This window comes from Perissodus microlepis, chromosome 1 (genome assembly GCF_051167445.1).
Source record: "Perissodus microlepis isolate ML-2025 ecotype Zambia chromosome 1, ASM5116744v1, whole genome shotgun sequence".
NCBI classification, from domain to species: Eukaryota; Metazoa; Chordata; class Actinopteri; order Cichliformes; family Cichlidae; genus Perissodus; species Perissodus microlepis.
In genome coordinates this window covers 28206209-28338874 of record NC_140461.1, presented here as the reverse complement: position 1 = coordinate 28338874, position 132666 = coordinate 28206209, and the positions used below count along the sequence as shown (strand labels likewise).

The following is a 132666-nucleotide window of genomic DNA, read 5'->3' as shown; positions in this document are numbered from 1 at the left end:
TGGGGTATGTCTCCTTTAGTGAGGTAGCATCTGAGCTGAGCCCCACATAAATAACACATCACTAGTTCATCCAAGCTCTCTTGGCTTTTCTTTCATGCTGTGGTCAAATCATTATATTGAATGCAAAATATGACTGTTTGTTTTTTTTAAATTAAAAATGCTCAAAGTGGTGAATCTTTTCCCTTTCATGTAACATTCTTGTAGTGAGCTGGCAGTTTCATCCTAGGAATTTGATTGTCCCAAAATTTTAGATTAAAACATCCTGATTGTTCCCTGAGCAAACTCACCAGGAAACCCATCACTATTTTACTCTGTTCTTCAGTGAACCTCAAAATAAAATATCAGCATGGATTACCTATAATGTTATTTTATTTACAATGATCAGTATCTTCCTTCAAGCAAAGAGATATCTGCGTTCTGCATTGAATAATAAAGCAGTGGTTGGTGAAATCTAAAATGAAAGTCCATATGGATGGGAATGTCGTTTGGACTGGAGAAGTGTAATCGGAAAGTAACAAAAAGAGGGAAGGTAGTCAGAACTGAGGGGACACTGAGGACAGCTACGAATATCTGGGAATTACGAGGAGGCCGCTAGGAAAGCTGCAACTACCAAGTACCTGCAGAGATTAAGGCAAGTCCTGAGAAATCAGCAGAATGGAAACAACAAGACCTGATCAATCAACACAGATACCCCGATGGGATAAGAAGCTGGCCAAAGGAAGAGATAGAAGCCACTAATGTCAAGACAAGGAAGCTCCTTACCATGCATGGAGGGTTTCACCGAAAATCCAGCACCCTGAGACCGTACCCTAAGCAGAAAGGTGGCCGGGGACTAGTGAGTGTCAGAGCCAGTAGAAGAGGAGCAAGAGAAGAAGCATCATGGAAGGACAGGCTCCTGCACAGTGTGTACAGTGTGATCAGCAGACAGAAGATGTGGCTGACATCCAGAAGTCCTACCAGTGGCTGGACAAAGCTGGACTGAAAGACAACACAGAGGCACAAATCATGGCAGCACAGGAACAAGCTCTCAGCACAAGATCCATAGAGGCTGGGGTCTATCACACCTGGCAGGCTGTGTAAAGATGCCCCTGAGTCAATCCACTATATAACAGCAGGGTGCAAGATGCTAGCAGGAAGGGCATACATGGAATGCCATAACCAAGTGGCTGGCATAGGAACATTTGTGCCAAGTATGGCCTGGAAGAACAACCTGACGTGGTAGTGGTAGACAAGCAGAGGCAGACGGCCATATCAGATGCAGATATACCAAGTGATAGCAAAATTAACCCTTCATCATGTTAAGTGTTGACATTGCATAAAGTTTACTTTGCATAGTTAGTCCACCGGAGTACATTGTACATTGAAACTTTCCTTTTGGGAATGCTAATAAATAACTAGCTGATTCAAGCAGATATTTGCAAATGTTGGTATCGGGCCGAAAAATCCTATATCGTTCAGGCTATAGTAGCATTTTCCTCCAACGTGTAGTGTCCACATTTATATTAAGGAAACATGTTATTTTTGTTTGTTTGTAGTCAACACAGACACCACCACAGAGAGTTCTGGGGGGAAAGTAATGTAAACAAACAGTAACTAAAAGCATTCACAATAGAATAGCAACAACAGCTACACTGTAACTGTATATACATGTGCATGCACATGTGCATGACTGTGGCCAGAACGCGTGACCTCTCTCTAACCACACATTGCTCTGGTGAGGAGTGTCAGGTGGCCGGTTTGTCAGCTGAAATATTCATCAAACAGATCAACGGAAAGTCTGGCTGGCTTTTCAACTGACAACTGCGGCTCAATAATTGATAGAGGAGCAACTGAGTGTTTGTGGGGGTCCTTCTCTTTCTGTAAGTGATGCCTCTGACCTTTGTTGTGTGAAAGAACTCATCACGGCGAGCGAGCATGTGTCATATAAAGACTGACGCATTGAACTAAGCAATGAAAGTAACAAAGGAAATAAATGCTACAATGAAAATGATAAATTCATTGGTTTGGTTTTGTGCTCACACTGAATAATATCTCTAAGTGCCTTTATTGTCTGTGTATGAGCGATTGAAAGCTCAGTAATTAATTTAATTTTCAAAAATAGTCTCTAACCTGACTTATGACCTGCCACGATTGGAAAACATTTCTTAGTAGAATCAAATCAAATTCGTATTAACATGTTATTGTACTAACATGTGCACTGGCAACATGTCAAGTGGGCCATCGTCACTCACATATACTAGTCGTTCACAGCAGATGACAAACCCAATACTGTGGTGAATCAGTGGAAAGCTGTAGTGATGTTGGTGTGTTTGCTGGCCCTTCCTGCCAGGTGACTAATGCATTACTGCCTGTAACATAAAAATTAATAAACATCTTTAACATTATTTGACTGGGGACAAAGTAGGATGCATTAACTGTGCTGCAGGTGGTTAAATATATTATATCTGAATGTAGCTTCATAATTCTTTTGCTAAGTAAATACAATAAGAATACAGTGAAGCTGAAGTTTGTTCTCATGGTTTTATTAGTCTTCATATTTTCTCATTTCACTATCGTTTTTATTGACAGTCTTTGTGTTTCATCCAGATATTAGTACAACTTTTCTGAACCATATCTGATTATTTTATGAATTCTATTGTTCTACTAAGTCTACGCAATAACTATGACTATAAATATCAGGTTATAGTTGTGGCACACATGCACTGTGTGTCACACATTTTTTCCTGTGCAAAACTGAAAAATAACAAATAAAAATAACTAGCAAAAAAAGAGAAAAACATTATTACTATGTACATATACTGCTGAGTTATTTTCTTTGTGGTAATTTTCATCATATTTGCCAAAATCTGCAAAGCTTGTGATTCTTTGGTAACTCTTAAATTTCACAAATGGTCATAGCATTACACAGGCTAATAAAAAGCCGTCCCTTTGCATGCATTTGATGCAATCCAGACTTTAGAAAAGTGCACGTCCTTGAGAGCCAGCAAAAATGTGGGACATAGTTTCTAGAAGTGGGACGGAGGGGACAAGCAATACAAATGCTGTGCTGTCCCACATAAAGAGGGACGTCTGCTCTGTTATTGTGAGTGAAAGTGTTCAGTGTTACCATCCTTAAAAACATTTCTGTGTGTTTTCTGGCCCATCGTGGCTTCCGATGTGAAAAGGGGAGATTCATGTGTAAAAATAAATATGTACGATTGCTGTCTTGCACAATCGTACATATACTAGTTATGCATTTATTGCTTCTGGATTACTGTAATTCCTTAGTATCAGGATGTCCAAAAAACTCCCTGAAAAACATTCAATTGATCCAAAATGCTGCAGCACGAGTCCTGACAGGGACTAGAAAGATCTTTCTCCTCACGTAAAAGGTCCTCAATAACTAGAGAGCTTCTCGTCCCTGAGCCTGGTTCTGCCAGAGGTTTCTTCCTGTTAAAAGGACATTTTTTTTCTTTCCACTGTCACCAAACTTGCTCATACGGGGTTGTTTGATTGTTGGGGGTTTCTCTCTATTATAGTAGAGTCTTTATCTTACAATGTAAAGTGCTTTGGGTGATTGTTGTTGTGATTTGGCATTGTATGAGTAAAATTGCATTGAAATGAAATGAAGTGAACAAAAGAGGATAGCATTCACACTCTTAATTATTTATCACTTACATCTTTTTTTTTAACTATATCCCACTAGTACATTTTGTAATAGGTCCCTGATGACTGTTAGCCTGCTGTCCTTACTGTAAACTGATTTGCAATATTTTTTTAATCATATTTATAGTTTGATAGGTATAACACCAGGTACAGTACGCCCTGTGGTACTACTGCTAACAGCAGATTTGTGTTTGTTTGTTTGGGGGGGTTTGGCTCATGAAAGGAATATAATCTTTCTGTTGAGATAAGATCTGTGTTTGTGTGTGTTTCTGTGTGTGTGTAAGTCCCGCATGGTAATAAACAGCTGGCTGGAAACAAGAGCACAGATTTGAGCTCAGTTTCTTATAAAACGCAAGACAGATTATACCACTGCTATGCTTGCCAGTAATTTGCACTTTTTTTTTCCCAGGCAGACTATTTCAGGCCGTTAGGATCAGCCGTCCAGTTGAAGAGCTGAGCAAACACTTTCAATGGCTCATTGACTGATGAGCTTCCTTACATTTTTTTTTCTTTTGCAGGTGAAACTCAGAGATGCTTCTTGGATACATGTGATCGCATACATACGGTAAAGTAAGTCTATCTGTAAGCTTAAATCAGTGCTCAGTAACACAGATTCATTTTGTACCATTCACCATAACAGATGAAATCCACTGAAGATATTTGAACTAAGCCTAAATGAGTACAAAAAATGACTATAATTATGCCGCTGAGAAAATATTTAAATATTTTATGGGTAATAGCAATAAGACTGTCCTTGATCTGCAAAGAATGCCCACAAAGAACTTTAAAATATCTGACTGCCTGTTTCATGTTTTCACCAAAAAATAAAAAATACAGCGATTCTTTCATTTCCAAAGTTGTATTTGGTGGGCATTTAATAACCTTAGCTGTTTCCTCATATACTTAATGAAAGTTTGGAGACATTTAATATTTAATGTCTGATAGAGTCTTTCAGATGATCAAGGATACATCCAAAATGTGTTTTTCTTCAGGGAAATACATGAGTGTTTATCAGCCACTGCTGTAGCCATCATCATTGTTGGGTTAAATCTGCGTGCGTGAGCGCGAACGCGTGTGTCTGTGTGTGTACATGCGTGCGCTCGTCCACACAGCCTCATTGTGGGTTACAACAAAGCCCTGGAAATACAACCTCCAGGGGTCTTACCTGGATGTGGGGGGCCCCCACTTTTTCATTAAAAATTGCAATCCTGCAGCTGAGGCTCCGTTACACCACAATGTGCCAGAACTATGCAAGGGCAAACATATGCGACCTGGACCCAACCTTCAAATGTGCCCCAATAGATAGATCTTTTGCTCTTCTCTATTTTACAACAAGTTTGAATGCAAATTGATGCAGACCGCTTCCAAAGAATCTGTGGGACATGTGGGGGGTATTGTTGTTGGCCTTGCCGTGCTGTTTTCACAAGCGCTTCTTTAAGTATTGAAAAGTCTTCCTGTTTAAATGGATACTAGAATTTACAAATCTGTGAAGAGGGGTTACAGGTCTTTTTTCCCCCCCTGAAAATCATGCTTAACAATAACTAGGAAAACCGTACAATAAGAATAACACCTATGATATTCTATTTTTTCTTTGCTGTTTAATTGCAACATATCTTTTGTCTCTTTCTCTCCATGTTATGTGCAATAAACTTTGGATCAGTCCATTCCCTGGATTATCATTATGATTTTGCTGGGAATGTGAGAGCAAGGTATTGAGGGCTGGTAATTGAAGTGTCTGAGACCAACCTGCTCTATTGAGATTTGAGAGCAAAGTAGCAATGTAATTACAGGTCATAAGTTGAGCACCTCGGAACCGCAGCGGGTGCGGCCAGAGCTGAGCCTGTCAACCACTCTGACATGCACAAATACACACACACACACTTTTTTCACTCAAAATCCAGTAACATTACAGCGCGTGTTGTACGACCATCCACAGAGCATGGCTGCATAGTCCCAAAGCAGGAATTAGAGTTTTTCAATGGGTGCAGCCTTCAAGTTCATCCATATAATACTGCCCCCCAGTGGCAAAATGAGAAACTACTAATGCACAGAGTGTTATGAGGTTCAACTGAAAGGGTGCTTGCTAATTAGTAGGACCTTACCCAAGAGTTACCCAAGAAAATAAAATGGTTCAATAATCATTTAAAAATAATAATAATAATAAAAATGCATTTTACATTCTGTAGATTAACCAAATTGTAGGATGAGTGATTCTGAAAGAGTAAGTGGTTTGTAATTGATTCGGACACATCCTCTTTTTGGCGAGACCGGCCCGGGGTGAGTCCAGCATTGCGCACCGTGCACCCCCCTCCATCCCCCTTCGCTTGAGTCATTTGTTATCACCTCATGGCTGCACTGGGCAATTGGCCGAGCTCCTCCAGGGTCGAAGGGTCAAGCCTTTAAAAGGGAATTACTTCATTGACACAATAAGAGATGACATTTTATTTGACATCTTACCACCACTTCACCCTCCCCCTCCCCCCTCTCACCCCCCACCCCTCACTAACATCCAGCCCCCATCCTGCATCCTAACTGCTCCCCGGGGAGCACTGGATCTGTGTGAATGTGTGCAGGCTGGCTGGTGCATCCTTGTTCAGTCCTTTTTTGCTTGTTTTTACTCTTCCAACAGAATCCATTGGATCATGGGTTTTTTTTTACTGAAAAGCCTCTGATATTCTGACCTAATTTTAATCATAATCTGAACATCCCAATAGAAATTAATATTAACATGTATCTGTGATTTCAGGTATCATACCTGTATCTAGTGTTTTCAATCCATTCTGTTATGCCTGCGCTTGTGTCACTGCATCCCTGTCAGGTGTATTTAGAATGAATAGACTGCAGATGTTACTTAGGATTCAGGCAGAGTCCTGAGGCCTCAGTTTGTGTGTGTTTATGTGAAAGAGAGAGAGAGACAGTGAGTGAGCGAGTGAATGATTGACACCAGACACGTGTGTTGCACTCAGGGGGATCGGTAGGGGCCACGCAGCCAGTCTGGCAGGTCATTATCAGTGTGTCATGCAGTGGCATGACGGCTACTTCCTCTGAGACAAAACACACAACACACACCAACTCCTTTCCCTGAGTCACTGAGGAGTGCCTATCCAAGCCAATCGATTGGGCGATCAATTGGGGACCAACTGGCAATCCCCTGCAATCAATATGCCCCTTGTTGCATGGCTCCAGAAATGCCACAATGGCTGTGGCACTTAATTAAGTTGTTAATTGCTGTGTTAAGCTTTCTCAGGTACCTTCCCCAGACAGTAATTGAGAGTGGCTGGACAATTCGGCTATCGGCAGCACTTTGCTAAATTTAATCACAAATCCAAGTAACGACAGAGGGTGTAATAGAAAGAGCCAAACAGCAGCAATGGTGTCAGTGCAGCAGAGTCAGTGCAGCCTGTTGCAGTCTGACTTCTGTAGGGAAAACATAATGCGGGACTGTTTCCATTGAACATGCTGTTAATTGCACAATGCAGACATCTGGATGATATCATGCAGCTGTGTCAGCACACGCCAGTCAGCATTCTTAGGGATGATTTGGTTTGTTGTGCGCAAAAAAGGCAGTCTCTCCACAGGGTAGATAAAATGTAGGTTATTTCAAACATTTTTAAACGCTAAGCCTCAATAAAACTTCTATCTCTGATGTTTAATTTTAAGATGCCTCCCAGGTAATATGATCAAGAGTGAGAGCCCTTTACAAGTGTGAAAGATCCAGCGCGATTCGAGCTCTCAAAACACAGTCGGTCTCCTCACACTCTCATGTTAATATTGCAAGCATGTTTACAGCCTGGTTACAAAAAATGTTTGTTTTTTTTACCTCTACGTAAACTCTGTTAGTTTATCCTATTATTGAAATTATATGGGGGTAAATCCTTAAATACTTAAAGCTGGGATATCAAACTCATTTAACATCATGGGCCACATACAGTACACCACTGTGAGGTGAGCCAGAACAGTGAAACTCTCCTTTTCTGTTGGATTGGAGTCTTTGCCGGGCCGATTCTGGCCCCCAGGCCATGTGTTTGGCATCCCTGTCTTAAAGTAAAAGGCTGCCAGTTTCTTAAGTTAACTTTCAACTTGTGACCTCATCATCTACATGTAAACAGGGTCTCAGTTACCCACACCGATGGAATCAGTTTTAAGCTAAAATGTTGTTAATGCATCTCCCACCAACGCAGTTTTGGAAAGTTGAATAGGTTGTTTTTGCCACAAACACCTCCCCTTGTTTCAGTCTCTTTTGTTGCTGCAGAGGAAACGTGTTGACAGCTGAACAGGATCCAGGCTCTACATGTTATTGCTGCCATTTTCAAAAGTTTGGAGTCATTAGTGTGATTCCCTTTCATGAGTAGGGATGGGTATCGTTTAGGTTTTATCCGATACCGGTGCCAAACCGGTACTTTTGAAACGGTGCCGGTGCTTAAATGGTGCTCAAACCGGTGCTTAAAGAATGGAGAACACAAAATTGGTCCAAAAACCTCTCATGTTCAGCTGTTTTTTTGTAAAAAGATAACAATGTTAGCCTTTTCTGCAGCTATGGGGCATATATGGTATCACTCTTGGCTGGAAGCAGTGCTTAAACAATGGAAAAAACACAAACTTTGTCCAAAAACCTCTCATGTTTAACTGTTTTCCACTTTTTCTTTGGTCATTTTAGCTTTTTTGGCCAGGGTGAAGGGAGTACCTGCCATCAAACAAGAAGACAGCCGCATGTAACTATGATGATGTTTGCTAGTTCACCTTACATGCATTAATGTAATAACGTGGTTAGCCTACTCAACGTAAATTACACACGAACATTAAGCTACTCACGCAGAGAAGAACGGCTGCTGCTGCCATCATCATCCGTCATCATTTCTGCTACACTGGCAGGGCTAGGGGCCAGGACTCTCCTCTTCGGGTTTTTGGGGGATGTTGCTCCGGGTCCGATAACAGGCACCACACCCGCAGTAGATGTGCTCGGTGTGAGGTCTCGCAGCAAGCTATCAAATACGGCGCATTTCTCGGCTTTTAAAAAAAACGCTATGCGTCGCCAGGTGTTTCATCGGATTTGAGGTGTTACCTCCTTTGACAGTATCACAGTATCAGCTTAAAGCACGTGTTGCAGGCTGCTGAGTTTGCATATTTTGCTGTGAAGTACAGCCATACATTTGACCTGTCCTCCTTGGGCATTTTTAATCTGTAGCTCTGCTCTAAAAGAACGTACGTACCTGGACCCGCCTACTATCCTCGGAAACGTAAAATGATTGGCTAGAATCTAAAGTGTATCACAGCTCAGGAAAAAAAAGCACCGAAATAAAGCACCGAAATGTGCGCTGCTTTTCGGTCTGGTTACTACCGTTTATGTCAGAACCGGTGCCATCATGGCACCGGATACCGGTACCCATCCCTATTCATGAGTTTACAACGTTAAAACAAAATAAACTGACAACCAGTGTTGGTCAAGTTACTTGAAAATAGTAATTAGTTACTAATAAATGATTACTTCTCCAGTTACTTTACTGATTACTTATTTTCAAAAGTAATTAGTTAATTTATTACTTAGTTACTTTTTAACAACATGATACACAAGCTGAATAGTTACAAATCAATATTGTATTTTTTCTGCATAATCCATCATATAAAATCAAATAATCAAATGAAAAAGTCTCTTTTTAAAAACTTGTTTTATTAGTTTTAATCTTTTAACTGTATGCACGTTACATCAAGCAAAAATTTAATTATGTGCAACAGTCTTTGACTTGAAGAAATTGTTTAACATTTAAACCTATTTTCTGCATATTCCAGCATATAAAATAAAATAATATTTGTTTTGTTTACACTCACAAATAGATGCAAGTAAAACACAGCAAAAAATAAAACAAAATCAAAGATTCAGCAGCACTAAGTCCTGTCAGTTATCTCGTTTCTCTTTTTAATAGTAACCTGTTACTTTACTCATTACCTGATTTAAGTGATTATATTACAGTAATGCGACATTATATTTGAAAAAAAGAAATCTAACCCGACCAGTTTACTGACCAGCTGAGGTTTTCTAGACTCCAGTATTATGCAGGGATATATGCTGAAGTGTGGAGTTGCTCAGATCAAACAGAGGGAATCTGCATTTGAATGTCCTTTACAGTAATTATACAATATCAGATGCTCCTGGTAACACACTGGGTCTACTTTAGAGAAACACCTTTCACCTGTTTTCTGTGTGTGCTGGGTTTTTTTTTTCTTCACAAAAGTGAACTAATTTAATACAATATTGATGTTCCTGCAAGAGTTCTGTGATAAAATAAAACACTCAACCCCCCACGCAGGCCTTTATCCCTCACCACGTGCTTAAACTGCCTCCAACCAGTGTGGGGTTTCAAGGGAGTCAGCCCACTGCTGACTGGCACTTTTATGGCGTTATTAGCACATATCCCACTGTCTCGCCGCCTTTTGTAGCCTAATCCCATTATGTTCAGCACTCAAATGGAATTCAGATGGAATGGTGTCGTCCATTTTAAGAAACGACTCCAAGCGCAGCGGGCGTCTCCGTTCTTATCCCGCTTTGCTGGGAAATTAGAGCTGCACAGGCAGGAGCCTAAAGCGTTTCAAATCATCATTACCAAAGAGGAGCTTTAACCTCACACAAAGTGCAAACATTTCTCACTTCTGGAGAGAGAGAGAGACCTGGAAAGTGCTGCCGCACAGCTCCTCGGAGATTTGGTAAGGCGTGCTGGGGCGTAGTGGAGCAGGAAAAGTGGAAGCAGTGCTATGACAATGAGAAACAACCACTGCAGCTTTAGGCTCTGTGAACAGGCTTGCCATTGATTAAAACAGCAAGGTGTGCAATAAAGTGCAAGGCAAAGTGTTGCCTTCCATATGGACCCCCGGACCCTTAGGCTCTGGCCACCAATTGGGCCTTTCTGTCTGCTGCTGTTCCCCCTTTCCTCCTTTCTGCTTCCCCTTCTCTATCCCTCGGTCCCCAGATGGTAAAAACAATTTTCCAGCCCTCTGTCTCTCTCCTCTGCTGCCCGCCACTCTGCAGCCACAAAGGGCCCTGGCCGTGATTCAACCGTTTACTCCAGTAATTAACAGCACCCATACCACAACAATTACAGTCACTAGGCTACTACACTCCAGATATACACTCTCTCACACACACACACAGTCTTAACTGTGTCACAGTGAAGGGAAGGTAATAGCTGGAAGCTGTAAAAATAAAATCAAAATAGTATTAACCAAAAAAAAAAAGGTGAGAACAACATGCTGGCACTACAGCAATGATTACCTCATAATTAGACGAGACAAAGCTCTCCCCGTCTAGTGGCAAAATGCTGTAATTACTGGCATGACAGAAAATCAAAGGCTACTTTGTAAGCAGCAGGAAAAATTAACATTTTAGGCCCCGGAGCTGCATGTCCTGATTAGAAACGTATTAAATCAATGCATTGCTAACTGCCGGACATAAATACGTCCCCTCCTGAAGGGGCCTATAATTGCGAGAGGAGGAATAAAAAAAGAAAAAAAGTGGGGTTCAATTTCACAGGGATGTGGCATTAATTGTAATGGCAGTATTATGTGGCAAATGTACACCGCCTTTGTTATGAGATGCTGCACTAAAAGCAGTGATTTTCTCAAATGTGTTTTTAGGTTGAAGATCAAAGTGTGTTTTACATAAATTGGTGGAGGGCCCCCACCCGACCCCAGATGCGGTGCCCCGTTCACAATATTACAGCGCACCAAAGCAATAGCATTTTTCCTCTAAATCCAATCTGTTCAGGGCCATCAGGATACTGTACTTTGCTTCATTCTTGGAATCTAATTGATTACGGCCTTTGTTTGACTTTATAGAAATGCCATACGTAGGCTGGGTACAGGTCCATATCTTTCTCTTTGCAATGACATTTCCTGGAGTTTGACGCGTTTTAATGTGCTTTGTTCCTTTCTGTCAGGCCCTGCAGGATGACTCTGTTAAAAAAAAAAAAAATTAAATATAAGAGTCTGTCTCATATTATTTGAATCAAGGTTAAATGTAGCCATCAGTGACAAAAACTCAATATAAAGCCAGGTTTAGCAATACAATACAATACTAATTTGTGCGCTGTAGTTATGCTTTTATACTTTTTCCTTAAACTTTTTGATTTGTTAACATAATGTTTGCTTAATATGACAAATTTGAAAGCCCGTTCGTTGCTAACCAGTGCTGTGCTACTCTAAATTATGATCTCGGGGTATATTTTGTCATTTTCAATAATTAATTTAACACAGTTCATTGGGCTAAACATTGAAATTGGAGGATAAAAACAGTATTGATCCTATCGCGTTATTATTATCGATTCAGTACCAATAGCAGCATTAGTATCGATAATAGGATGGATCCGCTCACCTCTATTGCTCAACCCTCCAACATAAAAGTCAGCTCCTGGGCTGTGACCCAGTTAGTTTCTGCTCCTGTTTAAACTGATAAAAGCTGCTATGGTGGGAATGCTGATCCCTACCATCTTTAACATCCCCGCGATGGTCTTCTTGGGAATACATCTAATTACTTCACATCTGTATTTATTTGATCCACGTGGAATTCTTCCTTCTGTCACCAGTGCTGAGCTGTGCCAGCTTGGGCTAACAGTGATTCATCTAAGTGACACTTCTGGCGCGGAGTCACATCAACCAAGCTCCAAAATCAATAGGGGAAACACGGGGGTGATGGGGAGGAGGAACTTTTTCCCCTTCTTCCTCTTCTTCTTCTTCTTCTCAGCAAAACTGTCATACATAAAAATCAAGCATCGTAAATAAAGCAGTCTTGCGCTTGCAGGTTTGCTGAATCAGAATGGTAGCTGAAGGGAGAAAAAACCCCACACACTACACAACAAACAAACACAACTGCGACACATTTTGGGAACTTCGGTTCACAGCTCAGGACGTAGCAGATGTGCCGGTTTCACGTGCAGGAGCAGCCTCTGGTGACCTCTGTTGTACACAGACAGCAAGTGAACTGCAAACAGTTGGAGTCCTGAGCAATGAAGCAGCTACTCTAAAGCACTCCGAAACAAAGCTGCATAATTAAGATATCCGAATGTTTAGAAAATACGAAGTGCTCCATATGGCTCCACAAAACATGTGTGCACATAATCCAAATTAACAATTAAAAATGGCCCGTTTTAAGTTAATTGATAATTGCTCTCATTAATAGGTTGAATGCAGTCTGAAGTCCACTAGCAGCCTCTAGAGTTTGCAGTGTTCTTTACACCGCATAAGATAAGGCCAACCCTGAGAGTTCCACATAAAGGAGCAAAATGAGCATACATTTGTCTAACTTGTCATTATATTAAATGTTAGCAGTGCCCATTGTGTGACAGTGTTTTATATGCGCCACAAAGAGGCCACAAAGAGGCCACAAAGCAGAAAGTGATATGTGACTTGATTGATGAGTTGCTTTCTCCTCCCCAGTGAGTCCTCAGGTATCAGGAAACATCTCCTGCAACTTTAACACACTGCTTTCCTCCAAAACAAATAAACACACTGAAGTCTCAGAAAATAAATATATAAATAGAATAAAATCTATATCTTCTCAGTAAAGGCTTGAAGGTGAGGGCTACTCCAGGCCAAGCATTAATATACTGTTAATTTAAAACAAATGTACATCGTAGTGTTGATATTTAAACACAACTTGGGGAAAAAACCCCACAAAAAAACAAAAACAGGACTTTAACTTCTTAATTATTCTTGTTCACACTGCATTTCCCATGCACACCACCGCCTTAAGTGCAAATAAAGCCTCCCATCTGTTTGTAATTACAACTACATAATTTCAGTCGTTGTGGCTGATCATTTTGACTGCACATTCGATTAAAACTAGTGCAGCAATGGGCAAATAGTAGGAAATGTAGAGGGCCGAGGCTCTGGGTGTAAAAGAGGGACCAAAAATCTACAGTACTGATCTTTGCACGCGCCAACAGGGTCAACAACATCAAATCCTTTATAGTCCACTTTCCATAAGCACCCTCAGAAATTACAGCATTGCAGTAAAAGCTTTTTCCACGAGCTTGTGTGACCCCGTTTTTTTGCCAAATCCACCACCCCCACCCCAAAAAATAGATTTGATGCAGGAAATTTTAAACCTCGCGTCTGTGCGCTCTCGTCATGTCTTATTTCCCTGTGGTGTCCGTGGAATAGGACAAGCAGGCTGCATAGCAGGCTTCTTCAATAAAAGGAGCTGGGAAACGCCATGTAACGCCACTTTTCTGCATCTCTAACGACATTATGAACCCTGGGGCAATGGTGAAAGCTAATGATGGGAGGATGATGGCAACGCAGTGTTGCCATAGAAGCCACTTTCCAGTGGCTTGCCAGATGTTAAACATCTAAATGTGCATTGATCAGTGACAGGATAGCCCATAGAGATTACTCCATTTGCCCCAAAGAAAAGCGAGGTTCGAGTACTACCAGTTTAACAGGAACCGAGCGAAGCATAAATGATACGAGTTCATTTAATTACATATGTAACATCTAGTCTCAATTAATTCTGTGAGCCTGCAACACGATTCCACTGGCAAGGGTTACATCAGACGAAGCAATTAACAGGAAATGCACTGCAGAACGGCACAGCCAGGCACAAAAGGGAACAGAATTGTGTTTTTGTTACTTCAGAAGGCATTGAGTTGAAACTAGCCATACATTTAGACCAATTCTTCCACCTGAAATTTGGTTGTTTGCATATAGAGCTTGCTAATGTCCAAACACATGCAGATATAAACTTGTTTGAACCTCTAATAAGGTTTCAGAGGCCTCTTTTTCATCGTAGGTAGAGATTCTTGAGCATACAACTGTACAGTTGGTGAAGAGATATTCCCGAGTTTTCCGAGGAGGTGAGCAGCATCTGATCAGTGCTCAGTCACACCCATGTCCCCCTAACATCTTCATTTGATTTGGTGGAAAAGAGGACTGTGTGCTTTTTAGGACACACAGTGACACGTCCTCCATCAAAACTCAGACAATAGTCATTCATAATGGCAGCTCCCCCGAAAGTAAGTCAATAGCATCGGGTTTATCTGCTCCCAGCTGACTCCGGACCAAAGAGCCTGACAACAGCAGCTCGGGTTACCATCAAACTAATTTTCCCAGCTACATACAAGATGACAACAAAGTGGCAGGGCATCACCCAGCAGACACGAAACAAGCAATTAACCCAAATATCACCCTACAATCATGAACTGACTGTGGAGTTAGCTGGTTTCCGTACCCATTTTGGCAGCAGAGCCTTTTGGAAGGAAAGCAGGGAACATCTGGTGGAAGCAGACAGGGGCTGGTGCTACACGATGGGAGAACAAGTGCCTGAAAGCTTCATTATGTCCCAGCTGTTGGGCTTGCTGTTACCCTCAGCAAAGAAACAGCCTCGGCAGGATGATGTTCCTGGCAAGTATGCTGCAGATTATTTGAAGCGAAGACCCTTTTTATGTGGCATTTTTTAAGAGGAGAACAGGGAGGTAGCTACGGCTGCTTTCACTTCCCAAGTCCTAATTCTCACTTAATCCCTTCATACAAAATGCAGAAATGTAACAGTCCCAGTGCTTTGTTCAAAAACATTACACTGTAAGGGTGGCAGTGCCAGTGACATCATACCCCACATGATAGTACTGACTGAAATACACCCCTATTTCCTAAAAACAGTAAATGCAACCCCATTACCTTATATTACTGTAAACATTTCAAAAATATCTTTAAAAAATACTATAAGCTCAATTTAAATTTCATGACACTAACCCATATCAAATCCTTAAACCCTAATCATGGTGAGACACCTCACAACAGCTGGTTAGATTAACAGGCAACAGGTTTAATGACAGGTCAAACAATCAACATGTAACCGAAGTGCAGATTTTGGTTTTAATTAAAGGGATTGACAAAAATATCACATTGACTGTTTAGGATTTGTGTATTATGTATTTTAACATTCCTTCTTCTTCCACTTCCATCTCCTCGTTGGCTGTGGAAGTGGACCCGCTGCTGAATGCTCACCTGTTCCCACAACCTCATAATCTGGACCCTCACTGAATACTCACCACTCCAGTCATAACCCTGTGGACCCAAACCGCTCCTGGACATCTGCTTCTGTAAAATCAAGCAATCTGGATCAGTCGCTTCTCATCTTTGTGGACAATTCTCCGTGGATAGTTTTGGGATTAATTAACCTGTTTCGTAGACGACTCACCTCCATGACCCGTGCATTCTCCCAGAGCTCTGTTAATGCCCTTTGTTAAGTTACCTTTGTGTGAAATACTTCTTTGTGGAAAAAATCAGGAGCGGTCTGCACTGGTTCTGGGTTTGGGGTCAAAGATCTGGCCACAGTCATGCCTCATATAGTACTGCGTTACCTTACACTGTAATCTAACGTGCAAATCAGACTTCAACAATGGCGATGGATCAGTTTGATAGTAATATAGGACTTTGTAACTGTAACCAGCTCACTTATTTTCCTTATATAATAGCTCAGCTTCTGCCGTTTTTCTCATTTCCGCAGCTCTTAGAGCCCGTGCACAGACTGATTCGGTTCTCAAGTCTTCTGTTCCTGCTTCTCAGCAAAAGAAACTCCAAGACCAACATGAACAGCTCAATTTCACACAGCACACAAGTATAAATGCAAACATGGCAGTGATTCAACATAGTAAATCTAAGGATGAAAAAGAACTGAAGATCCTCGAATAAAAGCTGAAGGTACTTAAATCCCATGCAGATTGTTTGACTTAAAATACTCTGTGGTGCTGTCATTGTTCAAAACACATAGATCTAACTGTAAAATAATATCCCTGCAAGGCTGAGATTGAATTTAAATAGCCCCCCCCCCCCCAAAAAAACCCCAAACAAACAAACAAACAATGATTGCATTCTTTGTCTTTTCCTAAACACTCCACATTGTATGTTACTCACTGAGGTCAAGGAAAGAATTCAGGACTGCAACTGCAGGAAAATACATTGTAGCCTTTGTAACTAAGAGAATACAGGTACAGTATTTGCTAGTCTGGCAAACTTAATTATCTCCTTTTCTTTCTTAAAGGATGGCCCATTCATCAGGATCTTAAGGACATAAGAAAGGAAGCAATGAAGCACATTTTCTCAGCATTTAGAGAATTCAACCGGGACACAGCTGCTACTTTCACGTCATTTCAATTGGTAGGGAATCTTCTCAAGCAAAAAGACTGTCACGGGGAGGGGGTTTGTCTGAAGATTGTGAGGGCAAATTGTTTAGCAAATTAAGAATAATATGTCTCAACACGAAAGAGCTGAGAGTTAGAGGATTTCATTATATACGGTACATAACAGCATTAAAAGAATCAAAAGAAGAGAGATTTCAAGGCCAAAAAAACACGACTAATGAATCGCTGTGACCCTTCAGGGAGCAGTGCATTAAAATCAGATACAATTCTGTAGTGGGAGTTACTGTAATGCTGAAAAACGCATCCAAAATATAAGTTAAAAATCGACAATGCAAAACAAACAAACAAAAAAGCCCAGATATTAGTATGATCCATTTAGGATGGATGGCACAGGTCTGAACCATGTATGCAGATGATGTAACCTTGCTTAAATAAAGCCTCGCTTATTTAAGCAAGACAACCCACATTCTACTTTCATGTCAACAGCATACAAAAGAGCCCTCGTGGCCAAAGTCAAAGTCATGGCTTAACCAAAATTGGATGTCTAATCACATAACTGGAAAAGTTAAAACTCACTTTTTTCATTTCTTCCACCGTGTCTTTTGTCCTGTCCCCTCATCCCCAAGCAGTTCTGGCTGATGACTCCCCCTCCCTGAGCCTAGTCCTGCTGAAGGTTTCTTCCTTTCAAAAGAGAGTTTTTCCTTCCCACAGTCACCAATTGCTTGCTCATAGGTGTCCTCTGATTGCGTGGGACTTTCTCTGTATTATTGTATGGTCTTTATCTTAGTGTATAAAGCTCATTAAGGCCATTGTTGTTGTGATTTGGGGCTAAATAAATAATAAAAGAATTGACTTGATGTGAATCAACGTGAATCAACATTTAAGCACCATGTCTCAATACAGCCTATCTGTGAAACTGTGAACTTAATGTATTTTTGCCTTGCAATAAAAAGTATAGTTCTCAACTAATCTTGTATACTGGTTCTCAGAATCAGGCTTTACACGTTTACATGTTATTGCCTTTACACCACCTTTTCTTTCAGCCTCAGATGGTGTCTAAAGATTAATTCCCAAGTATCTAAAATTTTTATTTGTTGCTCAAAACTTGAGGAACTATTCCTCATGTATTAAGTTAGGACCAAAGTGAGGCCAGGCACGTGCCATTGAGGCCAGCTGTTCCAAGTTCAAAGGCTGCAGTGTAAACTTAGATGCAGTATCTACCCCCCTCCACATTTCTGACTTTTGTTATTTCAGCTTCTTTGCAGCCCACACTGGCAGCAGCAGAAACTCACTCTCTCAGGTTGGACAGCTTGTTCAAGTCGAATGCTATTAGTTCTGGGTCAGAGCCCGGGCTTTCTCTACACCCCAACAACACCTTTTCACCAGGCAGGGATTCCAGCCACCATTAATCAGAGCGGTGACAGCCCATGGATGTCAGTAAATATGTTTCCCTCACCGCCTCCTTTTCCCACCACTTTTCTTCCCCACTCTCTCCCCTGCGCTTTTCCGCTGTGTAACATTGACTTTTTATTAATTATAACAAAGGGTTTAACAAAGAAACTTCCCCGCACGAGACAGAAAAACAGATATTTGTGCTCTTAAGTGCAAAGTTTGGCTTCGGGAGACAAACTGAAGCATATTGGCAGAAAAAGCAAGTAGTGCCAAGGAGCAGAAAATTGCTTCGAGGCACAAAATTAAACTTTTTTCGCTCGTTTCCTTCTACACCAAACATTCTCTCACAGCCAGCTTGCATCTGAACATTTTATATGCATGTTTTTTTCTTCACTGAACATAAGTGTTGGCCAGGTGCTTTTGAATGAAGCGTCTACTCAGTTGAGGGAGTGTGACAGTTTCCTCTCCTGCATAGGGTGGCACAGCTGACGGGGGAGCGGGGGATGAGTGCTGGCTAGCTTTGCACGCAGGGTGACGAGCAGGCAGAGGGCCAACAGCAGCCAGTTGGAGAAATGGGTGCCCATCTCTGCTGGCATGCAGTTCTGGGTACCTGCTGCTGTCCAGAGACAGCTGTAGCGTAGCCACCCATGGAAGTGCAATCAGGTTGGAGGCGTCTGAGCGCTGATAATAGCGCGGTCTGCGCTTTTCTTTACAGAGAGAGGCAGCCAATGAACGTGTGGAAAGAAGTCGGGCAGGAGCCAGAGATGGGAGAGAGTGAGTACATGACAGTGAAGGGGATGAAAGATTAAAAATAATAATACAGGGTTCATACGCCTTTTTCAGGGTCAAATTCAAGCACTTTTTAGGCACTTTCAAGGTCCCCTTTCAAGCTTTTCCAGCACATGCCCCCCCCCCCAAAAAAAGAATGCATGTTTCAATTTGCATCACCTCAGTAAGACCATGTGAAAATTACAACAAATCATCCTAGGTGAACTTAAACACCTTTGTTCACCTTTTGTTAAGAAATAGAAAAACAAACTACACCCCCCCCCCCCAAAAAAAAGAAATAAATAAGTCTTCTCATCAGAAATTGATGGTTTTTTCCTGTGTGACAAAAAATAGGAGACAGATGTTTGTTTGTTTTTTAAGTTAATTCCCAATAAAACTGTTTTATTGCTAACTACATTGCTGTCTGTATTATTGTTGAAGTAAACGATCACCTTTAAAGTGTTTGTGCTAATAACATCATGTACAGTCAGACAGGCATGGAGAACAGCACTGACTGGGAGGCTTTGAATAGATCACATAGTTCAATTCAACATATAAGACTTTAAGAATGCACAAGCATCTACTTAAAATCTATCGAATTTATCATCTGTGATATTATTATGTACAATTCCAATGTATTTTGTTCATCTCCCTTAAATAAACAGGCAGCAAATACAAATACACATATAAATGTGTGTACCGTCTGAGAGGCTGATAGTGCCCCACAGGCCTCAGTGTGAGCTTGAAGACATTTATGAGTTTTAAGTAGTTTAATGTGCAGGTGCTGAAGATAAACACATTTTGAATGAAAGCCGGGGAACTTTGGTAGCACAGAAACAAGTGGCTATTCTTTGTGACCATATGGATCACTCATATTACCATTATTTCAAATACTCCAAAAAGCTGGGGTCCAGGGTATAATTGGCCGTTTTTGACTACTTTTGATTTGGCCTCTATATTTCACCTTTAAAAACTGTTTATCTTGCCAATCTGTTATTTTCTCATTTTGACATACTGTATAAGCACAATTTATCTAAATTCAGACAAAATTTAAAATACGAGTAGAAAGTGATATTTTTGACTGTAAAAACCACAGGCATGTTTAACGAATCATTTTCATAACTTGAAATGCAAATAGAAAATTGTACATTTTTAAAAATATGCACAAGTTTTGCAAACAACAAAGTTATATGGTACTATTTACCTAAAAATGCAGCCAAGGCTCAGACGTTTTTTATATAACCATTTAAAACTATTTACAGAACAATCAGGTGTTCTGCATCAAATAAGAAGGCACACAAATTATTGATGCAACTCCAAAAAATAGTTTGTGTTCACTATAACACAGATGAGAACAGCACAGGGATAAACCTGCAGGTCTGACAGCAGGTGTGTCACTCAGCGTTTACACTGCAATCTGCCTTTGGTGGCTTTTTTGCAGCAACTGTCACATTCACTAGTAGAACTGACACACAAAACAAAACAATGACTACACTACACACTAACTACACAAGACAACACACTAACTTGAGACTCCAAACACGGTAAACCTCACAAATTTCTCATATATCAAAACCGCCTCTCTCTCTCTCTCTCTCTCTCTCTCTCTCTCGCTGGTCACTCCTAAAACTTCCCTCTCTTCCCAAACAACCAAATGCCACATGTTGCCATATCATTTTTTTGATTGGTCGACATGGAACATTTTTCCACCAATAGGGAAGGAGTGTTTTTTCTTTTTTCACCAACGACTGTTGTTTTTCACTCAAGCGTGTTTGCTAGCGCTCTCTTTAGAAAACGCCGTTTTAACCGTTTCTTCCTGGAGTAAACGCCACTGTTTTATTAAAAACAAAAAACACTAGTTTTAGGTGGCCTATCAACACAATTTAAACACTGGTGTATAGTTTGAAGTCCGCACGTTTGACCCAAGTTGAAATTGAGACTTTGGGTCCTTCGACCCCAGAGGGTTAATCAGAAAGCCTTAAGATAGCTAGTTATGTATCAGGCTAATGTTTAAAGCTTTCATTTGAGCAAAGTAACTCACATCACTGCTAAGTAATGTTAGCTAAGTTCACAGCATATTCCATAATAGCGCTGCCATACTGCATCACACTCAGTGCATTTCAATCATTTCTCCAGCGAGTTTGATAGCTAGCAAAATAATAATCATAATTTTTTAAAAATAGCATGTGTAAGGTACACGTACTGGAAAATTTTTGCGACTCATTTTATTTCTCTATCTGATAAGAAAACTATTCAATCAGATAGTTATTTGTGGTGAATGAAATACAGTTACACTTTCAAGCACTTTTAAGCACCACATCTGAAATTCAAGCACTTTTCAAACCTTGAAAAGACAACATTAAAATTCAAGCATTTTCAAGCACACGTACGAACCCTGATAATAGTAATAAAAAAGGAGAGTAGGAAACAAATGGTGACCTTTGTCAAGATGGATTTGTTTACCAACAAACATTCACACTGTCGAAACCTGCGTCACGGTGACCTTCACACAGAGACGGAGCTGATGCCACTCATCTGTTCCCATCTTTGCGCCCTAAATCACTGGGACACCTCATTTCTGCTGTGCTGGGCGATGTACCGAGCCCTTTCTCTCTGCTGAAGGTATTCATCTTCATTTAATCATTGTTAGCTGTAAGCAGGCAGCCCCAAACGATCCATTTCCCTAACAACATCCGAATGAAATTACCTCAGTGTGGCACTAATCTACACCTGAATATTATCACCATTATGTTGTGTGTGTTGTCTCACAGCATAAGTCTTAATTTTATCACATGCAAAGTAAGTGCCCTTCGTTTTCCCGCCTGATAAAGTCACGTGGTTTGCCGTGCCCCGCGAGCAGACTGCGTCCAGCTGTTTTAAGTTCAAAGGTTTAATAGTTAAGTGCAAAATCTCCTGATCAGTTTTATATAAATCGACACAAAAAATATTCTTTCTACATTGCGTGTGATGTTTTTGTGCACACTCCACCTCTTTGATGGCAAATAAAGGCGAAAAGATTGAAATAAATCAATAGAACAATGTATCTGGCCTGCTATTATTCTGTGCGAGCAATAGGTGGCAGTGTTGAGCTAAAACTGTTTATTATTACCGACCCGAGAGTACGTCTTAAAATATTCCAGTCTGTGACCGGTTATTATATCTGTTAGGGTACTCATTTCATTGTGGGTGCACTTCTTCTGTGTGTGTGATGAAATCATATAAACTCATTTTGGCCCGCTCTTCTTTGCAGCGTCGCTCATTCAGGTTTGTGGGCACAGCTCTCTTAACGTCCCACCACAACATTGGTGGCTACAGGTAACATTTCTTTGTGGTTTGTTCAGATGCTCTTTTGTAAACTGAAACCGTGCTACCACGAGACTCAAAGAAGCCGTAGTTTTAATTCCATTAACTTTAACCTTTTAACACAGCCCTGTAGAGTCTGAGATGCAGCTCTTGGGTATTGTAGTTTCGCTGAACATGGTCTGACCTTGGGGTGAATTTGTTTGGATATTCACTCTTCACTCCTGGGATAATTGTGGTAACACATCTGAATGTTTACACCAGCAGACTGACCGATCTTAAGTTTTTTTTTATTGAGGTGCTTGGTTAGCAACCCCTGTGAAACCTTTATTTATTTTTTTACACATTAAAAAAATGTAAATTTCCCTGTCAGGTCCTCTACCAGAGGCCTGGGAGGGTCCTGCGCAGTATCTTTGCTATTCCTAGGACTGCGCTCGTCTGGACAGAGATCTCGGATGTTGTTCCTGGGATCTGCTGGAGCCACTCGCCCAGCTTGGTAGTCACATTTTCACCTTCCCGGCCATACTCTGCACAGATGTTCAAGTATACTTGGTTATGATGTTCATTCTATGTCCTGTCTGCTAGCATCTTACACCCTGCTGTTACGTGCTGGATTGTCTCAGGGGCATCTTTACACAGCCTGCACCTGGGGTCTTGCCTGGTGTGGAAAACCCCAGCCTCCATAGATCTTGTGTTGATGGCTTGCTCCTATAACACACTACCACAACTCTGTGTTAGCTGGTTCCACACAAGGACCCAGTACATTCAAATCTTTTAATGCTGCCGACTGTTTTTGGCATTTTGCTACAAGCATTCGCACCACTGTCCATGTACATCTCACAAACGGCTCTATTTATATCTATATTATATGCCCATGTCTTACTATATTTGCAATACTGCCTCTATTGTGCATACCTTTGATTTTTTATATCTTCTCTTGAATGTCCTTTCAATGTCTTTCCATTCAACTGTATGTTCTGTACATTAAGCAAATTTACTATTAAAAACAAACAAAAAAGCTTTCTAAGTTATGCTCACACATCTTAATTTCTTTTTAAATGACTTGTTCCAGAATCAGATCATGACGAAAAGTGATTATCAGTGCTCAGACACAAGCAGCACTCTCTAGTTTCTATATTAATCCATTCAAGTTTTTCATGTGGTTTGACCTGAAACTAGTTTATAATTATCTGCCTTCAGGTATAGTTCAGATAAATGTGAAACAGGATGTTTAACAGAGGGCTTAATTGTCTGCACAAATTCATTTTGTATCACATACTTTCCTCTCCTGCTCAGGTAGAAGGTTATGGTGGAGACAGACATCCACTCAGCTCTTTGTCTGTCTCCTCTTATACAATTGCGAAGAAACAATTAATAATGAAGCCTCACTGCTGCGCTGACTGCCTTTCAAATGCATGCACATACAGCAGACTTTTGTGAGCCAGCTTTGGTCCTTCCACACAAACTATTCGTCACCACAGCGGCAAGGTCTCTGCAGCGACAAGCAGCTTGTTCCGGCCCTTTTCCCCTTGAGGGCATCAACAACAAAGCCTGCCTTCATGTTCAAAGCCGCGCCGCGCCTCTGTGACGGCACAAATGTTTATGGTTTGAATTAGCTCGTAACATAGCAGTAAGTAAAGAAACAAGAGAAGGCTGCTGTGGGCCTGTAATTACCGTCTCTGTCTGCTTCTGAAGATGGTATGAAATTATCCACCGCAGACAAGGAATTCCCCACACTGAAGGAAATGTTAATAAAGGGCTTTAAGAACATTTCATGCGAGCAAATCTCGTTTAACTACAAAACTCAGCTAACTGTGATTCATAGTGTTGATTTGTTCCGATGTTTGAATAATTATGCACAGCCAAGAAATAAAGATGCAGTTTGTCATGTAAGATTAGTTCCACCCAGCCTCAGTTTCTTTTGTACTTAGCACGTAGGCTCACGTATCACCACAAGATATATATTTTATTTTCGAAACAACAATAATACACAGAAATATAAAGCATCACATCAACTCTTTATAAGCAGAGAAAAATAAAGGGTTTTGTACAAGACATCTAAAAAGACCAATTCAGAGCACAGAAGCAGAAATCACAACTAATAATAGCGATTACAGGGTGGGATTTAAACAAAGGGGATTAAAAAAAAAACACAAAAAAAAAACCACACAAGCAGAATGTATAAAAATGACAAATTTGCTTTAAAAATAATCCCTACCGGGTAAATACAATGACTATGAGCCCATCAGAATCAGGACTACTGCATTCGAGGACACTAGAAGCTCTACAAAGAGCTGGCTCGTCTCAGATTGGTAGATGCTACTGTTTCTGAAACCATCCCACTAAAGTTTGCAGGTTTAAAAGTCATCATCATTCCAAAGAGATCAAAATCTACCAGCGTTGATGGTAAACTCTCGGGCCTTTGTTGTTTACTCTTCAGTCCCTAAAATGTTAAAGACTAGCACCACTGGGCTGCTGTTAACATCAAGAGCCTGGACAATGTAAATAAGCACAGTACAAAGATTTAAAATATTTTTCATGCTCACCCACTGAGTCTTTGTCTAGTGTTAGAGAACAAGAAGGAAATGGTTCCACTTCCATCACAGTGGGTGGCTGAAAGGAAACGGGACTAAAGCTTTGACTGTCTTTCTATTTCTGCCATCGCTTTTCCCAACATTTGTTTTTCTTCAGTTTTTGATCTTTTTTTCTTCTTCTGTTTCCAAAACGATCAACATTATAAAGGCTAATGGCCACATTATTAAAACACACGTATATACTATATGTACAGGCCTAAAAAAAGAAAGAAAAAAAAAGGGAATTTTGAGAAGCTATTGGTATTTACATGCCTCTTATTTATCTCAACATGTCCCTTTGTTAAAAGCTGTGCTTTGTACTTAAACTGTCTTATCCTCACAGATTATTAAGAAAAAAAAAAATATAGGGCTACTACCCCCCCAGACCTGCCAGCAGTTATTTTCCACTGTATCATGTTACAAACCTAATTGATAGCAAAATAGACTAAAAAGTCTCAAAGGTCATACATCTCTTCTTTTCATTGGTTTCTGTATATTATTCTGTTTTTTGTTGTTCTTTTACAGTCCTGAGTGCACAAAGTCAGCATGGTTAATTTTAAGACCAATATTATGTATGGCTGAGAATATTAGCAAAAGCAAAGGCATCCTTTGCTCCCCTTGCACTTCAAAGCGTTCTGCAGATACATAAACAAGTCTGTTCAATCTGCAGTTCAAAGGGGACCTTTTATATTTTTGTTATACACACGTACCTTTACAGTGCTGCATGCTGTTATTAAACATGGCCATTACTTCAGATCCTGTAAGAGCACACAATAGGTAATCTCAAGCAGAAAGCTCTTAAGCACCTTCCACCTCCTATTCAAACCTTCAGTTTGCAAAGGTCAGCCAATCAGAAGAAAGGTGGCCTCAAGAGTAGAGGAGGTAACAGTCTGCTCCTGAACAAGCACAACCAGAGCTGCTGGATGCAGGATCAGAGTGACAAAAATGAGGATTAGTTTGACCACTGAGCTCAACAATAAAAACCTGGAGGCAGAAATAAGCATAACGGGTCCCCTTTAACAATGCAGAAATGTACAGTATGTGAGATGTTTTCAAGTCTGCATGTGTGACACACTACAATATAAATTGGCAAAGCTTCCAGAAATGAATACAGGATATATTTCACTGATAAAGCACCACCTCAGCTGCTGCAACACCACTTTACCGGAGAATCAACATTTTATAAAAGTGCACCATCCTGAATGATCCCACATGTGAGATATGTAACTGTGATTCAGGGAGTAGTTCAAATCAGCACTTGATTAAGAACCACCTGAATGGCACCAAGTTTGACTGAAGCTTTGCTTTCCTTTGTTTCTGTTTGAAGTTTGACTGTGCAGCTAAAACATCCTGTTATTCACCCAGACAGAAATATATTCCTATTCCTTCACGCTGTATTTTTATAAATGTTGGTTGACTATTCCCACTATACAATTCTTTTTCAAGCCATCTGACCGGGTCACATTTTCATAAAGTATTAAATGCCCAAAAACAGAAACAAAATCATGTAAAATCCATTTAACATGCGCATACACATGCATTACAAATTCAAAAGTAATGGTTAAAAATTAAATCTTTTTTTAATTTTTTTTTTTGGATCAGCCATTTGCTTTAACATCTGTACAAAACAGGTAAAAACTATGAGACTAATGTTTAAACAAACACGACCAGACAGGAAGAAGCTAGTGTAGCAATAACTTCGGTCCTTTAGGTAACAAAAGATAATTGCAGATGTCAAATTTAGAGATCCTTCTAACATTTAACTGTTTTAATGCACTCGTCCCCTTTCAAAACAGACAAGTAAATAAAAAGTGCTACTGACAGCTGGTGGGGAGGAAGAACAAAGTAACAGTGGCTGAATGAGGGGGTTCGTCATCTTTCAGTACTTGTGTAGCCGTTCTCGTCCGTGTGCAGTTTGTGTGTTTCTAGTCATTGACAGGAAATGAGCAGGTGAATGGTCTCCCTAAGAGACGCTGGAGCAGCGGAGACTCGGGGAGCCCATTTGTGTGAGCACCTTGTCCAGCCACTGCAGGGGCCCGTTCAAGTGCAGCTCGATCCAGCAGGGGGTGCTGGTCACCGTCTGTCGCCTGGGAGAGACCAAAGAGGCACAAAGGGATGTGAGGTAAACAGACACAGCTGTTAAGAGTGTGAGCAAACTTACAAAGTCACATTGCTCTGCTTTCATTACAGCGTTGATGTAAGACAGACAACTTTCACAGCTTCTCTGAGTTACTTTAACACACTGTGTCACTAAAGATAGAATGCAAAAATTCTAGTGACTGAAAAACCAACAACGGCAACTATTGATTTTCACCTCTTAAGATATTTATTTGTAGTTCTAATCAATGACACATACTTCTTGAATCTGTACAGTTCAAATAAAGAAATCATTTGGAAGACTTACAGCAACTGCAAAAAAACTAAAACTACAAAATGATGCAGTTTCTTAAGCTTTTTCTTTAGTTTTTTTTTCTTGAGAAAGACAAAAAAGGGCCATAAAATTTTTTCCTTTACTGCTTTTCTCACAGCAGAGAGAAGTGAACAGACACAAGGGACTAAAGAGTTAAACAGACAGAGCCAACAATGGAAACAGGCAGTGAGAGTGAGGTGAAGGTGGAGGTAGAGAAGGAGGGCCTGGCTGCTCCAGTAACCTGAATCCTGTGTTTAAGTGTCTCCACATGTGAGCATTTGGTCTGGACAGGACTGCTGAGCAGTCACTCCCAGCTCAAAGGTTTCTCCCTTGTGGAAACCGCCTGAGCATGGCCAACTTTCAGCTAATCATCTGCTTGCCTTCAATTCCATCTCTTCCTTTCTTACTATCAGTGAGTCAGACTGTGTGGAAAAAGGGGAGGGAATGGAAGAGGGAAAGTCTGACATCTCTTTTTGACACACCACATGTGTGTTTGCTTAAAAATAGTCTGGTTTGCCAACTGGGGCCCGTTTCTATAGACGAGGGCTCTGTGACATCATTGACCGGATTCACCAGTGTGTGCACATGCCAGCGAGCGGGGGCGGGTGGATTGTGGGATGTAATTCACAGTCTGTTTGTGTCTATTGTCTGCGTTTACATGCAAACCTCGTATGGATTTTACACTGCTACACTGTTGCAGAAACAGGAGACGAGAAAGTGGCTAGCATTAACTCAGAGCTGCAGCTTACCTGTACTCGGCTCCCCAGCCCTTCACAAAGCTCATGCGGATGGTGCACATCCTGGTGAGCTGGTACACAGCCTCGAAGCCCTGGTTTACTGACTGTGCGAGCAGCGCAGCAAACTCCTGGTTGTTGAAGATCTTTAGGTTACATCCTGATGAGAACAAAAAACAATAGATCAATTAGAGGTGCTAGAAAAAAAAAAAATCAAGATGAAGCTGATCTCTAGCTTCTACAAAACACAAACAATTTAAATTCATCTTACATGAGAGTAGTCAAACTAACATTATTAATCTGATGGCTTTCGACACAGACTTGTGTCAAAAGTGGAGGAATATCTTTCGTGGTCCTACCGAATCAGATTGCAGTGACTTGGATGAAAACAGCCAAATTAAAGGAATGCGTACTTGAATGCGTCACTGACTCAACTAAATGCTGCAATGTTTGTATAAACATCTTGTTTCAGACAACAAACTGTTAACATTTACAGATGTGCTTGGGGAAAGCTTTTAACAATCCAAACCGATTACGTGGTAAAAATAAAGAGACCAGTGAGGAAAGGAAAAAAAACCTTATTTTTAACCCGACCACAGTTTAGCCAAAGGAGACATTGACGGGCTGGCTGGTGACGAGGTACGCGATGTGTTGTAGCCTCATTTGATGATTGAGCCTCAGGGAATCATTTCTGAATCATCAATCAATTTGTTTTTGTGTATATTGGCCTCTGCCTCTCTTTGGAAAACTGAATGGAATCATATAGCACTTCAATCCCAAATTACTTTACACACACACACACACACACACACGTGGACTTTGGTCTTTCTCTATTGCACTGTCTTCCGTCCTACTCATTTGTCTTACTCCCTTTCCCTGTCCTGTATGTCTCTCGATGCTCCCAGTGTTAGCTGGACACATACCTGGAGGGATCTTGCAGACTGTAGCAGGATGCCAACCATAACGTTGATTACAGTTGGGGCTCTGGACAAAGATTGCACTGTCACTGAGACATTCTGCAAACACTTCTCCACCAATGTAATACAGTCTTACGCCACGACCTTGAGGTAAAGAGTGAGAGGCAGAGAGCCAAAACAAGTCAGCAACAACAATAATTAAAAGTACAATGTTGTATAACAGGTCTAAAGCAATACGTAATCATGTTTGTTAATAAGCCAATTGTCTTTCAAGAAATCAAGTGAATAAAAGTGTTCTGAGAAGGCAAAGGAGATATTATCCAAATGGAGTCATAAGGCCTGGCCTACCAATGTGTCTGCGCGTCAGCTCCACAGCTGCGTTGCGGTTGACATTGGACAGAAGACCCAGGCAGAATCTCTCTGAGTTGGACGGGTCCGTAAAGCCGTCCACTGTCAGTGAGGGCTGCGAGGCGTGGAAGGTCTCCCCGACTCGCTGATTCAGCTCATAGTAAGAAATGGAGCACCAGAAGGCCGGCTCACAGTACGTCACTGGCTGGAGGTCTGAGACAGAGGAGGACCCCAAAAAGGAAAGAACTGAGTTCAATACTGTTGCTAATACAGTGCAGAACAATTAAACTAATGCAATGTTTGAACTTATTCTCAAAGTCAAAGTAGTAGAATAGTAAGACAGAAATCACAGAATTAATAGACAGAAAACCATTCAGATGGTAAAGAAAACATACATTAAGAGCAGTGATAACAAAGAAGAGGCAAATATATGGAGAAAAGGGTTGAGAGGCTGCAGACAGAGAAAAAAAAAGAGAAAACCAACAAAACACGGAGAGAGCCTGCGTCACAAAATGTCAAACCCATACACTGTTTCCCAGAAGCTTTAACCAGACAAAATGTGGAAACTCAATCCTCACTTGAAGGATTCTGCAGCCCAGTTGGACTTGTCCATGGTACTCTTCAGTAAATTCAACTGTTTCTGGTAATTTGCTCCTTTTTTCCCCCTTCTACCAGCTGAGAAACATTCTGTCCTTTGCTTTGAAGTCCAGAACACAACCGGACAGCACTGCCAAATGAAACTGGTGTTGCTTTATTATTTCACCAACTGAGTTCCAGCCAGGCCTCCTGGCGCTTTTCCGTCTTGATAGAATAAACCTAGGATATTGTTATTGATGTTAGTGTGGGCTGCGTGGTGTCTTGACCTGTTCAAAAGTTCACATGGTGAGCGGGGAACACAAAGGCTTCTTTCATCATCTGGTTTCCTCTTACAGAAATGAGTTAAACTAAACAGAGAATTCCCACTGGGGAGATACGCTGCTGAAACATTTGTTTGCAAATCAAGGCAGACAAACAGAAAAGTACACAAACAGACACACGCATTTCTTACCCAAGTTATTGTGTGTGGGTGAAACTGGGTTAGGTGACAGATTTGGGGAGCTTGTGTCCATGCTATGAGTCATCTGGTGATCACTGGTTTCTCCATCCTCACTGAGGTAGCCTGGTGGAGGTGTTTCTGAGACAAAGACACAAACACTCACTCATACTGACATGTCTGACATGTTGGTGGTCCCTGATCACTAACCAAGCATTGTAGCTGCACTGAGGGAAAAATAACAGATTGAGATGAGGAATGAGAGCAGCCCAAAAGTACTTGTCTTAATAATTTGATTAAATCCAGTATGTGTTACTACTATTATTACAGTTGGCCTGCTGTGCTTTAATTATTCTGAAGTACAACATAATTAATGACGCAAAGAGTGACCATACAATCACCTACACAGAACTTCCTAAATAGTGAGAAGGTTCTAGTCAGTGAGTGAATGAGTGAAAGGAGTGTTTAAAATTTAATATTCCAAGCTTTCCATAGGACCAGATTGGAGTCTTTGTCAGGCCAATTCTGACCCCAGGTCCTATGTTTGATGCTCCTGTCCTGGGACGATGTTGTAAAAGCTTTTCATCCAACTCAAGATTCAAAAGGAAAATTATAGTAAAGCTAGTTTAATTACACACTTGGTGATCACACACCTTTGCAATCACAAAGTAGGTAGGTCTCTTCCAAGAGCTGTACTTCCGCCTTTTTTGTGACAAACAACCCACAAGTGTGCACCATCATCCTCATATTTTAACTACTTTACTACTACTCCTCTGTTACAGTCAGTTTTCACCAAACTCTTCAGTACAGCATAAACAGCCCACCTTACAAACTAGTTCTCACAAAGCATAAACCATAAGGAGGTACTTTGTGTGAGTCATGCTAGGAGGCACGCTGGTACCTGGTATATAGTTGCTCTGGGGCTCGATGCCAGCAGGGAAGTTGGTGTTTTCAGGGATTGAATGGCTGTAGTCATCCAGAGGTGGGAACTCAGTGGGGATTTCTGTGTGTCTGGGGACCAGCACTGGTGGGAGTACTGCATAACAGACACAAACACACAGAAAGTATTTTTCTCAGAATATAGTAATAAAGCAATGACTGATTTCATGTATGGATAAAATAAATATTTATTGGAACAGAAATTAATAAACTGTTGATCAGCTGATAAGAGGAAAGGTGTTTCACAAACCCTGTGGATACAAATAAACCTATAAAAACATCCAGTGGGAGAAAAAATAATAATAATAACAAAGCCTATTCCACTAACCAAGAGCCATTAGAGCACACTGGACAAAATGTACGTAACTATTTTCTTCAAACAACACAACAGTGAACGAAGAAAGCGCTCTGTTTTTCCGAGCTGTCGTACCTGGTGTCTCTACTCTCTGATAGTGGTATGGGTTGACACACACTTCATCCTTCTTCGTGTGGAAGGCGTATTCGCACAGCTCCACCGCCCGCAGCTCGTGGTGGGACTGCAGGTCGGGCCAGCGCCACAGACGGCAGTAGATGACGTGGGGCAGACCTTTTCTGTGGGAAACTTGAAGACGGCCATCCAAAGATCTGCAAATACACGAAGAGGAAGAAGCATAAGTTTGAGACATTTGGTTTGACTTTCCAGTTATCCACCGATTTTTCTTCTTTTTGTCTAGGCTTATATTGTTTTCTGCTGTGTGTCAGAGTGTGTGTTGTGACTAAAATGAGAGGGAAGTGTGCCTGGGCACGACCTTATACTTGCCAGCAGAAAAATATCTGAAACCTACAACTGAAAACAGAAAATAGAATAGTTACTAAAAAGAAGAACTGCTGAATTTGTTTCTTGATAGTATCTGGCTCTGATGTCATTTTTCTGAAAGGGCTATGTCGGTACTACCACTCTGAGGCTGGTTACGGTTTGATCCACCTGTCCCTTCCCCTACTGTGACCTTTTGTTTATAAAAACAAATTCATGAACCTAAAATTAAATATTCTCAACCATTGTTGTCATCAAGTAGTAATTGTGTGACACCACTCCTTTTGATTAATTGTTACAGTATTTTTGGTAGTTGATGATATCCAAATTATGGGTATACAGTCTTTGCCTTGACAGTCCTGAACAACTAAAATATATTTCTTCATTTTTTTTAACTGGTTTTCAAGCAAAAATTCACTGTACACAGCTCTGTCCTCTAAATGTTATCAAATGCTGGATTTGGTGCTCACTACTGTGCTATGCAACTACTTCCCCATGATGAGGGTCCCAGCTGTTAGTGCAGAGGCGATATGAGGTCATGTCTAATAATAAACAATCGGCAATGACATTACAGTATGTTTAAAAGGAATTTCATTGTGTTGTATAACATCTGCACTCATCTGGCATGCTTCTGGCAGGATGATGATTTAGGCCGGCAGATAGTAATGAGCGACAGTTTGACATTGTGGACTGACATAATACGGTTATAGGCTGTAATCTCGGAGCACAATAACCCTTGACAGAGGAAAAAAAAACAAAAAAAAAAAACAAAAAAACCTCCAAAACAAAACAAAAAACCCTGCACAACATCTTACGCAAGAGGCAGCAGTCACATATGTCCCCTCATTTTCTGTGTCCCACCCACTCACTCTCTCACACAGAGTAAGGGTCAAAGGCTTAAGATAAAGCCCTTTAGAAGGACAAATATGACTCTCTAAATAAAAACAGGGCCACGCCCAACTGCGGAAAGCTCAGTTGAGCCTCATCTAGGTCAACCACGGCACATCAGGCAAGTGAATGGTGTATGGTGTGATGTGGTGTGTATTGGCAGATACCCAAAGCCAAGGTACTGGTATCATACTGGAACTGGGAAAGCAACGACAGAAGCTTTTATTGTTTCCTATGCAGAAGTCGAGAGCTATGAAACGAAGCTAATGTCTGATCAAATAACTTTTAAAACTTTCTTTTTAAAAAGTGTTGTGAATTAAACATAGAAAATTACAAAGACCTGGCAATTTAAACAGCAAACAAAGATCTCTGGGTTACTATGCAAATTGAGTAGAAAACCATTTGTTCAATATTTCTTTCTGAATATACCAGTGTTCATTTAGTCAACAAGATCTATAGGGGGTGGCTCCACAGTGCACTGTTTAACACATCCACCCAACATGTAAAAGATACCCTTTTTGGAGGAAACTATCCCCGGCAGGATTGTGACCAGAAGAGCATCTGGTGTAAAGATCTGCCAATTCAAATCTGCTGGAGCAACCCCTGAACAAGAGAGCAGCTGAAAGAACCTGTTTATCAAAGCTATATAGCAATCTATAGTAACGTTAAGCCAGATTTTGCATAATCTTGATTCTATGGGGGTCTGCTTGCAAACACAGTTCCTCTTTTCTTTTGCGGTTTTCCTGTGTTGGCATCTATTGTCATGACTTATTGTGGCTGCTTCCTTTTACCACACTGCATAAAGCCACGCATCAAGAAGTCACTTAGACTGCTGTTAGACCTCTATTAAACAACTTAACCACGCACCCTCATTCAATAAACAACTTGGGAAAAACTTAACGTTACACAGAGCTGATGCTGAAATAGTGAATCACTGTAAATTAACCAACAGTGATGATGACATGAAGGAAATGCATGGAAAGCGCATCTACAAGGAAACCACATTCACATGTAGGCATGTGAATGTGACATTTTTCACTGTGGATGTGTTGACTCGTGAGAGAGGGCTGATGTGATGTCACTGGTATGTCTGCTACTGGGTGGGTGGGACTGTGTAGGCTCAGACAGACATACAAACTCTACTGGTCATTTGGTGCCCTACTTACTGTCCCCGTTTCCATTCAGTTTTGTTTTGTTTTTTTTAAATAAGAAAATAGTTATAATGTATAATAATATATCAGCCACAGTAATAACTTCAACCAGGAAAAAGGAATATGACTAGGGATGGGTACCGGTATCCGGTGCCATGATGGCACCGGTTCTGACATAAACGGTAGTAACCAGACCGAAAAGCAGCACACATTTCGGTGCTTTGTTTTTCCTGAGCTGTGATACACTTTAGATTCTAGCCAATCATTTTACGTTTCCGAGGATAGTAGGCGGGTCCAGGTACGTACGTTCTTTTAGAGCAGAGCTACAGATTAAAAATGCCCAAGGCGCCGTATTTGATAGCTTGCTGCGAGACCTCACACCGAGCACATCTACTGCGGGTGTGGTGCCTCTTATCGGACCCGGAGTTAGCAACATCCCCCAAGAACCCGAAGAGGAGAGTCCTGGCCCCTAGCCCTGCCAGTGTAGCAGAAATGATGACGGATGATGATGGCAGCAGCAGCCATTCTTCTCTGCGTGAGTAGCTTAATGTTGTTCGTGTGTAATTTACGTTGAGTAGGCTAACCACGTTATTAAATTAATGCATGTAAGGTGAACTAGCAAACATCATCATAGCTACATGCGGCTGTCTTCTTGTTTGATGGCAGATACTCCCTTCACCCTGGCCAAAAAAGCTAAAACGACCAAAGAAAAAGTGGAAAACAGTTAAACATGAGAGGTTTTTGGACAAAGTTTGTGTTTTTTCCATTGATTAAGCACTGCTTCCAGCCAAGAGTGATGCCATATATGCCCCATAGCTGCAGAAAAGGCTAACATTGTTATCTTTTTACAAAAAAAATAGCTGAACATGAGAGGTTTTTGGACCAATTTTGTGTTCTCCATTCTTTAAGCACCGGTTTGAGCACCGTTTAAGCACCGGCACCGTTTCAAAAGTACCGGTTTGGCACCGGTATCGGATAAAACCTAAATGATACCCATCCCTAAATATGACTTTATACTGCAGTAATTACAAGTGACATCACCTATGTATAGGCAGGCATTAACTAATAATCAGTTGAAGTTATTTGATTTATAGTATATATGTGCTGAACAATGTCTCAGTGACATGGACATTGTGAGTCCATGGACATGGTTTATAAACAGTTGCAAAAGCAACAGTTTATAAACCAGAAAGAAAAAGGAGTGAAGTAATAAAAGTCAGGACAAGAAGAAAATGTCAGGGAGGCTTTTAGTCATTACTGAGAGACATAATGAAAAACTTAGAATTAAACTATGAGCTGGCATGCTATGTCTTTTGTGAAAAAACACTAGTGCTCACATCTGGCCAATAAGCATGCTGAACATTTTCAGTCGGTCTGTAGTGACACATTTTGGTTTGCTTGGAGTCCACTTGGAATTTTCTTGTGTGAAAACAAACCAAATCATAAGGAAAAGCTACAAGTTCACAAACTCATCAACTGATTAAAACCAGAGTAAACAAACTATAGCTGTGAAAACACCCTTAATATAACTTTTAACACTGGCTTCTACTCTATATTTAAAGTGCGCATGGCTTTTGGTGTAGGAATAACACTTTTTTATGGCTCTGCGTCATCCTGATTTAGCACCCTGAAGTTAAAAGTCTGGATGATACAATGTTGTATAAACTAACCAGTTTTATTTAGACGTGTAACATAGATTTTTCTACTGCTATAGACAGTGCAATTGCTGATTTGTGTTGAGATGATGAGCTTGTGGTTGTTACATGTGCCACTAAATAACTTTTCTCCCAGCACTGACCACCAGTAGGAGGCATCCTACCAGAGCCCCATACCACCTCAACTGGGTTCTTTTAATGTGGAGGAGCAGCTGTTTTACGCTGAGCCGAATGACTGAGCTCTTCAATGGGTCACTAAGGGAGAGCCCTGCCACCTTTAAAGGACACCCATTTCTGAAGCTTGTATCCACGACCTTGTTCTTTCAGTTACTAAGAGCTTGTGACCACAGTTGAGGCGTAGATTGACCAGTAAATCAACAGGTTCATTTTTATGCTCATCTCTCTCTTCACCATAACGAAACTGATACAGCACCGCTCCAATCTTTCTGTCAATCTCAAGCACCACTCTCCCCTCTTTTGTGAACAAGACCCTAAGATACCCCAACTCCTCCATCTGTAGTAGTAACTCATCCCTGACCTGGAGTGGGCACATATGTACTAGAAATATGTAATCACAACTTACATTCACAGAGGCCGGAGAAAGAGAAGAGAAAGAGAGAAACTCTCCTCTGCTCAATAAGACACAGGGCAAATCAGCCTGGATAACCAGGACAATTATCTCCCACCTAGGCCCGAGACCTCTCATTTAAAAATGCACGATTTGTTGACAGGAGCCTCAACACCTCCCAACTAAGAACTGAAATCAGATGCAGATCAAAGTTTGCGCCAAGTCCATCCTGGTCTAAGTTGACATCCTACTCAAGCATACTCAAGCACTGGGGATTTTTTTTCCTAATACAGAAGCTACAACTGTTAGTAACTGAAATGTATGAACCTACTACTGCTGTCAGCTGTTTTACACATACAAATACACCTCAAAGAAACATGAAGCGAGAGATTTAAAAGAGTAATACTAAACCATATCTGGCAGTAGTTGTGAGTTGATGCTGTTTCACTTGTCAAGTTTCTGCCCACCTACACTGCCAGTCAAAAGCTTTGATTACTGCTTTGCACACTCTTAGCATTCTCTCGATGTGCTGCATGAGGTAGTCACCTGAAATGGCTGATTGGTTCTGGCCATAACAGGGATTCTTGCACTTGTCAAATAGGGCTGTCAGCTGTTTACCAACCAGACTTCTGAACAACACAACTGATGTTCCCAACTCCATTAAGAAGGCAAGAAATTCCACAAACCCTGACAAGGCACACCTGTGAAGTGAAATCCATTTCAGGTGACTACATCATGAAGGTCAATGAGAGTCTGCCAAAGGTTTGCAGCACTGTCAACAAAGCAAAGGGCCGCTACTTTGAAGATATAAAATATACGGCATTTTTAGAATTAATCAATTTTTTCTTTGCTACATAATTCCATATATCTTGCTTCATACATTTGGTGTCTTTAGTACGCATCTACAATGTAGAAACTAATAAAAATAAATAAAAAACATTAAATGAGAAGGCGTGTCCAGACTTTTGACTGATAGTGTATATCCACTAATCACGTTAGTTGGCATCAATCTTTGCTACCCATCAACAACATTAACTGAGACTTGATGCCCTCTTGCTGTTACAGGCTGTAAATTAAGAAATAAACTCCCCAGTGTTTTTTCTCTTTGCCACAAACAGTCTATGCAGAGCTGCACCTCAGCCAAACACCACACTCACCACATCATTATAGTCCATTACATCATAAATGATTATATCTATGTCTAACATCAATTTCCACATAAAAGAAAGTAATTTCTTTGTCACCTGATCTGCTGTTTAATTACCAAATTAATCAGTGAATTATTTATATGGGCACAGCTCTAACTATCTCTATTACTACACCAGAGAGTTTATTACCCAGTTTCTGCATGAAGAGTAAGTCAGATAGGTTATACATGTGGGAGAGCACCAAATCACAGTCAGTGTACTTCAAACTGTGATGAATCATTTAGTCCACGATAGCTACTGAGCTCAACTCTGTGGTTCTCAACCCTTTCGCTTCTTCTAAACCCGGAACAAAAAGCTCACATTCCACAGTTTTTATATAAATTATTAACAATAAACAAGGGATCCAGGTTGAATTTTACTTGAACAAAGGTCAGCAAAATAGGATCAGCAAACTCTTCTTTAGCGGATGAACAACTGAGGGTAAACAAGCATTAGATCATTACTCTGCACTGCTGACAGGCAAGGTCAACTAACTCTCCTACAAAGGTGTTTGTATGATTTAAAAGTAAATCAACGCTATCAGCAACAGACAGTATTGCGTATGAGACAAGTCAAGACACATATCCTGCTCAATGAGAGTGACTCACTTCAGAGATTTACGATGGCCCACTGAATGAGACAAATGAGAAACCCTGCTCTGACAGCAAAAACCACTCCTGTGAAACCATCAAGCCTCAGTTTGTTGTTTAGTGGCAGTAGTAGCTCTATTTAAACAGCCAACCTCAGATATTGAAGAAAAAAAATGATCTTGACATCAAAATACTCCAGACATGAGGCAGGAGGTAGCTGAGGGGAGAATAATCATGACCCCAAATTCCCAGCTGGGCTGGCCTCTGCGTGTGTGTTCCAAACTGGAGATCTGAAGTACATGGGCGGGGCCTTCAAGACTTTATACAAGACATTTTTCACTCTTCAGCTTCTCTCTACAGGATCAGAAACTAATCAAATCAGCACTGACTGATTTTATCTACAAAACCAAAATGTGAATTGAAAAAGTGAACATGGGCACTTAAAATGAATGAATAGCATTATTAACAGTGAATGGATCCAAAGCTAGGGGAGTCACATTTAACAATATATCACAACATAATTCTATTTTTACAGTATATCCAACACCATAATGCTATAAGCCATGATTGATTGGCCTGGTTATCAAGCTCTAGCTCTACAGGTTAATTTGACCTTAAATTTTAAATAAAATTTTGTTAAAAATGGCTAAGATTTCTTAAATCTATCAACTACATTAAGTATTAGATAACTCTTTTTTAAAAATCAAATAAAACCAGTGGGTGTATATTTTGCTGTTACATAACATAATCAAGCAAATCCTTAAATCAGGTTTCTATTGAAGGAAGTACAATGAAAAAATTATAATGGATTTTTGGTTGTTTTTTTTTTTGTTTTTTTAAATTGGCTGTGTAATAATTCAATTATCTAAAAAGAAAACTAAATTCAGCTGAAAGTTAAGTTCAGAGGGGGAGTATTTCCTTCAGCAAGGCCAATCCTGGAGCACAAAATTTAAAATAAAGTGATTCAGATCCATATGTATTCTTCCTTTGCCTACACTTCATCTGCCCCAAATATTGCTCCATGAAATCTGGGGCAATATTTGTGTTTTTTCATGCAAGCTGATGCTGCTCTCAGAATATAGACCGGAACTGATGTCTAAAAATAAAGGGGTAAATTGGTATAGATTTTTGCCAGAGGGGTAAATGTGTCAACATCATTTTGGCTCATGACCCAAAGCTGAGACGGAACATGAGCTTTACATCCATCCAGCATGTATGTTTGCGTGAATGGTAGAGCTCCACAGATGGACACACGTACAGAGAAATGTAAGAACAGAAGGGATATAAAATAATTAAGATAACTTTACATTTGAAGTATGCATTAATTCAGCATTTGCCAGTGTAGCAAAAGTAGTAAAATAAAAAAAATATAAGCAGATGTTAGTGGCTGTGAAGGTTAGTACATACATAAATTTTGAATATGCGCGCTTTTGGCTGACTCAGACAGAGCAGATTGAGCTTCACTAAGCTGGGGAAGGGGGAGGGGGCAAAACAAACACCCTGAGGCATACCCAGTTACGCTCAGAGACACAAACATATACACTGTGTGTGTGTCCAGGCTGGCAATAGTCCGAGAAGTGTTGAACACACACACGCCTTCCTTGTGGGCTTAACATGGACTTTTTTTACTCTCTTACTGAAAGCCTAACCTCGCTAAGAAGATGCCAGCACACACAGTTAGAAACTGAAGGCCTTGGAGAAAAATTTGTTCTCATCCAATGCTGGTTATTAACTATGTAACTAAACTTGCATGTTTAACTTTAAAAGTAGAATATTTTCACCATTTTAAGGTGCCTACAAACACATCACAAAGATCAGGATCAGTCACAGTCTGTCCTTTAAAAGCATGCAAGGGTAGAGGACAAAGTGGGTGATGGATAAAGAAAGGAGGGCTGCAGCTGCACAACAGGTCTGCCAGACCGTCTCAACAGCTCAGGGCAGCTCAGAGTGTCTGTGACTGAACCCCTAAACCCCCCCTTTCCCTCTCCTCCGTCTGTCCCACTATCCTGATCTCACAGCCTCCATTGCAGTGCTGAGTGCGGGATGAGGGCAGTGGGGGTGAGGGGCTATTGGGCTGATATGGCCTTTGTGCCTTTCATAAAGTCTGTGGCCAGTCTGTTGAACCCCGACCAACAGGGCTACAATCTGGTGACATTTAGCAGAGGCTGGTGCCTTCCAACAACAACAACAACAACATGTAAAGAGACAAATCATTCACCAATTCTACCTTCGGTTAGACACGACTAACTCAGCAGTCTGTGACCTTTAAATAATTTTTTTGTTAGCCCTGTGATGAAGCGAAAAATTGTTTAATTTGCTTTTCCCTGTAGCAGCTGTTTCTGTGCAAGCGTCATCACAGATTAATCCTTTGCTATTCCAACAGTTTAAGGATCTGAAACTGCAGAATCACACAGAGTCAACAACATAACACAACTGGGAAAATAAAGTTGGTTACAATCTGGACTGTCTCTGCAACCAACCTCTTTGTAAAGTCTCTTTGTCTTCCTCGGCCACTGCCAGCCGATACGAGGGAGAATGCAGCATTATCTTTTAGATAACTGAAAGAAAATTAAATAATCCACGAAGGATCATCCAGAATAACAAATTTCTAAGTTGCTAGTTCACTAATATACTTGTTTGAACTACAAGCCATGTGCACAATGGTATTCCTTGAGAGTGTGGTTACTAATGTCCTGAAAAATTTATGCCAACTTCTAAAAATACAGCTCACAACATGACCGGGGCAGGCAATATTATAAAGTAAGAAAAGCAGCGATTCTGGATCACTGTAGAGTTTGGAAGAGAAGTTCATGTATAACTGAGATGCCCAGTTTCTCTGCCACCATCTCCACATCAGCAATAATGCAACAACCTCCAGTGTTCACATGGAAGATATTTCAAATTTGGACTGGGAAAATTAAGTCCCAATCTCTCCAGTAGTGGATATGCTCTAATCATCCAGATAAACACAATATATGCAACCATGTGAACTGTGTCGACATTAGAGGTATTGCAACACTTCTGCAAAAAGTTTTCCTTATTTTACTTTACATATCCTGATATCATCTGACCCCACTTGCCACATAATACTTTCTGTGGTTGGTTAATCTATTCTGGTTTGCTAACACAACTGTCAGCTGCAAATTTTAAAAAACTACAGAAACAGATTTCACCATGTTTTTTTTTTTTTTTAATCAAGACTAAATAGTGTACTTAGTACAGCTGAAATAATATTTTTTTAGTCAACAAATAGAAATGTGTTAGCTAACTAATTTCATAGCTGACCAGTTATTTCAGTTTCAAGCTAAGTCTCTGAACATTCATGGGTTGTAAAGTCTGGTAACTTTCATGTTTTGCAAAGTGGTTTGAGCTACAAAACAAGACATTTTATAGCCTAAACAATTAAGTGAAAACAATCAGAAATTGCTGTAAATGACCTTTTTCTTGAGTTGAGTTTGTCTTCATCCAAATGCTTTAGTTTACATATATTTAATCACTGATGTCCAAACATATATGGACTTGCAAATGCATTCCAGCAGTGATGAGGCTCGGGCGGAAAAACATATTGCGCACACACAAAGACACACACCAACCTCCCACTCTCTCTGGAAAAGCCATCAGACTTCTCTATTTCTAACAAAGGTGGAGGAAGGAGGAAAGGAGGGGGTGTCTGGCCCATAGGTGATATCATAGGGCTGAAGTGTGCTGGGACCAGTGAAGGAGGGCCTAAAGTGAAATACAAAACCAGCAGACAAACGACTGGCAGGGCTAGACGACAAATAACAGAGTCTGGACTCCAAAAATCTGGGGAGACAATGGAGGACTGGGAGCCATTAGTTTTACTGCAAACAGTCAATGAGCAGAGCAGCATGTCTCTCTCTTTCTGAAGCATGATGATGAATTACAGTGAATATTCCAGATGCAAGTCATCAATAAATTTCTCTCTACAGTCCAGTTGCATTTTTTCCTAGGGAAGGGCAGAGTGTAGGCTGGTTTACCTCTCATGAAAAATTAATGTTTATTCTTAAAAACATACCCCCATGCTGTGTCAGCCTGATATCCCTCAAAGAGAAATTTCAACTATAAAAAAAAATTCACAACTGACCTTAACTTGTTGATTCTTCAGTGGCAAAAATCCAAATGATGATATCATTAAAGCTCAGAACTGGGTAACTGCGATAAATTAAGGTCATTACAGTGCATGTGTGTGCCGTGAACCCTGGATGCTTTCCTTGCCAAAGTTAGAAACCTGTGTGCTCGAATTCATACATGTCAGAATTGTTTAAAAGATGCTGAATATTTGTTATCCTGACTGCTTATTCTTTATTAGGCTTTCGATTAGAATTCAAATTGTGTCATTATTCTTGTTTTTCCAAAAACTATGTGTATGTAAGCTTTCTAGTGTTGGTTAACTGAGCTGAGGAACAGGAAAACTGTTTTTAAATGACACAATTTGAATTCTAATCAAAAGCCTAATAAAGAATAAGCAGTCAGGATAACAGACAAACACTCCAGCATCTTTTAAACATTTCTGACATGTATGAATTCGAGCACACAGGTTTCTAACTTTGGCGAGGAAAGCATCCGGGGTTGTCTTGACCATTGATCAACAACCACTGACCAAAACCCACTGATCAATGCCCACTGATCAATGGCCATGAGTACCATTCACAGAGAGTTGGGGAATGGCTGCAATCACAGCATTGTAAGATGGCGAAAGATGTACCCTTAGGCCCCCTCCTCGATTCAGAGATGGTCTTTCCCTTTTCACGTAAATGGCCTCCTTGACTCCGCGCTCAAACCAGCGTTCCTCCCTGTCCAAGATGTGTACATCCTCATCCTTGAAAGAGTGTCCACTGGCCTGTAGGTGTAAACAGACTGCAGAGTCCTGGCCTGACGAGGTAGCTCTTCTGTGTTGTGCCATCCGCTTCGCCAGAGGTTGTTTGGTTTCCCCGATGTATAAATTCTGGCAATCCTCCTGGCACTTAACAGCGTACACTATGCTACTCTGTTTGTGTCGGGGGACCTGGTCCTTAGGGTGGACCAATTTTTGGCGCAGCGTGTTTTGGGGTTTAAAAGCCACAGAGACCCGGTGTTTAGAAAAAATGCGTCTCAACTGCTCCGATACTCCTGACACATACAGGATCACTACAGGTTTTCGCTTGGGCAGCGGTTTTCCTTCTCTCTTGGATCGGCTGGAGCTTTCTTTAGGTGCCTTTCCAGCTTTGACAAAAGTCCAGCTGGGATAACCACATTTACTCAGGGCCTTCTTGATGTGCTCTTCTTCTGCCTCCCTGGCCGCTGTGTCAGTGGGGATGGTGTTCGCTCTGTGTTGTAGTGTCCTAATGACACCTAGTTTGTGCTCCAGTGGATGATGAGAGTCAAACCCTAGATACTGATCCGTATGTGTAGGTTTACCGTACACATCAGTTTTTAGATGTCCCCCATTACTGATGGAAATCTCACAGTCTAAGAAGGCTAACCTGCCACTTTTCATATCCTCCCTGGTGAATTTGATGCGTAGATTTGATTTTCACCCAGGTGTCATCCACATATCTGAACCAATGGCTTGGTGGTGTTCCAGGGTAGGATAGCAAAGCCCTCTTTTCCACTTCTTCCATGTATAAATTGGCCACAATGGGTGAAACTGAGGAGCCCATGGCACACCCATGTTTCTGCCCGTAGAACTGACCCTTGTATGTGAAGTAGGTGGAATGAAGACACAGTTCCAAAAGCAAACACACTTGGTCGATGCTGAGAGTGGTCCTGTTGCTGAGGTTGGTGTCATCCTGTAATCTCTTACGGACTACCTCCAATGCTGACTGGGATGCAAGTGAAGAGAGATGTAACGTCGTACGAGACCATGGTTTCATCTACCTCCATAATGACATCTCTCACCTTCTTAACAAAATCCAGGTTGTTCTGGATGTGGTGTTCAGAGCTGCCCACCAGCGGGTTGAGGATGGAAGCCAGAAACTTGGAGATGTTATAGGTGACAGAGTTGATCATGCAGACAGTCGGTCTTAAAGGTGCACCCTGTTTATGTATTTTCGGTAAACCATACAGACTTGGTGTAGACTCCCCTGGGTATAGCCTGTGGTATGAGGTCCGGTCAATAGCCTTGTCTTATTCTAACTGCTTCAGATAGTCTATCACCCTCTTCCTGTAGCCACTTCCTGGGTCTCGTTTCAGGGGCTCATAAGTATTTTCATCACCGAGTAGTGACAAAATTTTCTCATGATAGTCTTTCTGGTTTAGCAATACTGTGCACCTACTCTTGTCTGCCGGAAGGATGATAATGTTGTTGTCATCACTAAGTGATGTGAGTGCCTTCCTCTCCTCCATGGTGATGTTGGATGCTGGGGCTTTGCATTGCTGAGACAGGCCGAAACTTTCGTCTGTAATTGCTCTGCTTCCACTTCTGCAATATTGTTGTTGCAAATTGCTGTTTCTGTGGCTGTGATCAGCTCCACTAGCGGGATTTGTCTCTGTGTGACAGCAAAATTCAACCCTTTAGCAAGGATGTTTTTCTCTGTTTGGGTGAGCTGTCTGTCAGACAAATTCTTCACCCACACAGAAGAGCTACCTCGTCAGGCCAGGACTCTGCAGTCTATTTACACCTACAGGCCAGTGGACACTCTTTCAATGATGAGGATGTACACATCTTGGACAGGGAGGAACGGTGGTTTGAGCGCGGAGTCAAGAAGGCCATTTACGTCAAAAGGGAAAGACCATCTCTGAATCGAGGAGGGGGCCTAAGGGTACATCTTTCGCCATCTTACAATGCTGTGATTGCAGCCATTCCCCGACTCTCTGTGAATGGTACTCATGGCCATTGATCAGTGGGTTTTGGTCAGTGGTTGTTGATCAATGGTCATGAGAATTTGCATAATTAAGATTAAGGAACTGACCTCCCAGCCCATTGTTCCTTCAGTGGGCTGGTTTCAGTCATTATGCAAATGTACTGTTTATAAGATTGGGAAAACCTGCAGTCAGCTGAGACTGAAGAAGTCACTTGGATGAGTGACGAAGCGTTTCTCCCACAAAACGCTACGTCCAGATGAACAGAACCAACTTTTGGAGATTTACTTTCCTGGATGATTGAGAATGCATCAAGACATATAATCATTTCCCAACACTTGGTACAATTACAGCGTAATATATCCATCTAGACACACGATACAATATCTAAAGCATTTCTTATCATGTTCCTGCCCAAAGTTTTTTTGTGTCACTATTTCAGGTGTCATTGACGGTAAAGTGTAAGAAGACCTCACAGTCACCGCTCATCGTGATAAAATGTTTCAGCCTATCAAACCTTACAAATTGTGGCCCAGTGGCTAAGAAAGACTCATGTTTCTTTCCTGTTTCTTGTGTTTTTAGCAAGTCCTGAAAGACTATGGCAACTTCAGTAAGAAACACTTATCACACAACCTCCTTGAAAAGTCATTGCGTAATTTCTGTATTTTATGACTTTCACCTGTACTTCCTCTCTTAAAAACCCCTACTCCTTCCAATCAACTGACCTTCCCCCACACACCCAGCTTTACCCTAGCACCTGAAGCAGCAGCAGCGGCAGCAGTGGTGGTGGCAGTGGCCAGTGGAGCACAAAGGCGCATTTGTTGTCTGGAGAACACGTCTCTGTATGTGTGTGTGTGTGTGTGTGTGTGTGTGTGTGTGTGTTTCTGCATGTGCACTCCCCCGCAGATAGTGAGACAGGCTAGGGCCAAGTCGAGGCAGAGCTGTGTCTCTAACCCTTCCACCCGTGGTGCAAGCCACAAACCAAACAGCAGCCCACACCCTCCTCAAGGCCCCAGCAGTCTGAAAGAGCATTCCTCTAAGCTGACTAACTACATGCACACACGCACACAGAGTCATGTACAATGGCATAAATATATTTATATCTATTAACATACGGTTAAGTAGCCTGAATTCTACAGTCAGTATTCTGTTTATTTCCTTTGAAGGAACAGAAAACAGAGGCACGATGAACACAAAGCTTCAGGCATGGCATATACACTAGACCTATAATTGATCAGGATCTTAAATAAATCCTGTTATTGTTTGTACAACCAATGATACCCTCAACAAAAACGCAACAATATTAGGATGACATCACCATGTGACTTAACTAAGAAATTACTGCCCAACAGTAGCGAGGACACTAAACTCTTTTGTTTTTAAGGTCCAAACAAAGTAAGCACAACAAAACAGTTACTACTGTCTACAAACAGACTTCAGTCATGACTCACAGCAGTATTCCCTTTCAGTCAAGTAAATCAAACAATGACAGGAATCCTGAACCCAATCCTGAAGAGGCAGACTTGTCACTGTCATTAGAGACGCCAACCACACACAGACAGACAACACACATAAACTCTCTGTGACCCGTCTTGAACCGAGTCCTGTTGAACAACACTGTCTCGGGTGACCCAGGTGTGATACTTGACATGAAAGTGAATGACAAAGTGTGTGTGCTCATTTAACAAAGTGATGACGCATTTTGTTAAATCAGGCCTACAATTTGAATCTAATGTTTTACATTCATTTGTCATTTTAGCTTTCAGCTTCCTACCTTGAAAACTTGGTGTTCTTCATTCTCATAACTTTCTAAAAAGTTTGATTTCCTTGAGGCGGGGTTGGATTTTTAATTGCATAAAAAAAGATGAACTTCTTACAGTTCTGAAATTATACAAACCACACAGTTGATTTGATTATGTGAGAATATAAGTAGCTAAATAAACAGAAAATTACAAAATGATTATTTGAGGGCGAGAGGAATCAGAACGGAACTACCAAAACAAAAGTTTAGCAGGCACAAACCTCTGTGGGTGCTTTCACACTCATGCCCTTTAGTTAGGGTTTCCCCTGTGCTGCGATTTCATTGAGCAGGCAATCACACTAAAGTGCAGAATAGAACAACCAGAACCTTCATAAGAGGCTCAAGTCCATTCAGCTTTAGTTATTTTAGCTGTCTTACTTAATCCAGTCCCAAAGAACTCTGGACAGGTTGTTTGTAGGAGGGAAAAATGTACTGCACAATTCTCTAGCCTGGCGTGCTTTGTATTCTGGAAGGTAGCTATGCACTCAAACTTTTATTATGAAGCAACATACTGACTGTTAATTTCATGAAAAGATCTCCCTGGTTCTGCTCAGGTGTCTGGCAGCTCCATATCATCTTTGCAAAGTTTGCAGCAGTAAAGTTGTTTAAGACACGTCCATAAAGTGCTTTTAGCACGCTTCTAGAGTAGTTTTACCTGCTCTGCTCATATAATTAGCACAAGAATGAGCAAATACCAGCTCTGTTGTTGTTTCACTTTAAAACTGTACCACATCTCTCTCTAACAGACAAGATCCCAAACCACGAAGGCTCATTATGTTTTCACTTTCGTGCTCCCACCTCAGACACATCGGACTGATCATCAACATGCTTGCTCCTCTGTAGTGACACTGGCCTACGCTTACAAAATCACCAGATGATTTGAATGAGACAAAATTAACTCCGAGTATGACAACAGCACAATGACATGACAGGGCCGAGGTGCACACTGTATGAGTTTGGCAGTGTGTGTCAGTGTGCATTTAATGAAGTCTAATCTGTCATCCAGACACATGCAGACATCTCTTTTGATGTTCAAATGCTGTCTAGAAGGTAAACAAACCAGTTCTATTTCATCTATTAGCGGGTATATTTTTTTTGTGTGTGTGTGTGAATCCCACTAACCACTGTCTCCCTCTGATAAGCCTGAGAATCCAAGACGCTGCAGCTTGCCAAAGAGACTGCTTCCTCAGTGTCTTTCATCTCAACCCTTGGCTTTCTGTTTTACCTTCTACTTTTATACTTTTCTCATTTGTCAACTGTGTTTTTGGTCACCCATTAATGTCTCATCTTCCCTCATTAAAGCACATTTTCCCCATTATAACAACAACTTCCTTGCAACACTGGGAATTCCATACTTCTCTTCTGCACTTTTTTTCCTCTACATCTCTCTTTCAGTGCAAGTGTCCACAGCTTTTATAATGAGGCAAAAAATAAATACTGCTTTAATTCTATTGACTAACCGGAAGGACTATTAACCAAAAGTAGCAAATATAAAAAGACACCAAGTATACAGAAAAAGTAAATCTGTTTGTTTTCGGTCTACATTTCAGGATTAAATTCTGCTGATGTGGATCACAAAGCCATCTTTACATAACTGCTACACACTGATAAGGTGGAAAACATGATGGTCTGACAAAAGTCAACAAAAGGAATTTCCTTAATAAAGAACTGTATTGTTGAAGTACTTTCAACAGTGATGTATAAAGAAACAACAGTGTGGATGCAGTCCTTCTCACTCTTGGTCCAGTCCCTGTCTTTCTCATTTTATCCCATCTTTTACTTCTGAACTTGAAGATCCTACACTCCCTCCTGCCCCAACATGCAGTGTGAATCAGACTGTAACCTTTGTGCAAGGGGTGGTGCTGCACTAAGTCGTAACCTTAGTGCAGCACCACCCCTTGCACAAAGTCAGAGAAAATTAAGATAAAAGGTGAGGAATCCACTTCCCCAGGCTCTGTGAATATAAAACTCACATTGTCCACAGTACACGTATCACACATGATATTAAGACAATGGAAAATGTCTCAATGTCTTTTTGATGCCAGTGTGCAACTGTTGGAACTCATTAACCCCAAATATATTTTTTACACACACACAGAAGACGCAACTTTGATGAGTGTGTCTTTCTAAGGATTATTTGACTCCCATTAAGTTTTGTCATTGAAAAGTTACCTCTGTTCAAACATGACAGACCCTATATGCACAGGTGCATGATTGTGTCATAATTATTAAACATTTGGCACAAACAACTAGACAACAGATTGAGTTAGTGTGATGTTGTCTACCTATTGTCACAACAACTATCATACACAAAGTACAATCAGGTCAAAAGCAGCACTGTATCTTCTACAAGTTTTGTTTGTGATTAGTTCACACATTATACTGTACGTACAGGAACTACTGATTCCTCCAATGACAACTTGTATAATTGGTCATTTAAAAAAAACTTCAAGCTGATATCTGATTCCAGCTTCCCAAAAACCAACACTTTTTGTCTTAATTTCATTTATATTATTATAATCTGTATGCTATACGTTTCTAAAAGCTTTACGCTTTCTGAAAGTGTCAACTCAGACTGCACAAACAAAGTGTATTTTTGTTATTTCTATCATTTTATAAATCATCTTAATTACTTGAGTAACCAAAACATTAAGAGATTGATCAACACGGCAACAGTTATTAGTGGCTGCCCTAACTGACAGTCACAAATTAGTATTTACAGAAGACAGTCCATCTCTAAGGTCTGTCTCAGAGATCCTCCTATTCACAACAGCAAAAATGGTGTGTGGTGAAGGTCAACTGTTTGCTTGTAGACTAATCTATGCAATCCATAAAAAACACAAACAAACAAATAAAAAAAGACGCTGTAGTAATAATAAATTTCAAAGTAACAGCTAGTTTAGGGTATGGAATTGTATACATTGGAGTGTTCTCTAGTTTATGAATGGATTCCCAGTCATAGATGACAAGAACAGAGTTTTCTATACTTCACCATGATATATGCAAAGTAGCACCACTTGTCAGTCATAAAGCATTAGCCTGTGAGTGTGTAGTACCATAGTTAGACCCCCTGTCCTCATCACATCTGTTTTGTTTTGTTTTTTTTGCAACCAAGATAGCAATGAAGGAAACACTCAAAAGGCTTCAAAAAGGGTTTAAAGCAACCAATAGGTGACCTTATGGTAGCAATGTCCTTTTTTATACCTTCTATAGATATATCTCTAAAGGAGGTACAGGAAGAGATTATATTGTTTTTAATCAATATGGCATTTTTTGTTACACTGTTTGCAACTGTTTGACTTGCTTAACCACTGCCTCCCAATTACCTGCACCTAAAATTCACCCTCAAAAACTTTAAGTTTAAATGTTTACATTAAGTTTGACTGTGTGGCAATAGTTGACAAAGTTTTTTCATTTGGGTGGGGGGGGGGGGGGGGGGGGGTGAAATGTGGTAGTGTCTCCCAAAACAGTAACAAAACAAGTCACTTCTCTGAACAGAAAACCACTCAAGAATGGACACCACTATGGTTGGAGTTTGAGAGAAAAAAATGTGACCTGGTTAGGGTTGGCAAAAGGTCAGGGGTTTAGGTTAAAATGTGAAATGCAATAGTTTGCTTTAAAAATGTGGTCTGGGTAAAGTAACTACTTCCTTAAGGCTAAAAAGCCTACGTAATCTTGGTTGACGTTAGGAAACAATCATGGCCATAGCTCAGGAAAAAAAAAAACGACATTTACTATGCTTAGGAAACAGGAAGCATACGTACATGTTTGGTCTCAAAGCTTGAGGTTTTGTTGACCTATCCAACCAACCTGACCTCCTCCCCATACTGACTTTGTAACTATATTTAACTCTGCTCCCAGTTTACCCTGGTATAACGGAAACACAACTTGGCTCCTGTTTATAGATACAGGTCTTGGTAAACAACAGGACACACATCTGTTAGTCATCTTGTCACACTCAAACACACAGCAGGCTGTCACACTACACATCCATCCCTCATGCATCAGAAACTCATAGTGGCTTGACGCACTTTACACACTAGTGTTTTCGGCTAACCCAAGTTTACAGCTCACAGGAAGACAGGACTTTAATAGGGCCAATGGAGAAAAGAAGAGGGTAGGTCAGTACCACAGCTGCTCGTTGCTGAATGAGTCAGGCTTGAACTTGGACAGAGGTTTAAACTTTTACTTACGTCTTAAATGAGTAAAACTGCTCATTGTCAAAAACCACTAAAAGGCAAGTAGAGCAATGGCACTCTCCTAGTAACAGTCAAAGCCTGCAATACTTTGTTTTGACCTCAACTGGGAACATGACTAATGTTTTTTTCATAAGATAAAGGCACACCTACACCTACATGCAGCCCCACTGACCACGTCAATGACCTCCAACCCAAAAATAACTTAACCACCAAACTCACCAAGCTGTTATACAGTTTCCACAGATAGTCCTGTAATTGTTGTAAGTGTTATCTAGCAGATTGCAGCCATTCAAAAACAACTAGTCTTTCCCAAAGCTCCCCAGCTGATTCGAAGATTCATCTGACAGACCAAACTCACATACACAAAAAGAAATAAGTGTGCTTGACACGACAGGAAAAAAAAAAATAGCCTTGAGATTTCAATAGAATATTCTGTCACTTGCGCGCTGAGATCTGATCCTTTCTTTCCCCATAACTCTATCTCAATGTACACCACTGAGATGTGATATAATTTTCCTGCTATTCCCCCACCATATACAACTATTGATTCAATCAATATACACAGAGCCCGCTTCCTTCGACTCAGCATCACTGCAAACCACCATTAAGACGGGTAGCAATGAGCTTGAACAGGGAGTTCATGTGTCAGAGAGATAGAAGCTGACCTCCCTGTGGACAGGCCTGAACATGCAAGCAGCTGCTGTCAGCAAGCCAAAACGTGGGGGAATTAATAGAAACAGCAGCTCTCCAGGGACTCTGTTAGCCAACACTGACAGCCAGCTCTGATCTGGGGTCATCTTAATGCACTCCACCTCTTCCCTTCTGCATTAGTGGTGGGAAATATGAAACCTGGATCATGACAAACATTATTTAACTTTCTGGGTAGGCTTAATTCTGAACGCTGGCCCAGGCCTGTGCAAGCCGTGATATGCACACTTGTGGCAATGAAGAATGTGGGAGTGCCCCACTGAGGCTCAATTTTCATCTGACAGTATGCTATTAAATCTGAATAGCCCACAAACACTAGTGAGATTTTGCGGATGCAAGCTAAAGTCTGGAGAGTTTAGTTGTAAAAGTGGAGAAAGCAGAATAAGTAAAATACATGTGAGCACACACTGTACTTTTAATACAAGTTCCACCTGTCCATCCATCCATTTTCTTTCGCTGCAGTTGGACCTGGTTAAAACTAATTCAATTTGATATGACATCTCCAGAGCAAAATGTATCATGTTCAGTTTTTAGAACTGTTACAGGGACGTGTAACAGGCTCTTTATAGCTATTTTGGAGGCTGCAGACCACTCGCTTCTTCTGCACAACAGACTGGAGGCATTCTCCATCTGTAGATACTGACAAAGCTTTTTATTACTGACACAGGTGTTAATTATATGCCAAGTATCTTATCTTAAAGGGATGCCCCTTAAAAACCACATCACGTAAGCTGACACATGTGAGTATGCAAAATGACTCAAATTGATTATCCATGTAACGGACAAGAACTTTCAAGTTGACTAATCAGTTTATCTCTGCACATTGGGTGGATTAAGGTGTACTAAAACAACCGACAACTGAGAGTTACTTGAAAAATCAACACTGCAGTAATACCACACATACATTTTAAAGAGTGGCAGGGTAAAATCCATGATTTGTGTTTACATTGTGCACCTCAGAGGCTTTTACAAGCACAGTCGCTCATCGGGGGAGGAGAATGACTGCTCAGGAGAGAAGTGACTCACAGAAGCTACCAGCTGTGATTTGCTGACAAATGCCAGTGTTGGTTATTTGTTCTAAATAATGTATTGATGGACAAATGGCTGTGCAGGCTGAGAGCAAGAAGAAGCCAGCTCCACGGGCTCGCCTACGCACTAAGAACGCTAGAAAGCGTCCCAGATTAAGGCCAAGTTATATAACTTGGACTCCATTAATGCTTTTGCACTGCATGTGCTCTGCTGGCTAGTTAATGCATGGACTGTACCCTTTTTATTCTCAGCAAAACACCCTCAGCTGAATGCTGATGTGATAATAAGAAAGTGCTGAAGGCAGCTCGCTTAAAGTGAAGTGTGCACACGATGACAGCATGATGCCCCAGCAGCTCGCCACCGAGATGTTTCAGACATGATCTGCTAGCTCTGCTCATGGTCCAACGCTAGCTCGTTAAGCAGCACCTTAGCCACCATGTTACTGCACAATAAACACGTAAAGGAAATCAACAGTTTGAAATATTGACGCCAGAAAGGAAGTGGAAATGTCAACTTCTCAAGTCGAGCAATGATGCCATACATGTGCAAGGCGCCGAGGATGACAGAAACCAGGGAGGAAACCTTTTTGAGTTTTCTGTAACAAAGCTGTAATGAAATCAGCTGAAGTAATATCCCCCGGGGGGAGCTACTAAGTGTACAGCTAGCTAGGATGCTGATTTCACGGTCAACATCAACGCTCAAACTCTCCTTACCGCGGTATAGTGATGCATTTCGTGTTGATATTCTGGGTGGTGATGGCTTTCTCCAGTTCGTCCAGTTGTCCCGTCTTCTTCAGCTTCTTCACCAGGCTCTTCACCGCTTTTTCACACCACTTCTCCTCCTGGCCGTTCTGCTCTCCCTTCTTCCAGCCCAAAAGTCGTTTGACAATGGGGGGAGTGAAAGGCAAAATTGACATCTTTTGAGTTCAGCTGAAGTCAGTCCAGTGTCGAGAAGTCCGTCAGTTTGGAAAAAACACGGAGGAACAAGTGTCCCTAAAGCGCTCCGAGTAGTGGAGACGACGGGAGTAAAGACAAACTGCTGTTGTTGTTGTTTTTTTTAAAGTCACACAAAACACATCTTGGAGTCACACCGACCACTTTTAGCGGACTCGCTCCGTCTGTCTCGAGCTCAGCGGTGAACTGTGCACCGGTAGTCTGTTGCGCTGTGGATTTAGTGCTACTCCGCCAGAAAACCTAGTTCCGTCTGCACTCTTTCAGGCCAGCGCTAGTCTAAATACACCTCACTTGACTCACACCCAAAACTGCGTCGCTAGCTCTAAGGCAGAAACGAAAGCGTCGTGATAGGTTTTTTACGTCTCTGAATGCTCTAGCCTTCCACGAGCAAAGTTTTTGGTTAAGTTCAGAGTCATCCGCGGGTGCTGGATCCTCCGACTGAAGTCTGCTAAGAGTCTGCATCAAATGCAAATGCATGAGCTGCTGCTGAGAGTCTCAATTCAGACTTTAGACTGCACAGCAGACCCATGAAAGGCCAGTCTGAGCAGCTGGCCAAATGTGTTTCGCTGATATTGCGCAATCTCCATCCTTTTCCCTGTTATTGCTGATAAACCTCCATGTGGCTGTGTCTAAATAAGCAGTCACAACAGATCACTTGATTTAGTTATGTAACACTGGGCAGTTTTTGTTCTTTTGCATGTGACTTCACTTCAAAATTTCTGATGAAATTAGGTCCTTGTTTTCCTTCTGTTTTCCTTTTGTTTCAGTAGGCTGTATAGGATAGTGGAGCTGTCTAAATAAAAATAAAAAAACGTTGGCTCTGTTGTGTTTCAGTTTAGACTGTGAGACATAATTATAATCAAAAGAGCTGTTCTTTTTAAAAATAAGTGTAGGTTTCCAACTTCAGCTGGAAAACATACTCTATGCTTCTTTTCCATTTTACTTTTAGAAATCCACATATGCTTAATTGCCTGGCTGTCAGCCACATAACCAAGGTTGCATAAGAATACAGCCGTGCCTGTGTTTTTGTTGAATAAAGGCTTGAGGTTTGACATTCAGCATCTCTAACGCAAAGGGTTTCCAGTAATTGCTACTGGCTTGTTTTGTCTCCAGATGGGTGAATAACTCTGGAGCTCCTGTAAAGATAGAAGGTGATAGGAGTCGTACATGAATGCAAGAGATGAGCCACTAACTTGCCTCAGCTTGTTTTACACGTGAACACAGGAATCAACGAGGTGGCAGTTTGGCTTTGCAGCTTGGCCCAGCTCCACTAAAGCACAAGTACAGCTTGACACATGCACATGTAGGCCTAAACACCCCCACCACACCACCTTTCACACACACTCCCTGTTTCAGTGTCAAGGAGTCAAGTGGCAGATGTACAATGGGCTGTGCAGTGCCGCTGAGCTCACCGCAGAGAGAGTGATAGCGGGACAGTTTAGGGTGTGAAGCTGCCTTTGTTCCTGCAGCTTCAAAAGAAAGACTTTACTGCTTTCAAGCACAGTTTCCAAAGTCGGGTATCTTATTAGCAGGCACTTGAAAGAGTCGTAAAATGTGAACAAATTTTCTATAGTCACACAGAAGAAGAACTTACACAGCTGGAATTCAAATGGCCCACAGTGGACGCATATATGAGGATTGTGATGGTAGTGAGGTGCCAACATTTGCTCACTGCCTCCACTGACTGTTCAGAATTATACAACTATAGTGGCATTGACCTGCTGTTACCATTTTGGTATGTGTGTACAGGCGCATTGACCTGCATTCAGCCAGCAAGCCCCCTCCTCCACTCCTATGCACAGTGTGAAGTTTGTGCTAAAAATACAGCTGGCTTTAAGCTCAGCAGGACATACCCGTCTCCTTTCATCTATTTTGGTTGCACAGCAGTGTGTATTTTTATATCTTATATATTATGTCAAGGTTTCTTCATACATGACATCTTTGTTAAATGAATTCTCACCCTTGAGCAAAGATTTTCTAAAAAATAAACAAAGGACTTCTCAGATCAATGACTGTGAGGAAACTATCACAAGCACTTAGTGTGAGCAGCTGCTTTGACCTGTAGAGATTAGGTTTTATGTGCAGTCCCAGATATCAACAGCTCCTTGTCTGTAGTAACAATCAAGTCCACAAAAGTGTAAAACACACCACTCTCTCGCTCTGTGGTGGGTTGGCAGGTTGGAGGAGAAGGCTGGAGGAGCGTGTGGCCGTGTGTCACACGCTGAGGCCCCGCGGCCCTCTCGACACCTGTTTACGCCCCCAGGGACACGACCGGCCAAGACAGCTGGTTTGTTTTGGAGAAGTGCAGGCCGAGACGGGGCGGATATGGGGGTGCGGGGCGGGGGGATGGGATTACAGATGGGCCGCAGTAGACAGGCGGGAGGACGGGTGTACGGGTGGGGGTTGGGGGTGGAGTTGTGGGCTTCTGTGAGAAGAATTACTGAGCACAAAAGGAACGTCAGCGAGACTCAATGGGCAGTGGCCACTGCAGTCCGATGGATGATAATGACATTGTGCTGGCAGCAACCTCAGGGGACTTGGTCCAGTGTGTGTGTGTGGGCGTGGGTGGGTCTTTGACGTCATAATATCCCAGTGGAGAGGCATTCAAACTGTGGGACTCTGGATGGATGTGATAAGGAAGCAGATGACCAGTTATTAGCCAATTTAAAAAAGACAGATGCTGAAGATTATATCATTTGAACTTAGATGTAAATAACTGCTTAAATACAGTCAGCATCCCCTAGAAAGTTTAATTCATCTCTCATGTGTACCAACCCCAACTACATCTAAAATTATCGCACACTTTTATTTCAGTAAATAAAAAAATCAATTTAAAAGTTATATATTGGACACAATAAACACAGATCTTTTTCTGTTGGTTATGTTCTGCAAATTTTTGTAGCATATACTGTTTAGAGTTTTCAGAAGGTCCTGGTTTTGGATAATCACATTTAAAATTTTGTATTTGACAGTTGCTACAGATGTTTGAAAAGCAACAAAAATACACAAAAAAAATGTAGGTAAATGTCACAAATCCTGCTTAAAAACCCCTCACAGAAGTGTTGCAGCTCGAACGCAATGGATTACTAATAAAACTAGTAAAACCAGACCATGAAATAGAGTGATTGCTCCAAATGTTACATATTTTACTGTTCATAGTTTGTCAAAGAAGATCACCTTTTAACAACCCTGTGTATGATTTTACAATAAAATCCACAATTATTATGTCAGAAGATTACACATTTTTAGGTGTTAAAAACGAAATAAATAATTTTAAAAGACAATATTTTACCTGGCCATGAAGATTATACACATCTTTCTCAAACTAAATGCGCAAAGTCTACCATTCACCATTCTTCATGAGAAACAATCATGTTTCACCACAGACTCTCAAAGTTTTTTTGGCATGCCCTGCCAGAGAGAAAAAAAACCCGCATATTCCTCCAAAAACCTTTTTTCTGTCATTAAAAATGAAAAAGGAACAAGTTTAATTTTAGTTTAAAAAATGGTGCAATATTCTTTGACTTCTTTTTTTTTTTAATTCCTTCTCCTGATCCGTCACACCAGCTTCTCCCCCCTGAGAACCACTAACATATACAAAGTTGGCGTGACTGCCTGCATGCGTTTGTTTGTGCGTGTTTGACATATACCAGTTCATGAGTGAACAGAGCTCAGGGGTGCCATATAAAAGTGTTAACACTGATCCTCTTGGCAATAACAGGACACTGTGTTTTCCCTCTGAGAGAGCCATCAATCGTTCAACAGCTTATGACAGCTCCTCCAGGGATGGTAGAGCGAGCACATGGTGTACCAATCAACACCATAACTATCACGCACACACAGGCAAACCCACACACACCCTTCCACATGCAGTAGGCCCTTCCTTTCTCACTTCACTACTCTATAAATGACAGTTCGTTGTGCCTGCTTGTGCTTTCACTTTTGTATGCAGACCCATCAGAAGTGACTCTGTTTCCACATTGGTATACAGATTGTTTTGTTCCGGCACTTATTTTGTGTGTGACGTCACTCTTTTTACCAGCTCATCTACTCAAACACAGGAAATGGTGTTTGGTCCAAATCCCTCGTGACAGATCTTTTGAAACTTTGTGCTGTTGCGCAAGTCACTCTGCTATGAATAACAGGAAGACAGCTATTTTTCATCTCAGTCTAATTGCCTGTCACTCGGCTAAATCTTCATAGTCAGTCTTCATAAGCATGCCCTTATTGGTTGTTTGCAGTTACTAGAATCACACAATTGCAAGAAAAACTTGAGAGTACATTCTTTTTAAAATATTTGCAGCGTTCAATCTGACTGAACTAACACACAATGCAGGTTAAAAAACAATCACACGAGTGAACTCTCGCCAATATAACTCATAGAAAGTGGCAACAACCTCCATTTCCTGTAGCTGCTTATGAGAATTGCACACTGATGATGATTAAATTAGGAAGGTTCATTTTCGCAGAGCTGTTTCAATTCACTATTTCTGCAATGCCTTAATAGAGCAGCTGTCTTCAGGTCCGGCAATAGTATTTTAGTTGGTTTTTTTTTTTTTTTTTTTTGGGGGGGGGGGGGGGGGGGGGGGGTGTCATTTACTTCTGTATGGTTCTCCTCATATACTCCTAAATTATTTTGAATGTATGCTGATCCGTCCACCATGTGCAGACCCACTTTTCTTCCAAATAAAGTCATGTTAAACTTTAAACTTGGTCTTAGGACTTTTTTAGTGAGCACGCTTTGTAGTGACACCTTTTTATAACGACACTTCTGCAATCCTAACATCTGATCTCATCTCCTTAAATTAGAGAAACTGCCAAGTAGCTCTAGGGGCATTTGTTGCGACAATGACTGTCTTTTTTTTTTTTTTTAACATCTTGTACTGTAAGTTATTACTCAATATGTTCAACAACACTGCTTGCCTATTCTCTTCTGTTTATCCAATTTAGGCTCACAGGAGGGCTGGAGCCTATCCCAGCTACCATCAGGCGTGAGGCAGGGTACACCCTGGCTAGGTTGCCAGTCTGTCGCAGGGCTTACACAGAGAGAGACAACCATTCACGCTCCCATTCACGCCTACGGGTGATTTAGAATCACTAATTAACTTGCTCACACTAACTGCATGTCTATGGACTGTGTGAGGACGCTCGAGTACCTGGAAAGAATATGCAACCCCCACACAGAAAAGTAATGGCCAGAACGTGGATTCAAACCCAGGACCTTCTAATGAGGCAACATGCTCCACATAACATCCAAAACTTATGAGATTGTGTTGCCTTTCTTTATTTTTGCATTGCTAGAGAAGCAGTTTTTTTTATTATACAGAATGCTTACATTAGATGACAAATAAACCCCAAAACAACCTAATGTTGCTGCTATGAATTTTAAAAATTAAATTAATAAATTAAAGTCATTGTAATGTCTCCTTTTGCCAGCCACAGCATTTTGAATGCATGTTATTTGTTTGAAAAGGGCAATAGGAATAAAACTTCACTGTCTGATGGCACGATGACTCAAATTGGTAAAATAAAGCAGAAGCAAAGAACATTTCCCATAAAGCCAAGCTTCCTGAGATAGATTTCCTCTCAGCGCAAATGTAAAATGGTAATAACTGCTTGTATTACCCCCTACGCCCGCTGAATTATGAACTTTACTGCCCAATAGTAGCTGCTGTTGTTTTTCTCAAAATAAAAGTTCAGTATTATATATATTTAATTTTAAACTATTTGTTAGATATTCCCAGAAAAACAAAGGATAGGAACTCAGTAATAAATATTTCCTTTTAGTTTTTCAAGTAGGATTGACAGGATGACCCTGCAGGGAAATGGGTCCGTGTGAGTGTCCTGACTGGTACAACAGACTCATGTTTGTTGCTCATCAGCACTGTGTGACTCTGCTCATACGACTTCTCCCTGGTACTACATGAACACACATGACTCACAGTCCAGGTGGGTCTTTTCTCTTTCCTTATATAGCTGTGGTAAACCTAGTCTTTGTATCTGCAGTGAAAAGTTTATCTCCACTTGAGCTATGACTCACCGTATAAAACGATAGCCCTGGTGATAACCCGTTGTTCCTACTATGACTTATTATAAAATGCAAGCTTGTACAGTGTGGTCTGAGGCAGCGCTGCCATGACTTACCTCTGAGTCATGAGTCACTATAAATGGCTGTTGGTCAATCCCTGTGAGAGCAAATTTCCTTTTGTTAGCATGCCTGCATAATCTCATTGATAGCAGACAGGATATTGAGTTAAGGTCACTCAGTTTGAGACACTGTTTGGAGGCAAAGAGTACTGAATACTGTGCCATATGACACATGGAGTCATTAGGTATCCTCGAACAGCCTTATTAGAGTACTTTCACTTGTAATTTGGGATGTGCTAAACTTGATAAGTAGCAGAGTATGTGGCCAAATATAATTGGAAGAATAATCCACTGAACGTAGACATATTTGATGACAGAAAGTCAGATAAAATGAGCTTTACAACCGATTTCTCATCATATTGACATACCCACAGTGTAACACATATACTTGATATTCAATGAAGGAACTAATCATTTCTCTTAATTAAGTCTAAAAGTATTACTTTGAGCAAAATCAGATTAATCTAGAATTCTGATTTATTTTCATAGTCCTTTACAATGTATAAAGCTCAGTTATCCTTAAACTAATTTTTCTCAGATAACTATACTGTTTCAAAAGAAACATGAAGATTATATTACCAGATGTGTATTTTGAGGGTTCAGACTCTCCAGAAAACTTCAAAAGGGATGAAGGGAACATGATATTCTCCATTTAGTCAGTTTCCTGCAGGAACTTTTCACCTACAAGTAGTAGTAAATAGGTAGTACTTACTATAAAGTAGTTTAAAAAAGAATAGGCAGTAGGTACTTTGTAGCAAATGTAAAAGTAGGTCATTAAACTGATATAACAGGAAGTAAATGGCATTTTATGTTTCTCAGAGTAAAGCGAACAATTTTTCAGTCATCCTTCACTTTATTGAACTTGTTTATTCACATTAAATGAACTTAACTCTGTGACTCATGAGGTGATTTGAAGTGACTCAGTCAGCGAATTCCCATTGTTTAAACAGCTTTAAATGATCTATGTGTCTAAAATAACTGCTGCATATAGTATAACAGCATGATTCCGGTCCTCCTATCATCAGCTCCTTTCACTAATGACTCTAAATTTACTCCAGTGTAAAGCAACTGTTGAGCCCTTAGCACAGCAATCTTAATAATTAACACTTGAACAGCTGTTGCTTCAACAAAGTCTCTTTTTTCAACTTTACTCAACAGTGACACCTCAGTGAGGTATATGTGGACATCATATGCGGACACCACAAACCAGAAATAAGGTACCAGGAGACCAAGAGTGTAGCGCCGAAATGGGAAAATACAATGCAGTAAATGATCAAACTAACTGGCTTTGCCAGGAAAAAATTCTGTTTTTACACACTTTGGGACTTACATTCAACGACCATTTGAACGCTAGTGGCACAGATTCAACAACATTTCCTCAGACATTTTGTTTCATATTGACAGCATGACAGAGTTGCTACAGATTTGTGGGTTGGAAGTGAACCTGTCACTCCACCACAACTCAAAGCTCCCTACTGAACTGAGATGCAGTAACAAGTGAACAGAAATCGAGATTCATCACATCAGATAACATTTTTCTAGTCTCCTGCTGTCCAATGTTGGTGAGTCTGTGTAAATTAATGGGGGCACAAAGAAAGATCCAAGAATTAATTTCAGTAACCATGACTCCTTCAGTCAGCACCACTGCTCTTGGACTTAAACCCAGGGTTGGCCTTTTAAGGCTCTGACAAAATCAAACCATCGAATTCCATCCAACCATTTTCCTCAGCTTATATAGGACCAGGTCGCAGGGGGCAATAGCCTAAGCAGAGAAGGCCAGACCACTTCTCTCCCTAGTTCCCTTCTCGGGCTTGTCTGGGGCAACACCAAGGTGTTCCCAGGCCAGCCGAGAGATATAATCTCTCCTGGGTCTGCCTAGGGGCCTCCTCCCAGTGGGACATCACCCTATCTCTAAGAAAGTGGCCAGTCATCCTTCGCAGAAAGCTCATTTCCGCCGCTTGTATCCCTGATCTTGTACTTTCCGTCACTACCCAAAGCTCATGGCCATTTGTGACGGTCGGGACACAGACCGACCGCTAAATTAAGAGCTTCGCGCTCTCTTTACCATGACGGACTGGTACAGGATTCGCGTCACTGCAGCCATAGCACCAATCGGTCTGTCGATCTCCCGCTCCCCTCTTAAAGTTCCCCACTTCGGGCATCAACTCATCCCTGACACAGAGTAGGATCTGAGTATTCTAACCAGAGGGTGGAAAAAGGTGAAATTGCACCACCCAGAGGTTATTTTCCTTCATTACAATCATATATACCTGATAAATCATCTTTCTGACAATGTAGGTTACTTACTCAACCAAACAGAATATTATATATCTCATGATTCAGTAAAAGGACTAGATGTTATAGTCCCTGATATTGCATTGCTTTATATAGAGAGACTCTTGAGGGATGGCTTTTAGCGGAAAGGCAGCCCAGAAACTTTACCAGCAGCACACATCGTCAGTATTTTATCTCATAAAATAATTAAAGCTCATTAATCCTGGACATAGGGTCTTAATCTTTCTTTCTCCTCCTAAAGACGAACAGCCATCTTTATGTCTAAAGTCCTGCTACTCTGTGGGATTTTAGTATGCTCCAGTATGCACATCAGACTTTGCAAACAGTAAAGTGGATGAGACTGAGTAAAATCCCAATTTGACTCATAATTGCACATTATGTCAAATATACCAGCCTGCTATTTGCATTTATATGGCAACTAAAGCCCTCAATCTCAGAGAACATATGCATAGAAGAGCAAGCATTTGGTCACAGACCATTGCTTTTCTTTGTGGCTGATATCATTTCTCAATCGCCTAAGCCCCATTCACACACCCCATGACAATATGCAAAGAATGTCCCTGGGCTACCACTGTATTGCTGCAGCTGAGCAACGCGAGAGGAAGGAGCACTCTGGTTGTTGGAGTTGTTATCAGACTCCATAAGCCTTTAAAAATGTGTAACGTATAAGTCATGGACACGAACAAAAGAGGTCTGCTTAATAAGGGTTCTGCATTACCGACAAACATGCAAAAAAGAAGACATTAAACTAAAATTTTCCTCGAGATGGATGTTTAACCAATTTAAGATAAATACGATTAATAGTAGCAGCTTTTTTTGGGTGCTTACTTGTAAAACTGGAGTCAGTCTACGTGCTTGACTGGATACTTTTGTGTCTCCAGCAAGAATCGAAGCAGGAACATTTCAGTGTCAAGCAGTTGCATTCCCCACTACACTGAGCAGGCAAAAACATTCAACAGACTGACTGAAGAGTCTGCCAAGAACAGGGAAGAATATTGACATGTGACCTGCTTGTAAAGAGAGGGTCAACTAGTAAACTGGAGCCTTGGGATTCTGCAAGGGACCAGCTGGCAGCTACATAAGGATGTGTGAAGAGCAAATAGCTTCCAGTGTGTATGAAGCTTAATGGTAATTAGTATCGAATCACATCAAAGAGATTAAAGCTGGAACATCTGAAGAGCATTTCAACCCAACCCAGATACTGTACCTTCAGTTAGCGAACGCAGTCATCTGTTCACACCTGATGCATTTGTTTACCTCCTGCGCACATGCGCTTGAAATACGTGTACATCATACGTTTGCCTTTGATGTATCAAAGACTTCTGGGCTATGATGTCAGTGCAAAGTTCGGTCAGCTGTAAGTAGCAGCAGGAGCACTGACTACAACAAATCCATGTTTTTCTGTATTTATTTGATTGATTATTTTTTATTATTTGGCAAAAGTAAGTACTAAATGCCCCTAAAGCAGCAAGGGTGGAGTGTTAGGTGCTACAAGCACAACTAACAAGCACAACTAACACAACATTGTAGCCACTAACCCAGCAGAGGTTGTCACTGACCTCTCTGCGGTTCACACTGAATACCATGTTCTCTCCCAAGTGTTTAGTAAGGATCGGGCATTGCCGCTCCCTCCTCACCGTCCCTATGACTTTCGTATAGGTCTTCTCCCTAGCGCTTCCTTTCCAAACAGTTGCTTGTACAGTTTCTCAAAGCCTGAGCACGGGGCTATGGAGCACTATATAACGGACTCGCTTGTAGCAGGCATTATTCGGCAATCCACATCTCCCCTCGGGGCGGGATTCTTCTTTGTTGATAAGAAGGATAAAACCCTGCGCTCCTGCATTGATTTTCGGGGGTTAAATTAAAAACTGTTAAGAATAAGTGCTAGCTGATAGCATACGCCTTTGAGCTACAGCAGGTGCCACAATTTTTTCTAAACTCGACCTCCACAATGCCTATCATCTGGTCTGCATTCGAGAAGGGGATAAATGGAAAACTGCTTTCAACACTCACCTGGGACACTTTAAGTACCTCGTTATGACGTTTGGCCTCACCCCCCCAGCTGTGTTTCAGGCCATGGTAGATGACGCTCCTCGGGATTTCATTGTCTACTTAGACGACATCCTCATCTTCTCTAAGACCCGAGGTGAACATGTGAAATAAGTGCTTTTGATTCTGCAGTGGCTACTGGAGAATTGACTGTAAAGGGAGAGAAGTGTGAGTTTCACGTTCAAACAGTCTAATTTTTGGGCTTTATTGTGGAGCAGGGACAACTGAGGGCCGTCACTGCTAAAATTAAGGCAATCGTAGGGTGGCTGTTACCCAAGACCTGGGAAGAGGTCCAGAGGTTCCTGGAATATCCCAACTTTTACCAACGGTTTATCCGCAACTTCAGTAAAGTTGTGTCACCTCTAACTCAACCTACTTCTCCCAAAGAGCAGTTCCTTTGGTCGTCTGCAGCGCAGCAAGCCATTCTCACCAGTGGAGGATGCAGAGGAAAAGGACAAAACCATCCTTCCCGCCTCTGGTGTAGTAGGTGCAGTGACCTGGAGGACTGAGAAATTAATCAGAGAAGCCCAGCAGCAGGAATCTTACCCTGGTTTGGGCCCGGAGGGCTGGCAATATGTACCTACTGCGGTACATGGTAAGGGTAAGGTCATCCACTGGGCACACACTGCACAGTTTTCCTGCCATCCAGGTAAGAATCGCACTATAAAATTCCTACAACATCTGTTTTGGTGGCCTCCCTTGCCAAGGATGTCCAGGAGTATGTGGCTGACTGCCCTGTTTGTGCTCAAAACAAGGGTCTGAGCTCTCCACCTTTGTGCCGTGGATTTCGTAAATGAACCTCTGTCATCCTCAGGTAATACCACCATCCTCACCATCATTGACCGCCTCTCCAAGGCAGCTCATTTTGTGGCGTTGGCTAAACTCCCATCTGCCTTCGAGACTGCTCAACTCCTCACACAACATGTCTCCCACTTGCATGACATACCGCAAAATATTGTCTTGGATCGGGGCCCCCAGTTCACCTCCCAGTTATGGAGGGAGTTTTGTTCTGAGCTGGGGGCCTGAGTTAGTTTGTCGTCTGGTTTTCACCCTCAGACTAATGGCCAAGCAGAGAGAGCTAACCAGGACCTGGAAAGCCATGCTGCGATGCGTTGCCTCCTCCAACCAATCCTCTTGGAGTGAGCAGTTAACCTGGGTGGAGGATGCCCACAATGCTAGCACATCAACAGCAGGAGTGACCCCCTTTGAGGCATTGCTGGGATACCAATACCCGCTCCTTTCCATCATAGAGTGTGAGTTGGCGGTCACGTAAGTGCAACATCACATTCGTCACTGCCGGCGAGCATGGCAGGCTACTAGGGCAGCCTTGCCCAGGATGCAAAATAAAAGACTGGCTGACCGTCATCGTGCTCCGGCCCCTGTCTACCGAGTCGGCCAACAGGTATGGCTCTCGTCTAAACACATTCCACTGAGGACAGAATCTAAAAAGCTCGCTCCAAGTTCATCGGTCGTTTTCCCATTCAAGCTGTTCTCAACCCTGTCACTGTTTGTTTGACCCTCTCTTGCAATATTCAAATTGTCAATGTGTTTCACGTCTCTCAGGCGAAACAGTTTTGGAGCAGCCTGTTGTACGTACATCATTTTTCAATTCAATTCAATTTATTTATACAGCGCCTAATCACAACAACAGTCATCTCAAGGCACTTTATATTGTAAGGTAGACCATACAATAATACATACAGAGAAAACCCAATAATCATTCATAATTGGTAGCCATCTGCAGCGACCGGTTAGGCTGAGAGAATCATCGTACATCGTAAGAAATCAAAATTACCAAATAACTCAAAATGCTGTGTCACAGACAAAATAAGTGATCTGGACTTATTAATTCTTAAAAAACTGTAATATATTTAATGTTGGCCCTATTTACATGGTAGAACATGAAATCACCTACTTCTAACTGATACCCTTTAGAGGCGGTTCTATCCCATGTTTCACAGTAATTACACTTTTTTGTAGCCGTTTAGGCTTGGAGCCTCTTTTGGATCCTGTATCATTGTTCTATCGAGATCTGGTTTTCTTGCTCAGGTCAATCAACGGGCACTGATGTAGGATCTCACATCCCAGCTGGGGGTTAATGTCTATCTGGGAAATTCAACTCTTAAAATATGTTTAATAATTGTTTGTTTATACCACACAGGTCTGCTGTTGAGGCTGAAACATTACATTGCCTTATTTCACTTCAGCTACATGATGACAGCAAAAAAGCCCATACATAAATGTAAAGAGCTCAGCCAAAGCTGTTCTGATCAGTTTTTAGTTTAATGTTAGTATCTTGGTCACATTTTTAATTTGTTTCTCATAAAATAAAATTATACTGGCACAAATTACGTTTTTCTATGTCTTGTCTGTTATGGTAACTCTGTCCATCACAAGCTGTTTAATTTTGTCATGTGACCTGGCGTAAATGGTAAATGGCCTGTATTTGTATAGCGCTTTGCTTAGTCCCTATGGACCCCAATTTCGTCATCCACCTATTCACACATACACTGGTGATGGCAAGCTACATTGTAGCCACAGCTGCCCTGGGGCGCACTGACAGAGGCGTAGAAAGAGATTGAAGTCCCCGCCCATCCACATCACAGCTAAGAGACAGTAAAAGGTCTCAATATTCAGCCTTATGTGAGTAAAAATGATCAGAGTGCTAAAACAGAGCTTTTCTCTATTTCCAAATAGTGAAAAAATTTTATTCATAAGGATATAAATCAAAATATGTTTGATCAGTATATAAATGAGAAAAGCAGCTTGAATAGTAGACATAACTGTTGTAATGTCTGAGTGTTTGAGGGTGTGTGTGTATGAGTACATGAGCTTCAACCTTGGCAGTTTTGTGTGTTTTTGGAGAAATGCAGGAAGATAACTGTGTCGCCAACTCATCATCCAAATAATCCTAAATCAGAAGAATAGCATAAGCGTTGCAATTCTTAAACACAGAGCGGTTTATATGTGGTTTTGCTGATGGTTAACGCCGTTGCACAATCAGGGGGAACCGCAGCCCAAATTGTGAACCTGTGAATAGATTTCAAATTCAAATTCAAATTTTATTTGTCACATACAGTCATACACAGTACAATATGCAGTGAAATGCTTACACAACTGCTCGTGACCTAAAGAAAAAAAGAAAAGGCTATGAATAAGATAGGAAATAAATATGAAAATTAAAAAGGGTAAATTTAACTAGGAAGGAATAAAATAAAATAAAATAAAATATAAAAATTAAAGTTAAAAATGAAATAACTGTACAACACAAATTAGAATGAAGGGTAAATTTAACTGGGAAAGAATAAGATAAAATATATAAGTTAAAGTTGAAAATAAAATAACTGTACAACAAAATACACAATACACAGTATAGAAGTATATAAGAATGTGTGAAGAAATATAAATATATATATATATATACAATAACAACAGCTGTACAAGTATTAAATGGAAATGAAGAAATATAATGTCCAGTGTTGTGCAATCCACATTTGTAAGTGTCTTGTGCAGTGTAAATATGCTTAAAGTGATTTAAGTGATGAAGTGAAAACAATGTCCAGAATGTCCAGTGTGTGTGTAAGAACCATATGTGTGGGTCAGTACTGTGTGGTGGTGTGATTGAGAGACCGTATCGCCTGCGGGAAGAAGCTCCTCCTCAGTCTCTCTGTGTTGGTCTTCAGGGAGCGGAATCGCTTTCCTGACCTCAACAGAGAGAACAGTCCGTTGTTGGGATGGCTGAGGTCCTTCACGATCTTCCTGGCCTTGGTCCAGCACCGCCTGCTGGAATTTTTGGCTTTTCATCTGCTCATTTTTGCCGTGTTAGATGGTTAATTCAGAAGGATTTGATTAGCATCATATTTCTGAATGCCCAGCTGCTTTCCTGTTGGGTGATTTTCATCAACTTGGAACACTGGGATAAGTGCTTTTTTAGATCCAGTTGTGCTTAAATGCTTATATTGTCTGTGATGGCTGCACTTACAGCCACACAGTGGTAATACCCACCATGTTAGTGTAGAGGCTTATAAGTAACATTGCATTCACATTTCTTTCTTTAAATATAGGAATTTATTTACAGGACAATAAATAACTGGTTTTGGTTTAGAATTCATTCACATATCCACATAACACTGCATTCTAAAATAAGTGCGCACATTTTAGTTTACACTGTTATGTATGATTAATCTTTTGTTTTCTGAGTTACCTTAGTTGCAGCTGTTCCAGTCCCTTGATTAAGGAGCCAAGAGGTGGAAAAGGGGCGGAGCGAGCTTTAAAGGAAGACTACAAATTGGTTCATGCCATAACTCAGGACCATGGGGGGGAATTGGAGTTCATTATGTTTGGTTTAGTTAGGTTTTGTGTGTTTTACCCCTTCTCCTGTTTTTGTGGGCTGATCAGCCACTATTTAAGTTTCCCCTTTGTGTTGTTAAGTTAGGTCAGTTTGTTTGAGTTATCAGTTGTGTTGTCAACTTTGAGTAGAGTTTTATTATTTTGACCTCTTTTATGGGCCCAAGATTTTGATTCTTTTTGCATGAGTTAACCAATTATGTTTTTTGGGCTAAATAAAAAATCATTTTTTTGGACTTTAACCTGTGCCTAAGTTTCCTTCACTGCTCGGTCCATCACATTGTCATTAATTTTATGCCTATATATATTATATATATATATATATATATTATATATGCATTATATTTTTATTAGAAAGTGGGTCTGTTTGCCATACCTTTGTTATAGTGGTGGTGGAGATGCACAGTGACATTTTATGCCTGCTCCAGAACACAGTCAATACTCTGACCACAAGTTTGCATCATGATGCTGATCCAGAATCCTTATCTTATCGTTTATTCCTAGTGCTATATAGTAAGTAATAAATTGTTGAAGCACTAATGCAGCAAAGTGTTCGTAGGTTGCCTCTGTGGTGGCCATCTTGTTTTCCCTGCCTCGGTTGCAGCTCTTTTATAGGCCAGTCTGAATTGAGAAGGCGTGGCCTCAGATAATTTAAAGCTGGCAGCTTCATAACATAAATATAACTTTGTATAAAATGTATTTATGATTAGTCAGTTTGTTTGACTATCCACTCTGTGCAAGGAAGAAAGGCTATTAAATGTTTAAAGTGCAGAGATAGAATAATTTTACTGCTGTAAAATCAGCATTTTGTCATATTTGAAATAAAAATCGAATATAATGTGTTTCTTCACGTATTTTCTTTTAAAATACAGTCTGTGTCTTTTTGCATAATATTATATATATATATGATAATAATCCATAATTATGTGGATATACATATCAAATATCAGTTTTTAGTGATATATACATCTGTAAATTCTTATCGTTTAGAATAAATCTGCAGCAAAAGTTACCATGATGGTAACAGTGGTACCCAGGGTAAGTAGTAAGCCACCTTTGTACACCTGAAAACCCATTCAAACCTCAAGTCTCCTCATTAATCCTTAAATCCTATTTCACAGTATAAGTCTGTCATATCAGAGCACATTCAACATAGACTTGAATTTTATTAAGGGGGAAATCGTGTGGCTCTAGTGCTTTTCATCTGTCTTACTGTTCAGTACGTGAAATCTAAACAGATTGTTCGAGGTGTTTTGTAATTAGTAATTTTGTATCATAATATACACAGTCATTTAAGAACTTTCAAAGGACACACATGATTTTTTTTAAAGCAATGTTTTAATAAATTAAATTAAATTAAATTAAAAATCTTTTATTAAAAAAGAAAAAGGAAAGAGAGAAAACCCCAACAATATGACCCCCAATGAGCAAGCACTTGGCGACAATGGGAAGGAAAAACTCCCTTTTAACAGGAAGAAACCTCCAGCAGAACCAGGCTCAAAGGGGGACGGTCATCTGCCGCGACCGGCTGGGTGTGAGGCGCATCAGACTACAAACTGTTAACTAGAGTTACGTGGAGGATGGATGTTCACTGGATGTGAGACTATGGTTCATTAGACTCCACCCGGCTATTATCCTCCTCTATAAAAACGCTATAAAAATATTATAACTTTTTAAAAATGTTTGCAGCCTGATTTGTCTTCACATGTTTTCTCTCTTTTTCCATTTATACTTACCTCCACCACAGTCCTACATGTCTCCAAAGTTTTAGTGTTCATGCCATGCTAGTTTGCCATGAACTCTAAAACTGTAGATACATGAGTACTGGGAGTTGCCCCAGTTGTCATGAATCCGTAGTGTCACGTACTTCACCACACTGATGTTAGATTCCTGTGAGACAAGAAAGATAAATAACAGTTAGTTGAACAAAACCTCTGTGACTGTTAAAAAGGTGACAAGATGGTAAAATCAGATATATTATCATTACTACAAGAGGATATAGGGGATAATCTACAATTATTATTTTCTAAAAAGTTGGTAAAAAAAAAAAGTGTATGTGCATGTGAACAATGACACAGTGGACTCACGTAGGGATGGGTATCGTTTAGGTTTTATCCGATACCGGTGCCAAACCGGTACTTTTGAAACGGTGCCGGTGCTTAAACTGTGCTCAAACCGGTGCTTAAAGAATGGAGAACACAAAATTGGTCCAAAAACCTCTCATGTTCAGCTGTTTTTTTTGTAAAAAGATAACAATGTTAGCCTTTTCTGCAGCTATGGGGCATATATGGTATCACTCTTGGCTGGAAGCAGTGCTTAATCAATGGAAAAAACACAAACTTTGTCCAAAAACCTCTCATGTTTAGCTGTTTTCCACTTTTTCTTTGGTCATTTTAGCCTTTTTGGCCAGGGTGAAGGGAGTATCTGCCATCAAACAAGAAGACAGTTGCATGTAACTACAACGGTGTTTGCTAGTTCACCTTACCTGCATTAATTTAATAACGTGGTTAGCCTACTCAACGTAAATTATACACGAACAACATTAAGCTACTCACGCAGAGACGAACGGCTGCTGCTGCCATCATCATCCGTCATCATTTCTGCTACACTGACAGGGCTAGGGGCCAGGACTCTCCTCTTCGGGTTTTTGGGGGATGTTGCTAACTCCGGGTCCGATAACAGGCACCACACCCGCAGTAGATGCGCTCGGTGTGAGGTCTCGCAGCAAGCTATCAAATACGGCGCATTTTTCGGCTTTTAAAAAAACGCTATGCGTCGCCAGGTGTTTCATCGGATTTGAGGTGTTACCTCCTTTGACAGTATCACAGTATCACCTTAAAGCACTTGTTGCAGGCTGCTGAGTTTGCATATTTTGCTGTGAAGTACAGCCTTTTGACCGCTTCGCCTTGGGCATTTTTAATCTGTAGCTCTGCTCTAAAAGAACGTACGTACCTGGACCCGCCTACTATCCTCGGAAACGTAAAATGATTGAATTCAAAGTGTATCACATCTCAGGAAAAAAAAAGCACCGAAATAAAGCACCGAAATGTGCGCTGCTTTTCAGTCTGGTTACTACCGTTTATGTCAGAACCGGTGCCATCATGGCACCGGATACCGGTACCCATCCCTAGACTCACGGCTATCTTAAATGTTTGAAGCGGCCCTCCCTTTGGGTCATATTGAAAGGTACCCAGATAAATGACTGGATCCTCAGCATGTTGATTTCCCTAAGACACAAAGAGATGCATATCAAGTTTTTCTATAACATACTGTAATGTATGCAAAAGTTCAATCGTGTGGTACTGAGGAATCTGTGACTTACAAATACTGAAAACTTCCTGGGCGCACTTGACACGGTCAGATCTGGAGATAGCATCTGTGGTATGTGCCCCAGTGACACGTAGCTGATGGTGATGTATTGGGCCAGTTCAACTGAAACCTGTCCCTGGCTACCACCAAACGCCCAGCACTGACCCGGAAGCATTGGTGCCCGGCCCTAAAGAGGGGAACCAAAAGGAAAATAGAGTTGAGTAGGGCAAAGCGGTCGGACTGTTATATCATGACATATTTTGCTTTGTGGAATACGTTTTTTTTATTTTTACCTCAAGAAGGATTCTTGGGCTCATGCATGGTCGCTGGTTCGGACAAATCACATGGAGTCACACAAACCACCTGCAACTCAACACTTCAAAGACCAAGGAACTGGTTGTGGATTTCGGGAGGTCCAGACCAGGTCCACTGCCGGTTCAGATAGAGGGAGAGGAGGTGGAGGTGGTCAACACATACAAGTACCTCGGGCTGTGGGTGGACAACAAACTGGACTTGTCATGCAACACGCAGCACCTGTATAAAAAAGGCCAAAGCCGACTGTACTTCCTCAGGAGGCTGAGGTCTTTCAACATCTGCAGGAAGCTCCTGAGGATGTTTTACCAGTCAGTGGTCGCAGGAGTCCTTTTCTATGGCGTGGTGTGCTGGGGGAGCAGCACAGCAAAGAAGGACTCATCCAGGCTGGAGAAACTAATCAGGAAGGCTGGCTCTGTGGTCGGCATGAAGCTGGACACTCTGGTGACAGTGGCAGAGAAGAGGACCTTAAAGAAACTGCTGGACATTAAGAACAATGCCGGGCATCCTCTGCACACGGTCGTAAACAATCAGAGGAGCCTATTCAGCGACAGGCTGCTTCTTCCAAAGTCAAAAACCAACAGACTTAAAAACTCCTTTGTCCCACACACCATCAGACTGTTTAACTCCTCACTGGAGGGGAGAGGGAGGAGAAACAGGGGGACAAGGGAGGGCGGGAACAACTGAGCTGTAGGGGCTTCTCTACACTGCAATATTTGCAATATTTGTTTTTTGTTTTTGTTTTGTCTTTTTTCTTATATTTGACTGTGCAATAATCACTGTGCAATATACTCACTCAAATGAGCAATCCTATTTATCCATATTGTATATTCTGTATCTATATATGTGTATATGTGTATATATGGTGTATTTATGCTTATATCCTTACTCTCATTCCCCTTAATGTATCTGTAACATGCAACTTCTTTCGGTGCTTTGCTACTGGAAACTGAATTTCCCGGAGGAACCCACCCGAGGGATTAATAAAGTTTCATCTAATCTAATCTAATCTAATCTAATCTAATCTAATCTAATCTAATCTAATCTAATCTAATCAACGTGAAACCAAAGATTTGTAGCACCGGTTTATCAGGGGGATAGCTTTCCGACGTCTTATCGTAAATTATTCTAGCTCCTATAGATAAAAAACAGTGAGAAAGAAATTCCAAAACAACAACATATTTTTTTGGGACCTAACTGGCAGTTTGAGTTTCTGACTTACCAAGTGACTCCAGGGCAAAATTTGGCATCCTGTCTGCCACCGGAACTAGAAAGTCGATCTTCTCTTTCAGACTGGCCAGTTCACTTTGAAGCTCCTCGAGTTGTTTCCAAACCTGTTTGGAGCTTGTAGTGAATATCTATAATTGCAAAAAGAATTTGTTTATGTTTAATGTAAACACCTTTACAATATTACTTTCTGTTCAGGATTGTTTTCCTTTTTTTGTTCTTCTAAACTGCATAAGTACGCCATACCTTTGTCATGATGACAGAGGGGATGCCGGTGAAAACTGCCAGACTGAAGAGTAGACCTGGTGGATGAAGAGAAATCATGCGATAAGACGTTAATTCAAAAGAAAATCACATATTGCTACTGGAGAGGATGTAATGGTTTGTGGAAAGGGATCATTTACCAAAAGAGAAGAGCAGAAAGATGAGGAGAAATGTGTTTCTTTTTGTTGAACCACAATGTTTATCTGGGAAAATCTGTAAGAGGTTGAAAATGGATATACACTTAAACAATGTTTTGTTTTGTTTTTGTGTACCACACAGGTCTGCTGTTGAGACGGAAACATTACATGCCTTATTACACTCGTGCCACATGATGGCAGCAAAAACTCACCAGTTGCACAGTGAGCAGCAAGTGCCTGCTGAACAAAGATAAAAACTCACTAACAGTGTCTATTTACATGAATCAACATTTCTTAGACAGCATTTCGATATGAAACAGTAGAGTTAAACATAAGTATTACTAACAACACTATTAAAGGTTGTGTTGTGTTTAGTTTATACAACAAGTGAAATTATTTCTAAATAGAGACATTATAAAGTTTAACAAGAATTCAATTTTTGAAAAATACATTTCTTTTGCTCCTTTTAGAAAAATCTATTTCCAGTGGATACACTAGGTGTTTGTGTGTATAAATGCCTTCTGTGGGCTGTAGCAGCGTTGTTTGCATGTTTCTTTTGTTATTTTCTCACTATATGCTGCAACTTATCAGTGGTTACCCAGCATGGCCCCTGCAGCGTTGGTGGCTGCTCCTTATACTGCCTCCTCCTGGTCCCGGCGCAGTACTGCAAGAGAAGGAGAATTATAAAATACTCCCCAGCTTTACCAGCCCAGCTTCTTCTGGTCTTGCCCTCCACCCTGAACCCTCCAGCTTCAACTCTCACCATGCTGTTGAGCCACAGCCACATCCCACAGCCGCGGGCGATTTTCACATTTTACTTTTAATTAAAATCACAGATGTTTTAAAATTACTTTTCAAACTCTTGTCAAATGTCCTTGCTCTACTGGATGTCATGAGTACGATGGATTTCCTTACTGCTCTGAAGATCTGCCTCAGAGACAGGAAACCAAATGACTAAACTGATTACAGCGTGCCTGTGTCAGGGTGTTTTAAAGGGTGAAATGGGTCATGCTTGAATTTTCGGCGTGATTTTAAAGGCCTCTGAAAAATAATTCTTCTAGTAAAGTCAGAATTGCACTGTAGATGCAAGGATAACTGGCATGTAATATCTGCAATATGCACAGTATTCCATTGTTTTTTAGGTGCAATGCAATGCAAACCCTGGTGCCAACATTTCTGTGGTTTGAGTTTTAGTTAAAAAGAAAAAAAAAAGTTCTCCTTAGGTTTTGAAGATGTCTTGATTTTCAGGACTTTCCAGCACATTATAGATGAAAATGTAATAGCACAAAGAAACACAGACAGAGAGGGAGAAATCAGATTTGAACGCAGCACTGCAGGGCATGTGTTGACAACTCCTTCAGTTATCTCAAGAACATCAGTAGCGATGGTTGTGTTGCCTTTAGGGCTCAGGCTAGTACTTGTAACACTAGCACCCTGACAGGCCAACATAGTTTTCTCACCTCCACCTCGGTTTGATTGACAGTAGAGGAGTTATCTTCTCTTGTCAGTTCGATGGGTTGAAAATGATTTCTTCAGTTTCCAACATGTTACCCTTAGAGCTGCAGGGGCTCTCTCAATTCCACCTTTTTATTTTTGTTTTTAACACCTTCCTTGAGACAAAGGGTGAGAGCAGAAAAATGGATGTTATACCTCTGACTGGCTCAAATGGGGTCGGACAATGAGGCTTTGTGGCTTTAGATGGCTGCTGCAGTTCAGTAACATGCTTTGATATGAGGGATAATGTCTTTGAAAGAAAAGAAGAAAGGAAAACAGATGAAAGAGTCACGTTTAATGTCTCCAGCAGTTTGGGGCTGTCTGATGCAGCCCTGCACTTTCTTGTGTTCAGGTTCAGTTTAGTCTTGCTCACAAATGAAGCCGTTACCACAGATTGCAGATGTCACGAATGCAGCCAGTTAGAGCATTAAACATAATAATTATACTGAGAAGGATGAAAGGCCTATGGGCAGGTCCATTATATTATTATTTTCAGTGTATAATTCATGAGTTCTTTAAATGCTTTTATTTAAAAGGTGAATGGGAAGACAAAAGGAAGAAAATGTAAAAAGAAAATCTCTATATTGGGATTTACTTCCATTTTTAAACTGCACAATGTATAGAAATCTGAAAAGCTCTGGACAGGACTTTAAAGGGGACGTCATTAAATGTGTATAATAACTAAGTCCACTCTTACTGCTTCCAAAGGAATAAAGAGGGTCAGTAAGCAGCTAGATCCTGCTAATCGAATGCACTTGATTAACTGATCGTCATAATTTGTTTTCATTTTTATTTTTATATATGTATCATGTAACAATGCCAAAGCTGAGAGGCAGAGAAAAGAGAAGGAAAAAAGGAGAAAAAATAGGTGAATCGATAAGAATAAAAGGTCAAAGCACAAATAAAGTGGAACGGGTCATCAACTGCTGCATCTGCAACAAAACTCTAAAGACAAACAGCACCTGAAAGGGGAAAAAATAGATACACAAACGTGTGTGTGTGTGTGTGTGTGTGTGTGTGTGTGTGTGTGTGTGTGTGTGTGTAGGTGAGCGTGAGACAAACAATGAGGGTGGGAAACTGCAATAACGGCCCCTGGGGCCCAAAGGCTGACAGAGCAAAGTCCAGGAGGCCCGGCCAGTTCACGGACCCCCAAAAGAGCTGAAGACCCGAGGACACATGTCCTGATCTACCACGGTCTACCATCGCATGTCTAGAGCCCCAAAAGACCAGAAGCAACAGGCAGCCGACTCTGCCAGAGGCTGGGTGTCGGAGTACGAGCCGAGGGCAGGGCGCCAACGTTCTTTTTCACATCTGGGGTGTAGCTGTAGGATGGGAATAACAGTGCGCTGGTTGGTCCAGCACTATGGACGAGACTTTAATGTATTGCATTAGATGAAGGGCTAAAATAATGTTCAACAATTAATGGTCGAAAGTAGAAATCTGTGATTCAATTCAGACTACTTTTAAATGTCCTGATAAAGATAAACTGTATTTCCTTAACCTTTAATCTGTTTTCTCATCTTCCCTCATTTACCTTCCTGATTATCCACTGCCTTGGTATCATAATATCCTCGACATGATAAATATTGATAAAGTAGCATGCATGATCGTTTAGCTTTTAAATACAACAACAACAACGAGAACAGCAGAGCTGCTAGCATGGCTGCAGAGCCATTGAATAGTAACAGCTCAATTTCTCAATGTGTATTAGAAGGATTTTATATTTAATACATTTTATTCACATTTTGTGACATTTATTAGTTTTTCAGAAATGCACAAACTTCTGAGGAGTAGATAAACTGCGGCCTTATGAACGTTCACTTACAAGCGTGTAGCGACAGGCTCATTCTTCAAGCTAATTGCTGTCAGTTTTAAATGCTGTTTATGCAAATTCAAAAAAAACCCCAACAACTCCTGACAAGACTAGGTCAGCATTAAACATGCTGCTATGCATACTGAAATCTATCTGCATCTACATTTTCACACGCTTCTCACTATGTCACAGCATTTATATGTGCTTTTCGTTGTGCTTGCACAGCACATCAGAGCATCTGCTATGATCTAGACACTTTATGGTACAGGAGGAGAACAAACGGGCACGGTCAGCTGTGCTTAAATGATGCCTTTTGGGTCTGTTTAGAAATGCCGAAACTGCACTGAAGTCACGCAAACACATTTGTACAGGATTTAAAATCAGCTCAATCGCTAACAAACGCAAAACACAGTGTGCACAACAGAGAAATGAGACTTCCCCCAGTGAAACGAAACCTGAGCAGGGTCGGTCGGTTCTGAAATCTACCACACTGGCATCTACCAGAGCCAAAACCTCACTGTGGAAGTTTGGAAAGCAGAGTGGAGTGACAGCATTTCCTGCATCCATTTAGAATACCGCAATATGGAAAACATTTAAACCTCTTAAAGAAGAAAAGTCAAGTCGTACAGTGGTTACGCAGTGATTGTTTTTTTAATTTATTTGTGTGTATGTGTGTGTGTGTGTATGTGGGGGGGCACTGGTATTTTGGATAAATGCAAGTTTTGTAAGTGGAATCTTTTATCTGTGAACAATAAGAAATTGAAAACAGGACTGGTTTTGATATTTGATGGTGTGGTCTCGTGCTGTAGCTATCGTCTGGGTGGTGTGGCTCTACTCCAGCATAACCAGGCATGATATTTTCACTAACCACTATTGAACCACTATTTAACAACCATATGTTGTGTGCTTTTTCATTGTTTTCAGATACATGCCTTTCAAAAAGATGGAGGAAAGAAGCAAGTTAGCCCTGATCTATTTGTTATTTAATGTCTGGCAGATTTATGCAACATGTAAGAATAAGATATCATATGCATTCAGCTTTTATGAACACTAATAGTGCCATGGATTTGTTTTTTTCCCCAATCTCTAGTCTAGGCTGGGTTAAGCACATCTTGCTTCCTAGTGTTCCCCGTGTGGCTGAAGCGTGTCCCCACCGAGCTGCTCACCCTGCTACAACTGTACAACCAGCATAAAACAGACCAGTGCCCCCCAAGTATCCTTCCCAGACCGAGCAAGTAAGCAGTCACATATATTTTGTGCAACTCTCGTGAATTAACCAGGGGTGACCAACCTCTCCTCTCCACTAGTGGCTCCAGTCCCTGTGATCCAAATTGTCCCCAATAGTTTCCGTGGCAGTGTCTGTTTGCCTCAGCTCAATAAACCTTTTGAATTTTGAACTTGTCTTTATTGGGTCCTGCTTTAGAAGCCACTTAGCTTTATTGCCACTTTGGCATTTGACAAATAGGTCTATAATTGGGTTGTGCATAGCTTGTAAAGTGGAAAAATCCAATATTGGTATGTTTGCATTTATGTCCACAGTACGTTTTGTTAAGAAACAGCCGAAGAGAAAAACTTAAAAACGAAGAAAGTGGGGGATGACATACAGTTGGCTAACAGGCCTCTAGTCAGGTGAACAGGTGAGAATGATGACGTTTTTTCCCTATATGCATTTTTTTTATGTCGTTCCATATTGAGTGTGAATGGCTTTTTTATTAACATTTGCTTCTACTTGTACAGCCAGAAGGAGTTCCAGGGTCTCAGGTGCTCGTCAGGGGGATGTAGCTGTAACATCTGGCCAAGACTAACCTCCCAGCGCATTTTGTGGCACTTAGAGTAACATAACGACTTGCAGCCAGCTCAGGTAATCTCATCTTCTCCCGGCTGCTCTGCTCTGCTTCTAGTCACCTGTAAAACGCACACACACATGGAGATAGAGCACAGGAGATGTATGTCTGTGAATGACAGCAAAGTGCATTGAACACTCTGACACTGAGGTGGAAATGCTGCATTAGGTCAAATAAAAAAGTAAATAAACAAAACAATGTATCGGTAGATAAAATAGGGACTAGCTAGTCATTTTCAACAGGAAGAGGAGGTGGGCTGCCCCTTGATGCCGGTAGGGCAAACACCATAATACTAAATAGGCAGCAATGGTTAAAGTCAGCAATTGAGATCACTGAGAAGCCTAGATTTTTAAAAAGTTTGATGCTTAACATAAATTTTCACATCACACTCGGTGGCTGTGTTGGTGCAGAAAATCCTTAACTTCTTTACTTCTACACCTACAGGTGCTGCCTCAGTCTGGATTAGACCTAATGAATGATAAATGAGTCTTGTAAAAATAAACGAGAATCTCCCCTCTCTGTGTTTTTCAGTACCTGGCAGTGGTTAATAAACCAACCTGTGGATCACAACCGTTTTGAAGGGTAAAAAACGTCACTTTCTACATTTTCCGATTGGTCAGAACTATTTTCTGAGACACAGGTGAACTGATAAAAACCAAAAAGCTGTTTGGGTGATCTAAGGGGTTAAACCCGAGTTGGAGTATCTCTTGGCTGTTGTTCAAAAGGCGAGCAGCTTCAGGCCGAACTGGTCGCGGCTCACAGCAGCTGAAAGAGAAGGCTGTCTCCACTCCCCCCGGTCTCCACATAATTACACTATGGCTGACAGACACGGTGCTTAAGGTAACAAAACAAAGACGAACTGGAAAATAAACAGCACCTCAGTCATTCATTGAAAGGGTGAGCCAGAGATGAGTGCGCTGCGGAGTTTTGTATAGACAATAGTTTTACTGCGAGCTGGATGTGGTTTACAGTGAAAAATATGACATTTCCTTATAACTCCTAAAAGTGACAGTTATTACTCATTTTCATTTATTACTGATGTAAAACAAAGCTCCAACACAACTGTTGTTTTATTTCTAATAGCAAAAATGAGTCATGTTCCCTTCAGTTTGTAATTTGCTGACAGAGACGTCACACACTAAATATAAGTGACATAAGTGTATGTGTGTGTTTGACTTTGAGACTGGGTTTGTTCATTTGTCACGAATACAAGGAGTGTATGATACAAAGTATCAGGAAAAAACTAAGAAATGTGTCTTTAGTGTAAATTGTACTTAAGAGCAAAAAAAAGGAAACAATAATTCCCTAATAAATTTAATTAAACTCTGCGACAGTTTAATTAAAGGTGTAAAAAGTGCAATATGGGCAGCATGGTTGGAGAGTAAATTTGACCAGTATATTATTCACTCTCTAATATAAACCTCCAGCATTTTGGCTGGTGATCATAAAAAATTAAAAAAGAAAGCAGTGGTGCATATGGATGGACTATGGCCGCAGGTCTAATAAAACTAATGGAGCTTGAATTCCAGTAACACCTGTGCTCTAACTAAACTGATCTTTTTCATTAGCCTTTGTTCAGTCATCCATCCATGTTCCTAACCAGCAAGCTAATTTAAGATTGCGGGGGTGGGGCGGTGGGTGGAGTCTATTCAGCTGCAGTAGGGTGAGAGGGAGGCTGTCTGAGCTGTCTGCGGTTTCACACACAAGAGAGCTCTCTAACAGCTGAGGTATTGATCCACGGGCCCACTCAATAGCAAAGTGACAAAACACTGTCAAGGTGATGATGATGACGCGATGGAGAGTGAAGATTATGGATTCTGAGGTTTGAGCTTTTGGCTCCGGATATTTTTTTAGATTTTTGTACTCGGATCATTTGGAGCCTTTGCTTTTAAAAGTATACTGACATACTTATGTAGATTTAACAATACTGATATTTTCAGTGGTGCTAGTACCAAATTTTATTTTTTTAACTATCATAACTATCATGATTACTAAAAAAAAAAAACAATTTAAATTTTGATCGATCACACCACAGGACAGTTTTCCACAGAGTGGTTCAAACCTCAACAGTGAAACTCAGCCTTACTGTGATGCTCTTTTTATGCCCATCATTGTTGCATTAGCTGAATTTGTTGAAAATGTCAAAACTAGTGTGTTTTTTTTACTTGTCTAATATTTGTCTAGTCTAAGAACTAGTTTAATTTTTGGTTTCCTGATACAACTTTGTATTTTTTTATATATCTGGTATCAAATTCTAACAGAGCAGGAAAAACAATGATATTTCTCAGTTTTAGTACTTAATATAATTTTTAAATATGTATGCATGCAATCAAATATGTAATTAGATACATTTCTAGTACACATATGATTTGAAACTCCAAATTTCTTTGGGTAAAGTGTTGAATTAGACTGGGCCCTGTGACTGACTTATCTTCTACCAGTAGCTGATACGGTATATGAAATCAGCTTTAATTCCATTGCATTACTGAATAACATTTTCCTGCTACACTGGTCAAGGCGATATTGTAGCTTCCTGTGTAAGCTGGTAGTTCCCAGCCTCAGGACTCCTTTCAAAGCATCACATGATAAATCTGTGGGTGAGATTTGATAACAAAGATAGAAAACCCCCCCCCACAAACAACACACAATTGTGTTAATGTCTGCTATTTTTTTCTGGAATATGTGTTTCATTTTCAGTGAAATGCTGGATTCTTTTGCGTCATTGGATTTCAAACAGTGACCTGCATAAAACCTGAAAAGCTGGGAGGTGTAGCAACCCACAGACATCTGATATGTTGCTTTTCTTTAAGGGTCAGAAGGTGAAAAGATCCGATTTTACAGTGTTGTCTGCAATCATTGGAGCCTAATAGGACCCGAAGCGCTTTAAAACCAACACCACACACTGACATTGTTTAGCCCTTTCAACACTTTCTGTGCACATTTGTTCAGATTTTTGTGAAATTAGAAAATGTGAAGTAGGACATACATTTTGGACTTTTAAGTCTTACAGCTTGTCCTACTGATAAAGACCTCCCCCATGGCCATCCACAATACACCAAAGTAATTAAATTACACATTTCTGTAATTTTATACATTTACTTCATGCAGTTTAAAAAAAGAAATTTACTACAGCAGCATTTCTTTATCATATAGAGAAACTAAGACAAACTGTGGATGTTGCTCTTCTTTGTCTTTGTCCAGCTGACATAAGATCAAAGTGTGCTGCGATAGATTATCAGATCGTGTTGTTAACCTTTTTGATTAAACTGCTGTTAAAATAGTTACCATTCAATATTACACCAACAAAACTGATACTGACTCACAGTTCAGAGCAACTGACCGCTGAGCTCTAACAAGCTGCAAGTATTGAATAACTCACAGCGATATCAGAGATATTAGAAGAAAGAAACATGACACTTGAGCAAGATAGCAAGATCGCGGCAGTCCCAACACTGGTGCCAAAAGAAAAAAATAACACCTTTACAATAATCGAGCCAGGAAGCCTGTGAGCCCTGTCATGCTGCTGCACTGGCACTGCACAGGTTAGTAGTTTTGATGATGAGCATTACTGCACTGGAGAGGTAGGTGAGAGTAGGTATCATTTTTCTTGGATTAATTGCATCTGCTGTGTCATTAAGTGAATTTAGCACGGCATTTTTTTGGTGCTCTGGTGAAGTAAGCAAGAGCATGTTGACAACATGAATGGAGTAGCACTCTGCACACGAACAAACTATAATAGACTGGAAAAAACAAATGCTTTTAGAGGTCCAGCATGAGGGCAGCATGGTGGCATGGGCGTTAGCACTGTTGCCCCACAGCAGGAAAGCCCTGGGTTTAAATCTGCCTATCTGTCTGGAGTTTATATGTTCTACCCATGTTTGTGTGGGTTATATCTATAGGTAATCTGGCTTCCTCCCACTTAGGGACTTAGGTCAATTGGTGAGAGTTTGAGCCTGAGTAGCTGTCTATTGCTCTGTGATAGGCTGGTACTGCGTGTCTCGCCTCTTGCCCAATGGATAAGCAGAAGAGGATAACTGGCTGGGTTTTGGAACAAAGTCAACAAATGTTTGAGCATCTTTTTAATCAGATTTCTCTGATGATTCTGCACCTGCATATTTTATGTCCTGATGACCGTGGACCTCGCTTTAGGGCTTTAAAATAAATGCCCAAATAAGTGCCTGGAGATGTTACCAACATAGCTGAAGAGTGGTGAGGCGAGCTTCTACTTCTGTTTAAAACATGTTTTTTTGTGACCCTTAAGAAATGAAGCATTACCTACATGAGACTCAAAGCTAAAAGGTAGACGGTGTTTGCAGTTAAGGAGCTCAAACTTATATGCATCCATTTGTCACTTATCTTGTTTGTAGCAAAAACAGAGAACGCCTTCCATTAATTACACATCCCTGATGTATTCATTAACATAATTATAACATGACAGTTCGTACAGGGATAATTATACAGTGAAGGGGTGGAGCTCAAGAGCCAGGGGCAGAATTAGCCCGTTTTCCTTCAGTTCACAGTGAGGTCAGCAGCCACCGCAGCCCCGAAGTCAAGGGCCAAAAGAAGAAAGAAAATACCGTCCTCCGCTGCTCGCTGTGCATAGGATCCTTTCATTGTCTTCATGACTCTGAATCGGGACAAAGGAAAACAATTAGAACAGGAGGCTGTGCCTGGCTGTTTTCAGATGGGAAAACCAAAAAAGAGGTGGAAGAGAAACATGGTAGGTTTCTGGACTAGTCCTGCCAGCAGCAACTCTCCCACCCCAACCCCTGCACTGAATCCTTCCATTGTATCCAAACCACAAATCCCACACTTTGCCTGGAAAAGCAGAGAGGAGCCTTGACTGAAATATACATTGGAATTTTTTTAGGAGGGGGTGTATGGGAATGCCCAAAACTTTTACAAAGCCTTTATTCAGTTAAACAAATAAAAGTTTAAAACTAAGATACTGTTACTGTGTTTTTGTGCTAAGATATCTATTTCAAACTTCCAACACTGGAGAAGTTTTTAAGTGGTGCGGTGCTTCTTCTTCTTTTTTTTCCTCAGGAGTGTTGCAACTTTGTAATCAACCCCTCTTTACTTTTCAGGCTAAAGTTAATTACAGGTTTCAGCAAGAAGCCTGAAGAGGTTCAGGGTCAAAACAAAAATGCCTGACTGCCGGAGCCGAGCGATGTCCCGCTGCTGCTTCTGCTTCTTCGACCGAAACTCGGGAAAGGTTATCGTTTTTTAACACCCTTCTGACGTATATGTTACTTTTTCATCTCACTTCTCCAGCTCTTTGACCTTTTCTCAGATATGAGTTTCCATAAATAATTGTGTTGTTGGAAGTCTCAAACAGGATGCCGTTACGCTATAAACACAAAACTTTCACCTACCAGAGTCGGTTGGGGCCCGAGTGCCCTGCTGTGGTTTGTTGTGTAATCTCTCAGTTATGCACTTTATTTTCTTACCACTGGCACTGTGACGCCTTTCACTGTTTTCCATTGCTGCTGGTGCTTTCAAAGCGAGAAGATAGCTGAAACTTGGATATGATTTACACAGTCTGAACGCATTTTTAAAGAACATGTTGCGTATGTGTAATGGGACTGTATGTACGCATGGAGACATAACAAAACAAGCATTTCAGTATGGTTACAATGAGCCGAGGTACATTGATCCACCAGCCTTTTACATCATTTACCATCTCTTTAGCAAATGGAGTTGGTTCACATGTCTCTGCATGATCTACAGCAACTAGAGCCTAGAGTTACTTGAATAAAGGTTTGGTGGATTTTCCATACTACCACAAAGCAACTGTATTTACATTGCTCTGCCAAAGTCTTGAGCCACTGCTCATTTCTTTAAATTTTTAAAGGAAAATGGGCAATTTATTAAAACATTTGCCAACATAACTGGAAATACAGTGTATAAGTAACATTTATTCAGGAACAGTTCTCCGTGTTTCTTGAAGGACATTCAAAGCTCTTCTTTGGATGTTTCTGCCTTTTGTTCTGTTCTCTGTCAAGATGATCCCACACTGCTTCAATAATCTCGAGGTCCAGGCTCTGGGGAGGCCAGTCCATGACTGATAGTGTTCCTCTGTGTGTTTTTCTATCCAGGTTTGTTTTTACTGCATTGGCGGTGCGTTTGGGGTCCCTTCATGATTCCATCAACTTTCAAAAGATCCCCAATACCACTGGCTGAAATGACAGAGCCTCCACAGTGTTTTTCAGATGGCTGTAGACGCTCACTGTTGTACCTCTCTCCTGACCTCCTTTGCACATATTGGTGATGAAATGAACCAGTCATTTTAGATTTGTATTCATTTGTATCTATGAGGTCCTGTGTCAAGTTTTTGCTGGATTTTTCCCTGGTTGGACACAACAGTTACTGTTCATCTCCTGTTTTTTAGGCCATTTCTTCTTTTGTCCTCCACTTGTCCAGTTTCTGTAAGTTTTTAAGGACACACTGCACACCATGCTAAGATAAGTCAAGCTTTCAAGACATTTACAATCTGGACAAAATATAATATCTGCTGACAAATGAATGGAGTTTTAAACCACTGCAGCTAAAAGATCAGACATACAGTACAAATCACCAATCACTGGAGTGGGCATGTATCTGTCTTGATGCATGCTCAATCATCCAGGTAAGGAAATCCCAAAAGTTGATCTGGACGTAGCGCTTTCAGTGGGAGAAACGTTTCGTCACTCATCCAAGTGACTTCTTCAGTCTCAGCTGACTGCGGGTTTCCCCAATCTTATAAACAGTACATTTACAGAATGACTGAAACTAGCCCACTGGCAAACAACGTGCTGTGAGATCAGTTTCTTGATCATTCATATGCAAATTTTCATGACCATTGATCAGCAACAGTGATCAAAGATCATTGAATTGATCAGTGGTCCAGAATCAACTTTTTGGGAGTGTGAACTATCTGTTCTGCTCTGGTTAAAAACAAACAGAAAAAACAGACGAAATATCTGCCACTGTACAATCTAATTAGTTCCCAGAACTTAAAAAAACTATGCAAAATCACCTCCAAAAAACCAAAACTTATATAAGGTTTATCTGGTATGCTTATAAATTTATTAATAGTCCCCTTTTTCTTCACAGCGAAATTCTCTATTGTGTTTGTGCATACTTACATTATTAGTATGATTACATTGTATGTTATAGTTCAGCTTCCTCCATGAAAACAAGAAACTACAAACCTGGAATGTTTCTCCATTGTTAGCTTGCTGAGTTTTTAGCATCACTTGAAATGTATTCGGGAAGCAGACCTGTGGTTTTGAGGGCAAGACCTTTTGATGAGTTACTTACCATGGCGTGAAGACAGAAGCTGATGTGGAAGTCTCTTAAATGTCAATTGTTTCTAATATTCAACAGGGGGTGGAGGACTACCATGGCTCCGCAGAGAAGTCTGATGGTATTGAAGTCTATGGGTTAATGACCTCATGCCAAAGCAGGGTGTGCATTAGGTTGGGCTACCTTGTAGTTAACAGTTCACACCGTATGAGTGTGGCGTGTCCTCAGTATGAAGGTCAGGTCCACAGCTCCTTCATCAGACCTCAATTCAAAACACCAAGATGGAAATGACAATGACTAACAAGCTCAGAGGCTTCAAGACAGAATTTTACTTACCACTCGATGGTGTTTCAGTGGCTCTGTGCATCTTTTATGTAAAGTCTATTGCACTGAAGGAAGAGGCGTGCTTGTTTGGTTGTTGAGTTCAAACATTAACAACCTTTCTCAGGAATGAGTTACTCACCTTTAATGGATCCTATTAATGACAATGTTATAAACCTGCATGTGCATACAAGTCAAGCAAGCCAAAGCTCAGGTACAAGCACTCAAGAACATGACGGAAACATTCACTTCATACAAAGACTTTATTGACAATGTGTGTGTGGCATACTTTTCAATGGAATTGCTAAATCATGAGAGTTTCATATTTATGTTTGGGAAACGACGCTGAGAATCTGTAATGCATATATAGAGGCAAAAGTGCATATTCTTGTTCCTTTTTATTTTGTTCATGTACACATTACACTATACATAAATAATTGCATTGTAAAAATGACTCAAGTATTTACAAGTATAATATATTTTATATAATATATAAATTTTATATTAAATCTAGGTAGATTACAATTAGGATACTGGATCAGGACGCTTCCTGTGAGTCTATGAGCGTGTGTGCGCGTGCTATCTGTGGTTATTGAGCAGCACCTCCAGCCAGCAGGGGCAGGAAGTGATGAACTGTCTGGAGTAGCAGGGCCCCCATCCTTTTGCAAAACTGATGCGAACACTGTGGGGGTCCCAGGGCCCCTCCTGGCTCTCGGGCTTTACGCTGTGCTCTGCCATCCAGCTGGAGCACTCATAATCGAACACCTTGAGAGAAAAGCCCGGCATCACCCTCTTCACGTTTAGCCCTCGAGCACTGGGCGGGTCCAGAGTGGGCGAGTGAACAAACACCGGGTGCTGGCTGCGATTGTACACCCAAACTCCGTCCGGCTCGCGACTCAGAACGATGCCGAAACCAATTTTACTGCGTATCTGCTGCACACTGCTGCTGCTGCTCCCTCCGTGCCTGTGATGTCCGTGAAGACCTAACAAGCTGTGGCTGCCTGGGTCATCACGCCGGCTATGGTAGGCGTTGGCTTGGAGTTGGCTAAGACAGAGGCCAGTGCCCTGAGGTAGGTCATAGAAGATGCTGAGTGAGGGCTCGTAGGCTGGATAAAGGCGACCCACGCGTGTGCGCTGCTCCCAGTAAGCAACACTACACCAGTGAGAGCGATGTCCGCCAGAGGTCACCGAGCCGATGGAGGTACCAGTGTCTGAAGAGAAAAGGAAAGGAAGTGGATGAGGTAATGGTCGTAGCAGTAAAGTGTATTTAATTTTTCTATCAGTGTGACATGATATAAAAGACATTTTAGCTGCTGAGCACAAGTAAACAACATCAGAACATCATAAATGGATCTTTATATTGCTATCCCTGAAATCTGTTCTGACTCATCAATAAAAGGAATAATGGGAATTAGCTATCAGTCGATCTACTTCACTTTTTAAGTTGATGGTCGTCAATTTGTATGAACCTTGTGTGTTAAAATCTTGTTTAAGTACAACCTTTTCACTCAAAATATATCAGACTAACACAACTACAGCAGGTTTCACACGGCCACAGAAAACAGGCCTGTTTTGAAAGCAGGAAATCACTTTCTAGGAAGTGGAGAAAGACTTTATTTTAGCACAGTTTGATGTGTTAAAATGCACCCACAGTTCATTAGATTGGACTTCTTCTGGAAATCTACATCGTAACTCACGATGCAACTTCCCGAGAAATGTTACCACACTTCGGGTCAATGCAGCCCACAATGGCTGAATGGCGTGAATGGTTACAGCATACGGTTAAAAGGGGCTTACCTAAGTTACCACATCTCAGTACTATAGAACATTTATTTGCTTTGACTGAGCTCTAGAGGAAGGACTGTGATGATAGAGGGGACCATCTCAAATTCCTGGTGCTTCAAGGTTTTTTATACGATTGAAAGATCAAAGACAGATGAATGCTGTTGTTTTGTTTCTAGTTTGTCTTTCATGTAAAATTAGCATTCTCCAGATGTCCTAAATGCATCTCTTGGATTGTTTCCTCTTTTGTAACGATATCTAAAAACAATTAAAAAAAAGAACACATGGACATGAGTGTTGACCACGGTCTCCCTCCCCTGATAAATGATAAACAAAATGTCCCAATACTCGATGCTGTAAATGATTCACATCATTTTTATACCCATTCAGCTGCATGGACGCATGCTCTTCCCTTTAGTTAGTCACTGGCTGCGGTATTTTGAAAACTCCACTGACATCTCCTCACCGTCACCCTCTGCAAGCCTCCTTCAGGGGAGGCTAAAGAGGAGGTTTTAGAGCGGGGTGTCTGGGGTGGAAAGCATTCAGCTCTCTGTCAACCTAGCGCAAGCCCATGAACCCTTGACCCCCCAGCCCTCATGCTATCAGCTCACATTAACTCCCACACAGAGTGATGCCATTATTTTGCTCCAGAGACTCTATTGACACAGAAGATTTAAAGACCCATGTGCCTGTGGCCCCATTCCTTTCATATTCCAGCGAAAAAAACCCTCGACTTCATTTACCAGGGGCCAAAATGGCGGCAGCCTTTCTCCCAATAGCGGGTTGCTTTAAAAGAAAAAGGTGAAACGAGGGCCGAGATCTGACAAAGTTTTTTGTGTTTATGCCCCGGCCATTTTCATTTCAGGGGTTTCAGAGAAGACGGGTTGGTAAATGTAGAAGAGATGTGAGTGGCTGTACACGAGCACAAACACACACAGAAAATGATGAGACAGGGCCTCACACATGCCCACGTACGCACACAAATTGAGCCCTCTGATCCAAACAGTATGACTGTAACACACACACACACACACACACACACACACACACACAAAATTGCACTTCTCATCTGAGGCCCACGTGTGTCATTAGTGAATTCCAGGCTGGCAACTCCTGCGGACTGCAGTTTTTACAGCTCTCCAATAAGAGAGCGGGCTGCACGGCTAGCTAGGATCGCTCTCTTTCTCCCACTCTATCTCTTCGTGGCTCGCTCACGCACACACAAACACACACTTTTACAAGCCATGCTCTTCCCTGTAATAAGGCAACGCAAACATGTCTGGGGAAACACAGGGAGACTTTATGAGCTCACGATCAACTTAATTCCCAAAGAAGACTTAAAACAAACTGGAACTTTTAAGGTTTTCTTTCAAAAGGCACGGCACACTTTAATTTCAATCATATGATGAATGATGGGACAAATAATATGGTTTTAAAGGCTAGCTTTTTACGTTTTCAGACACCCTCAGTATTAATAGCTGGATAGTATATTGGAAATAGAAACATAAGAGGCAGCAGCTAGAAGACATAAATGGTAAATGGTAAATGGCCTGTATTTGTATAGCGCTTTTCTAGTCCCTACGGACCCCAAAGCGCTTTACACACCCAGTCATCCACCCATTCACACACACATTCACACACACATTCACACATGAGCACTCATAAGAATTTAGATCTCCTCCTGCTCTCTTTATTTATGGTCTCATGCACGCCTGAAGTGTGCTTGTGCAGACTTTATTAAATTTAAGAATGACTGACCTGCTGTAAAGTTCAAAACACTAGATCAAAATTTCCACCAGCATTTTGACAGCGAGGCATGTTTAATGTTTCTGGCAGAGTCCTCGGTGTCATCACGCTCGGCCTGGCTATCATCCAAGTAAAGGTGTAACCAGCTTGTGTGAGAACGATGAAGGAGGGAGGGAGGAGGAGGAGGGCAACCGACTTCTTCAATGGAATTTTTAAAGAGGGGTTGAAGCTGGAGGTTATCAGCATGTTTATATTCAACTGGAGGAAGTCAAAAAGCTGTGTGTGTGTGTGTGTGTCTGTGGGACTTTGTTGGTGTGCATGCATGCCCGCATCTGTATGTGGGCTGGCAGCAATTACAAAGTCCTGCAAGCATTTAAGCCAACCTCTATTTAACAGCCCTGTTTACCAATTAGATAAGTAGCCTTTGTTATTTCATTTCAAAATCGCTGTCTCTTAGTGCCAATCTCACCGAGACGCCCACTGAACTTTAGGGGTTGAACAAAGGTGGGAATATACACGACAACAAGCTGCAACTTTACTGCACAAACAAAGTAAAAGGCAGTGGCAATCAAAGTTCAGAGGTCAGACAGTCAGTTTCCTGCCGGATGCTCACAGATTGTTAAACCTGGACTTCAAACGAGGACGCCAGCACTCATCTTTTATCTCACATTTCCGCATCTCTCTGTTTTCCCTCCTGTAACAATGTTGGGAATATGATGTGACGCTCCCTCAGCAGACAAAATGATGCATAAAAGCTTAACTGGTTATGAACATATTTTGGGTCTTGCACATGTGAAGCAAACATGCTAATAAGCTGGCTGTTTACATGTCTATAGCTGTAAAGCTACTTTAACTTCCTCCAAACTTCCTGCTTTGTTTTCTCTTACTCCAGTCTGAACAGTGGAGGCTTCCTCCTCCAAACTGTAACCTGGAGAGAAGAGAGGAATAAAGCTGTGCAGGAAAAGACGGGAAGCAGAGGAGTAAAAAAGAGAGAGACAGAGGAAAAGAGAGACTGGGTAGACTGAAAGAGGGAGCGGGGGAACGAGAGGGAGCGAGAACCTGCCAAGCATAACCAGCATCCAAGGAAAAAATGAAGAGAGAGAAAGAGACTGTGAGAAAGAGAGGGAGGGAGGGAGACCCTCGTCTTTCATCCAGTGCCAAGGATTAGATTCCCCTCCAGTTATTAGACTCTTCCACTGTGCTGAAAGAAGTGGGTGGGTTGGGAAGGGGCCGGGCGGGGATGAGGAGGGAGTGTGAGGGGGACAGAGGGACGAGAAGGGAGGATAGAATTTAGCTACTGACCATCGTCGGTCGCCTTTAAAATGCTTTGTTTTGATTCAACTTCCTGCCAAAGATGCTAAAAGAGTAGAAATAAAATCAAATAAGGTGGGGGAAAAACAGAGAAAAGGTGAGAGAGAGAAAGAGAGAGACACCCCTCCCTGCCTACAAATGGTAGATTCTATGTTGTTTGAGACAACTATCATTACAGGGAAAAAACTTCAATCCAGCAAGCCACATTTAAGCTGGCGTCTCGACTATCTCTACCATCAGCGGGCTGCCTTATCGCCAGACGTGGCCTTTACAGTCGAACACAGTGGGGCTCTTGCTCACACACACGCACAAACACGCATTCCTGCACACACACACTCATTCCTTCTCCCTCTTTTTTTTCCATTGTGAAGTGGATCTGTGTGATGGAGCGGTGTGTGACTGGAGATGTCTCGGGTTTAACGGCACAAGAGACACAAACCTGGCCTCGCCAGCTGGAGACGTCCTTTGGACCGACCCGACTGAGCTGAAGTAAAGTTACAGTGTGTCCCTGTAAAATTCCTAGGGAGAAGTGCTCGGAGGCGGTTTAGAAAGGAAGAGCGAAAGTAACGAGCTTCCTGCATTTCTGCTGCTACTTCAAAGTGCCAAACAACTCGAGCCAAGGAATGTCTCAGGTTTTGCATACAACTCGCATCCTGGACAACTCCACTGTCGTGTTTATGCCATCACCTTGGCCATAAAAAAAAAAGAAAACCCAGATTCTGGCGATATTTATTTAACACAATCCTCCAAATTCTCAGGCTGTAAATCCTACAATAAATGGCTCTTGTTTGTGATTCTTGAAGGGACTGAAAGGCTTTATGTCAGCAAAAACTGTCGATTGATTGATATAATTTGTGAAAGTAAATGCTTGCACTGCAGTTGGCTTTGCAAGATGATCTCATCTGTGGTCAGTTTTTACCTTTTTATTCCCATTGTGCTTCTCCTGTACATGCAACTGTGCGTGCACCTACAGAGCCACCAGAGATGCATACGCAGGTATCATCACCACTAAAGACTTAGAGTCTTAAATCTGGCTTGCTTAAGACAATGCATAGTTTAAAATGCACAAATGACTCAAAGAAAGATGATTAACGTCTGAACGGAGGCACGAAAAGCAGACGCAGGGCTGCTTCAGAGCTCGGTAGTTGACAACTCTCCCCTCCCAACACATTCCTGGACAGGCCCTCTTCCTCAACACTTCCTCCCCCCCCACCCACCCTCCCCTCAGCCAGTCACAGGGGTCAAGTTGACAAGTCTCTCATTGAGCCTCACGTGGTCCGACTATATGGCCTTCACTCCTCACAACATAATTACACGCGTTTATTGGTGGAATAGATCCATTTGTTCCACTATGAAGAAGGAGTTATGGAATTCCACTAAAATGTAATTTGGGAGAATTATCAGAATGTGAAACTCCAGCTCAGACGTGCACGCAGGAGTGTGGACCGAAAGCGAGGTGACACGAGGGCCTGCAGTCGTTTAGCGGAGGGCAACGCGTGCAAGAGCGCATTTACTAAGTCTCGTCATTCGGTCATCAAAATCAAATGATGACAAATGCTGTCAAAAGTTATTTCCAAAGCGGGGTGAACAGGCGGCTACAAGTCCTGAAAATACCTGCAAATATTAATTAACGTGCGTCTTAGCTCAGGGTTGCCTTTGGAGCTCACGGTGCTGCCGACAGTTTCTTACATTTCATAGAGTCAGAGTCTGTCGACATCTGCAAAGAATCTTTAGGTTCAGAAGCATGGCAGGATTCCATTAAAAGCCAAATTGCGAGTTGGCAAAAACTCTGAGGGAACAACGGAAAGCCACAGCCAGTCCTGTAATTTAAACCTTATTTTAAATTGTGATTGCCTGACAACATGGGCTGAAAGAGAGGAGAGCAAGACTACGAGAGCAAAAAGCAAGCAGAAGAACTGTGGAGAAGCAACAGCAGAGGTGGATCTTCAGTAAGGGCAGGAAGGGAGCAAGAGCAGAAGAGATAATGAAAGAGAGGAGAAAAGGTTTTTGTGAACAATGAAACAACAACCTTTGCTTAATCACCAGGATGGCTACAAATATGTAATGTCTTCTTTGTGTATGAACTTGGAAGCCTGCTGATTCACTTTGCTTCATTTAGAAATGTCTGCGAGATGCATCTGCACGCGGCGTTTAAACATATGCACACTACTGCCGCATCTATCATAATGAAAAAGAAAATCAAGAAAACACAACCCGCTCAAGCAATCTATTCTAGGCGCAGGGACCTCAGATACTCACATACGCTATAATTCATGTTGGCTGCTTTTGGGGGGCATCTTCGCCCCCAACAGGCGATGTGACGCACGTGACGTGTCAAAACTAGAGCTTCGGACACTCAGTGAGTACTGATTTTACAGCTTTTTTATTACATTTGAGACAGAGCCAGAAGAAATGAAATCTTTTTTAAAAGTTGGAAAGTATTAAACCCCTCTATTTTTTTTCTATAGGGAAATAAAATAAGGGAACCTGGAGGGTTTGGTAAGTGTGGCTGACATGTTCTGGGTCTGCTATCAGAAAGTCCATCTATACAAACCATTAACCCTAGATACCTAGATTAAATTATTTATATATATATATATATATATATATATATATAAAATTTTTTCTTTTTTTGTTGCTTTTTAACATTTGTTTGCTATCCTGGAAAATCTGAAATCTAACTTTACTCTTATTTGTGACTTTTCTTTCAGATGTTAACCTGGTCTGTGCTTTGGTTTAAGCCACAAAAGGTCAAAGTTATGGGAAGCGCACTGCAGAATTAAACTGCAAAATAAAAACCATGAAAAGTTTAAAAATGGTGCTCTCCAACTGAGAGAAATGCCACATCCAGAACTTGTCAGATCTTCCAGATATTCCCTTCACTGCTGTATTTTCTCTGGGAGCAGGGCTGTAATAACATGGCATTCAGTCCAAAATGTGTTTAAAAAAAAAAAAAAAAAAGGTCACAAACACAATAAACTGAGCGAGTTGTGTGTGTCCTCACCCGCGCGGCTGCTTGTAGTGAAAAAGAGGCGCAGTGGAAAATATTTGAGGAAATGGCAAATGGTTAATGGGCCGGCACTTGATGTTGAATTCCATAGTCTAATGTGTCTCAGTCAGGCATAGGAGCAAGTGCTGTACGCGTGCCAGCAAACAGACTGGAGGTTCAGGTCACCGGGAGGACCCATTCAGGCGGCGGCAGGATTCTCACCTTATTTTTTGTGTCTTTGCACAATTTATCAAGCATCTGAAAGTGATGACATTTTTTGTTTTGTTTATATTCTGCTTCTGAGAGTAAAGCCTTTACTTGAGAGCAGCATCGCTTTGGTGGGCGAATTCCCCAAAACCTTCTGAGCTAAACGTAGCATGGGAGCACCGTCAAAACTCTTAAAACTGCCTGCTTCCAAACTTCCAAGAATGTCAGTTCCACTCCACGTTTCTTAAGTATTAACGGCGATATGTTCAAACATGTATCACATGTCACTCCCAAGAGTCAGACCCCCTCCTCCCCTTATCCCCCACCTACTCCTTTTACTCGGAGACCCCGCTCCCCCTCACCTTCCCAATTTCCCAACATTCCTAGGCCGTGCCACATCAGTCAAAGGGCCAATTCATGGGGTTAATGCTGCTGTGAGTGCAGACAGGGCTTTGAGACAGGATGTTTGGCTGATACCTCGCTCTGCTTAACCAAACAACCCCCAAAATATGATTACTGAGGGCAAAAAGGGACCAGTCCTCTTGTCTTACCTCATTTCATCCAGGCCATACTAATGTCCTCTAAGTATCATTGCCTTACTTGTTTCCACATGTTCAAAAGCCAGGGGCTAATGAGAAGAAGACGATCAAATGTTTGGCATGCACAAGAATGTCATATGGTGAAAGATGACAAAGACATCACAAACTCTTGGCACTGTTTAGCTACACTCTCAGTTCCGTCAAATGTACATGAATCTGCATATGGCACACTTGACAATGTGGTGAGTAACATACACAGTGCTCACTTAAATGCTAGTAAAACGAGCTTGTTATACTCATTACATCACACCAGGAGGACAAGAAAGCAGCTGAAACACAACATCTATGCCAAAAATATAACATTTATCCCGAGGCTGAATGTAAGTATTTACATTTTATGATACATTTTATGTTACGTGCTGCAAATGTGAGCAAGATGCATCTGCACGCAGTGTTTAAACATGCGCGTGAAGCAGCACGAAATAAACTAAAGAAAGAGTCGACAACCAGTCAGCCTAAATAAAATTATGAGAATTGAGATAATCGCAAATTCAGTTAATTTCAATTCAATTGTATCTATATAGCACAAAATCACACCAACAGTCTCCTTAAGGTACGTCATATTGTAGGGTAAAGACTCTACAATAACACAGAGAAAAACCCAACAATCAAACAGTCTCCTATGACCAAGCACTTGGCGACAGTGGGGAGGAAAAATGCATTCGTTTGTATTTTAACTTACTAATAAAGGTTTTACAAATGAGCTACACCTATAAAATCCTTACTTTTTTTGGCTATGTGATGGTGTGATGACAGGTGACCGCTTATGAATAATATGAAACCTCATTCTGCAATTCTGCATGACTTTAATGCATCAGAATTAGTTGCTAACACCAAATGCTAGAGTTTATGTGCGAAAACAGCTCTGGAGTCAACATGGTAACAGTTAGCATGTTGTTACGCTGCGAGTTTTAACATGATGGCCAGAAACTGTCTTGATGTCATCTGATTCGTGTTTGGATGGGAATGTCACTTAGCTCTGTTTTATCCAGTAAATGGCACATCCTGACTGCTGATCAACACCGGAGAAGCTACAATCAGCTCTCTATTTATTGCCTTTCTCAGTATTTAAAAAGCAGGTTTGCAAGTTGTTATTTGATGTATGGAAATCTGCAACTAGTGTTGGGATTATCATAGTTATACAATTATATTACACCATGAATTAAATTTAATCAGGTGCATTTACCTTTGGCGAGAAAAATGAAACTCTTTGTACAGCGTTACTACATTAGAGTTTACAAAAGACTTGCATACAGTGCAGGAGCACATTTTATTTTTATTTTTAAACTAAAGCCAGACAACAAATGTGTTCCAACTAATTTGCAACACCATCAAGAGTAGGTCTTTGTTTCTAGATGTACTACATTAGTTTGGGAGCATACGTTTAACTGCTTCCCCCCTCAGATAGATTTATTGTTTTCCAGTTTTACAAGAAAAGTATGGATGCATTGTGAAATCAGCACTTTTAAACAAACCACAAACAGAACTCATTGCCCAGGGTTCTCACATACAACAGCGAAGATTACGACAATAATGTACAATCAGCCCTCCGTTATCGAGACCTTTCAAAAAAAAATTTTTTTAACTGCTACAGTAATTCAAATAAGTTATACGTTTAAATTTTGATAGCTGTTTTTGATTGGCCGCTCATCTTGCCTATGAAACCAATGAGCACTGCTCTAAGAAACCATGAATCTGTCCAGCCAACTATACCAAAGCAGGTAACCATCAGGTACCAAGTCTATTATTGTTAGAAATCAAACAATATTTTTTTTCCTGAAATCAGAAAAGGCTCTAACATTTCTGTGCAGATGCAGTCAATACTAAATTCCTCCATATCAATCTTTAGAACACAGTTACAACTTGTAGAAGCTAACCTGTACAGCTGACACAAATGTGCTAATGTAACCGGGTCATAAATTACATATTGTTATAATTACATAAAATGTGTACGAAACCCCAAACTGTTCCTGGTATATCTGACTTTTAGGACCTCCAAGCCTGTAGTTATCTTCATTATCCTTATCCTTTTCTTCTTCTTCTTTGGTGCAACCCTATAAATTTGGGGTACGCCTTTGGGCTTTTCCCCTTTTCTTCGATTCCCCTGTGGAAGAGGTCAGTTTCATTTCTTTTCCAACACTAATTATATTTTTATCCACCCTGATGTTTCTGATTGTGTGTTTTTGGTTCATTATTGTCATAATTACGCCTGTCTTTACTAGATGCTGTGAATATGTGGTACGTGTGTGCGGCGTATGTGTATAGGCAATGCTAATGCTAGCATGAACAGATAAGCCTTGCTAGCTTGTTAGTTGGCGTGGGTTGAGCTAACTCTCGCCCTATTTATATTTGGTTATAGGAGCTGAAGTGGGCACGTTTTTTACTTGGAGGTCTTTCAGTGTCAGACACAATGCAGGAACAGACCGGTTACACTAACACCTTAACTTTTAATGTCAGCTCAGGCTAATAAGACCTCTTTGTTTTTTAGTTTGACCCATTAGCTATGCTAAATGGAAGCCATTTATTAGTCTCATCCACATTAGGACCAAATTTCATTACGTTTCCAAACTGACAGCCACAACACTGTCCGTGCGTGAAAAAGCAAATTTCATTCCAAGCTACAAGAGAAAAACTTACAGTCAGAAGAATCAGAGAAAAGCCAGCACACACCTTCAAGTACAGTACTCAGCAGGCCTGTTCAGTTATACATCGATTTTAAAGGTACAAAGAGGAAAAATCCCCTCCAACAAATCGCGTGATTGGTGAAAGTGTGTGTGTGTGTTTGCCCTGATAGAACCCCTATGCGAGTATTTTGAGACGATCTTATCACCGAGTCAGACAGAAATTCCTCCCTGTCTCTCTCCCTGTCATACACACACAACACACACAAGCAGCTGAACGGCACATTTCGTTGGAGTCACAGGGGGATGATCCCAGCAGATATAAGTCTACTAAACCTCCAGCAGAAACACTCTTTTTCAAGGCAGAGCTGTTTGTTGTGGTTTAAAGGGAACGTTAACTGATTGAATGATAAAAGAGGCCAGGGCAAAGGTATGTATGGACCACACCCTGCTGTTGTGCTTTTTTTTAAAGCTGTGAGTACACAGCTGGTTTTTAAAGGAATGAAAAAAGATGCTAAAGTGCCAAAGCACATGTCCAATGCTTGTTTTTGTCCTAAAGAAAACACTGCAAGCTTTAGATGATATGCCAAAGGATTACCTGCACAATAAAAGAGATTAATTTGCACTCTTGAAAGATCTTACCAACATCAAGGGGTTTTTTCGGGGGGAGGTTGTGACAGCTACGCTCATTCTGATACATGTTTAAGTAGGCTTCGCGTTCAGCTCACTTCCTGTTATTCACCCAGCTTGTAGCTCAAAACAGGAGTCCTCTAACCTGTCAGAGCTAACAACAAAAGCTACATGCAGATTTCTTGGCTGCCTCTGTTTACCCAAGTCTCACTCCTACTCATGCCTCTTGGCCTCCGCTCTGGTTCTCGGCTCCAGAGCGCTGGGGTGGGGGGCAGGGGATCAGAGACCACACACACACACACACACAAGCTGACTTGTCTATACACTCGACACACCACATGTTGTAAGGAAGCTGATACACTTCCATTCATATAGACAGGCAAACAATAGATGGTTCCCCCTCACTCATTACTCAGAAAGTCAAAAACTTGACATTTGATGGACCTCTGACCAAGTGTGGATGATTTGGGACACAGTCTGCTAAAATAAGAACACTTTCACAAATCAGATAAATTGTTTGACCTCAGAAAGTGTGCAGTGACTGTTAGTCATTCATAAACAACTGTGAATGACTTCTCCAAAACTATCCAAAAAGCAATCTTACACATTAATGACGATGTTCAACTGAAAACTGATTTGTAGGGTGAATGCAGGTGGACAGTTTATATTATTTGCAGTTAAGGCATCTTCTTGCTCGCATTTCAGCTCAAACTCTTCTGAGAGGGGTGACGTGTGCTTTGGGAGGACTGCCGACCTCAGTATTGCTAAAAAAGCTGGCTAAGGCTCTGCCCCTGGAAAACGCGCATAACAACTCAATAAACTGCTTCTGCTTCCAACATCAACTTTAACTAAAGGTCTCCAGTTAACTTCTGGGCACAACAACCCCCTCCTCCAAAAAGAAAATCCTCAGTGACTCCTCATAAAGGTCAACGATACCATGGCTACACTACGCAGACTTCATAGGTTGCCCATTCACCTTTCAACACCGTCCACAAGCGAGCTCGGGGAGGCTTGATCAAGTAGGTTTGTGGGTTTCTTCTAACACTGTGAGGACCTCTCCACCCGACCCCAGCACGTAAACAAATAAAGCTCCAGTTTCATCATCTAGAGGGGGCTGTTTCCTGTCCAAAGCAGCCCTGAGCCCCTTCTCCCCCTTTACCGCATACACACACACACACACATGCGTCCGCGCACACACACAGAGCTCTACATCGCCGCCTCATCAGAGCCGCTCGGCTCCCCCGCCCCCAAAGTGCCAGCCTCTTTCCACTGCTCAATTGCAGAGAGGAATGAAGGGATTTGAGGGAAGAAAGAGGGAAAGAGGGGGATGGGTGGTTAGAGAGGCAAAAGGGGATTGAGAGTATGCACAGGGATCTTATTGCAGCTTCGTCGCAGTGAAATATTTTGCTGTGCAGAAAGCATAGACGGGGGAAAGAGAGACAGAAAGCCTACACTGCTGTGGCATCTAGATAGCGAGACCCCAGACCCCCACCGAGCCCTCCGTGCCTCTCTGACAATAGAAGCTTTATGCAGCGGAGTTTTCTGTTGCCTTTGCGGCCTTTGAAAACAGGGGAAAAGCACAACATAACACCACCAGCAAATATAATTTGGCTTTTATGTAAACATTCAGACGGGATGCCTGTCTCAAAAACTTTTTCCCTAATTGTGCTTCCGAACTTTTCCTTTCTTCAGAATCAGCTTTCTTCACCATGCACTGCAGGAAAAGCAAAAAAGCTAGCAGTTATTATGCAAGTTACTCACCTGTGTAGTCTCTTGGCATATTGAGAGGCGGATTGGAGAAGAGGGGTGGCGCAGTTTCAGTGTAAGACAGAGATGAGTCTGGGAAATGTAAGAAAAAGCACAGGCATACAGTAGAAGTGTGAGATCCAGGTTAATTTTTTTCCCCCAACTATGATTTTGGTAATCAAGCACTCCGTGAATCCTTTATCAAACAATAAAAATCTTCTCGTTATTAAAGCTCAAGCTTCGCTGATTTTTAGACTGTCGATAGGACACCTTGGACTTTCTTTGACAGTGCACAAAATGATTAATCAATCCGTTAATCTGAAAGCATAATTGTCAGATCAATGAAACAGGGGACTGTTTTATCATAACACAACACCATCATGTGTCTCTTTCAGCACAAGTGTCTTATATCAAATAAAGTCTGTATTTTCAGATGAAAGATATAATGAACTCCTTTCCTACTTTGTTTTGTGGTGGCCATTTTTTTCCCCCAAACTCACCCAGTGGCTTGTGTTCATCTGAACGGGACAGAGAGTATGGAGGTGGAGGCGATTCTGTAAGAACAGCCAAAAAACACGAGGTTAAAATAAAGGTTCAATGAAGACTGCCACGCACAGTATGTACGGTTAGTTCATTACTGTTTTATTAATCATATCGTAAAGATGCATGAAGTCCACAAGGTTTTATGAGACGCACAATTATGCAAGGAGGCACACAAGAATGTAACATGTCGAACTCTGTCTGTCAGTTCAAAATTGAAGACATTTTGCTTAACACCCCCCCCCCCCCCCCTTAAAAAGAAAAAAAATCTAGAGCCTACACTCACATAACAAATATTTTCTCCTCAGGGAAGTCTTTAAACATACCTGTTGTTAAAGAAAATGGTAACACATGGAAGACCTGAATGCAGCACTGCAGATCAACTTTACACTGCGTTATTTTTCATGGGAAAATATGTTCATAAGGCTGTGTGTGTCTGTAATTTCACTTTGTATCGACATACCTTCTACCCTAGATCAAGGAAAAAACTTAAAGCGTGGGGAATATTTGCACAGCTCATATCTGGCATTCCTTTGGAGCTTTTTAAATAAATATGCTTAATCAACACAAGTCACATTGCATCAGACCCCCAGTTAAGTATTTCACCCTAGACAATGTATTTGCTTCTTTATCTGATGCACTCTTAAAAGCCTTTACTTCGTTTTTACCCCCTGTTACTTCTTCATTATCTTTCCGTTCTTTCACACAAGCTCTCATTATGACTTTTGTGTTAAAGCGACTCTGAAAGCTCCATAATTCTGCTGCTGCTGGAATAAATCCTTCACTCCAAAGTGGACACAAAGTTTGTGGCTGCGGCCCCTTTAAGAGCAGAGCCAGTAATTGCCGGAGTCCTCAGTCAGTCAGATACCCAGCGAGTCAGTCTGGCGCCAGCACTATGCAAACTGTATATTATCGGCACTCCTTAACCTAAATAACAAGAGGAGGACCTCCTTGTCAGAGGAAAAAGAGCCTAAGTGCAACTTGAGTGCGACCTCCATTTGGATGATGTGAGAAGCGCCAGTTTTTGCGAAAATTGAAATAAGCGTGTAACGTAATTGGAATGTGCAGAAGGACCAAAGTAATGGTTGCCCAAAGTTTAAAAAAAAAAAAAAAAAAAAAAGAGTTATGAATAGATCATAAACCTGTAAGACAGACGATAAAACACAAGAAGAAAAAACAGACTCGCACTGTCAGCTGGAAGTGCAGCCAGTTAGACGCCTGCAAATGCATGATGAGTTCATCTGTAATAACTGCAGGAAAAGAAATGCTTGACACTTTAACAATACTGACTTTCTTCTTCAGCTGCAGGCCTCAGGCGAGCGATACATATTTGTTGGAATTTCCCATTATAGTATGCTATTCGTTATACTGTAGTTATACAGGTCATCAATCTTTATATAGCATTAAATACACTTTTTTTTTTATTTGTATGAGACTAACTTTCTGCAAGGCCTATCAGCTTGGAGGGGATTCTGGGGGGAGACCAGGGGCCCTCGTGAAGGTGTGTGTGATGGTTTCAGATAACTGAATCTCGAGGTTGGATATATTGGCGGATATTTCGGTGTTTAAGGCATTTATAATGGTCTTTTCTAAGGGATGATGTCTGATTAATGAGTTTGATCGATGTTCTCTGATTCCACAACCCCTATCTTCCGGTGTCAGTGTCCTTACCTGGCCCACATAAGCGGCTGTAGTGATGAGGATTGCAGCACACCTTTGCGCTGTCCACCGCACCGAAGCTCTGGCAGTGGCACAGCGGTTTGAGTCGCGCTGAGAGCGGCAGGTCGCCCCAGCGGAACAGCTTACAAAGGAGATAGTATGGAGAGATGTGATGAGCACCGAGCCGCAGCTCAGTATTCGGCACCATAACGCACTCGCCGGGTATCCCTCCTTTGGTCTCCACAGCCTTCAACAAGGCGTCCAGAGATCTCTCCTTGAGTCTCTTCAAAAAAGCGTGAGCGGTGCTCGCAAGGTCCTCTTCCAGCACCCCACGCCTCGGTGCGCACTGACAGGGGCCAGCTCCGTCTTTTCTCGCGGCCCAGTAAGAGCTCCGAGGTCTGAAATCCCATTCCCCAAACAAACAACACGTCACCGTCCTGCTGTCGCTCTCCTGTCCTCGCCGAGAGCCTCTGTGTCCCGGGACGCACATGGCACCCCGGTCATCGTCGGGCTGTTCCTCGTCCTCTCTCTCCGCGCCCTCTGTCAGGTCTCCAGCCTCCCCCGTGAGTCCCGGAGCCGTGTCGGTGTGTGTCATCGACCGCTGCTCGTGTCTGTGGAGCTTTCCCGAGTGTCTGCCCCCCTCACCGTTCCGCTCTCCTTCACCTCGTCTGCTTCCATCCCGCCCGTCGCTCTCGGTGACCACACGGCTTCTCCAGAGTCGCCGTACAAGACCTGGGCGTCTCGACTTGAACATACGATAACCTAAACAGTTTCGGATGAGTCCCGTCGGTCCCGTCCGCTTCTCGGGAGATGCCACATCGATTTACACTCGACGCACAAGACCGTGAGTTTGTGCACGGTGCGCACAGCGTGCGCAGCCGGTGGTCACCGTTTCCAGGCTTCCTCGCAGCATTAGAAGGTAATGATCAATCACGCATCGCGTTAAACATCACCGAACATCTGATGAAGGAGAAGGCTACATGCAGTCACTGCTCAGTGACCTGCTGTCGCCAACTCAATTAAGCCACTTCTTTCGCCTGCACTCTCACAAAGCCGTTAACTCCCCGACACTCTGAAGGTCCCACACACAATTCACAGAACATAGTCAGACCGCCCAAAGGGCCAGGATCAGCTTACATGAACAGAAAGACCATCACAATCAGAAACTCAGAACTTTTCCAGACTTTCCAGACTAGAGCCTCTAAGATCCCTTCGTGGTTCCTTGGCTTCGAAAAATAAATCCTTGCAACACTAAAATCTCGGTTTCTGTCGCTGTGTGGGATGCAGGAACTCCGCGTCAGTGTCCCGGGACAAAGCAGAGATGATCGGACACTCCGGTGCCAAACTCCAGGACGGAATCCGTGCTGAGAAGTTGTTTTAAAGAGAGCTGGAATTACTCCACTCTCCACTCCCCTGCAGGAACTTTTCGGACGCACACACACAAACACACGCGTTCACACGTGCACACACGCTCCCGCAAACACACACGGACACAAGCTTCAGTCAAGTCAAACGGAATAAAACCTGGATTATCCAATGGTAACTTTTCAAAATAAAACCTACAGCAGTTAAAACGAGAAAGTTTTTTTTTATTTTTTATTTTTTTTTGGGGGGGGGGGGGGGGGGGGGGGGGAGAGAGATCCAAAAGCGTTTATCCACACTGTAGAGTGAGAAAGGCCAAATCCACTGCCACGAATAAGGTTTAAAAAGCGTGTCGTAGGTAGACAGAATTTTCTGTAAAACTTCCTGAAAGTAACCTGGGAGTTTTTCTTTCTTTCTTGTTTTCATTAAAGAATGCCATTATACATTTAATAGTATTATTTTTGATTGTTTGCTCTTGTGTGGACACATTTCTGGACATATATGTGCACAAATATTTGTGTCCTTTTATATTTATATGTATATTTACATTTATATTTATATCTACACCTATATCTCTATACTTATCTTAATATTTATCTGTTAATATCTCTGTTTCTACACTTCCTTTTATATGAGTGCTGGACGTTTGTTGTATATATGCTCAACTCAATTTCCTACTGGGATTAAAAGTCTCTCTGATTCTGATTCTAAAAGATACAATTTTCCGGAACTTTTACGCTTTTATTTTGAAACCAAAGTCACAGCGCCTTGGTTTTCGTTTGGTGTTGACTCTCTCTCTCTCTCTCTCTCTCTCTCTCTCTCGGGGCCCCAGAGGAAAGCTCTGGAGCCATTGGTTGATTCCCGCCATCATGTGCCAGTCTAGACACTTTGGCGGCTGGGAGCCGCAATGATTGTTGCGCAAACACGGTTTCAAGTTTCTTAACTCTTAAAGACGCAACATCCTGCTCTCCTCTGCTCAGTCCTGAGCAGAGACCAAGCAAGAGAAATAGGGTTAACAAGAGTAAGTATTAGCTAATATTAATACATTATTAGTAACATATAGATGACTGTGTGTTTGTATTTATTTATTCATTTATTGTTTAGGTGTGGTACAACATAATTACTGAGTTAATGCGACACTGAGTGTACTCTTTAATTGTTTTACAGGGGATACTGATACAGCAGGTTCTCCATTAATCACACAGTTCAGTTCCTAGCTCCTCTCCTTCACATGTTGAAGTGTCCTTTAGGAAGACACTGAAGCCCACATTCCTTTTGATGGTCAGGATAAACACCTGGAGTGTAAGCAAGGGACTAGGGCATCCCCCAGTGGCATAGCACTAGTCCAGTGCTGGTCTCTGTGCCTCCTAACTGGTATTTTAACAACTCCTTACGATGTCGTGGGGGGAAGTCCACACCTCATAACAGAAGCATTAACCCTGTCTATTCATGGCTTGTCCATTTATGTGTGCTAGTCCAAGATCAGTGCCTACTGTCTATATGAGAGGAAGTGAGAATCAAGTTGCAATGGCAGTAGGAGAGAGTTGACAAAGAAGAGGATGCAGTGTCTGTGAGTGGCTACAGCGAGGTTTACTGGGCATCTGTTCAAAATGTGTCCCCCTGTGTAAGTCAATCACAAGCAAATATGCAAAAAGGGAAGATGGAAGTGATTTGGAAGAGCTTTGTCCTGAGTTTAATGTTTTACAGGTCACTGGAGTCATAGCAGCCATGGAAAACAACAGCCATAAATTATTATTATTATTATCTAAATTTATCACAGACTCCAACAAACCAACAGAAAAAATAGAAAAAAATTCAGACGAGTGTTGCTACAGCCGCTGAGTTAAACACATGAATAAATGTAAAATGTATTCCTGCAAATGCTCAGAAGGGTTTAATAAAACATCACAGGAAGCAGAAAAACTTTGGGGTCAGGTTTTTGGTATTTTGCATATTAGAAGACAAAAAGCTGTAATGGAAATCCCAAATGAACTCAAACAGAGCTGAACGAACCAAAATATCGATAGCATCGATATTTGGATATATAATATAAAAAATTTGGATATATAATATATTTCTGATATTGATTTCAGACTGACACTAGCGTAATATAGGAGCAAGATTTTGTTTCTATCTTCTAAGTTCACTGTGTAGCTTACTGAATTCTTTAATAAATTATATATATATACACACATACATATATACATATATACATATATATATATATATATATAGTATATATATATATAGTATATATATATATAGTATATATATACTATGTATATATATATATATATATATATATATATATATACATATACACACACTATGTATATATATATATATATATATATATATATATATATATATATACTATATATATATACCTCAAATATGCCTGACGTTTAAACCTTGTTTTGTTGATGTATGTGTATATTTTATTTATAGCCTACAGCACATTTAAACAACAGAAGCTGACCCCAAAGTAGTGCTTTTTTGGGAGTTATATTAATTTTGTCATGTTATCACAACAAAGCTCAATTAAAATACCCGACTCAGTAGATGTGTTACTGTTGAACCTGCAAGGAAAAACAAATTAAAAGACAAAAGCTCACTGGAAGAAGATGGCTTTTATATGATTTATCTATTTTATTCAGTTAATGAAGAGTATTAATTACATACAAATCTCTTTTTTCCTTTATTATTATGCATTTGATCTTTTTTATCAAACACTTTTCTTTTTTTATTAGTATTGTTATTCTTACTGCTTTGTGCAAACTGATCCTCCAAAAGAATATGTGTCAGTAGCACCGTCATCATTTTTGGCAAAAGTGCACCGGTGTGTGTGTTGGCGGTGATTTGTGTTGAGAGCGTGGGAAGAGGAGGGTGGTGGTGTGTTAAGGTTGGTGGGAGAGCAGACAGGGTGTCCGGCACCAAACCACCTCCCAAAATAAACGCCGTCCCTGCGTCTCTGTGTCTGTCCAGCGGCAGACCCGCAGGCTCCCTCAGCTCCAGCGGCAGCAGAGTGGAGTCTGGGGCCAGGCGGCCTGTCACAGGAACAACATGTCATCAGCTTCATCGCTCCCCTAATGGCTCTACTCTAGACCAGAGATATGGCAGACAGTATGTTGCCCCACCAAGGCGGCAGTTTACTCTGCACGCACACACACACACACACACACACACACACACACACACACACACACACACACACACACACACACACACACACACTGTGGCTGTCCACTCCCAGCCATTTACAGGCTAGCAGTGGAGAGACTAGGAGGCCCCCTTATAAAAACAGTCAGGGGTGCTGGAGATAATGTCGAGCCAGACCTCTAGACTCAGGCCAGGCTGCCCTCTTAATCAGATGCCCATAGGAAACTGTGCATATGTAAACACTGCCAAGGGTTAGCAACACGGCCAGCGTTTACAGGGTTTACCTGCCAGGATCAGCGATCCTGACTTCAAGGAATATTTCAGCATTTAAAAGATGATTTGCTTTCGTGCAAAGATTTACATGAATACCACTCTGCTGCACGCGCTGTTGGACATGATTTCACGCCCACGTTATGTGGGAGGAAAAGCAGTGATGGGAATGAGGCCCACTTCATGTCATTTGATGACTCGAGTTGTCTGCCGTCGCTCTGCTGGTGCCGCTGTTTCTTACTCAATACCGGAGGCTAAAGTAGTCTTAGCAAATTCACACTTACAAAAATGAAATGACTTGGAGGATAGTTTCAACTTTTAAGGGCCAAGAGAGTCTGCGGCAAAGTGGAGGCATCACTAACTCTGGATTTCAAGTCTCATGTGCATCACCATTACTACATCATAGCAGCACTGTCCACTGACAGTGGTTCCCAGTTGCTGTTTGTGATGTTGTCCTATTAAAGCAATTAAGATTATTTTACAAAATCAGTACGTCCAATGATTCCAGAGATTTTAGCTAGCTAAAGCTCCAGTCACAAAGGCGACTCAGCGACGTAAAGGTGGCATACAATCCGTGTGACCTCCAGGAACCATTAAAAGATTGAAATTCACATTTTCATTTGATTGGTGTATTTCCTTATTGACCTGTGGTTGCCAGGGTTCACCAACCAGTCTCTAGGCCTGTGTGACTGGGGTATATTGTTGGGATTATACTTCCTGACATGTGATAACTGGCACCACCATGGATATGCAGTCAGCGCTGTTGTGTTTTTATTCCAGTCTGCTTGGAATACTGTTGTGATTTACAGTTGATTCGATGGGAAGACATGGACATCCATAAAAGCCTTGCATTTCACCGTGTTAAATCTATGAAATTGATTGTGGTGCTATTGGGAACACAATTCCTTCTTTTGATCTTCTGCCTTCAAACATCTTGATTTTTGGCACCAGCAGTAAACCTATGCAGACTCAGAGTGGGGCCCTTTCAGTGGAGGATTAAGGTTTACTGTCCTGAGAACTGGCTGCCCTTATTTCCTAGACATTGTTGTCAAAAGTAGCATTACATCAAAAGTAAAAGTAGGAACCTGCACACTTTAGGCAGATTTCATTGAAATGCATACCTGTTATTTTAGTTTTGCATTTTGTAATTAGGTTTTGTTTTGTTTGTTTCGTTTTGACCTTTTGTTTTTACTTCAGTTTAGTTTCAGGTATTTTCCAGAGTGGGCGTGTGTGTTGACTCACAGTCTACAGTCGCCCTGTAGAGTCTCAATAAAAATACCCATCAAAGCTTCATCGAGGAAGCTGTAATAGCATTTAAAAAACTAACTAATACTGAAATTGAGATTTACTTTATTATTATCTTTTTAAATTTTATGTAGTTTTCCAAGTTCATCAAATCAGCAAGTTTAACTTCTTTTTTTCAAAAGTCAAAAAACGAAAACATTTTTACATTTTTTTTTTTAAGTTTTACTTTTTATTTTAGTTTTAACTATAACAACCTTGGTGTTCGCTGTGTTGCAGGAAGACGTCACTTAACTGCTAGTACTTACTAGACTTATCTACACTGTACGTCCTAATAACGGCTTGCACAAAAAACTACTGATTTGACCTGTTAACTAACTTGAACAGAGGATTTTACACAAGACATCAACGGTTGTTTGCTTTTGGTTGTACATCTGCACTTTTAGTGCTCCAAGTGTTAGCACCAAAGATTTGCTAAACCTTTAACTTTTCCCGTCATAATTGTGAGAGAACCTTGCGTGAATGTTTGGAATCATCACCACCTGATGTCGACGTACATTTTTTATCTTAATTTTTGTGAGGATGATATGACAAGTTCGGATTGGGAAAATTTGGGATTTCATGTCTCTTTTTCGCAACACGCTCAGTGTGTAATAATTGCATAAAAGCACAGAACCGTATTTTAAATAAGCTCAAGCATTTTTGTTGTTGTTGTTGTTAAAGCGTACTGGTGTTCATTTAGCTTAAAAGCTAGCATGGCTCCATAAAAAGTAAAATCAACCTATTAAAAACTCACTAATGAACAATTTTATGTTTTCTTTTTCGCGCTAAAGAAGAAAATTAATTAATTCATTATGGAGAAGGGTAATGCAAGCTCCACCCCCCAAGCCCCAACCCCTCTTTCTGATCTGGCTAAGCCTAGCCAGATCAGAAAAAAAGGGGATTGTAGGGACCCTTTTATTTAGCAGCGTGAACATATTTTTTTCTAACTGACTAACACTGAACATTTGAATATCCCAAACCCTGAAAACCCAAAAATCACGTGTGTGTGTGTGTGTGTGTTTGTTATCACTATGTCAGTTAAATAAACAGAGCATTTCTCTACTCAGCACACACTCATCCCCATGTGCTAGACTCCTGGCACCAGGGAGGATCATAATCAAGCCTCATCCTAAACTCACACAGTTCAGCTCAAACACTACAGCCATCCCTTTGAAACTAAACCGGGTTACCCCTTCCATGCATTTCCATGCACCTTTTTCTGCCTTTCTTTCTTCTTCCAGCAGCCACATATTTATTTTTTCTTCCTCTGCCCTCGCTGGTCCGACCCTCAGGCTCACCACTGGGGCTGGACGAGCTGCTGACTGCACTAGTTAGCTCATTAATCACTCGTCTCCACTCCCCCTCCATTCTGAGAAACAGAGTCCCTAATTAATGGAAAGCACTTTATGACAGAACACAGGAGTTTCCTGGAAATTAACCATTAATCTAGACTTCCATTATATGTCTAATAGCATGAGGTGGGCGGGGATGGATCGTCGGTATGAAATGGTGGAAAATGGCGATCAGCATCACAATGCTAGCTTCATGAAAAGTGTGCAAAACCTCAAACAGCCAAACAAAACAAAACAAAAAACATAAAAATACTCCAGCACCAGCTGTATGGTCAAAGAAACAATTCATAGGATTTGTCATCTGTAATCTTTGTGATTTTTTTTGGCATAATTTTAACTTAATAAACCAGGATTACATGAAACATGAAGTCTTAAGAGTCTGAGCTCTCACCGAACATTGCAATGACACGCTAAGACCATCAGGATTTTTTACATTTTATCTCTGGATCAATCTCACTGGAAACTGTTCAGCATAAATTACACTTGATTTAACACTTAAAGTGCACAATATCCTTCCTCATCATCCAGTTAAGTATGTATTTCCTCAGAACCCGTGCTGCATATCATGCTCTTCTTTGTTTTTTTCCTTGATGCGTATCTTTACTTTGATTTCTAATCCATGCAGAAAAAGCCAAACATTACATTGTAACCTTAAGAATGCATGAAAGCGCGTATGTTTTCCCAAACAGGGTTTGCGCTGACACAGACCTTTCCCTGCCATCTTGCTTCTTCTGAATCAGCAACCTCTCTTCAGTTGTGTAAACATATGCCAAATTAAAACTATCACAAACAAAATCGAGCACGACATTCTCCTTAACCTATGATGTAAGTACCAAAATGATGAGCCTGAATCTGGTCCTGCGGTTTAGTGAGGCCAAATGTTGAAGAATATCATATTTGTACATTTGTTTACTTTCACAGTATTGTTGTTTGTTTAGACTTGCATTGGGGAGAATAGTATCTAAGAAAACGTGGAAGGAAACTGAATGAAAACAAAGGAAAGGGAAGGGAACCCAGTGTGATGGAGACTGTCTCTTACTGATCCTGGTTCAGTGCGAGGCGTTCAGACAGTGGCGCCACTGCCACAGCTAATCCATGATCGCTCACAGAGGGCTGTGTATTTATTTATTTCTGAGAAACAACCAAACAAAATAATAAATGGGTCTCGGAGAACTGCTGTGTTGTTATCGCGACTTAAAATCAGCAAGTGATCCTCGCTGAGGTCATGTTGTTCAAGTACTTGAAAACATCTATTTACAAGGTCACATCACTGGATCAAAGGCTGCAGGGTGCCTTTTTATAAATTTATCAGAGAAACTATAGAGAGAAGCAACAGAAAGATAAAAGAGGCAGGGAGCGATGGAGAGTAGATGCAACAGATATTAACATCCAAATTCTAATCATCATGGCTTTTGGCTGGTGCCTTAGAAAAAGTCCACCAGGCTGGCAGCAAATCAAACAAATCAAACAATTTAATAAATAATAATAAACATAGACTGTAAATTGAAGATGGGTATGAAATGTCACGCTCTAGGTTGTCTCAACGTTAACATCATGGCTGTCCCTGATCCCTTAGCATTTAAAAAATCATTTACCTCTGTTAAAATGACACAACATTATCTCATATTTCATAATTTTTCCTAAAATTAGCTTATTAATTAAATAGTGAATTGTGGTGTTTGTGCACGATAAAAAGGAAAAACAAATCAGATCGAGTCAGAGATTTGATGTTGCGAGCACAGGGGCAGAGACGGGAGGGTGTCATTGAATGCATGGAGAACTGTCTGACTGTTCTGAGCAGCAGAGGAACTGTAGCTGAACTTAGCAGGCAATCCAAAGTGTGGAGATTTCATCTGAGTAAATAAAGACTGAAATCCAAAGCAGAACAACCAAACTGGTCAGGTCAGGCCTGGGCAGAGCTGAGGAGGTGATGCGGCACACTGAGGCGGAGCAGTGTGAACCTGAAGCTGTGGCTGCAGGTCCGGTGATCTCAGGAAGATATGGACGAGATGAGAAACTTTGACTTACAGTGATTAATTGTAATTGTAATTACAGTAATTACAGTAATTAATGTATTTAAAATGTGTTTCCTACATTTTTGTCGCCCAGTGAAGTCAATTTTAAAATATAGTTTTTATGCAGCTTTATTTTAGCTCAACTTTATTTTCACTTTCCATAAAGTTCTTTTTATGTAATAATTATAATTAAACAAGTAAATTATTTAGATGTGTTAGCTACTGTGTTATTTGTTATAGCCTTTGTTTATTAATTTATTAACTTTACTATCTGTAATAAAATGATCTACATAATTTATAAAGCTAATAAAATCCCCCCAAATAATTCTTAAATTCTTGCTTTGAGAAATCTTACTGAAAATTATACAAATTAGATGAAAATTAGCAATGTAACTTCTCATATCACATATTTGCCATTACTGATGTTGTTGCAGGACAGGGTCAATATGACCCCTCCTGGCAGTTCTAGTGTTAAAATTGTGGATCCACAGATTTAATGGCACAAACACAGACACGTGCTAAAAATACTGCTCATTTGAGCAAATGAGGTCACCAAAACCAGAGCATACTTCTAAGCTGCTAGTATAATAATTACACTGTAAAAACTGTGACTAGAGGTTACTTAAAAAACCTATGGCAACAAAGTGACACTTAATTTACTTAAGCAGATTTTAATTTCAAGCGATTTATGTAAAATATATATAAAATGTTAATTAAATTTTAACAAAAAAACAAAATAGATATTAATAACATTCACTTGTAAATATGTGTTGGCTTTAGGGACAAAATCTCAAATTGAAGGCTAAAATTGCATAATTGTAACAAAAAATTAATTCATTTGAAATTAATCTCTGAGGAAAAATTACTTTGAATTTACTAACAATCTGGCAAAGGTTTAGTAAAAAATGACTAAAATATCCATTACAAAGAAATGAAAACCTTTTGTGTTTAAGTAAAACTCAAATTGGATTCAATAATTTTCCAATTAAACTTTATAAATAATGACTGAATAGTAAGAGAAAATCAAATTAATTTAACTTTTCTGAGTAAAATGAATCAATTTCACAAAGAGAACATTCAAACAGTAATTGTTTTTAATTGTGGAATATAAAATGTATACAAAATTTATAATATAACATTTTTCTGATTAATTTAGATTGTATGCACTGAAATTCTTCACTAGTGCTTGGAATAATAATATAATATAATAATAATAATATAATAGGAAGAACAGGCCATACTTAGAAATACAGTTTCAGCCAACTTCTCAAGAATGTCAGTCTTTACTTTGGAGAAGTAGAAGATTTCCATTCTTTTTATACTCCTCAGTGGCTCTTTCCAGTTACATTTCAGTTTTGTATGCTGACTGTGGAATAGGGAACAGCTTTGGCCAGGCCTCACAAAGTTCTGCCTTTTGAGAATAATGGTGTCCCGAGAAGTGGTTGCAGCAGAGTCTGCATTGGATACAACTGGATTGGATGATGAGTCATAGTCAGCTGACAGTTGATCAGTGTCTTTGTCTTTTATCTGGTCACTTCTGCGAATAGTGAAGTAGTCCTGAAATTTTGGTTTAAAATACTGAAGTCGTTTGAAATCCCAAAGGTATCCTTCACAACACTTTGCAGCTCCTTTACTGTTGGTGGGATCCCTGATGGAAGAACCAACTTCTCGATTTGGTCATCAGTGATTACATGGAGCTCTATCTCGTTCAACCTAGAATAAAATGTAAATGGGCAGAGTTAACTCATATTAAGTAGGGTCAACTTAGTCATTTTCTTCTGCTTCAATTTCAAAACTAGTAGTTTAATTCAATACAATCATCCATCACAACCTATTTAAAATTCATAGTCTACATACTGATCAGCTGAATTTAAGTTGAGGGATCTTCCAGCAACTGAAAAGAAGACAACATTAATAACAATCACACTCTCCGAAGTAAAAATTTTACACACACAAATTGTTAAAGACAAATTTGAATTAATACTAAAATTTTTCAAGGTGAGGTTCACATATAAAACGAAAGGTGCAAACGCATAGAAAAATCTCAGCTTTCAAAAATACCCGGGTACGTGTGGACGTAGCCTGATACACCAACCAAGTTTAACTGGAAACTCGCATCATCCCTCTATGTGAGCTGTGCCTGCACTAAAGTCACAGGGCTCCGACAGCATGAAAATGTAAACCAGTTATGTTGCTGGACTGAGCCACTTTAGCTTAATTACCACAACTGAAAAACACTGCGTGGAGACAAAAGCTTCAAAAAACTGTGACTGACAAAATCCCGCACAATTGTTTTTAACTACATCACTGAGTGCAAAACTTTTTCATAAAATTTTAAAAGTAAATGAGGGAGGTTACAGCCCATCGAAATACATCATTAATATATGTTTTAATATGATAAAACATGTGGTTAGTCAAAGCTCTGAAGTAACACAGCCACGAAAGCCTGGAAAGTGATCTTATGCTAACAGTCCACTTCGTGCCATTTTGCGTAAAAATACAATACTGTCATTACAGTGGTCATTATTAATCTAATTTTGACGTATCATACCGTTTAGAACGTTTACTCAAAACTGCTATACATTATTGTTTAAAACGTGTCGTATATTCGTACAAATTAAGATAATCTTACCTCAGACAAAATGGAGATCAGCCACTGCTGAAGCGTGTGTGTCCTGCACATGGCACAAACAGACTACGGGCGGAAGTGTAGAATGATTGAAATGAAAATGCTTTCATTAGTTAAATCTATTAGATTTCTTCATTTTTCACGGTACTCATACATTTTTGTTAAATCTGCTCAACAAACTATTGTTTAATTTACCCCAAACAAAATTGTGTAAATTTAAATAACTGAACATCTCAAAAATGTTTAATTTTGCTTAGATTTAATTAAAACAACACATTCATGTTTTTACTGAATGATAGTTACTATTACTTTCCTATTAGATACTAATTAACCCAAATTACAGTTTTTACAGTGTAGTGCTGTCAGCGTTAATCTCGTTAAAATGACGTTAACGCCATAACCGCATTAACGCAGAAAATCTCCGTTAGCGAGTTAACGCGGATTGCCCTGTGCGTGGGGCTGCACGGCACTAACGCGTCGACGCGTTAATGTGGTTATGGCGTTAACATCATTTTAACGAGATTGATGCTGACAGCACTAATAATAATAGCATGCCATATAATTCTTCATAATATTGTATTAAAATTCTTAAAAATGCACTGCATTAGCAATAGGTAAAACTCATACTTCCTGAGATGAAGACTAGCGGTAAGCTAGTAGCTACAGCTACACGTCATGGCACCCACTAGCCATGCTACTAATAATGCAAACCATAGGGCTTAATATTTGAATTCTAAGAAGAAGAAGAAGAAACACTGTAGAATTTTTATAAAAGGGGAATTGTGGACAGTCTCTGTGGAGACCTGACACGTTATGCCCGTCTTCTGTATACAGTCTATAGTTGCTGCTAATTTTGTTTTGTTTTGTTTGTTTTTAGCCACAGATGATTAGATGATCTGTCTGGGGACCTTTAATGCATCTAGCATTAATCTCCATCTGCCTCTTTTATCACTTTTCTGTTGTCTGCTTATATAGACATAGACAAGGCGCTTGGGCATTTTAATACAGGAGTCTCCCTTTTGGAGAGGACCTCAAGAAATTAAAATCTTTGGCACTTTTCCTTTGGCATCATTTTGTAGCCTGGGAGGTTACTGCTAGGTTGTAAATCTTTATAAACAAAGGTGTTCACAGTAAAGCAAACTGTGAATTAGCATATTTTTTCCAAAAAAGCTGAAAAATGTAATGAAACTCACAAACAGACCAAGTTGGTGCTTCGAATTTCAGAGTTTTTTTATGGTTACATTAACAGATTTTTACATATTACAGAACATTTTTTTCAAACTGTTTAAATAGCTTTTTATATTTGTGCTGTTTTATTATCAGCTTGTCAAGCCACGAGGACATTTGCTACAGCACGCATCCAGGTAATACACGGTGTCACAAAACATAATTTGGCGAGCATTTTTTTTAACAGCGTGTACAAGTTTTGACAAACTCTGCGTGTAGTTTATTGTACGGTGAATTATTTATGATCAATTTAGCTCCAGAGGAGAACATTCATCACAATCTTGACGTTTCTGCTATTATGCTGATTTGTAGGCCTATCCTCTCATATCCTCCGATACATGTACGTACGTACAAAGTTTCATGGGGTTGCTAAGGCCAGCGAGTGCAAAATACAACCTAAATGCTCTAAAGCATTCATTGTGTGCAATGTGTGATAATTAAATTAGACTATAAACTGATATTATTAAAAAGCGTGACACATTCCTCAGTATTTTACCTTCAAGCCCTGTTTATTATTTTTTTTATTGTTTTTGACCTGCGTCCAAGTATCAGACCATCAAACAAAAATATTGCAAAGCAGGCTACTGTTTTATTGCACTCAATGAATTCCTTGTCAGAGTCTGGCACCTGCTTTGCCCACAGTACAGCTTAACTGCCAATAATTTGGTTGGTTGATGGTAGCAGCAGGTGTAGCCCCGAGCTATTAGATGAGGTTCAAATTTCAGCCACGCCGTGTTTCAGAGCAATAGAAGGCTTGATAAAGAGGTTTCTTCATATCTAGTAAAAAATAAAACAAAAGGAAAACAAAATCGGGAATTTCCAGGACTTATAAAAAGAAATGTATTCGGTACGTCTGTGGGTTAGTCCAACGTCACATTTTGTGGCCTTATTTTGAAATGTGCGCTTTGAAATATGAGAAAACATCCACTGCGCGTCAGCTCCCTGGACAAAAATACCATGCTGATGTCAGAGGTGAGAGGGAAACAAGCATGAGTGCTTCGAGATGATTGGAAGTTAACAGTAACTTAAATAACCACTTGTTACAACTAATGTACGCAGAAGACCATCTGTGACACCCAACATGTCGAACCTCGAAGCAGATGGGCTACAGCAGCAGAAGACCACACCTGCTGCTGTAGCCCATTAGCCAAGAACAGGAAACTGAGGCTACAGTTCACAGTCAGAATTTTGTGAAAGCAACATAAAAGCATAGATCCATCCTGCCTTGTATCCACAGTTCAGGCTACGTGTGTTGTAATGGTGTGGGGGATATGTTCTTAGCACACTCTGGGCCCCCTGGTACCAAATGAGCACCGTTTAAATACCACAGTCTATCTGAGCAGTGTTGTTGACCACGTCCATCCTTTTTGAGACCCATCTTCTGCTGGATAACGCTCCATGTCACAAAGCTCAGATCATCTCAAACTGGTTTCATGAACATCACAGTAAGTCAGCTGGACTCAATTGACCTCCAAGTCACCTGATCTCAATCCAACAGATGCCATCACGTTTACATGAAATGTTTCCAGCAACTTGTTGAATCTGTTTCAAATAAGCTGGCAGGGAAATCAGAGGGGGTGGGGGTCATCTCTGATGGGACTCTAATGCTCAAGAACATAGAGTTATGTTTCTCTTTAGAAGACAAGGACACCTTTCTTAGCTGTAAATAAAACTTTTTGGCATAAACCAAAACGAAGTCACTACCATGATACGTGTTTTTGTGTGTGTAACAGTGTCTGAGACAGATGCATGTCCCCGCAACATGAGCATTACAAGCACACAAACAAACCGACACACCCACGCAGAGTCAAATGCAGCAGGAATTCTCGACGGCCTTTTAAGGCCACGGCGGGAGATGTTAACGCTGCCTCGCCGGTGACATCTTTATGCTCGAAGATGATTCTTATTAGGAAACGAAATCGCAGCGATCGTGATCTGAGTGAAAAATTAGCGCCATAAACCTCGAGCCGTCCGCAGTGTGTGGCTCGGTTTAGTCAAAACAAGACTGGACTACACCCACGGCTCTGCCAAACACACGGAGAGCTCTGATTCTGTTTACACAGCGGAGGCTGAATGCTCAAGGAAACACACTCAACATCGCGTGTAATTGCTTTGTAAGTGATTCTCTCGCTTGACTTCAAAGACGAGAAGAGCCGCAGTTCAAGGGTCAAAGGCTCGACTGCTGCCCAAATGCTCCCAATTTCCTGTTTCGTCTAGTGGCGTGAGCCCAAAGGGAGCCACAATGTGATGGCCACCTTCTGCTCAAGGCAAGGAGTCAAGAAGCTCCATTTGTGTCTGCTCATCCTTCTGTTAATCTCATGATTGTTGAGCTCGTGGTTTTTTCCTTTCCTTTTATTTAAAAAAAAAAAATTTAACTCTCCGAGTTTATGATGGGTTTAAGCCTTTTAAAGGTTATACCATACAAAGTTACACAAGAAGCCTATGGAATGCAGCTTTAACTCCCTTATTTCATCTTGTCAGGATAAACCCTGTTTTACTGCCACGGTAAACAACATCCTCGCTCTCCCACTCTTTCCCCCCCCCCTTCCATCTTAAATCAGCAGCTGCGATAGGGATGTTCACATGCAGCACTGTGCTTTTTTCCATACTGTTGTACTTTACAGTAAAAAGCGAGACGACTTCATGTTATAGAGAAAAGGGGAAAGTTTGAGCCTGCATAAAAGACGTTTTCCTGTCTGTCTCAGGTTTCTCGCTGAACTCGCTGCACGGTTAGAACGAACATCAAATTTCGGTACATCTTATTATAGAAAGCACAACAGTCAGAAAACACAAAGTACACATGCAAGCCCCTTTGGGGGGGTGGGGTTATGTGCGTGTGAGTGGCCCCAGCACTAAATTACACTGCAACATGCTCCCTCTCAAAGCCCACATCTGGGATTGGCCTTGACAACTGGATGCTGTGCTGCTCTAATTTTGGTTACTTTTGTTTATAACCCTATAATAGAGACAGTGCAGGACCACAGGGCTGGGATGAAGGAGGACAGGACACAGGCAAAGTAAAAGCAGTTATTTTAAAAAAGCCTGTGGGGACACTGACTTTTTAGGAAAAGCATGAAGTTATATAAAAAAATAAAGCTGGTTAAATTCATTTTTGGGGGGTTTGTTTTGTTTGTAGATGCTTTTCTCTTCTGTTTCCTTATAAAAGGATTCACACCATCACAGCAGTTCCCCGTCAAACCCGAGGACTGCAGGTCGTAGCTTGTTGTGCTGGGTAAGCATGAACAGAACAACAATGCCAATCTGTAATTACACTGGAAGCAGATCAGGGCTTTGCCAGCCTACTTGCGCTCTTTGGAGTTTCAACATAATCACTAAATTCACTTTACTAGCAACGGTTAGATGGTGCAGAGCAGGCTTTTAAACCAACAGCATCTCATTTCTCAATTGCTGCTGACTCGGGTTACATTTTTTCAGTCCTCTGTCGTCCAGCTTTGGTGACAGTGTGGAAACTGTAACCTCAGTTACCTGTTCTTAGGACAGTGTGATCTGCTGCTGCTGTAGCCTGTGTGCATCCAGGTTCAGTGTTCACTGTTTGGAGGTGCTCTTCTGCATACCTTGGTTTTAATGAGTGGCTATCTGAGTTCAGCTCAGCTCAAAGCCGTCTGGTCGTTCTCCTCTGACCTCCAACATCAAGGCATTTTCACCCAGAGAACTGCTGCTTACTGGATACTTTCTCTTTTTCCAAAGATTCCCTATAAACTCCACAGATGGTTGTGTGGGAAAAGTCTAGTAGATAAAATCATCCCTGTTGCCCGTTCTGATGTTTGATTTGAACTTCAGGAGGTCCTCTTGACCACGTGTTGAGCTGTTGCCATGTGATTGGCTGATGAGATATATTCATTTACAAACAGTTGAACCCAATTAACCTAATGAATTCGCTGGTGAGTGGATGTGAGTTGAGAACAAGCTTAAAAACACACTGTATCATAGTTAGTTTAGCTTTGAAATAAATGGATGTCATGTGGATAATAGGACTGTTAGTTGTTTTATAGAAGAGTTTCTGTAAACTATTTTCCTCCTCTGCCATTTCACAAAATGAATTCGTGAATTTAATAATCCTTATTATAACCGACCATTACAATTACTCATGTTTTTCTTTGTCTAAACTAGGCCATGGATATTTGATTGCAAATGACCGTGTCCTATGTGGATCATTTGGCTTCAACTTTTGCCAAACATGACATTTTTCTTCTTCTTGGATTGATTTTAAAATCTAACATTTCTCTGAGAGTTACATTTTAAACCCATGAAACACCTGTCAGGTTTATTTTCACCAAAACCAAATTTTAGGAAACTGATAATCATCTCTCAATCCTTTAGTCGCGTTTAAGCCAAACATTACGTCTGCAAATAAATAAAATTTTAAACTCGAGACACTGAAGGAAGATTTCTTTTGTTTATTGCAAAATTGTTTCAATTTTCTTATTAAAACTCACTGGCATTCAGTTGATTTGACGATAACAATAACTCATAAACGTCTCTTGATTCTCCGATGAATGCTCACAGTTTTTGAAAAATAAAACAAACCGTGCACCACAATAAAAGCGGCACTGACAGATTCAAAAAAATTTGGACTCATCTTGCCGTGTAACTGAAATCTGACTCACTGTAACTCAAACCTGCATGGGACAGCGCAGCAGCATTGTGCAACAGCAAAACTCCTAATCTCTGCCTGGGGACAAATTACATTTGGGCTGTAATATTATCTAAATAAGGAATAATTTGTTTCATAACTTCGGTAGAAAACTCAATCACAGGAGAGAGCAGAAAGAAAGCAAACACGGAAAACGAGATTCCACAAGATCAGATCTGGATTGAGTTTAATTTAATAACTAAATTTCTTCCTGAATAACTTATGAATTCCTCGCCATCTTCTAGATTAGATTCTGCGTATAAAAATACTGCTTTGCCTGCTCTGCAGCGTCAGAATCGTCTCATCTGCCTGCGCTCTTGTCTTCTCTGCTTCTTCTCGTTCACCTCCTCCGGCGCCGACGGGCTTTCTGCCATAAACCAGGGGCCCAGGAAGTTTACCCACAGCAAGTAGAGGGCACGGGCCGGGGCCTGGCACACACACAGAGGACAAACTTAAATTATGACGTGTGTGGAAAACAAAATGAAAAGAAGTCGGGACTACAAAAGCTCTTACCAGCAGCCAGAGATACCAGAAGTAAGAGGAGATGGTGCTGAGCACTTGCACTATGGCTGTGAGCAGGATCACGTCCTTCAGGTGTCTAAAACCAGAATTAATCATCACTGAAAAAGAACATGTGACCACAGCAAAGGACAGAGCTCTCATCAGGCAACCTGGACCTTTGCACACGTGCCACGGTTCAGGTGGTTTCCAGCAAATGTTTCACCTTGAGCTCCTCGAGGCGTTACAGTAAAGCCACATTCACAGTCTCATCTTGGAGTCTCGACATGGAGTACAACCACATGAATGTCTTTTGGGTTTTTTTAAAGTACAAGCGTGTTACTGGCAACACTCCTGACCTCAGGCGCCACCTTCAGGCCTGCACACTGGACTCTTCCTATGTTTTCATCCACAATGAGGTTCCTCCTCACAAAAAAGTCAGGTCGGGCAGACACAGAGGTTGATGATTTGTGATGGACAATTTAGAGGTCCATCACCACTAGAGATTCTCTATTGATGTCTGGAGAAGACAGCGTTGTACGGGACAGCAGCCAAATCTAAATCTGGTGAAGCCTTTGCTTGAAATTGAACTACTTTTATAAAGCGCTCAAAAAGATGAACTTTTTAAATCAGACTATAGCATCAAGTCAGTTAAAGTTGTGGGATATTGATCTGGTCAGGATGTTAATCGGTTTCAGCTGCTTTGGTCTTTATGAAATTATCAACAGGTGCACTAGAGGGGCGACGATGAGCCTCCTTTCATTTGTTGAGCAGTATATTAATTGTGTCATTTTATTTTTTTCAAAGACAAAAATGCTGTGAGAGCTCACGCATGTTGTTAAGTGGAAAAACACCAAAAACTCTGTTTAGTTTCCACAATGCACAAGTAGGACAGATATACCACCGCACTTCAACAAAAGCTGGAAATGCCTCACACACCTCACTGGACGGTGTGAGACATCTTGGAGGGATGACTTACTCTGCCATTCCCTGCTCCATGTTTAGGTCTATCCCTCCGTCCAGGAGACTTCCGTCGTCAGCAAACGCCGGCTTGGCCATGGCTGCCATGGAGCGGTAACTCCCGACGTACACCGCCAACGCGAACACGAGCAGCAACTGCCAGAGGAGTCGTAGAAGAGTTTTAAAGCCAGAAACATTCAATCCTATTTGCGGACATTCACAGTTTAAATTATGGTCTTTAAATAAACTCACCCATGTCCAAAATGTGGACGAACTGTAGAAAACCAAGAAATTTACAGCGGCGTATATCGCCTGCAGAGGAGCACAAGAGACCTGCGATCACTATTTCAAACAAATTATGAATTACATTTTTTAAATAAAAAATGCACCTAAATCAATATAAAAACACCCAAATCCTACAGTCAGGACTTAAACTGATATTAGATCTGAGTGTCCCAAATAGTCAAAGCCTCAGAAAATGAAGTGTGAACACGCTTTGATCCCCTACGAATCAATTTCTCACCCTGGAGACCCTGTAAAGGCCTGAAAACATGACTGAAAACATCCAAAAACAACACAGAGCCTCTTACATTCGCTCCGAGGATGACTCTCGTGTAGAACTTCAGAGTGGCTTCATTCTCCTCGTAGATCTGCTTCTTTCCCTTCGTGCCAACTTTACCTTTGGGCTGATGGGCAAAACACAGAGGGCAATGACAGCGTTACCATACGTATCCAAGCATTTTAATTAAGGCAGGCGCAAAAGCTTTCAGATACTTCTTTCTTACTGTATGGTGTTCGGCTGGATCTATCAGCTTCTACCATAAATATCTGAAATAGAAGAACTCAACTCATCTAAAGCACCAATGTGTGTACGTCTTCAGAGTTATTAGATCTACAACTAGGTAGGGAACAATATCTTAAAATGAGCAGGTAATCTTAGCGAAGATGTCACCTCTGGACTCGAGCTTCTCTCCAGTGATGATAAAGCACCACAAGACAGTAACACAGTGGTTGTTCCACTGGCCCCACTTACATTTGGACATAAAGCATATGGACTAGGGCTGTGCGATATGACCAAAATCTCATATCCCAATATAAAACATCTATCGTCCCAATAACGATATAAATCACAAAAAATTTAATATTTTCTGTCAATTCTGTGAATCTCGGGTAGGTGAAGTGTTTCCAGCTGGGCGTCATGTACCTGGAGTCGAGTGTTTTAACCGATGCATGAAACTACACATTTTTAGACATAAGTTGTAACGGCCGCCGTTTTCTTTGTGAGTATTTATTACATGGCGTGCTCCGGGGAAAAGCCTGTTCTAACGTTTGAGTCTAGGGTTTATTTTTTAGCACCTGACGACTCTTTTTTTGCTTCTCATCCGTCAATACTCTGCATACTTTTTCACGTGATTCCGTTTATTTTGAAAGGTCTCAACAGGATCTTGAGCTTTATTGTGAAAGGTTTATGTGGAAAATAAACAAGCGGACATGCGATGGTTTTACCGTCGTTGTTGCTAAGAACAACCCATAAAAACAGTCGCTTGTCCGTCTGTAGTGTGGTTATATAAAATATAAGAGAAAGAGAGAACTTTAAGAAATTAATATAGCCACTACAGTGACCATCAAAACGATGAAAAAATATTGCCGTAAACAGTTTATTTTGCGACACCAGAAACAAACGATAGCGTAAAATGAAACATAGACGTTTTTATATCGTCATCCGATATATATCGTTATATGAACAGTCCATATTATGGACTACATTTTCCCCAAAATTAATGTAAACACTTTAAAGCACATTTTTCACGCTTTTCCAACCAGCCAGAGGAGCCATTCCAGCCAAATATTGCGAGTTTTCTAACACGTCTGGTTAAGAAATGGCATAAAAAAATGTTTTTATTCAAAAAGGGCGCCTTTACTCCAGTCTTTAAGGGGCAATAGAAAACCGTTCAGTGCCTTTGCAATCCCGAAAAATGCGCTGTTATGATGTCGGGGCAGCATGGGTATGAGCAACTTGTTTTTTGCCGATGCCATGATGCCACCCTGGGCAACTGCCCATGTGGCCCATATCTAAAACCTCTTCTGGTTGTACGATTTACAAATGCGTGAGCATACACTCAGAACGTTAATTCACTTCTTCAGTCTATTAAATACAACGTTACTGTGATATAAAAAAAAAAAAAAAATTAGGTTTAAAATTAGGAAGGAACACAGATTAAAGCTTCCACTCACATGAAACCTTTTCATTATGTTTTCAACTGATGATATCTGACATGATGCACAATAACTAAATATCAGTGTAGGGGTACAGTATCAGTAATGAATGAAGTGTGAAGGTTTTAGCAGATAAATGTAAACGTCTTTGTCAAGATCAATTTTGTCTTCAATGTAAAATATGATTTTAATGCACATTTTTATGTGATTACATTAAAAGTTTGCCTTTGCTCTGTTTATTGTTCCCTCTGCAAAAATACAGGCCCAAATCAAAAGATGTTTAAATACCTTCTTCTTCTTCTTCATTTGCTTCCGCATCATCTGCCTCCAGCTCACCCTATCCCTAGCATCCCCCTTATCACACCAACACTCTGTGCGTCCTCCTTCACTACTGTAACTCTGATGTACTCATTTCTAATCTTGCCCATCCTGGTCACTCCCAATGAAACTCTTAGCATCTCCATCTCAGACACCTCTACCTCCTGCTATTCTTCAGCCACAGATCATCCCTGACACTCATCTACACCTGCTCTACTCTCTTCTTCACCTCTCTCCGTTGCCTTGTATGACTGACTCCAGGTATTTAAACTCATCTACCTTCAGTATCTGTCAAACCTTTTGGCTGGCTTGTGCCTGTCTGTATGAAACGCTTCTCCCATACTGCCGATACCAATTCTTTTAACCTGTACAGGCAGCTTATGTAGGGAAGAGCAGTGTGTCATGATTTATGACATGAATCATCATCAATTTGCATATTCTGAACACATTTTAATGACCACCAAATCACTGTGATTTTTACTTAGTAAAATGAGTTAACACAACAAAACACACCTTTCAGCTTTTCATGTATTTTGGGGGCCTGGAGTGTAAATGCGCCTGTCTCTACAGCACTTTGGGCTTTAGGGACAGGGCAGCTTCTGTGGTATAAATGTGGCCATAAGGTGTAAATAAAATAAAACAGACATGGGACTCAAAACGAAAAGGTTCAGACATTTTTTCATAGTGTATGTTTGAGGTATTTCTCTTTAATTTCCCCCCATAATTATGATAATAATTTAACACAGCTGAACTTAATCGGATAGAAACAAAGTATCCGCGCTAGTGTCCAATACCAGCGTCGGTATCGACACTCCCGATACATGGATCGATCCCTTCCACCTCTACTGCATAGCAGCACGCGTGAACGGAGCCGGGTGGGAGAGATCAAACGTGAGAAAGTGACAGAAATCAGATTCTTGTGTTGATTTTGTTTTCACACCATCGCAGAACAAACCGCAGGCTTCTGATGCTCTCTGCAGCTGAGTCGGTGCATCAGCTGCGGTACAGCATTGAGGAAATGTGGAAGTGAATTACTCAGCTCTGCCGCATGTGTGTGTGCCTCACCGCCATTCGCTCTCCGGACCGGTGCTGCTGCTGCTCTCCTCCGCTGCCGTCTTCTTGGACATCGACCTCCGAGCCGCCGCTGCCGCTCTGCTCGTTACTGCATTAAACCCGTCTCCCTGCTGTCCAGACTCTTGAAACACATCAGCACTCACGGCTTGTGCGGGGTATGGCAACACATCCGGCGCACGATTATGGCATCATCAGCTCCATTTCCGTCCCCTGTGTCTTTGCGTAATCGTTGTGTAGTTTTTTTCTGTTTGTGTTTTTTCAGGAGTGCGCAGCAGCGGCTCCAGTAAACTACTGCCATCTTTACCTCAGCTTAACAGTTCAGATTTTGGGCCCAGACAATGGCTGGCGACAACGAGGACACCGCCCTGAAAGAAGCCAGGAGACGCGAGCGTCAGGTAACTTTGGAGAATACTGACTCGGACATCGGGTTTTGCGGCTGGCTGCTGGTCGGCCTCTCCCTCCTCCTCGTGCTGCTCACCCTGCCCTTATCTATCTGGATGTGCATCAAGATCGTGAAGGAGTACGAGAGGGCCATTATCTTCCGCCTGGGGCGCATTTTGCGTGGTGGAGCCAAAGGACCGGGTTTGTTCTTCATCGTGCCGTGCACCGACAGCTTCATTAACGTGGACATGCGCACCATCACCTTCGACATCCCACCTCAAGAGGTTCTGACCAAAGACTCGGTGACAGTGAGCGTTGATGGCGTGGTCTACTATCGCGTCCAGAATGCTACCCTGGCTGTGGCCAACATCACTAACGCGGATGCAGCCACGCGCCTGCTGGCCCAGACCACCCTGAGGAACGTGCTGGGCACCAAGAACCTGGCCGAGATCCTGTCCGACCGCGAGGAGATCGCGCACAGCATGCAGTCCTCACTGGATGACGCCACGGATGACTGGGGAATCAAGGTGGAGAGGGTGGAGATCAAAGATGTGAAGCTGCCCCTCCAGCTCCAGAGAGCCATGGCGGCTGAGGCAGAGGCGAGTCGCGAGGCCAGAGCCAAGGTGATCGCCGCCGAGGGGGAGATGAACGCGTCGCGGGCGCTCAAGGAGGCCTCCCTGGTGATCGCAGAGTCTCCGTCCGCCCTGCAGCTGCGCTACCTGCAGACCCTCAACACCATCGCTGCCGAGAAGAACTCCACCATCATTTTCCCGCTGCCGCTGGAGATGATGCAGGGCCTCATCAAACACTGAGGAGGCTAAAATCCACACACTAACACAACACGCATCACCTGACATATTACACAGTCCCTCCCTCTGTTAGGCATTCCTCTGTAACCATCAGGTAACCGAGTGGGCTTATTTTCAAGGTTTCCTATTAATAAGCCACGAATTAGTAATTATTAGTGTGGCACAGCTGATAGAATGTTGTTATATATAACACTGCTGGGGTGGGTTTTATTGTGAATTTCCACTTGTGGTGTTTTGCAGTGAACCATGGCAAACACACCTACAGCAGCTCGATTTACTGCTGTAGAAGCCTTGAGGAAAAGCCTAAGCCAAACCCCTTTTTTACATAGCAGGGATTGAAACCCATAATTAATTATATTAGGGCATTTTACAAGATATGTCATAGATTTAAAAAAAAAAAGTAAACTGGGATGAACACAAATAGAGTCATTATATTAAAAAAAAAAAAGCAGTCATAAATGACTCCAGTCTGTCATTTACATAGCTCTGTGGCTGTGGAATTAAACCACTAGTGCTAAGATGATGCTTGGTGAGTTGCTCCCTGTGGTTTATAATACACTGAATTGAGACGGTGGCATTTTTATTTCCTTGTTTCAGCTGAACCCAGCCTGCTGTGTTTAACCAGCAGCAGCACTCGCACATAGATCAGGAAATAATAACTATATTTTCTTTTAGCAAAGCAAGTTTGCTTGCTTCACTTTGCTGTTTAGCTGACCAGCCTCAGCTCTCCATCAGCTCTTGTCCATTCAGCATGCTCGCTCAGTCAGTCCAGAGCCGGAGGTGCCAGACGCCCAGCAAAATCTCCAGCGGCTGGCTCGGCGTGCCTGCCAATAGCTGACCGCTGACTGAATTCGTAAATTGTGTATGAGCCTTAAACCAAATCAGCGAGAGTGCAGTTTAACTCTTATCTTGTTACATTTTTGTTACAAATGTAGAAATTGTGAGTTTAAGTGCCTGATAGATATGTGGTCTACAGCTACACACACACACACACACACACACACACACACACACACACACACACACACACACCCTGGTCTATATATTTCTCAGCACTGTTCCAGCTGCCAGCATCTCAGTGCTGCAGTTATTTAAAGTGTTTTCATTATATAAGTATTCTGACTGTACTGCCTGTTACTATTGCCAAAACCTTACTGAATGTGTTTTAGACTAATTTTAAGTGTAAAACTCAGACTAACCTTAGACCTGACATCATCGTTGTTACCTTTACCTTTAGTCTCTCCCGCTCGTTGTATGTGATTGTGAGGATGAAGGACAAAAAGCTGACATGTTTGTGTGAAATGTTGAATTTGGGCTTCAAACCTTGAATGCTGTGAATATTGTTAATGTAATGTATTCCTGCCGATGTTGAACTTTGCTCTACTGACCATGAAGAAGCAGGGAGTCGTGTTAGAATAAGCTGGTCAGAAAGCGAGGATCAGTCAGAGTTACCAAGTAATTATACAGAAACATACACACGCACCTTTTCTCTAGTTGCCACTATACTACTACATTATAAGCTGAAACAAGTCGATGGTTGCTGAACTTGTAACGGGTGGACAAGCGGTTCAAACACCCACAGATTCATCTGACACAGTCAGAAGATGGGCCTGAGCAGCCACACCTCAGTACATGGCTGTCAGTTGTTTCTTTTATTTTGTTCATCCCGTCAACCTGTGTGGCTTCATTGTCTGCTTAGGTGAAGCAGAGGCTGTAAATCTTACAACCAAAGGCCTTAATGTACTGACATGTATTCATTTTACAGTCCAGTATCACTCTATGCACTTCTATACAAAGTTATCTAAAGAAGTTACTTTACCTATTTTATTTTTTTTAATGATATTTTGTCACTTGCCCTCGTTGTGGGTGTAACAAAAGCCAAATACTAGCCTTTGTATTAATCTGTATTAATCTGTAGTATATCTGCAGTTTGCATGTGTTTCCCTCTTTTTAGCATTTCAAGAACAGAGTTTCTAAATGTAGCTTGCATTGTTTAGTCTGTCTGTGATCAAGCAGTGTTTTATATATAGAGACCTGTGAAGTTTATTATAGTTTTGCTGTTGCCTCACGAAGGGCTCGGTTTTGTGGGACAAACAGGTTTAAGTTACCTGTCGCTGCAGGATACAAAGGCTGTGACATTATACTACAGTAACTTTTATCTCTTTTTTTGCTGTTACAGTGAAAGAGGAGTATCAGATGCTGTGGAGCTTATGTTAAGTCAAAACATGTGTGTTGAAGTTGGATTCAGGATTATTGTTGGTGTTTGCTTTGCTGTTGTTGGTAGCTAACATCATTTTTGGTAGTTCATTGACGAACGTATATGATTTTTTCTTGAGATATGTATATGACAGATAAAGGTGACAAATAAAGAACTGACTGAAAAGCAAGTCTCATCATTTGGCAGCTGTCTTCAAACACAGTAGGGTACTAAACTGGACAACTTATGAACAACTGTATAAATTAGCTTTAATTTAAATGATCGACGGGACAAAAAAACTTTTTTTGATTGTTTTTTTTTTATTATTAAAAAAAACATCACATTCTCTCAACAGCCACTTTATTAGATACATTTCAGCAGCACTGGGTTGGACCCTCTTACTTTCAGAGCCTCTTTAATTCTTCATGGCACAGATTCAACAAGGTGCTGATTTCTCTGGGATTTTGGTTCATGTTGATGTGATAGTGTCACACAGATTGGTTCATCCATTGCAGCAGAAATAGAGACTCCTGAGATCAGACTCGTTTCCACTCTCCTGTTGTTCAGTTAGTGAGTCCATATGAATTACAGCCTTGGTTTCCTGTGGCACTCGGTGCGGTCTTCTGCTGCTGTAGCACATCTGCTTCAAGGTTCGACATGTGTGTCCACAGATGCTCTTCTGCATACCTTGGCTATAACAAGTGGCTGCATTTTTGTCCGGAGAACTGCTGCTCATTGGATATTTTCTCTTTTTCAGGCCATTCTTTGTCAATCCCATTAGATCAGCAGTTTCTGAAATACTCTGTCCAGCCCCTCCAGCACCAATAGTCATGCCAGGTTCACTCACTTAAATCATCTTTTTTCATCATACTGATACTCAGTTTGAATTTCAGCAGGTTGTCTTTACCGAGTTGCTGCCCTTTGTTTAGGTGATTAGATATTACATTAATGAGCAGTTGAACAGATATTATACCAATAAAGTGGCAAGTGAGTGTCAAATTAGCTAAAAAAACAACAACAACAACCCCAAAACAAAACAAAACAAAACAAAACAAAACAAAACAAAACAAAACAAAAAACACGACTTTAATAGTTGGATGAACTTTCCCCAAAATGTTTTATTTTTCTCTTTGGAAGTTATTCTTCCACCAGCCTAACTGTTCCTGAATTCTCCAACTAATTTGGATTCTTAGAGTGCCAAACCTCCTTCCTGTAGTTGAAAGTGAGTTGCGAACCATGGACACGGGGTTCCATCTGCTGGCCATTTCTAGAAGTCGCACTAAATAAATAAATAACTGAATAAATACATTTAAAGCAGAAACGATGTTTAGAATAGTTTTGCTATTCAAGTATTGTATTTGGTTTTTATGGGGTAAGGATATAATTTCTTTTATAGGGTAATATGATTTTTTTTTCTCTAGAATTTAATGTCATGGTTTAAAATGCCACAGTGCTGTCAGGGTCTCCTGCATGGGGTGGGAGATATTGTCCAACAGAAATGACAGCTTAGCCACCATTCTCCTGTCACTCAGCACCTCCACTGGATCTAGAGAGCATCCTAGAACAGAGCTGGCCCTCCGGATCACCCTGTTCAGTCTCTTACTGTCCCCGGCAGAGATGCTGCTGCCCCAGCGGACCACGCCGTAAAAGATGGCTGAGGCCACCACAGAGTCATAAAAGGTCTTCAGGAGTGGGCCCTTCACTCCAAAAGACCTGAGCCTCCGCAGCAGGTACAGCCTGCTCTGTCTTTTCTTGTAGAAGGCATCTGAATTATGAGTCCGGCCAGTTTATTGTTCAACACCAAGGTACCTGTAGCTATCCACAGCCTCAATGTCCATACCTTGAATGTTGTTTAGTGGTTGCAGTGGAGGATGTTTGTGCCTGCAGAAGTCTAACACCAGCTCTTTGGTTTTTCTAGTGTTGATCTGGAGGTAGTGCTGCTGGCACCAGTCCACAGAGTCTTGGGTCAGTTCTCTGTACTCCCTGTCGTCCCCATCAGTGATGAGGCCGAATACTGCAGAGTCATCAGAGAACTTCTGAAGGAAGCACTGGGTGGAGTTGTGGGAGAAGTCTGCAGTGTAGATGGTGAAGAGTAACGGAGCCAAAAACATTCCCTGTGGGGTCCCTGTACTGGAGACGACCCTGTGTGACACACAGCTCTGAGTTCTCATGTACTGTGGTCGGTCGGTGAGGTAGACCCAGTATCCATGATGTGAGGTGATGGTCCACTACTGTGTTCTCCAGCTCTCCTTCAGAACTGTGGGAAGAATGGTGTTGAAGGCACTGGAGAAATCAAAGAACATGATTCTCACAATGCTCCCAGCAGTCTCCAGCTGAGAGACGGAATGATGTGGAAGGTGAGTGACAGCATCATCCACTCCAATGCCAGGTTGGTAGGCAAACTGAAGTGGGTCCAGTGATGAGCTCACCAGAGGCCGAAGCTGAGCTTGGACCAGCCGCTCCAGGGTCTGCATCAGGTGGGATGTCAGAGCCTTCGGACGTAGAGTCTTTGGCACTGGTACAACACAGAAGGGTTTTCCAGAGCTGTGGAACTCTCCCCAGCCTCAGGTTTAGGTTGAAAATGTGCTCCATCACCCCACACAGTTGGTCTGTTTCTCCCTAACGTTTAGCAGTTAGCAGCACAACCACAGTTTAAAATTTTAACAAGAAATAGCTTTGATCTATTAAAAGTAATAGAAAAAAAATTCAACCACAGTGATTATAAGATATTTAAAGTGGGATTTTGTATACAGGGAGTGCAGAATTATTAGGCAAATGAGTATTTTGTCCACATCATCCTCTCCATGCATGTTGTCTTACTCCAAGCTGTATAGGCTCGAAAGCCTACTACCAATTAAGCATATTAGGTGATGTGCAACTCTGTAATGAGAAGGGGTGTGGTCTAATGACATCAACACCCTATATCAGGTGTGCATAATTATTAGGCAACGTCCTTTCCTTTGGCAAAATGGATCAAAAGAAGGACTTGACAGGCTCAGAAAAGTCAAAAATAGTGAGATATCTTATAGAGGGATGCAGCAGTCTCAAAATTGCAAAGCTTCTGAAGCGTGATCATCGAACAATCAAGCGTTTCATTCAAAATAGTCAACAGGGTCGCAAGAAGCGTGTGGAAAAACCAAGGCGCAAAATAACTGCCCATGAACTGAGAAAAGTCAAGCGTGCAGCTGCCAAGATGCCACTTGCCCAACAGTTTGGCCATATTTCAGAGCTGCAACATCACTGGAGTGCCCAAAAGCACAAGGTGTGCAATACTCAGAGACATGGCCAAGGTAAGAAAGGCTGAAAGACGACCACCACTGAACAAGACACACAAGCTGAAACGTCAAGACTGGGCCAAGAAATATCTCAAGACTGATTTTTCTAAGGTTTTATGGACTGATGAAATGAGAGTGAGTCTTGATGGGCCAGATGGATGGGCCCGTGGCTGGATTGGTAAAGGGCAGAGAGCTCCAGTCCGACTCAGACGCCAGCAAGGTGGAGGTGGAGTACTGGTTTGGGCTGGTATCATCAAAGATGAGCTTGTGGGGCCTTTTCGGGTTGAGGATGGAGTCAAGCTCAACTCCCAGTCCTACTGCCAGTTTCTGGAAGACACCTTCTTCAAGCAGTGGTACAGGAAGAAGTCTGCATCCTTCAAGAAAAACATGATTTTCATGCAGGACAATGCTCCATCACACGCGTCCAAGTACTCCACAGCGTGGCTGGCAAGAAAGGGTATCAAAGAAGAAAAACTAATGACATGGCCTCCTTGTTCACCTGATCTGAACCCCATTGAGAACCTGTGGTCCATCATCAAATGTGAGATTTACAAGGAGGGAAAACAGTACACCTCTCTGAACAGTGTCTGGGAGGCTGTGGTTGCTGCTGCACGCAATGTTGATGGTGAACAGATCAAAACACTGACAGAATCCATGGATGGCAGGCTTTTGAGTGTCCTTGCAAAGAAAGGTGGCTATATTGGTCGCTGATTTGTTTTTGTTTTGTTTTTGAATGTCAGAAATGTATATTTGTGAATGTGGAGATGTTATATTGGTTTCACTGGTAAAAATAAATAATT

General features: G+C 41.2%; 4 protein-coding genes and 1 pseudogene across 4 annotated transcripts; 1 reads left to right on the top strand and 4 right to left on the bottom strand.

The window, feature by feature from the left end:
- Window positions 1–24177: 24177 nt before the first annotated feature.
- LOC146394019 (SMAD family member 3) lies at window positions 24178–54015 on the bottom strand. Its single transcript, XM_084936236.1, has 8 exons — window positions 53270–54015; window positions 31617–31810; window positions 31149–31283; window positions 30263–30388; window positions 29215–29427; window positions 28873–29010; window positions 27965–28109; window positions 24178–26892 (listed from the first exon to the last, which is right to left on the bottom strand). Exons 1-8 carry the CDS (start codon window positions 53470–53472, stop codon window positions 26769–26771), a joined length of 1278 nt encoding a protein of 425 aa, XP_084792362.1. The 5' UTR covers window positions 53473–54015; the 3' UTR covers window positions 24178–26768.
- A 15748-nt stretch (window positions 54016–69763) lies between these two features.
- On the bottom strand, window positions 69764–74383 carry LOC146394018 (SUN domain-containing protein 2-like; annotated as a pseudogene).
- Window positions 74384–84870: 10487 nt separating this feature from the next.
- Window positions 84871–103759, bottom strand: LOC146394017 (SMAD family member 6-like). The gene is made up of 4 exons (XM_084936125.1): window positions 102198–103759; window positions 100487–100540; window positions 100002–100079; window positions 84871–87566 (listed from the first exon to the last, which is right to left on the bottom strand). Exons 1-4 carry the CDS (start codon window positions 102937–102939, stop codon window positions 86935–86937), a joined length of 1506 nt encoding a protein of 501 aa, XP_084792251.1. The 5' UTR covers window positions 102940–103759; the 3' UTR covers window positions 84871–86934.
- A 16127-nt stretch (window positions 103760–119886) lies between these two features.
- tmem208 (transmembrane protein 208) lies at window positions 119887–125379 on the bottom strand. The gene is made up of 6 exons (XM_084936003.1): window positions 125196–125379; window positions 122186–122281; window positions 121848–121907; window positions 121615–121751; window positions 120651–120735; window positions 119887–120565 (listed from the first exon to the last, which is right to left on the bottom strand). Exons 1-6 carry the CDS (start codon window positions 125199–125201, stop codon window positions 120428–120430), a joined length of 522 nt encoding a protein of 173 aa, XP_084792129.1. The 5' UTR covers window positions 125202–125379; the 3' UTR covers window positions 119887–120427.
- Window positions 125380–125439: 60 nt separating this feature from the next.
- On the top strand, window positions 125440–128777 carry LOC146394015 (stomatin-like). Its single transcript, XM_084935872.1, has one exon. The coding sequence runs from the start codon at window positions 125543–125545 to the stop codon at window positions 126395–126397; it is 855 nt and encodes a 284-aa protein (XP_084791998.1). The 5' UTR covers window positions 125440–125542; the 3' UTR covers window positions 126398–128777.
- The last annotated feature ends 3889 nt before the right edge of the window (window positions 128778–132666 follow it).

What these genes read in the sequence shown, in the direction of transcription:
- LOC146394019 (XM_084936236.1), bottom strand. Translation starts at nt 53,472, where the DNA reads ATGTCAATTTTGCCTTTCACTCCCCCCATTGTCAAACGACTTTTGGGC. An exon ending in AAATGCATCACTATACCGCG is followed by an intron (nt 31,811 to 53,269) that starts GTAAGGAGAGTT and finishes GTGTATTTGCAG; the next exon opens with ATCTTTGGATGGCCGTCTTC. An exon ending in CCAGAGCAACTATATACCAG is followed by an intron (nt 30,389 to 31,148) that starts GTACCAGCGTGC and finishes TCTTTGTCTCAG; the next exon opens with AAACACCTCCACCAGGCTAC.
- LOC146394017 (XM_084936125.1), bottom strand. Translation starts at nt 102,939, where the DNA reads ATGTTCAAGTCGAGACGCCCAGGTCTTGTACGGCGACTCTGGAGAAGC. An exon ending in AGATGAACACAAGCCACTGG is followed by an intron (nt 100,080 to 100,486) that starts GTGAGTTTGGGG and finishes TACATTTCCCAG; the next exon opens with ACTCATCTCTGTCTTACACT. An exon ending in TATGCCAAGAGACTACACAG is followed by an intron (nt 87,567 to 100,001) that starts GTGAGTAACTTG and finishes TTTTCTCTTCAG; the next exon opens with ACACTGGTACCTCCATCGGC.
- tmem208 (XM_084936003.1), bottom strand. An exon ending in GAGTCATCCTCGGAGCGAAT is followed by an intron (nt 121,908 to 122,185) that starts GTAAGAGGCTCT and finishes GCTCCTCTGCAG; the next exon opens with GCGATATACGCCGCTGTAAA. An exon ending in CGTCCACATTTTGGACATGG is followed by an intron (nt 121,752 to 121,847) that starts GTGAGTTTATTT and finishes CTCCTCTGGCAG; the next exon opens with TTGCTGCTCGTGTTCGCGTT.
- LOC146394015 (XM_084935872.1), top strand. Translation starts at nt 125,543, where the DNA reads ATGGCTGGCGACAACGAGGACACCGCCCTGAAAGAAGCCAGGAGACGC.